Here is a 109,986-nt window from a genome sequence, read left to right as displayed (position 1 = left end):
GGGTACCGTTAGTTTGACTTTGTGTCGAATGAGCGGTTGCTCATGGAGTCCCAAATGAGGCACATTACCTGCATTGTGGGGGAGCGTCAGTTACGGCACTACGGCCATGTGGCGTGTTTCCCAGAGGATGATCCGGCTCATAAGATCCTCATTGTTGGGGACCCAAGTGGCTGGGCCAGGCCAAGGTGTCGTCCACATACAGTAACACCAGGCTGCGGCAGAGAGAGGGTCATTTCCGGAGGGTAGGACTGGACCGGGTGTCAGCCTGGGGGGTTGCCAACTGGGATCCCAAGTTGTTTCAACATGTAGTGGGTGCAGCAACGCACTGTTCCAGTGCATGCTCCCCAGCTTGACTTGACTTGACCAAAGCAATTCACCCAATTACCATTCTGAGTATGTATGTTTGCATTTTCCATGAGTGCAATCTTTTGCAGTTCACAAGCTGATGGATGACCCGAGAGCATTTAAAGGTAGTTGTCAAAACCCTGCTTGAGTGCTTCTAATGCTCCTGCTGTTACTGGCACAATTCTTGTCTTGACATTCCACATCCAGCTGATCTTGGTTTCTAGGTCCTTGTACTTGCTGAACGTCTCTGGCTCATTCAGCAAGACACTTGCGTCACCTGGAACAGGTATATTGTTCAGCAGGCATGCTCCCTATTTCTTCTTGTGTATCACTTTTTCAGGACAGTATTGTCTGGTCAGTAAATACGGACATGTCCCACCTAATGGTGGTTGCAGATTACCTTGTCTGGGATGCGCTGTTAGCCCTTGATATGTCAGGCACTTGTATCTCCAGATGCTGGCACAAATCCCAACAGATATAACTGGCCAGTTTGTTGTGTCTGTATATTCAGATGGTGTGAGTATAGTGCAACCAGCGACTATGTGACTCACATGCTCCTTTGCTTTGCTGCATATCCTGCACTTTCTGTTGATTCCCCGCTTCAGGATGTTCTTCTGATGGTCCTAGGGTTGAGTGCCTGATCTTGCGCTGTGATTATCAGACTTGAGACCAGAACTGTGCAGCCATGTCATGAATGCTTCTTTCTCGACTGTTGATCTGTCGAAATCTTGGAAGAATTGTCCATGCAGTGGCTTAGTCATTAGCAGTTTTATTTTCTCTTGCTCAATGCAAGTTTTTGACATTATTATTATTATTATTATTTTTATTATTATTATTATTATCAAAGCAGGTTATTTACAAAGATTATTCTTATGATCTCCTGCGTGGAGTTTGCATGTTCTCCTCGTGTCTGCGTGGGTTTCCTCCGGGCACTCCGGTTTCCTCCCACAGTCCAAAGACATGCAGGTTAGGTGGACTGGCGATTCTAAATTGGCCCTAGTGTGTGCTTGGTGTGTGGGTGTGTTTGTGTGTGTCCTGCGGTGGGTTGGCACCCTGCCCTGGATTGGTTCCTGCCTTGTGCCCTGTGTTGGCTGGGATTGGCTCCAGCAGACCCCTGTGACCCTGTGTTCGGATTCAGCGGGTTGGAAAATGGATGGATGGATGGATTCTTATGATCTGCGTAATTGCAGCATTAAATATTTCTAGAATTTAAAGCCATTTAATGTCTTTGAAAAACTGGAATATACTTACTGAATGTAAATAGATAATAAAAGAAAAAGAAAAACACTCAAATACACAAAATTTATTCTTAAAAATCCCTTTCAAAGTCTATATTGGGTTTATAATAGTAAATTTCTTTTCCATTCTTCTACAGAGTACAGGTTAGTTAAATAACTAAACAAAATTAGCAGACATCTAGAAATGAGCTAATGTCATTGCAATAGCCAGTGTCACAGAACTGTAAGATTCTGGTTTTTCCACACCTAGTAGGTGCATTTCTTTAATTGTAACATCAGACCGCTCCTTCAAGATGGCCCCTCCTTATTAAACATTAGCCTCTGTACAGGTAACATTTGAAGGCAGACACCCTGCTCTTGCTCCTTCACATAATTTTACCCTCTTCTTTAGAATACACTATATTTAGTACTTGAAAAGTTTTCAGTTTCAAGAAGTCTAGAATATTTGCATCCAACCTGAACCATAACTAGATGTTTAACTAGAACTAACAAGTATAACCATATAACTTCAGTTCTCCAATCACATCACTGACTTCTAATTAAACTAAAGGCTGATTTTAAAATCTAATTACATCATTGAGTTCCAACTAAGTTGAAAGCTGATTTTAATATCACCTTTTTCACATAAAAATCATCCCTTACAGAACAAATTAATATTTATACTCTAGGGGATACAATTCAGTCTCAAGATGCAGGCCTATTTAAATGTCTGTGAATAAATAAGTGCAGGAGGCAGATCCTTTAGCCGTAGAACTGTTGAACAATCCACCTACTGGAGAGGAGATACATCGGTCTCATCATTTAAATTAAGTCTGAAAACTCATTGTTTTACCATTGCATACTGTTCTTAGAGCTGCTGCAGAGCCTGTTTATATTACTCTCTTAAACTGTTTTTTTAGTTATTTGTAGTAATTAACATTATCAAGCCATTATCAGGACTTTTTCTTCATGGTGTCTCTGGGTGAACTTGGTTTGCCTTGAATTGGATGAGTCATCACATGTGATGTACATGGACTCAAGACATCTTCTTTACATAGTTAAATGGGGTTGTTTGGCAACAGAATAATTCTTTTCACAGTGTGGATGACTAAGGACAGTTTGAATTTGACCTTAAAACCGGCCTGTAAGGTGTGATCAAAAAGTTTTCAGACTGCCCTACTGTATTAAGTGAGACAGCAGTATCCTAATGATAAATAGAGTTGTAAACAGTGTTTGGAGATTTTTAGGTAAGAAATTTCAAGGTAAGCTAGTTGTACTCACTAATCAATGATGCCGGAGAAAGGAGATGTGTTGCAGATTGATTATCACATACAAGTAAGAATTTCACTGTGCTCTGTACACGTGACATTAATTACGCATTTAAACATTGTAGATGCTCCAGAGGACAGATGGACATCCCACCCAGGACAGAGATGGATCCGTTACCTGGCCAGAGTGTGATAACTGAAGGATGAACTAAGTGCAGGCAACACCTGGCCGGGATGCCTTATTATTCCCAACCTGAGTGGGATGCCCAAAGGCTACAGACAAGAAAGGTAAACTTGAATTTAACTGAATTTAAAAAGAGCTGAAGCATATGAATATGAAAGAGAGACTTTGTGCGTAATTAATAAATTGGCATATCTAAAAATGTCTTAGAAAGTGTCAAAAGACAATAAGTCACCTGAGGCACATCTGCTGATCTGATGACTCTCTAACAGCTGGAAGATGCACAAAGACTCGTAGGAAATATTACTTGAGTAAGGGTCACACTTTTGAAAGGCTGGGAATTGCAATTATAAGATCACATTAGAAAGTGGTGACCTAGTTATTAGTTACAGCACTTCTAATTAAAGGCCTACTTTGAAATTCCTTGAAAATTCCTGCATTCATTTATTTGTTCATTCATCTTTTTGTTTATTTTTGAATCGGCTGATTCAAGCACATTTTCACATTGAAGCAAAGCCTTCTCAGCAGTAAAGAACACATTCACACACACAGAGCAGATTTAGATTCATCATCTGAACTAACATGGACATTTGTGGCATGTGGGATGAGAACAGAGCTTTAAAAGGGTTGCTGATAAAATTAGCTTTACACACAATTATTGTTTTTTCCTGTCATGGTTATTTGGTACAGGTGGCAAAGAGTCTAGCAGATAGTCATGGCATTGACCTAAGGACAGTATTGTTAATGATTTGTACAGAGCTTGTTGGCTTCTAGTCATTTGGCATAGCCTTTAAACAACAGTGGGAAAGGAAAAGTAGAAAAGGAAGCTAAACACAGAAGAAGAGTGAACTCAGAGTTGCTGGGTAATGAATGTCAACTCAATGTTAGAATGAATAAGTCCCACATGTTTCAAATACTACTTACAATCAGGGAATATGTACCAGTATCTTACTGTGACTGGCATCTAAAGATCAAAATATGCAGTATGGAGAGGATTTGTTTTGTTTTATGTTGGTGTATTCTACCTCTGTCACCAGTATCTGAGATTAAAGTACACAAACTCTTTCTACCCATCTGCCTGTTTTCAAATTTCATAAATCTATGGCAGAATCATTGGGTGTGAGGCAGAAACCAGGAACTGGTTTTGCTGTAGTGTGCTCATTCAAGGCCAAACACTCAACATTTTCAGATAATGTACATTTCTTATAGTTGCTGTTGCAGCTGTTCATATTGAATTTATTAATTGCAGTTGTTGATTTGTTTGGCAGGTATTTATTCTCCCAATTTCCTTCTCTTCTTCTTTGTGTACCTTGGAGAGCATATTTTGTTCCAAATGATGGAAGTAAACATTTGAACTTAAAAAAAGAAAAAAAATAGCACTTTAGTTAGCCTTTAATGACAGTTAACTTGAAACACACAAGCAGCTGTAGAGACATAGAGCATACAGTATCATTCCCATCATTGTCATAACATGGGTTTCTGGTACAACAAGAACACGGACAAGTTTCTTGTCTTTCACAGAGGTTTTTTGGCTCTTCATCTGTGGCCAGGTGTTATGCCTAATGGAGAAGGAAAGATAATTTCTATGAAGGGGCCAGAAGAAAAGACAAAATCATTAGGTCAAGCTAAAGTCTTATCTTTCATCAAAACCCAAATGCTAAACAAAAATCAGTTGAGTGATATTATAATACAGTTAATATGCAAAATGCCTTGTATTTGCAATACAGTGTCAAAATCTAATTATCTAACTGTTGTGCAAAAATACTTGAAGCGTTAGATATAATATCTTAATATCTTGGTGTCTTTTCTATTTTATTTAAATGTTTATTATCGAATGACATAACCACGACTAATAAGACTGTTGATTCCAAACATTGGGCAGATAGTTTAAATATAACCCCATCCAATAATAATTAATACTAATCTTAAAAAAATACTCTTTAGTGGGGGAATAACACAGCCCAGAGATGCAAAAATTTGGGACACCAGCCGGGTTGTCCCGTTTAATTCCACAAAATGAAAACAAAAACAATGCACAACTGTGGAATCTTGTCAAAAAGCTTTAAACAGAAAGAAAATAGCCTGAGTAGGCAAAGGATAGCCGTTCTTCAGTGGGTTTTTCTTGGTCAGGATGGAGCTCCATTCAACAGACAGCACAGTTCAACAGTAGATGCCATCTTCCAGGGAGCCTGGGCTTTATACGCACTCTGACCAGAAGGAGTAGAGTCAGTTGAACCTCACAGGGTGTTTTCTCTGAGCTGTGGAGGGAAATGCAGACAACATGATTAACTACAGTGCGCCCTCTTGTCTTGGGATGGCACGACATACCTCTGATGAGCCCAGAACATGCTTCTTTGACACATGTGTGTGACAAATGATGGTATGTAAATATAAATGATAGTTATAACATGGAGCACACTGTATCAATATTTGAAAACAGAATATTATTACTTGTGTCCACACAAGAAACACTACATTTTTAATGACTAATTTGGCATGAATACATTTACACAAATCAAAATATAAATGTATTCCTGTTTTTTCCTGTATTTTTATTCTGAAAGAGCTAATTAAGTAATACTGGTAATGAAAAATACAAGCTAGCTATAAAATGTAAACACATATAAAAGAGCCCTCAGTTGTGAAAAGAAATCCTTTCCTGGGTTGTTTGCAGGTTTCTCCTCGCCTTGCATTTATAGTCTGTGTGGTTTTTATGCATTCTGTCAAAGTCATAGTTAAAACTGATGCACCCTGTACATCTTTAAAAGGAGAAGATGACCACTTCAAGATGGCAGGTCTATTAACAAGCCTGGCTGAAGCAAATATGGCATCTACTGTATGTGTGCATGTGACCACCCCTGTAACAGTGTACAAAGAACCTATAAAATGTTGGCTTCCATGAAAAAAAAAAATGACACCAGATTTTCAACCCTGTCAAATTAAGTTAAAAAGTACACATCAAAAATCAATTCAGCAGTCCAAAAAAAAACTTGAATTGCATGTAGATAATTCCAAATAAAGGACTGAAAAATGTGGAAAAACTCTGGATGGTTTGCACTGCAAAAATGCATACGCAAAAACTAGAAAAAAAACGTTAAATGTTAGTTGTGTAGCTTTTTGTCTAGCAAAGAAATCTGTCTATGGGGTAAGCAAAATTTACTTGACAAAATTTCTTAAAGTAAGCTAAATAATTGTAAATACAACATTTTTGAAATAATCAGTAATTCTTACAATAAGGAAAACAGTATTTAATGTCATGATATAAATACTTTTCACTTGCTTAGATTTCATTTTTTGCAGTGTGATGACTTCCACCAAGAGAGCGCTCAGGTGTTAAAACCATGAAGACAGAACAGAAAGAGGCAGGAGGGTGTTGCAGCTGCCTCCATTTTTATTAAAATGTAAAATTATATCTACTATATAGTAAGACAAGGTCTGTGTGTCTAGTCCCTCAGAGCAATCTGATTGGTCAGTTGGGTTTTGGTGATGTGATGAAAAAGGAAGTACAAGCGTGAGACACATGAGGAGAAGGAAAGGTGCATGCTGAGAGAGTTGCCTTCAATGACAAAAAAGTATAAAATGGGACAGGACGTGAGAAAGGTGCCTTGAAAATAATGACAGAGGCTGAGAAGCAGGCTTTACAGGAACACACTTGAGAAAGGGAGCACAGGTGGAGAGAAGTTTAGACACACATGAAAACAGTAGGAAGGGGCTAAAAGTACACATAGGACAAGAGGCAGGAAATATTTTTAAATTATTCAACAGGTACTGCGACTAGTATTATTTAAAACATTCACCCTTTAAGTGATGTAAGTCCATATAAAATGTTTTTCTCACTCTTTATCACCGTGGCCAGAATATTCTAATGTCTGCAGCTATAATGTTGTGTTTTAATTTCTCTTTGGATATTTACATTTCTATAGGCCTTGTTCTAAAGCTCATATAGTATTTTATATTCCCAGTAAAAGCTAAAGTACTTTTGTATGAATATATAAACGCAACCCGGGTTTGCTTCCCGGGTCCTCCCAGTGTGGAGTTTGCTTGTTCTCCCCGAGTCTGTGTGGGTTTCCTCCAGGTGCTCCGGTTTCCTCCCACAATCCAAAGACATGCAGTTTAGGTGCATTGGCGATTCTAAATTGTCCCTAGTGTATGCTTGGTGTGTGGGTGTGTGTGTGTGTGCACCCTGCGGTGGGCTGGCGCCCTGCCCGGGGTTTGTTTCCTGCCTTGCTGTGTTGGCTGGGATTGGCTCCAGCAGACCCCGTGACCCCAGTTGGATAATGGATGGATGGATGGATATAAACGCAAGCTAAATCTAGGCAGAAAATATTAAAATACAGCAAATAAATCACACATATGTCTGCAAAACCATTTAAAGCCTACACTGTAAAAATGTCAGTAAATTTAACTGTAAAAATATGGTAAATGGTGAAAGTAAAATACCTTTTCTCAAAAAAAGGAAAGTTGCCTTATGTTCTACTTAAAATTACCTGTATATCTTAAAACAATACATTTCATTATTTTTTACAGCCACGTTATGTAAAATCAATATTTTTCAACCTTCAAAATATGTTACATACTGTTTACTGATACATTACAGTTACACTGAACAAATTGCTGTTAATTTTACAGTGTAAAACTGTTAAATAGCAAAGGTAAACAACTGTAAAATGTAAAACGGTAAAGCACTGTTTCAGTAACAATGACTTACAATATTTGCATAAGGAAACGCCCCCTTTTACCATATTGTTCCTGGTAAACCACATACCTTTGAACAGTAGGGAAAAAAACCTAAACAAATGTAGCAGACTTATTTTTCCCTCTATGTATAGAAAAGTATATTCTTAAAGTTGATAATTTCCATATACAGGTATTCAAAGTTTCTTAGTGCACATTAATACAGTAAGGGTTAAATCATAAAAAGCCTGTGCCTGCATATTTTATTATTTTTCTCTTTGCAGCTGCAAACCACCAGTATCTTGCTGCTAAGCTTAAAAACTTCAGTCAATGACACTGTGTGCTTTGAGAGGGCTAAACAGGCCATTGTTTTAAGAAGTGCAGCTATTGAGACTTTAACCTCTTGCAGCGGCTAGGCCTCTGCCTCCCTATCTGCAGTGCCATTGTCTTAGAGATGCAGCTGCATAGACCTCTAACCTCGAGGTATGTGTGTGCAACAGGGAATTATTCATTTGAGCAGGACAATTTCTGTGGGTCTTCCCGATTCCAACTTACTGGTAGGAATCAATCGATAAACAGGTCTCAGACACCTGCGCAGGATAAGGAGTAATGTTGGAAAGTTTCAATCAGATGATGGACCTAAGGTCAGGTGATGGGCATTAGGTAATGGTGAAGACCTGCCAAGTGGGCATGATGAGTAAGACAAAGCACTATTCTCATTAAGCTGGGAAATACTGGTGGAACTAATTGGAGGCAGGTTCAGGGCTACAAGGTGATTGGGAGTCAGATGAGGATGAGTAATGGGTTTTATGATAAGAATTGTAATAAAAGTATGGTCCACCCATTGCTGTATGTGCTCCGTACAATAAAGCCTGATTCTGCTGCCTGTCCTGATACTCCGAGTATCTTCTTTGGGGCTGAGGGTGCCCATGCTGCCTAATATTCTTCTACATGTGCTGAAGGTTTTTTGAGGTTATGGAAGCTTTTCAATGTATATAGTTAAATGGTATATAATTGCTATTGGTTATTGTTACTTTACTGATGCAAACTGTGTGCTATATTTTCTAATGGTTTAATGATTGGCATATTTATTATAGTGCATAGATTTCAGGCTATGGTTAAATGTTCACTTCTATTGTGTTGTAAAGAAATAAACTCTTATTTACTACAAAGTTACACTGTAGACCTAAAAATATTGTCATCTTATTTTTTACTGTAAAATCCTGGCAATCACAGCTGTCAGTTTTTTACCGTAAATTTAATATTTTTTTCTACAGTGTAGATTACAGTGATCTACTACTATGGATTACATACATCTACAGTATATGGACACTGAGGGAACAAACAAACTCCCATGTAGACCATGAGTGGACTGAGAATTAAACCAAGGTTGCTGGACTTGTGAACCAGCAGTTTTACTATCTGTGCCACAGTGTTTCCATGTGTGATAAAGAGTAAGTGAATATGTAAGCATATTTGGTACTAGCAAAATACCTGCGCTTCGCAGCGGTGAAGTACTGCTTTAAAATTTTAAATAATAAACTGAGGGAAAATGTACCAATAATTATTTGTCAAGGATCTCTTTGTATACCACGTTGTCAGTTCGCCCCTCCGGTTGTAATATGACCAAGCTGCGTGCTGAGCTTACTCTTGAGCAGGCAACGTATAGTTCATTCATTCATTACATTTATATAGCGCTTTTCTCAGTACTCAAAGCGCTATCCACACAGGGAGGAACCGGGAAGCGAACCCACAATCTTCCACAGTCTCCTTACTGCAAAGCAGCAGCACTACCACTGCGCCACCTGTGAGGACATGTGAGTTGGCCATGTGAAAAGCAATCTTGCCTCAAATCAATGCCAACCTTTTGTAGGGTCTGTCCCTGAGACTTATTAATTGTCATTGTGAAGCACAGCCTTACTGGAAATTGGAGGCATTTGAATTGAAATGGGAGATCAGAGGGTATAATGGGGATGCGAGGAATAAAAACTCTCTCCCCTGAGCCGCCGCCAGTAAAAATAGTTGCCTCAATTAGGTTCTTTTGCAAGCATGTGACCTGAAGTCTCATGCCATTACAAAGTTTCAGTGGCTGTAAGTTTCTCAGTAACATTATTGGTGCCCCAACTTTCAAAATTAGATTACGAGTATGCTCAGGAATGCCTGGAGGAGTCAGAGTGTGGACCGAGCTGCAGGCTATGGACGTATATATGTACGTAAGTAGGATTCAGTTAGCGTTGGGAACCCGCATACCAAATTTCTTGAAGATGGGCCCCTTAAGTAACAAAGACCGTTGGAAAGTTCAATATGGCGGCCGACAGTGGTGTCATACCACCGAAATAAGTACGTATATCGGTTTCGGTTAGCGCAGGGAAGCCGCCTACCAAATTTTGTGAAGATGGGGCCATAAATAAGAAAGTTTAACATGGCAGACGTTGTCGACCGTTACGTGTGGAATTTCGAAATGAAAACTGCGGAACTTTTGTAAGTCAGCTGTAAGGAATGAGCCTGACAAATTTCAGTCTTCTACCTACACGGGAAGTTGGAGAGTTAGTGATGAGTGAGTCAGTGAGGGTTTTGCCTTTTAATAGTATAGATGTATATGTGTATGTATATATGTGTGTATATGTGTATATATATATATATATATATACAGTAATCCCTCGCTACTTCGCGGTTCACTTTTCGCGGATTCACGACTTCGCGGATTTTATATGTAAACATATCTAAATATATAATGCGGATTTTTCGCTGCTTCGTGGGTTTCTGCGGACAATGGGTCTTTTTACTTCTGGTATTTGCTTCCTCAGTTGGTTTGCCCAGTTGATTTCATACAAGAGATGCTATTGGCGGATGGCTGAGAAGCTACCCAATCAGAGCACGCAGTTAAGTTCCTGTGTGCTGCTGATTGGCTCAGCGATGGAGTGCTGCATTAACCAGGAAGTCTCATCTCACTCATGCAGCATTAACGTGCTCTTGCTACTGCATTCAGGGGATTATCACCTTCATCGTCATCATTTTTACTGCGCAGCATATTCATCACCATCATCACGTCATATATAGCTATGTGTACTTCGCTATACAGTAAGTGTAAACTTATCTACCGATTTCATATTGTTTAGCAGTTGTCCCTGTTATTAACAGAGTAAAGGGTGGGTTGTAAACAATACAGGGAGGGTTTAAAAACGTCCAAATACACGTTAAATAATTAAATAAATATGGTGTCCCTACTTCGCGGAAATTCAGTTATCACGGTCGGCCTTGGAACCTATCTCCCACGATAAGTGAGGGATTACTGTATATATGTATAAACTACTTTATGATACGTGATTCATTTTTTCTCCCTTTGTGGATCTCCAGCTGCAAATATGCAAACCGTGTCACAGACCTTCTCTTCCATTCGTACAACCTTCGGGCAAGAAGCCCTCCAATGTATTAGACGATGGGAAACTTCGGCAATCTGTGAAGCACACAGCTGCTATATATTGCCTTTGATTCTTGTAAGTCTAAGTATTATCCTCTGATGAAGACCCCTGGCAGGGGTTGAAAGCTCAGGAATAAAAACTACTTTATGATACGTGATTAATTGTTTCTCCCTTTGTGGATCTCCAGCTGCAAATATGCAAACCGTATCATAGACCTTCTCTTCCATATGTATGTGTTAGTGACCGTACTTTGTACAGGTCTTTGAACGCACTGAATACTTGTAACTGGTGTCGCCCGTCGGCTACTTTCGACAGGGAATGGAAGCAATTGTCGAGTAACAAAAATTATTTGTAAGTGATTTCGCATTGAAGAAATAGTAAAAACTTGATCACTTGGGTCAATACCTAACGAAATACACACAGCAAATGCAATTGAGAATACTGTACACCAGAATCTGTATGATTAACAGTGCATCCGGAAAGTATTCACAGCGCATCACTTTTTCCACATTTTGTTATGTTACAGCCTTATTCCAAAATGGATTAAATTATTTTTTTTCCTCTGAATTCTACACACAACACCCCATAATGACAACATGAAAAAAGTTTACTTGAGGTTTTTGCAAATTTATTAAAAATAAAAAAACTGAGAAATCACATGTACATAAGCATTCATAGCCTTTGCTCAATACTTTGTCGATGCACCTTTGGCAGTAATTACAGCCTCAAGTCTTTTTGAATATGATGCCACAAGCTTGGCACACCTATCCTTGACCAGTTTTGCCCATTCCTCTTTGCAGCACCTCTCAAGCTCCATCAGGTTGGATGGGAAGCGTCGGTGTACAGCCATTTTAAGATCTCTCCAGAGATGTTCAATCGGATTCAAGTCTGGGCTCTGGCTGGGCTACTCAAGGACATTCACGGAGTTGTCCTGAAGCCACTTCTTTGATATCTTGGCTGTGTGCTTAGGGTCGTTGTCCTGCTGAAAGATGAACCGTCGCCCCAGTCTGAGGTCAAAAGCGCTCAGGAGCAGGTTTTCATCCAGGATGTCTCTGTACATTGCTGCAGTCATCTTTCCCTTTATCCTGACTAGTCTCCCAGTCCCTGCTGCTGAAAAACATCCCCACAGCATGATGCTGCCACCACCATGCTTCACTGTAGGGATGGTGCCAGGTTTCCTCCAAACGTGACGCCTGGCATTCACCCCAAAGAGTTCAATCTTTGTCTCATCAGACCAGAGATTTTCTTTCTCATGGTCTGAGAGTCCTTCAGGTGCCTTTTGGCAAACTCCAGGCAGGCTGCCATGTGCCTTTTACTAAGGAGTGGCTTCCGTCTGGCCACTCTACCATACAGGCCTGATTGGTGGATTGCTGCAGAGATGGTTGTCCTTCTGGAAGGTTCTCCTCTCTCCACAGAGGACCTCTGGAGCTCTTGTGTAGAATTCTGAAGAAAAAAATGAATTTAATCCATTTTGGAATAAGGCTGTAACATAACAAAATGTGAAAAAAGTGATGCACTGTGAATACTTTCCGCATGCACTGTAATTGTTGCTGTGCGTCTTCATAAACTATGGGAGGTTTGTAAGGAAACAAAGCATGAAGGAAACGAAGCTGCTCTTCGGTGAGGTTGAATTTTTTATCAGCGTTTAAACTGTCATAGACATGAATTACAGCACCATCATAATAGGTACACACCCAGTGAGTCACTTGTTCAGAAGCTGCAGAAGGTAATATTTGAATATGTTTTGCATTTTGTGGAATGGGCATTATAGGTATGTCAGGAGTCCACATTAGCAAAACCTCTTGAGGTTGGAAAATTGTATGCGCAGCTAAAATTTCGTTGAATTTGCTCATGTGATCTGTTGATAAATAATCATTATTTACCAACTCATTCATTGCAAAATCTGACAGTGGTAAGATCACTCCTTCCATAACACTAAACACAAACACTAAGTAGACACTAACACTAAAAAACGGCAACACCGCCGGGAAGAACACTAAATAAAAATAAAAGTCTACTAAACTTCTTTATTATAACTGCTTTATTATAGCAGGTGAGGAGACGCTGGCGCACGCTTGTTGTTGCCGCTCCTCCCTGTTAACAACACTTTTCGCAAAATTCGCCTTAATTCTGCACTTTCTTACGCTTGTTTTATTTCGTTTATTGTACGTATAGTTTGTGGATACAGCTGACTCGAATTGCATGGATTTGGCTTAATATTTACAGATTTTATGGACTCCACTTTACTGGGAACAGCTGAGTCTGTGGATCACGGGATGAGACCTACGAACATTTCTTTGTACCTGGCAATCTAGCACCTCGGGATGATCTGTCTCCGTGATTATATTTGCTATGCTGATCTGCTCCCGTTTCATCTTACAGTACCCTACGACCGGGAACTGATCTGATATTCATACTAACCTGGTTTATGGCTTATGGCTCCGGGGCGATCACGCCTGAAATTACCAAGCGTTACTGTTTATGGCTGTGTACTGGAACATCCAAATCCTGCTTCCTCCTCCTGCTGCTTGCTATCGCCGCTCACCTACGCTACCACACCCGCCTGTCCTACTGGCTGCGTTGTGCTGTGCTGCTTCTACACTGCTATCAGCTAAGTATCACAAAATATTTTAGCGCTTTGAGTACTTAGAAAAGCGCTATATAAATGTAATGAATTATTATTATTAAACACTAAAGTACAAAAACGAAGTAGAAAGTGACACTAACCCGCAACACCGCTGGGAACACCGGCACACCACGTCTACTAAACACTAAGAAACACTAAGTAGAAACACTAAAGGAAAAAATACTATTCAGTACGTAGCGCGTCAACTAAACAGTAAATCAGTAAAGGAGAAAGGACGGCAAGACCGCGTCAGCTGCGGAGCTCAGCTCGGAGTGAAATGAGGTGAATGGGAGGGGAGATGATCACGTGACTCCAACACCCGCCTTAACTCTCCGTCCCTCCACAAACACACAAACACAGTCACATGGATCCCAACTCTCCTTTATATATATAGAAGATGTGCAAAACGTTAGATATTCATGTCAAATACTTTATGAAAGGCTATAATTGTAGTCATGAATTTTAATAAAATTGTGATGTACATTCATGATGGCAAAACATTCTGACAATCATGGGATAAAAATGGAATTTTAAAAATGATTGTTTATCTTATTTCCATTGATTTCTAAATTTTCCCAATCTGCCTAATACATTTGTAACATTTTGGGAAGACAGAACAGAAAATATTCTAGTAACAAGTCAAAGAAGAAAACACATTAAAAAACCACAATTCAATAAAAAGCAAACAATAATATGTTCCAAACACAATTTATAAAACAAGGAGCTATGTGCCAGGACAGCCCCTCCTAAACTGGTTCTTCATATCGTAGAATGCTTACATAAAATACTTCACTTTACTTTAAAAGTGGGTAAACCATAAGATCGCAATTCATATTGAGTGTGGAAATCTGTTTACAGGAGTTGCCTATGGGATAGATGCAAATGTCCCTTTCGGCAGGCGGTTCGCCATCTTCTCCAACGAAAATCGCTGCAACATGGTGTGACATGTCGGGGCATTGTATCGTCGTAAATCCTGCCTAGGGTTTTCCTTGAAAACCATTTGTACAGATGCTGTTGGATTGGACTGAGCGATTTCATGCATGTGTTTGTATGATTTAGCGAAGGGGTTGATGGTTCTGAGCATGGAATCTAGCTGGAGAAGTAAATTTTCACTGCATGCAGAGTTTGCTTTATTTTGTAAGCAAACTTCAGTAACTTGCGCTGTGTCAAAAACATACAACTGTCCATATCCTGGAGAGGTAGAAGTGTTAGCGTATAGTGGAGAGATTTGGTGATAAATTTGCCTGTATATTTTAAAACAGTATGGTCCGTGGCCAGGAGGTTGAGTTATCTGTGCACCCATGGAAGCAAACGCTAGAGAAGAGTTGTATTCTCGAATGTGTTCACGATAATTTTTAGCTTCTGATGTTTGCTGTGTAAGAAGCTGTTGTAAAGACACAGGAGCCACATGCAGCATGGGGAAGGGTTTGGAAGAGGACGAATAGGAATCGAGAAATGCCGTGTCGGCTGCGTGTGGGTGGGACTGGTTTTGAACAGGAGCTACAGGCAGCGTGGAGAAGGGTTTGGAAGAGGACGAATAGGAATAGAGAAATGCCATGTCGGCTGCGTGTGGGCAGGACCGGTTTTGAAGTGGAAGCAGGACGAACCAGAAGAGAAATATATATAAGAGATATTATAGGGCTTTACTTATACTTTCACTAACATTTTTCTAATGTTACCTGTGTATTTCACATCATTTGCACGTTTAGAAACATAAATGCTGTATGGTTTAAGAATAATTTACTTTTAGTGCATTATTCTTGTGAATATGTTTAAACGCTCTGAACCTGTATACAAAAATAAACTGATTAAATGAATTTTGGAATTATATATGGTATACATACTATTATTACTAATAAATCACTTACACTGGAGACATTAGCATGACTATATATATATTTTTCAGGCATTTCACTGACTTCTGTCTAAGTATTATTATCATCTTTTATAAGTGAGAAAGTAAATACTCTTCCAAGCCTACCATCTGTCTTTGGATTAAAGTTAATACAGAAATTCTGTTGCTTCTATATTGTTTAGTATAACTGAATAAATATATTGTGAAGCAGTGTTTTAAAAAGCCATAGTTAGGATCACTGGTGCATACAGAATGTTTTTCACTCTCCACTTATACCTGTACTTCCACACTGGTAAACAGGACCTCTCCTGCTGCCAGTAAGAAACGTACTCATTCTGGCTTTGAGGTTTCTTTTGGAACTTTGTATGTTTCATGCCTCAGCCTGTATTCCTCCCCTGGCTGGGGTTCAAAGTCTTGTTTTATGTTTTTTTTTTTTTTGAGTCTTTGAGTATGTTAATGTCACTTTTGTTTATTGTCCATATGCTTTGAGGGTGGTCCCCCAAGAGGAAGGGCCATCTGCCAATCACCTTCAGGAAGTGTCCTCTGCCATATAAATCTGGAGGGTCTTACACAGTTCCTGGCTGATCGTTCTGAATGTGCTAGGGTGTGGTGAGTTCTTGTGCTCTTTGTTTTTACTGTGTGCTGTATTTTTGACTTCAAGCCTTGTTTCTGACATTGCTTTCGCCTTACTGGATTGGGACTTTGGTTGCACTGGATTCCCTTATTGTTTTTGGGCAAATCCTATTGCCTTTATGCTCCATGGAGCTCTATTGTTATTGAAGAGAATTTTGTAAAGAATAAATCTTTTATTTTATAGATATTCAATGTGGCCCTTTTTGTATCTAGCTGGGAATTTCCCCTTCTAGGGGGCATTTTTGAAATTGCTTTTGGGACTTACTTGCTTTGGGACTCCCAGTCACAACAAAACTTGCCTTTGCCCACCTCTTCACAATATGAATATTTAGAAACAGCATCTTAAGTAGCTGTAGTCGTCAAATAGGAGATTATCATCTGTCTATTACTATCAAGCTGTCAGCAAAATATTGCTTTATAAAATTGTGTTCTATGGTCACTAAGATAAGGCAAGGATAATAGAAGGGAGAATGATGAAGCATGACATATGGAAAGTCTCTTTACTTCTGTCTGCTTAGAATATCTCTAAGCCTTGTCAAACAGCACTGTTTTTCACTGCATATAACACAGAACTGCACAGAATGATGAAGCTCTATGCCTGTTTTCTTGGAGACTGGCACATGCCAACACACTGTTACCCTAAAATGGAATCCTTTGTGTTCTGTGGGCCCTTCTTTTGTCTGATCAGATTCAGGAGTTATTTTTAATTTGCTATTGGCTTCATATGAAAGAGGAATATCACTTTCCTCATAATATCCCATTACAGCTCTTGTACCACACCTTTAATTTTTCTTTTGATGGTGGCCAAGTTCCAAGATAAGGACATTTTTTCCCATTCCAGAATTTTTTACTTATGTAAGAAGGTAAACTTAAAATAAGGTAAATATACTAAGCATTCTTTGCAACTAAATATTTTCCAATTATGTAATCTGACCACAAAGTCATATTTTTTATTTATTTGGACAAAACACACTCTAACAAAACCCAGTTCAGCTGGACAAATGAGAGTAAAATATGCTTCATAAACAATCCAAAAAGGACTCATCATCCAACCACCACCGGACAAAACCTTAATTTAAGAACTGACAGTTTGTTTAACTTCTGCTAAACACAAACAGGTAATTGTACTGTCATTGCCATTATATGGATTTTAGAACAGTTTGACATTAATCCATCACCTCAGAAGTTTAGGTGGCAGCTAATAATATAATTAAACCATATTCTTCTCTCACAAAAGCAATGAGTTTAACTAAGGTTCTGATAAACTGCCTGGAAGTCTAAACACCATGTGCTTTGCTCCATTCTGATATGGCGGAGGAGCATCAGGAGATGCCATGTTACTTTCCAGGTAAGCATACATACGATATCCACATAAACAGAACTATTACAAAATTATATTTGCAATATAATAATAATAATAACAAAAATAATTTGTACTGACATTGACCGTGCTGTTAATACTGAATACTGAAACATTTTAATTAACACAGTGTTAAAACAGATTTACTTATAACAGTATAAATGTTTTGACTGCAGGTGTGGATCATGAAGAAGGACAGTTATTTTGATTTTCAGATCTAGCATTTAATGCATTATTGTTCAAGGTGTGATTATCATAAACAATTTCAGGTCAGTTTATAAAGCATTATGAACTGTCAAATCAGGATCAGTACAATCTGTTGATTAATGGCTGTCTATCTAGCAGCTGAGAAATATTGATATTAACAGCTATACTTAATGCTGCATGGAGAGGAGGCACAAACTAAATTTTGCTGTGAAACACTACCTACAGTCTTACCCTGCTCAAATAGGCAATCTGTACAACGTTTGTCAGATATAAGTTAAACAGTGTGGATTTGCATACTGGACAAACATACACACAAAAACACAATCGGTTTTATATATTAAGATACAAAGTAGGTTTAATAAATAAGAAGTATAGATAGTACAGGAACACAGACAACAGAGAACAGCAAGATATGAGAACTAAGGCCCATGTCAACAATAATGTGTATCAGTACCTGCTGGATGGCTATCTCAGTCTAAATGCTAGGGTGGGCAATTGATTGTGTGGGTGACAGCCAGTAGAGGTCTACCCACATGGTGCTTCTGGACTATTTTTTCTGTGGGCAAAGGCTAATCAACATTTTTGGGGATTAGGCAAGAGGCTGAGAGAACTGGGGCTCAGGAATTCAGGGACACCTGAAATAACCAGAGAGAGTGCCATTTGAAGGACACATGACTTTTGTCTGATACTTTTGTTATAAGCATGGAAGTTACATTGTGGTGCCCTGTCACTAGATAGATATGCATATATTGATTTTCTGGTATGTGGCAATATTCACTGGTAAATGTGTATGATAATATTAAGATATTCAGTGTTGAAATATTTAGAAATATGTTCAGATAACAATCTGAAGTTTCATTATCACAGAGAAGCAAGTCAATTGAAATTTACTTTGGGTTAGCTAATAGGTTCCTCATTTGTCTTTCTTCATCAGTATGCTACCACTGTATAAATAGCATTTTTGTTTATCGGCTCACATTAGTTTTTGCCTGTAGGATAAAAGATTTTAGCTTATTTCAGAAGATTTTTTTATTTTGGCTTGTAGGCTTGGACTTACTTGCAGAAGTATCCTTATTCATTCGTTTTCTGTCCATGTGTTGTTTGTGTTTTACTTTAATCTGCTTGCATTTTTATTGTTTCTTTTAATATTTTGTACATTTCAATATGTGCATGTCTATATATATAATTCATTAAGCAGCCGACCATGGCACACAAGACAGAGACCATGGGATACGCATGACAGAGTCCCGCCCACCAACAATTCACTAAGCAGCCGACCACGGCACGCAAGACAGAGACCATGGGATACGCACGACAGAGCCACACCCCCCAACTCACAGAGCCCCGCCCACCAACTCTAAGACCATGGGATAAGTATGGCAGAGCCCCGCCCGCCAACTCTAACCCTCCTTCCGCGTCATGGGATACACACGACCGCGTCCACCCTCACAAACTGTTTTACATGCTGCATACAGTGATTCCCATCCGCGACAAACATGCTTCTTCTTAGATGGTCCTGCAGGAACAGGGAAAACCTTTGTCTACAAAAACCTGATTCATACCATACTAAGAGCATAGTGTTTTTGTTGGCTTGCCCGCCCGCCCGCCCGCCCGCCTGACTGTTACCAGCATTCACTGCAATGTACTGGAGTGTAAAAGTATCGCAGCCGCTACCTCACAAACTGTCCTTATTCCCCGGATTTCCGTGACCCCATCAGATTCAAATTTGCCTTTTACTTTTACACGCAGACAATTTTCTGACCCCATCAGATTCAAATTTGCCTTTTACTTGTACATGCAGACAATTTCCTATTAGATTAGCCTTTGCAATGACAATTAATAAGGTACAGGGCCAAACTTTCAAAAAGACATGCCTCTATCTGCCAACTCTAAGATCATGGGATACGCACGACAGAGCCCCGCCCGCCAACTCTAACCCTCCTCCCGCGTCATGAGATACGCACGACAGAGCCCCACCCACCAACTCTAACCCTCCTCCCGCGTCCACCCTCGCTCTCGAGGCATGCACACTGCCTGCTCATGTGCTCGCCTCCAACTCCTCACCAAACACATCCTGAGTCGCTTTGGTCTGTGCTACAGTCCATATGCACCTCTGAGCCACGTTGACTGTTCATTTTCCTAACCTGGCCACCGCTTCACATGTATTTCATGGAAACAACTCTTCTTTCAAGGTTATACAAATTCCTGTATCAGGTAACTGTTTCTTTCTATCAGTTGGATATTTCTGGAAAAATGTCATCGATGAAACTGTTGCTCTCGAACTTCGCAACATAGCTGTAACCTTTGTTTGCCAACATTGCAATAACTTCGGCGATGTGCTGTCCGTTGTTCTTAGTCACGGAAGCATAGTCATACAGTCTGCTCAACAATATGCTGACTACATGAATACTTCCACAGTTTATGGTGGCGAGGCAGAAATTGTGGCGATGTCCCAAATACTTCCAGCTACTATCACCATTCACTTCCAAGAACATCCTTCATTCCCCGAAGAATTTCTTAGCAGTCTTACTCCCACTGGCATGCCTCTGCATAAACTCAAAATTAAAATTGGTTCGGTCATCATGCTTCTCAGAAAACCTCATACCAACAAGAAGTCTCTGTAATGGCACTAGACTGACTGTTCACCGCAATGTACTGGAGTGTAAAACTATCGCAGCTGCTACCTCACAAACTGTCCTTATTCCCCAGATTTCCCTGACCCCATCAGATTCAAATTTGCCTTTTACTTTTACACGCAGACAATTTCCTGTTAGATTAGCCTTTGCAATGACAATTAATAAGGCACAGGGCCAAACTTTCAAAAAGATATGCCTGTATCTGCCAAACCCAGTTTTCAGTCACGGACAATTGTATGTTGCTCTCTCCAGAGTTCCATCTTTTCATTCGCTCACAGTCGTATCCTCAAACCCACCCCATTCCGTTTCAGGAAGTGTTCACCCATCAATAAATAATTAAGAGGCGTATGCTACGCCGCGGGTTGGCTAGTTACTTTATATTGCTGGACTAATAACTTTTTAAAAGAGGTTTTAAATTCAATGCTTTTTCTTACTAAAATAAAGACCACTACTGTGGCTGAAAATAAAGTCAGTATGTTTTCAAAAGCGAACTAGCTCTTACTGCATAAACTCAGCATGCTTTACATAGTATAGTTAGAACAAAATACAAAAGTGCAAGAACACAATTACACCATTCAATATAAGCACAACAATATATACTGTATATGTCCCACATTAGGGTAGCCAGTAAGGGCATTCCACAATGCATCTTGTTCTAGGTAACAGATGCCTGCTAGATAAATTGCATGTATGTGTATTGTAACAGATAGGGGGCGCTATTGCTCCCTTGAACCCTCAGATCAGATGCCAGACACCAGATAAAAGTTCAAATAATGGTTTTATTATAATAATAATGTGCACAAAGCACCACCACTCCACAAATCTCCAATAAACAATACCCAATAAACAATCCTCCACTCCCAGACGCTTAGCCACCCTGCCTTCCAACTCAGCAGAACGTCTGGGATCTCCCACAGTCCTTTTATAGTCCTTGATCTGGAAGTGCTTCTGATCCCTCAGTCCATGTGATTATTCAGCACTTACGGGTCAGGTGAAAACTCCTCTTCTTCATCAGCCCGGAAGCACTTTATTTGTTCCAACCATGTGACTGGGATTTACTTCCGGGCTGTATGGAAAATAAACGTCTCTGTGTCTCCCTGCAGTGTCTCCTGGCGGCCCTGACGTTATCTAGCAGGGTTGTGTATTAAAACTCCACAGTCCATGATGCCCTTCTGGAATTCGGGGCATCTCCACGTTGCAAGGAGGGCACCATCTAGCGGCCTGGGGGTGTTGGCCGGGATGAATGGCCGGCCATATCCCACAGTATATATGGGCACCTTGATGTTTGGGACAATTGGCATCATGGGTGTATGTGATTACTCAGGTGTGTTTCATTTCTTCATCAGTGTAGGCATAAATTACCTAGGCTCACTTCTACCTACAGATTACCGTTGAAATCTGTAGTTGCCATAGTGTTCAACCTGAAGCCAACAGTTGTGCTAATGAACATCAAAGAAGCCATTATGAAGCTGAAAAACAAGAATAAAACCTTTAGAGACATTGGTAAAACCTTATGATTTCCTAGATAGATAGATAGATAGATAGATAGATAGATAGATAGATAGATAGATAGATAGATAGATAGATAGATAGATAGATAGATACTTTATTAATCCCAAGGGGAAATTCACATACTCCAGCAGCACCTTACTGATACAAAAAACAATATTAAATTAAAGATTGATAGTAATGCAGGTAAAAACAGACAATAACTTTATATAATGTTAACGTTTACCCCCCCGGGTGGAATTGAAGAGTCGCATAGTTTGGGGGAGGAACAATCTTCTCAGTCTATCAGTGGAGCACAACAGTGACAGCAGTCTGTCGCTGAAGCTGCTCTTCCCCAGCTCCGATGCACAGACCTTCAGCAGTCGTGGCAATACTCCATCTGGACCCGCTGCTTTGCTGGCACGAAGTCTCCACAGCTCTCTGCTCACTTGCGCTGTTGTAATTATGGGTGGGGATGTCTCTCCTATGCTGGTATCAGCAGAAGGATGTGTGGAGGGTGCAGTACTCCGAGGTGAGAATGAGAGTGGGTTAGGGTGGTCAAACCTGTTAAAGAAGTTGTTCATTTGGTTTGCTCTCTTCACGTCTCTCTCGATGGTGGTACCCCGCTTCGAGCTGCAGCCAGTAATGATCTTCATCCCATCCCACACTTCCTTCATGCTGTTATTCTGCAACTTCTGCTCCAGCTTTCTCCTGTACTGCTCCTTCGCCGCCCTGAGCTGGACTCGGAATTCCTTCTGCACACGTTTGAGCTCATGCTGATCACCGCCTTTAAAAGCCCTTTTCTTCTGGTTCAAAAGGCCCTTGATGTCACTTGTAATCCATGGCTTGTTCTTAGCATAGCAGCGTACAGTTCTTAATGGAACTATAATGTCCATACAGAAGCTGATGTAGTCAGTAGTGCAGTCAACAACTTCCTCAATGTTCTCACTATGTGATCCCTGCAGTATATCCCAGTCTGTAGTTCCAAAACATTCTCTCAAAGCATTCTCAGCCTCCGGGGTCCACTTCCTGAATGATCGTGTGGTTGCAGGTAGGACCCTCACTTTTGGTTTATAGTGAGGCTGAAGCAGAACCAGGTTATGATCTGCTTTCCCAAGCGCAGGCAGCGGGGTTCCGCTTTAACATTTGCATACAGTAAATCAATACTAAATCAACTGTCTGAAATATCATTAAGATGAAAGAATGCACTGGTGAACTGAGTAATCGTAAAGGGGCTGGTAGTCCAAGGAAGGCCTCCAGTGCTAATGACAGAAGAATCCTCACTATGGTAAAGAAAAAGCCCCAAACTCCTGTCCAACAGATAAGAAACAGTCCTCAGGAGGCAGATGTGTACTGTATATGTCAGAAACCACTATCTGCAGAAGACTTCATGAACAGAATCAGAGGCTACACTGCAAGAAGCAAAACACTAGTTAGCCACAAAAATAGGATAGTCAGGTTACAGTTTTCCGAAAAAGGTTTTAAAGGAGCCTACCAAATTCTGGAAAAAGATCTTGTGGATGGATGAGTCAAAGATAAACCTGCATCAGAGTGTTGGCAAGAGCAAAGTGTGGAGATGAAAAGGAACTGCCTAAGATCCAAAGCATACCATATCATCTGCTAAACATTACGGTGGGGGTGTTATGGCTTGGGCGTATATTAGAACATTAGAACAATCTAGACGAGAACAGGCCATTCAGCCAAACAAAGCTCACCAGTCCTATCCACTTAATTCTTCTAAAAAAACATCAAGTCTAGTTTTGAAAGTCTTACTGTCTACCACACTACTTGATAGCTTATTCCAATTCTTTGTGTAAAGAAAAACTTCCTATTGTTTGTTTCGAAATTTACCCTTAACAAGTTTCCGACTGTGTCCCCGTGTTCTTGATGAACTCATTTTAAAATAACAGTCTCGATCCACTGTACTAATTCCCTTCATAATTTTAAACACTTCAATCATGTCACCTCTTAATCTTCTTTTGCTTATATTGAAAAGGCTCCACTGTATTTTTCTTCATAATTCATCCTCTGTAGCCCTGAAATAAGCCTAATTCTCTGGACCTTTTCTAGTGCCGTTATGTCCTTTTTGTAGCCTGGAGATCAAAACTGCACATAGTACTGCAGAAAAGGCCTCAGCAGTGCATTATAAAGCTTGAGCTTAACTTCCTTGGACTTGTACACTACACATCGTGCTATATAACCTAACATTCTGTTTGCTTTGTTAATAATAATAATAATAATTCTTTGCATTTATATAGCGCTTTTTCTCACTACTCAAAGCGCTCAGCAATTGCAAGTTAATGGCCTTACTCAAGGGCCCAACAGAGCAGAGTCTCTATTGGCATTTACGGGATTCGAACCGGCAACCTTCCGATTGCCAGTCCAGATCCAATGGCTTCTGAACACTGTCTGGAAGTTGATAACATAGAGTCCACTACGACTCCTAAATCCCAAGTCTGTATGCTGTCCCGGTCCCTCTGTAATGATATAATGGATTCCAGATTATCTGCCAATCCACATATCTTGATATAATCAGCAAATTTAATCAGCTTGTTACTTATATTCCTATCCAAATCATTTATATATATTAAAAATAGCAGCAGCCCCAGGGCTGACCCCTGTGGAACACCACTCTTAACATCAGACAATTCTGATAGGGTTCCTTGCACCATCACCCTCTGCTTCCTGTGTCTGAGCCAATTCTGCAGCCATCTAAAAATATCATGTGAACTCCCACTTCTTCTAGTTTGACACCCAACCTCTCATGAAGCAGCTTATCAAATACTTTCTGAAAGTCCAGTTAAATAATATCATAAGCTCCACTTTTATCATACCCTTTTGTTGCTTCCTCATAGAATTCCAGCATGTTAGTAAAACATGCCCTCCCTCTTCTGAACTCATTCTGACTGTTCAGAAAATACCTGTAACTTGCCATGTGGTACTCAATCTTATCCTTAATAATTCCTTCCATTAATTTTCCTGTGATGCACGTTAAGCTTATTGGCCTATAGTTACTTTGATCTGCCTGGTCACCGTTTTATATAATGGGATAATATTTACCATGGGCGGCACGGTGGCGCAGTGGGTAGCGCTGCTGCCTCGCAGTTGGGAGACCTGGGGACCTGGGTTCGCTTCCCGGGTCCTCCCTGCGTGGAGTTTGCATGTTCTCCCCGTGTCTGTGTGGGTTTCCTCCCACAGTCCAAAGACATTGGTTAGGTGGGTTGGCAATTCTAAATTGGCCCTAGTGTATGCTTGGTGTGTGGGTGTGTGTGTGTGTGTGTGTCCTGCGGTGGGTTGGCACCCTGCCCAGGATTGGTTCCTGCCTTGTGCCCTGTGTTGGCTGGGATTGGCTCCAGCAGACCCCCGTGACCCTGCCATTGTCCAGTCTTTGGAATTTCCCCAGTGTGCAGTGACTTCCTAAAAATACAGTATGTGTCAAAGGTGTATATGTGTACTCACTAACCTCTGTAAGAACTCGAAGAAAATTATTATCTGGTCCTGGAGATTTGTTTGAATTCAGCCTATTTAATCTGAGCAGCACTTCTCCCTCTATAATTTCCAAATCAATCAGTACCTCATTAGTAGTCCCATTTACTACTGGAAGGTAATGTACTTTCTCATTTGTGAATGGCACACTTATCTTCACTGATGACATAACTGCTGATGGCAGTCACACAATGAATTCTGAGATGTAGGTAAGCATCTTATCTGCTCAGGTTCAGATAGATAGATAGATAGATAGATACTTTATTATCCCCAAGGGGAAATTCATATACTCCAGCAGCAGCATACTGATAAAAACAATATTAATTAAAGAGTGATAAAAACACAGTGCAAGTTAAAAATGCAAGGTGGAGAGTGCGAGGCAGGTATAACAGTCAATAACTTGGTATAATGTTACCGTTTATCAACCCCGGTGGAACTGAACAGTTGCATAGCGTGGGGGAGGAACGATCTCCTCAGTCTGTCAGTGGAGCAGGACAGTGACAGCAGTCTGTCGCTGAAGCTGCTCATCTGTCTGGAGATGATACTGTTCATTGGATGCAGTGGATTCTCCATGATCGACAGGAGACTGCTCTGCGCCCGTCGCTCCGCCACAGATGTCAAACTGTCCAGCTCCGTGCCTACAATAGAGCCTGGCTTCCTCACTAGTTTGTCCAGGCGTGAGGCGTCCCTCTTCTTTATGCTGCCTCCCCAGCACACCACCGCGTAGAAGAGGGCACTCGCCACAACCGTTTGATAGAAAATCTGCATCATCTTATTGCAGATGTTGAAAGACACCAGCCTTCTAAGGAAGTATAGTCAGCTCTGTCCTCTCTTGCACAGAGCATCAGTATTGGCAGTCCAGTCCAGTTTATCATCCAGCTGCACTCCCAGGTATTTATTGGTCTGTACCCTCTGCACAGTCACCTCTGATAATCACGGGGTCCATGTGGGGCCTGGGCCTCCTAAAGTCCACCACCAGCTCTTTGGTTTTGCTGGTGTTCAGTTGTAGGTGGTTTGAGTTGCACCATTTAACAAAGTCCTTGATTAGGTTCCTATACTCCTCCTCCTGCCCACTCCTGATACAGCCCATGATAGCAGTGTTGTCAGCGAACTTTTGCACATGGCAGGACTCCGAGTTGTATTGGAAGTCCGATGTATATAGGCTGAACAGGACCGGAGAAAGCACAGTCCCCTGCGGCGCTCCTGAGCTGCTGACCACAATGTCAGACCTGCACTTCCCGAGATGCACATACTGAGGTCTGTCTGTAAGATAGTTCATGATCCATGCCACCAGGTATGAATCTACTCCCATCTCTGTCAACTTGTCTTTAAGGAGCAGAGGTTGGATGGTGTTGAAGGCGCTAGAGAAGTCCAGAAATATAATTCTTACTGCACCACTGCCTCTGTTCAAGTGGGAGAGGGATCGGTGTAGCATGTAGATGATGGCATCCTCCGCTCCCACCTTCTGCTGGCATGCGAACTGCAGAGGGTCGAGGGTGTGGTGGACCTGTGGCCTCAGGTGGTGAAGCAGCAGCCGCTCCATGGTCTTCATCACATGTGATGTCAGGGCAACAGGCCTGAAGTCATTCAGCTCACTAGGACGTAATACCTTTGGGACTGGGGTGATGCAGGATTTTTTCCAAAACCTTGTGACTCCCCCCTGTTCCAGGCTCAGGTTGAAGATGCGCCCCTGAAGTCATTCAGCTCACTAGGACGTAATACCTTTGGGACTGGGGTGATGCAGGATGTTTTCCAAAACCTTGTGACTCTCCCCTGTTCCAGGCTCAGGTTGAAGATGCGCTGTAGAGGACTCCCCAGCTCCAACGCACAGGCCTTCAACAGTCGTGGTGATACTCCATCTGGACCCACTGCTTTGCTGGCATGAAGTCTCCTCAGCTCCCTGCTTACCTGGGCTGCTGTAATTGTGGGTGGGGGAAAACTCTCTCCTATGCTGGTATCAGTAGAAGGATAGGTGGAGGGTGCAGTACTCTGAGGTGAGAGTGGGTTAGGATGGTCAAACCTGCTAAAAAAGTTGTTCATCAGGTTTGCTTTCTCCCTGTCTCTCTCAATGGAGGTACCCCGCTTCGAGCTGCAGCCAGTGATGACCTTCATCCCATCCCATACTTCCTTTATGCTGTTATTCTGCAACTTTTGCTCCAGTTTTCTCCTGTACTGCTCCTTCGCTGCCCTGAGCTGGACTCCTGAGTTCCTTCTGCACGTGCTTGAGCTCATGCTGATCACCGCCTTTAAAAGCCCTTTTCTTCTGGTTCAAAAGGCCCTTGATGTCACTTGTAATCCATGGCTTGATGTTAGCATAGCAGCGTACTGTTCTTACTGGAACTGCAATGTCCATACAGAAGTTTATGTAGTCAGTAGTGCAGAACAACCTCCTCAATGTTCTCACTATGTGACTCCTGCTCTGCCTCAGGGGACCACTTCCTGAATGAGCGTGTGGTGGTGCCTGTAAATGCCTCCAAACTCATTGAATGGCATTTCATCCTATGACAAGATAATGATCCCAAAAACACTGCTGAAGCAACATAGGAGATTTCAACGCTAAAAAATGGAAGATTCTTGAATGGCCAAGCCATTCACCTGGTTTAAATCCAATCGAGCATACCTTCCACTTACTGTAGAGAAAACTTATGGGGACAAGCCCTTTCCACCAGAAGGAGGTAAAGATGGCAGCAGCGCATCACCCTAGAGCGGGGGTGGGCAGATTCAGTCCTGGAGGGCCGCAGTGGCTGCAGGTTTTTGCTCCAACCTAATTGCTTAATAAGAAGCCCTCATTGCTCAAGTAACACTTCAGCTTCACTTTAGTTGTCTCGCTTGTTAAGAATTTGAACCCTTATTGCTTATTTTAGTCTTAAACATATTCTTGGTCTTTAATTGCTCCTAATTAGCAATACCATCCATCCATCCATTTTCCAACCCGCTGAATCCGAACACAGGGTCACGGGGGTCTGCTGGAGCCAATCCCATCCAACACAGGGCACAAGGCAGGAACCAATCCCGGGCAGGGTGCCAACCCACCGCAGGACACACACAAACACACCCACACACCAAGCACACACTAGGGCCAATTTAGAATCGCCAATCCACCTAACCTGCATGTCTTTGGACTGTGGGAGGAAACCGGAGCACCCGGAGGAAACCCACGCAGACACGGGGAGAACATGCAAACTCCACGCAGGGAGGACCCGGGAAGCGAACCCAGGTCCCCAGATCTCCCAACTGCGAGGCAGCAGCGCTACCCACTGCGCCACCGTGCCGCCCAGCAATACCATGCAAATGACAAAAGAGACCAGCATTTCTCCTTTTAGCTTGTTTCATTTACACCTGTGTGTATTTATCACACACTATTTGGTTTAATTAAATACTTGGAAGGAAAGTGAAGAGAAAAAAGTGAAGTACTGAGAATTACTCATCTGTTTTAGACTTCAAATCATTTGGATGATATCCTTAGAAAGGAAAATAAATCTAGGATATGAGAATGACCTGACATGGCAGAGTTAAAGCACTAGCAAGCCATGCAATTAAATAATTGACAAGGATTGGTTTTTAATTAAGCAACTAGGTTGGAACAAAAACCTGCAACCACTGTGGTCCTCCAGGACTGAGTCTGCCCACCCCTGCCCTAGAGGATGAATCACAGACTTCAAGAAGTCACTGTATGCAAGAGATACGCAACAAAGTGCTAAATATGGCTGCTTTAATATATCTACCATTGCTATGTCCCAGACATTATAGTGCCCTAAAAAGGGGGGCGGGGCATGTATAAAAGGCATGGTCATTTCTACATGGCAAGACTTAAATGTATGCAAATACCTTTAAATTAAAGTTTGCAATGTTACCTTTAATCACATCTCAATCGTTTCATTTGTAATTTTAAACTGTGGAGCTGAGGGATAAATTAAGAAAAAAATGTGTCTTTGTCCCAAACATTTATATTACCCGTTAAATATCAGAGTAAATCTCATTCATTAGACATGGGAATATGCCAGCTTTGCCAGTTCATTTTACCCAGGCTGGGAAAAACTCAACTGTAGTTTAATAAAGGTGTCCTTCTTTTCTCAAAACTGTGGAAATCACGGTGGCCCCGTATGATGCAACTCCTTTGCACCCATGCATGCCGACAATGTAGAATATGTATTTCTTCATATAATGGATCAATCATATTACGCAAATTAGTACGTTCGTTCATTTTATATAGTACGTTATCTTGTCGTTAACGGATAATAAGTTATAGGTTTCCATAAGCTGCATTAAAAATAGCGGGCTGCTTGTGAATAAGTAGCCGGCAGAATAAGTAGCTAACTAAAGGCGCGTACTACGAATTGGAATAAAAAGAGTTATGAGATGTAATATTTCTAAAAGAAATTATTCTGAATATTTTATGGAGGGAAAGTTAAACATATGTTTATAGCTTAGTTAGTTTCGACTATCACTAATTCTGCCTCTGACGTGAACAAGTCTACATTCACAAGCAGAAAACATCAATAAACGAGCGGACGTCACCTTCGCATCTCTGTTGGGTTAGGCAGACGGCCAGCTCTCAGAAGTCGGTGCATCTACAACGTAACCATGTGTATTTTTTTACGTGGCGATTTCGCCGGGTTAAACCAATTGACTATGTGGCATAACGCGCTTTTAATTTCTAAGGAGTTTGCGCATCAGTATACCCGTCGACGTCAAAGTAAACAGGCACAACTTTGACAGGTCAAAGGGAAGTTCCGCTTCTCTTCCAACTAAGGTGAAGATGAGGGGGTTGTGGAGTTTTTCGGAGGTATTGCAGAAGTACAGTTTTCGAAACCGTTTATAAAAATAAGCACATCAAATTATGATTTATATAATATTAAATATAAATGTATTCCATAAACACATTTATAATCTGATAAATTAATAAATGCCTATATTTTGCTCTCCCCCATTTTCAGTAACGTTTGGTAGAGTCCAGGAAAAAGGGGTCAACATTTTGTAACACTGAAAACAAAAACATTGTATCTGTCTCTTACGAAAGTTATATTTGGGATGCTGTACTTCTTTTAAAACCGTTGTTGCTTGTTTACGGTATTAACAACCTAGGTATTTTTTAAACATTTTTTTTTCTAATTGGTCGCTTTTTATTCTTTAAACGTCATGGATCAGTGCGTCAATGTGGAAAGAGAGTTAGAAAAAGTGCTCCAGAAATTCTCCAGTTATGGGCAACACTGCGATTGGACATTGGAAGAGCTTGTGGAGTACACGAGTGGGCTGAAATCGGAGATCATCCAGACAGGGGGTAAGCTTTAGTGTGTTTTAAACTACATGTCTGTAGCCGTCGCCGGAGAGGAGGCCTTGGCTCATGCACGTAAAGCGCACTAAACTCGGTTAGCTAACACACCGGTTCCTCTTAAGAGTTGTGCCTGCTGAAAGGGTTTCAGCTTCGGCGAAAGGCGTCGACTATACCCTGGCGCTGCGTGATATCGTCAGGAAGCCTTACTTTAAAAATCAAATTAGTTACTTCTAGCTTTTAAGTGTAATACGTACTATCAGCCATAAGTTGTGTAAAACTCGCACCAAAGTCGTGTCGATAATGATGGTTTTAATTGTGGGAGTAAAGTCTTCAAGCAAAAAGTAATTACGTTCTGGTAAGAAGACAATGTGGAAAATGGTCAAATCTCCGCAAGCCGGTGTGGCACGGAGACTTGAAATACACGCAATCTTTTTTTTTTTTAATGTCGCGAGTCGGGGTCTGTTTCGTCTAGGCACGAACACATCAGACGGTGCACCACTCCGTCTGTTGCGTGGACGGAGCTAATTCTGTAACTAAACATCAGCATTCTTACAACGTATTGCCCGAAAATAAGTGAACTGGATCATGCCAACCACGTGTGTGTTAAAGACCAGTTTAATGGATTCAGACATGGGGCACCATGCAGTAACATACCATAATTCTCTGAGGAAGCATATAAACACCGTGGTGCTTATTATGTTGTTTTTCGTGATTTTTCAAAACGGTTTTGATAGTGTGAAAACAGATGTCATATATATTCAAGGCATAGTGTGGAGATGGGCGAGGCATTTAAATGGGTTCATATGATAACAGTCGTGGTGCCGATCAAGATCAGCGCCAGGACCACCGTTCCAGATAAAAATGCGGATTAGTTAAAAGTATTAGACAAGGCTAGTTGGCAAAGTCATTACATGAGAACACAGAATATATGACAAGGGGAATCCACCTGAAGCTAAGCATGCCAGAACTTGAATGGGAGACCAACTAGGAAAAGCTTGGATTGCTGTTGGAAGAGGTGTTGATGGGGCCATCTGCCTACCCTGCGGTCAGAATGTGGTTCTCAATGCCTTACTGCAGTGACGGGGACACTGTTGTAAAAATTGGCACCATCCTTCGAATGAGAATTAAAATTGAGGTCTTGACTCTCTGTGCTCCCTGGGTATCTTTGAAGAACTGTAGGTGTATCCCAATGGCCTGGTGAAATTGCCAACCATATCATCGTCCATTTTGACCCTCTAATTAACCCCGTCTCTAACTGGCCAACAATCTCTTTCACCCCTTCAGCACCTAATGGCTAATGTTTCGCGAGCGTACTGGCAAAAGTATGGCTGCCATTGCATAACCCAGGTGGATGCTGCTAATCGGTAATGACTGAAGTGTTCCCCATTGTCTTGTACATAAAGCACTTTGAGTGTCTAGAACAGGAGTAGCCAAAGTCAGTCCTTGAGAGCCGCAGTGGCTGCAGGTGTTTGTTCCAACCCAATTGCTTCATTAGAAACCAATGATTGCCAATCTCAGATCTTATATAATTTTATGGCTTGTTAGTGTGCAATGTTAGGTTCTTATTTTGTAGATTGTTTCCTTTCCAAGTCTATCATCCAAATGATCTGAAGCCAAAACTGATCATTTTCAGTCTGTCACATTTTTCTATTAAGTGTTTTCTTAAATCAAATCAAAAAGTGCATGATGAACACACATGGAATCAAGCTAGATGGAGAACTGCTTGCCTCTTTGCCATTTACATCTTATTTCTAATAAGGAGCCATTAAACAGTGAATGCAGCTATTTAAGATGAAATAAGCAATTAAGGGAGGGAAACTTAACAAGCGAGACCACTAAAATGAAGTGTTAAACTATCATGTTATTAAGCAATAAGTGCTTCATCACCAATAATTGACTGCTCATTAAGAAACTGGGTTGGAACAAAAACCTGCACCCCCTGCAGCTCTCCAGGAGCGACATTGCCTACCCCTGGTCTAGAAAAGCGCTTTATAAATATAACTATCTTTAAATATAAGCTTGATATAGATAAATACATGTGAAGTTTTGTATACCAAACCATTATGAAAACTGTTAAATCCATTTCGAGGTCATGCACACAGTATGCAGAAATAATTACACAGGCTAAAGTTGTGAGGCAGCCGTAATAAAATAATGCAAGGTCTGAAACTTTAAAATACATTATATGAGAAGGACTTAGCTGTCATATCCACATCCAGAGAGGAATTTGAAAGCCAATGTTGAGTTGCATTGCTGGACATTCCGATAGTCCGTTGTAGGGGTAAACTCAGAATGGGCCAATTTATTGTCATAGATTAGTTTAATAGCATTTTTAAAATTTGGTAAAATACTTGAGCAAACTCAGAATGATCAGTGTTCACTTTCAGTGACCTAACATCATTCTATGATTTTATTATGAATTTGGCAATCCTTATTTCACACACAGTACCTACCTAATGCTGCACTGTGTTATACTATAATGTTATTCGACTTCTATAGAAGGTTACCATATATACAGTAAAGATTTTACTGACTGTTAAATAATTCCCCAAAACAGCTAACAAAGTGCAGAAGAGCCCCATGGTGACCCAACAGCAGTCAACAGTTAAAGGAAATGAGAGAAATAACATGTATTGACAATGTATACTTAAATATCTAACTACAACATAAGGGTTTACTTGAGGCTGGGTAGTAGTTAGTGCTGTGGCTTGACAGCTACAGGAGATTGGGTTAGAATTTCATGTGTCTGTGTAGGAGTTTCTTCTGTTAAATTCGGTTTTCCTCCTGACTTGCCTGATAAGTGAATTGGGAAGTGTACATTTACTCAGTGTGAGAAGAAGTGAGCATTTGTCCAAATAAGGGCAGCAGTATACTGGTTCATCCTTCATGAATGATTACTGCCTTATGCCCATTGATTTTAGGGTAGACTCTAGTGTCCAGCGGCCATAAGATTTAATGGTAAGTTAAAGAAAAAGCCAAAAACTATTTCTCTCACTGTAAATAGCCTTTTAATATAAAATAAAATCAAATGAATACAAATGCAGTGCACAACAGTCACTAAAATTACGTTTAAATGATTTTTCACCATTGGCTCAATAGCAATGAAACAGGTGTTTATAATGCAATCCATAGTAATGTTCCTCTGCTCAGTTTCAGTACGTCTAATTCCTAATATTATGTTTACCACTTAAACCTGGTTTGGACTGATTGCTAAATAATGAAAGAATGGTTGAGTATCAGGACACGTGGCTACAAGAAACTAGGCTGTTTCAGATATTTAATTTAATGAATTTGAATCTGTGTGTTTAGATGAATGTGTGTGTATGTATGAGTATAGACTGACAATGAGGTTAGCATGTAAATCTTAATATTCCATTATTGTTGTACAGTAGAGTTTGTTTTCATGTTCAAGTTTCACTGAAAGAAAAAAAATAGATTGTTTTGACCCATACTTTCCAATCTATTTTCTCTATGCCAAAATTGTATTGCTCATTTTCTAGAGCACAGTTCATGTTTAGAGGGACGTGGAGCTGTAATTCTGCCTTGTAACAACAGACACAAGGCAGGTATTCTCTTCGGAGGAAAGTCTAGTTTACTGCAGGCTGCACATATAGTAGAATCACCCGCTGTTAACTTAAATACAGGACAAAGTTACAAGATTGATCGAAGAGCTCAGAACAAAATACATGCTAGTTACAGTTTCTAGGTTACAAAATACTAACAGCTGTTATTAGCTAGACAGAAATTCACAAAACAAGAGCCTTCAAATGTAAACACATCGAGGGAGTCAGAATTTCAAATGGAGGTGGGCAGCTCATTTGTCCAAGTAGGAGCTACACATAAAAAAGTGTTTGAATTGATATTTGATGCCATGCAAAGATGGCATCACCTACTGTTGTTCATCAGCAGACCCGAATGGTACAGAAGGAGGATAGGACCTCACAAATGTCTCTTTATATATAGTTGCTGGCCACTGACTTCTTTGTAAGCATGTGTCAAGGATTTTAACTTAATATGTGCCGTACGGGGAGCCAATGTAGTAAACTGAAAAGAAGAAAAACATCTGCCTGCTTTGGCTGTTCGGACACCAGATGGGTCACTGTTTTTTGAATCATTTGTATCTGCATGCCGGTACTTCTGCCAGCAGAGAGTTGCAGTAGTCCAAATGTGACAAGATCAAAGCCTTAACCAGGAGTTCTGCTGCCTGTTCTATCAGATATGGTTTGATCTTGCATATATTGTATAGGGTGAATCTGCAAAACCAAGAGACCGACACGACAGGGTCAGTGAAGGACAGCTGGTCAGTGATCACCACCCAATGGTGGTATATCTACTTGGCAGGTGTTAGTGATAATGAGCTGGGCTGAAAAGAGATAAGGTGCTGAATGAGCTAATGAGAAGCTTGTCCGTCTTTGCCAGGTTGAGCTAGAGATGGTGTTCCTTCGTCCAGGTTGCAATGTCAGTGAGCCATACAAAGATTCTCGTTGATACCATATGGTTCTTTGGAGGGAATGACAGGTACAACTGTGTACCTTCATGATAACACTGGGGAGAAAACTTGGGACAGGATTATAGGGCCTTTTGAGGAGGTGTATATAGAGACTAGAGGAAGGGGGACCAGAACTAATTCTTGGGGCACCCCCATGCTTTTCTGGAGCACCCTTGACTTTTCTCCTCACCTGGGGCCTCATGCATAATGCCATGTGTAGAATTAGCACTATAACATGACAGAGCAAAAAAGCGGAAATGTGCTTACGCACAAAAAAATCCAGATGCATAAATCTGTGCGAACGCCAGCTTCCATGTTCTTCCGCTCCATAAATCCCGGTCAGCGTGAAAATTAACACACGTGCACGTGCCTGCTGTCCCGCCCCAACTCTTCCCAGAATTACGCCTCTTTGAATATGCAAATCAATATAAATAGCCCTTAAGCTCAGCCTTTTGTGAAAAGACAATGGCAAAAGTACGAGGGAAAATAGAAGAATTTCAGCGAATACCAAGTGGAGGTAAGGAAAAGCTTACTATTTGTTGGTTTAAACAGTGGTATAAACAACAAAAGGAAGTTGATTGAGTGACATAGTGTGTCGGAGAAACTCGAAAGCTCAAGTTCACAAAGTTGCACAGTGCCCGAAATAAAAAAGAAGCTGTCAGATATCAAAGTCGCCGTGAAAAGTCGAGTTGTAGCAAACTGTCTGAGTGTCATATGAAAGCTTATTAGGGTACAGAGAGAAGAAAAGGCACACAGTGTGAAAAAAGCCCGAAATGTCAACTTTAATCTCGAAATTTCCACTTTAATCACGTAGTTTATTTTGTCATTAAAGTAGAACATCATAAACTTCATCTTAAAATCGTTTAATTTACTAGTTTCTCAAATCCCATCGTAACTAAAGTAGCACGTTAAATGCTTTGTTTTGTATTTGATCTTCTATGTTCCTGAATCACTATGTGTTTCCGGGCTTTCTCTTCCTCCGACAGGACACAGAATCCATTATATTCGTAATATAACAGCTCTCTGAATAATTAAAATACTAAGAACTATACATGATATTTTCATGATGATAAGAGTTAAAGCATGTTATTAAACATGGGAACATGGTGGCGCAGTGATTGTTCATGTCCCACACAAAATGCTTGCTGCACTGTGCGCGACCTTCAATGAAATACTTTATTGTAGCAGTACTGTCTCTTTCAAACGTACTAACCTCCAATTCCTGTCCTTACTTTTCTTTCTCCAAATACCCAATCGCCATACAATCAGCTCTGTAACAGACGTTAAGCCATCTGCAAGCTTAGAACGCAGATTCTTCAAAACTTTTAAGGAACATTGAAATATATTCATAATGTTTAATTATTCTATCCTTCCAGTGTCGTGCCAGCCACAGCAAGAATACAGCACGAGGCAGGAACAATCCGTGAACGAAGCTCCAGCTCCTCGCTAGCACTGCGGCACTGTGTAGTTAAAGTTTTATCTGTGTAATCAACATATTTTGCTGCATTTCATCTTAAAAATGATATCGTCATATGTAAATACGCGCTTTATAAAGTGCCTCAGGTTGTGCAATATTATAACTATCGCAAGTTTACAGTGAGGTAATTGTACTTATAAGTACAAACAGTTCTACAAGAAGCACTTGATGGACTGATTGAGTGCATTTAGAGTTCTTGGGATGAAACTGTTTGTGAACCGCGAGGTCAGTATAGGAAAGACTGAAGCGTTTGTCGGATGAGAGCAGTTCAAATAGCGAATGGCTGAGGCAGCGTGTGCTTGATGCTGTATACCGATAATTCTCTTTCCGATCAGCTGCTGTACAGCTGTGATTCACACTTGGATACAGTGATATAAATATTCCGAGTGGTGCAGTGAGAGTAATATGGAAAAAGATGATCTGATGTGGCAACACCTAACAGGAGCAGCTGAAAGAAGAAGAAGAAGAAGGTGCAGTGAGAGTAACGATGCTAAAGCAGTTATGGTATTTGGAATAGTTTGACCATTCTGTGGACCATTATATTGTTACAGGTTAATTACAATCAGATGCATTAAACTAATAAACAATATGTGGTTAATTTCAGTGTATTTATAAAGCCGCTTCAGGGATGTGGATCTAAAAAAGAAAGGGTAACCACACAGGAGTAGTAGCACTTCTTTGATCCTCGGTGCTGCCAGTCTGCAAAACTGAGCACAGAACTTGCGTACGACAGAGTATGAGCTACCGTGAAAATGTGCATGGCTTTACGCCAAGTTTAGGTTTTGTACATCGCGATTTGAACATGGAAACGTTCTTACGCAACATTTTTTTGCGTACGCACAGTTTATACATGAGGCCCCTGGAGACATGGTAGCATCTGCCCAAGAAGTAGGACACAAACCATCTGAGGGCAGTTTCAGTGATGCCAGGGTCTGAGAGGGTGGCAAGGAGGATTTGGTAGTTAGCCATATCAAAGGTAGAAGACAGATCTAGCAGGATGAGGACAGATGACACTTTGGTAGCTCTAGCCAGCCAGAACAGGTTAACAAGTTTAATCAGAGCTGTTTCGGTGAAATCACCTGTTTTGAAACCTTACTGATGAGGATCAAGCAGTCTGTTCATTAGAAGAAAGGGAATAGACTTGGTTAGAGACGGCACGTTCCAGTGTTTAAAAAGTTGTCACAACCATCAATCCCGCTGCTTACCTCTTGTGAAAAGCTGAAGCAGCTAAGCCAGTCTTTCCACTTTGCACAGGCTTTAATATAAACAACAACCACATTTATTTATATAGCACAATTTCATAAAAAATGTAGCTCAAAGTATTTTACAAAATAACAAAGGGAAAGTTACAAGAAAAGAAAAAACAATTAAGATTAGGCAATAATATTAAAGAGTAAGTAACAGCAAAACAAGGTAAGGTCAGATGGCTGGAAGGACAGAAAAAACAAAACAAACAAAAAAAACTCCTGTTAGGCTGGAGAAAAAAAAATCTGCAGGGATGTGAAGACCCAAAGACTGCCTAGCTCCCACTGGACATCCTACCTAACATAAATGTTCTTAAATCAAACCTCTTAGATTTCATGCTTCACATGATCCATTGTTATATATAAATCTTACTTGAAGGTCCACATGTTAGGCATAATAATTTTTATTTTCTGTCATTAACTTTTTTTTATCAATATACCATTAAATTGAATTGAAAATACAGCCACAACATTATTAGTGTTATTGATGGCTAATTAATACTTGAAATGACTGAATTTTAATTTATTATTCACATATGACTGCAAAGTCCATTTTCAGCAGCTATTCCTTCAGTGTCCGAGTGGTTAACTGCCTTAGCTCATCCTTAACTAGTCGTATTTAAATACCAATTGGTTAGTAGATAAACCTTTGTAATTGTGTTATCACTGCTGAAACATGTTATTCTCTTCAAAAAGGCAAATATTTTTTTTTAGGTTGCAGAGTACTAGCATTCCAGAACTTCAGTTCTGTGTTCCAAAGTCATTAAAACTTAACAGGTTTCTCAAGAAACACATCAGTTTATTGTATTTATTTATTTGTTTGTTTGTTTGGAAAAATGAAAGTTATTTCATGTGTCTTTAGAGAATGTCTCTGGGGATGCTGACCTAAGAGGCAGAGTTTAAATGAAAAAGCCATATCTGAAACTGAGGAATGAAAAAAAAAAACATGAAAACATTGTCATTTTAAAAATGTAGGGAGGCACATTTATGAAAGTGAACTTAGAGGTGCATGCATTTCTGGGACTTTTTATAGAAAAAGTGAAATATACAATTTCAAAGTCAAACTATGGGATAAGGCACACACCACGCTTCATCGTAGAACAGGTGCCCTGGAGCATTTCAGTTTAAGTTGCTTAAAAAACAACCAGCCAGGACATACTTTCAGACAGCTTTGATTGTTTCATTAGATTATTGATGTTGGCAGTAAATGACAAAGACAATAAAATTGTCATCAACAACAGGCAGCATAGGAAATACATTTTATTTGACAGGTTTTGTTGCCTTCTGTCATTTACAAATAAATACTGATTTAGTAACTATAAATTGTTGATTTTTTTCCCTCTTCTTATTAGTGTGCTCCTAATCAAATTTCATATTAAGCATGTGAGTGAGAATACCTAGTGTAGGCTGTAGTTTGATGTTGAAACAAACAACCACCTAAATGATAGTACTAGGCTGATGTTGGCAATCAACGTAGCTTTTATACAGTGTAACATCTAGCAGACACTTGCAGAGTATGATGGTGTACTATGTATTGTTTTAAGTCTTGCAACTAACTTTAAGTGAGTATAGGGCTTGTGGACCACCAGGTGGGCACACCGCCACCCATACCCAACACAGACACATGCAGAGGCACAAGTATAAGCACATGCTTTTATTTTTTCTTCTTTTTCCCTTGTGGGAAATGCCTTCCCCCGTTTCCCACAAACACAGGACAGTTCACAACCACAACACAATACTCTCTTCTTCTCTCTCTTTTCTTCCCTCCACAAGCTTTGTCTACCTCCTCCCGACTCTGGCACTCCAAGTAGTGTCCGCTGGCTCCTTTTATAAGGCACCCAGAAGTTGTTCAGGTGCAAGTTGCCGCATTTCCAGCAGCACTTCCCAATGTGGAGGAAGAGCTGCTTTCCAGGGCTCAGCAGTAGCTATAGCACTCCCTGGCAGCACCCGTGGAACCCAACTCCAAACTCCATCTCCCATGGAGCCCTGCGGGAGTCCGAGGCACTGCTGCAACCCAGTGGGGGTACCATATAGCTCTGGATTTGCTGTCTCTCCCAGTACCTTCCAGCGTGGAGGCATCTCGGCCGGGCAAGGGCCCCGGCCGTATGCCACAGACTATACAGGTAGTTCCCAAGTTACGGACATCTGACATACGACTTACAAACGGGGCTGCAGCTGCTCCTTCATCTGTGTGGGGGATGCGATGCAGGCTCCGCGGTAACTGCCGCTCCGTCATCTTCGGCCTGGGGACACTGCAAGCGGTGGCTGGTGGGGGTGATTTTGCTGCTCACACAGTGTAGTGTCCCTCGAGCGGCTCCGGTTGATGAATGGGGCGGTGGGAGCCACACCCCATTCATTCTCAGTGGGTGGCTGGGTGCGCGGCAAGCAGTGACCCAGGGTCCATAGTCGCCAGGGCCACAGCAACCGCTTGTGTACATGATGGAGGCTTGATGGTTCGCTGCTTGCCCACCACACCGCCGCAGCTACTGCTCCTGACTGCCCCGTTCGTTGTCGGTGGGCAGCTGGTGATGCTGCAAGCGGTGACCCGGTTGTGGCTGAATGGAGGCCATTGAGGGTGAATGGGGCGGTGAGGGGCAGCATTGTATAGTGTGCCTCGGGTGGCTGCCTGTTGAATGGGGGCGGTGGTGGGCGATTCACTACCCGCCTTTGACCGCAACCTGCTCGTTCTTGGTGGGCAGACGCTGCAGACAGCATACCGTATGTAATTGGAGGTGACTGTGTGGTGGGCGGGTGGTGAATCGCCCTCGCCATCCCCATTCATTCTCAATAGCAAGCCTGCTTGTACTGTTACGTACATAGCAGGAAGTTGTCTCTCGTTCAGTATGCCAGACGTGTTGACGAGGGGTGCCTTCCTGCTGTGATAGCGTGTACAATGCTGTGCAGAAGAGCTCATCTTAACCTTTTGTCTTCACCCATCAACAATGTCTCTGAAACACAAATCTGATGCAAGTGCTGATGATACAGTAAAGAAGAGAAAAACCATCACCATGGAAAATAAAGTAGAAATAATAGAAAAGGTCAGAGAGAGGTGAAACTCCATCATTCTTTGGCAGAGCACTTGGTTACAGTCGGTCAACGATAGCATTTATTAAAATAATGTACCTGTTCTGACTTACATACAAATTTAACTTAAGAACAAACCTACAGTCCCTATCTCGTGTGTAACCCAGGGACTGCCTGTATACTGAAAAAATAAATTTAGAAAGGCAAAATTGTAGCTGTGACATATCTTGTAAATATCCAACAATAGTAGAAATGTATTACGTTTTTTCATGTTGTTGTCTGAAATTAATTTATATGTGTTTTTAAATTAAACATGCGTTTCTTGATCAATGTCCATACATTTACTTAAGCTTTTTTTACTCAGTACTAGAAATATACACTGTTAAGGCTTTCTTAAGGCAATAGGAATTCATAAAGTTATTTGCTTTGTGTTCTGAGACCAGATAAATGATCCAATCTTTCTTTTATGTTTTAATTTCCAAACTACTTCTATACCACAGCTGCACCAGTCTCACTTCAGGGGACAACTTGTTAAGAAGTTTGTAGTGAATAGCGGTGAAATCTGTACTTGCAAAGGCTGCAACATAGGTTTTCATCCTAAAACCTGCCCTCCAGTTCCTCCAGTCCCGGCACTTTAAACAGCTGGTGTTGTATGGAGACAGCAAAAGAAACCGAACAAAAGACTTGGTGCTGATAGAGAAAATAAATAGCTAAAATTGCTATTGTCAAATCAGGAACTTAATAGCACAAGGTAACTGAAGCTTAATGTTAATTTGTATTTTGTTTAATGAGCAAGGCATCAGAGGAGACAAGACTCAAAAACAGACACACACACACATGCATACATGTAAACCACTGCAGCTGCTTGGCTCCGTGTATTTGAGAAGTGCTTCTGCCTGCTATAATATCTATCTGTCATTTTGACTATTGTACCATTAGTGGACATAACAACAGAAAATAGAAGTTAGATAAGCATTGTGATCTATAGAAATGCGGCATGTTAAAACAATAAGGCTATAGTCTAGCACGGCATGTCTGCATTTCCAATTAGGCACTAATGTTAACTTAATTTAGTTAATCCTTTAGACATGTAGTTAGAAAGTGGATTCTGTGCAGCCTCATCTGTTGTTCTACTGGTGTAGTTAGGCAAATTTTATTGATTTGGGTATTTTGAGTATTGAAATTTGCATCTGATAAGGCACAAGGTGAAGAGAGAGGTGGTGAAGGCTAAAGAAAAGGCGTATGATGAGTTATATGAGAGGTTGGACACTAAGTAGGGAGAAAAGGACCTGTACCAATTGGCTAGACAGAGGGACCGAGCTGGGAAAGATGTGCAGCAGGTTAGGGTGATAAAGATGGAAATGTACTCACAAGTGAGGAGAGTGTGTTGAGCAGATGGAAAGAGTACTTTGAGAGGCTGATGAATGAAGAGAACGAGAGAGAGAAGAGGCTGGATGATGTGGAGATAGTAAATCATGAAGTGCAACGGATTAGCAAGGAGGAAGTAAGGACAGCTATGAAAAGGATGAAAAATGGAAAGGCTGTTGGTCCAGATGACATACTGTACCTGTGGAAGCATGGAGGTGTTTAGGAGAGATGGCAGTGGAGTTGTTAACCAGATTGTTTAATGGAATCTTGGAAAGTGAGAGGATGCCTGAGGAGTGGAGAAGAAGTGTACTGGTGCCGATATTTAAGAATAAGGGGATGTGCAGGACTGCAGTAACTATAGGGGAATAAAACTGATGAGCCACAGCATGAGTTTATGGGAAAGAGTAGTGGAAGCTAGTAGTGCTGGGTGGTATGACCAAAATTCTTTATCACGGTATTTTTCAAAATTATACCGGTTTCACTGTATTCAACGGTATTTTTTTCCATGCATGAGTGGATGTTAACCATATTTTCCACTGCAATTACTGCAGTAGACTGGCTAAGAATAACCTATGCCACTGTCATGAGAATTGTACATTGTACAAAAAAACATGTTAATGTGCACACAAGTATTAATACAGGTTTGCATGGCCCCATAAAGTGATAGTTTTCAAGGAGGTGGCACTAATGAAGAGAGGGAATCACATTGCATGACAGAAATATAGAACCTTTTTATTGAACAAATTTTGCAAACAACTTGAACAAAAATTTTGACAACATATTTTCAACCATCCAAAGAGGCATTTAGACTTAGTAAAATATCCAGAGGTGCTTGTCAAATGTTGTATTGCACTGAACATGTCTTAGAAAAGGTATAAATAGTAAATATGTTTTGTAAACCAACTACACTTTCTGTTAATGTTAACAAGCTCTGTCCACTGACACGTTAGTTACAGTGGTGTGAAAAACGCCCCCTTCCTGATTTCTTATTCTTTTGCATGTTTGTCACACAAAATGTTTCTGATCATCAAACACATTTAACCATTAGTCAAATATAACACAAGTAAACACAAAATGCAGTTTTTAAATGATGGTTTTTATTATTTAGGGAGAAAAAAAATCCAAACCTACATGGCCCTGTGTGAAAAAGTAATTGCCCCCTTGTTAAAAAATAACCTAACTGTGGTGTATCACACCTGAGTTCAATTTCCGTAGCCACCCCCAGGCCTGATTACTGCCACACCTGTTTCAATCAAGAAATCACTTAAATAGGAGCTGCCTGACACAGAGAAGTAGACCAAAAGCACCTCAAAAGCTAGACATCATGCCAAGATCCAAAGAAATTCAGGAACAAATGAGAACAGAAGTAATTGAGATCTATCAGTCTGGTAAAGGTTATAAAGCCATTTCTAAAGCTTTGGGACTCCAGCGAACCACAGTGAGAGCCATTATCCACAAATGGCAAAAACATGGAACAGTGGTGAACCTTCCCAGGAGTGGCTGGCTGACCAAAATTACCCCAAGAGCGCAGAGACGACTCATCCGAGAGGTCACAAAAGACCCCAGGACAACGTCTAAAGAACTGCAGGCCTCACTTGCCTCAATTAAGGTCAGTGTTCACGACTCCACCATAAGAAAGAGACTGGGCAAAAACGGCCTGCATGGCAGATTTCCAAGACGCAAACCACTGTTAAGCAAAAAGAACATTAGGGCTCGTCTCAATTTTGCTAAGAAACATCTCAATGATTGCCAAGACTTTTGGGAAAATACCTTGTGGACTGATGAGACAAAAGTTGAACTTTTTGGAAGGCAAATGTCCCGTTACATCTGGCGTAAAAGGAACACAGCATTTCAGAAAAAGAACATCATACCAACAGTAAAATATGGTGGTGGCAGTGTGATGGTCTGGGGTTGTTTTGCTGCTTCAGGACCTGGAAGGCTTGCTGTGATAGATGGAACCATGAATTCTACTGTCTACCAAAAAATCCTGAAGGAGAATGTCCGGCCATCTGTTCGTCAACTCAAGCTGAAGCGATCTTGGGTACTGCAACAGGACAATGACCCAAAACACACCAGCAAATCCACCTCTGAATGGCTGAAGAGAAACAAAATGAAGACTTTGGAGTGGCCTAGTCAATGTCCTGACCTGAATCCAATTGAGATGCTATGGCATGACCTTAAAAAGGCGGTTCATGCTAGAAAACCCTCAAATAAAGCTGAATAACAACAATTTTGCAAAGATGAGTGGGCCAAAATTCCTCCAGAGCGCTGTAATAGACTCATTGCAAGTTATCGCAAACGCTTGATTGCAGTTATTGCTGCTAAGGGTGGCCCAACCAGTTATTAGGTTCAGGGGGCAATTACTTTTTCACACAGGGCCATGTAGGTTTGGATTTTTTTTTCTCCCTAAATAATAAAAACCACCATTTACAAACTGCATTTTGTGTTTACTTGTGTTATATTTGACTAATGGTTAAATGTGTTTGATGATCAGAAACATTTTGTGTGACAAACATGCAAAAGAATAAGAAATCAGGAAGGGGGCAAATAGTTTTTCACACCACTGTATATGGATTGTAATGGCGTTGGTTATCTTGATTCACCGCTTGCTTTTTTTGTCGGAGGCAGTACCTCTTGCAAACACATATACAAGAGACATCTGACTCAAGTGACTTCTATTTACCTGAGGACGTGGAGGGTGCTAATCTTAGTTCCATATATTCATGGCACTCCAAAGCCTGTTTGTGGCTAAGGTGGTGCAGCAAGTTGCTCGTGTTGCCGCCTCCGGTGACAACTTTAGCTCGACAGCATTTACAGTAAATAGTTTTGTCCACATCCGACCTTTTAAAATCAAAGTATCTCCAGACAACAGACACGGCTCATTTTTTCGGAAAAAGTTCTTCTGTATCATCATGTTCAACTTTATCGTCTGCTATAGCTTCAGTTTTAGAATGTTTTCTGTCCATTTTCACCGCTCAATACCTCCACTCCAGTACAGTTTTTACCAAAAAGTTCTATTTTGGTTTCATCTGACCATATGACATTCTCCCAATCCTCTTCTGGATCATCCAAATGCTCTCTAGCAAACTTCAGACGGGCCTGCACATGTACTGGCTTAAGCAGGGGGACACGTCTGGCACTGCAGGATTTGAGTCCCTGGCGGCGTAGTGTATTACTGATGGTAGCCTTTGTTACTTTGGTCCCAGCTCTCTGCAGGTCATTTACTAGGTTCCCCCTTGTGGTTCTGGGATTTTTGCTCACCGTTCTTGTGATCATTATGACCCCACAGGGTGAGATCTTGCGTGGAGCCCCAGATCAAGGGAGATTATCAGTGGTCTTGTATGTCTTCCATTTTCTAATAATTGCTGCCACAGTTGATTTCTTCACACCAAGCTGCTTACCTTTTGCAGATTCAGTCTTCCCAGCCTGGTGCAGGTCTACAATTTTGTTTCTGGTGTCCTTTGACAGCTCTTTGGTCTTAGCCATAGTGGAGTTTGGAGTGTGACTGTTTGAGGTTGTGGACAGGTGTTCTTTTATATTGATAACGAGTTCAAACAGGTGCCATTAATACAGGTAACGAGTGGAGGACAGAGGAGCCTCTTACAGAAGAAGTTACAGGTCTGTGAGAACCAGAAATCTTGCTTGTTTGTAGGTGACCAAATACTTATTTTCCACCATAATTTGCAAATAAATTCTTTAAAATCAGACAATGTGATTTTTTGGATTTTTTTTCTCATTTTGTCACTCATAGTTGAGGTATACCTATGATGAAAATTACAGGCCTCTCTCATCTTTTTAAGTGGGAGAACTTGCACAATTGGTGGTTGACTAAATAATTTTTGCCCCACTGTATGTATGTATGTATGTATGTATGTATGTATGTATGTATGTATATATATATATATATATATATATATACTGTATATATATAATATATATATATATAATATGTAATTCACTAAAGCAGCCGACCATGGGCAGGCAAGACGCAAGAAAGAGCCCCGCCCGCCAACAATTCACTAAGCAGCCGACCATGGGATACGCACGACAGAGCCACGCCCATGGCAGGCAAGACACAAGACAGAGCCACGCCCATAATTCACTAAGGCAGCCCAAGCAGCCGACCATGGGCAGGCAGAGAGAGACACACACACACACACACACACACACACGCATGAGCGAGAGAGACGCACGCACGCGTGAGAGAGAGAGAGAGGGGGCTGGACGCATACAGCAGAGAAGGCAGTTAAAGAATGCCCCGGGCTTGATTTTGTTTTCACTTCTGTTTACAGTGATCAGTTCATAGCGTGCATTTTGGCAATGTTACTTTTCTTGGTGGTTTATTAAATTACGGATTTTTCAAATGTTCATTTTTTACCTGTGCTTAAAACTCATTAAAAAAGTGTTTTTAACGAGCGTTTCGTAGCGCTATAGCGCGAACTCTTGCAGTGTTAAGTTTTCTCTGTTGTTCAAGGTTTTCTCAGTGTTCTTCAATGTTTTTACATTTAGTTTACTATTACGCTGTGCATTCTATGGTATACTCCTATCTATCTATCTATCTATCTATCTATCTATCTATCTATCTATCTATCTATCTATCTATCTATCTATCTATCTATCTATCTATCTATCTATCTATCTATCTATCTATCTATCTATCTATCTATCTATCACTAAGGCGGCTGACCATGGCAGGCAAGACAGAGCCACTTTTCAGTCACGGACAGTTGTATGTTGCTCTCTCCAGAGTTCCATCTTTTCATTCACTCATAGTCGTATCGTCAAACCCACCCCATTTGGACAACTGTGTCTTTCAGGAAGTCTTCACACATCAATAAGTATTTATGCAGCGTATGCTGCGCTGCAGGTTGGCTAGTATTTTTATATATCCTGGACTTTTACCTGGTTTTTGAATATATTTTTTTGTACTGGTCGATTATCTTAATTTTTATTTTGGTACAGTCTTTTCAGTTTAGTTTTTTTTTTTTTTAAACTTAAACATGGTTCAAGAAATACGTGTTGTATGTCCATAGCACTAGGATTGTAGATAAATGCAGATATACCCATTGAAGACATAGTGAATGTCTTTTTTTTCTCCAGCGTTGTATAGCGTTATCTTCTGAAAATACTGTAAAATGTTTTTTTAAGGACATAATAACAATAATAATACATTTTATTCATATAGCTTCTTTCCCGTGCTGAATTAGAAAACTCACATTAGACAACTTTTCCAGTAATGTTCAGCTGTAGATGTCATTTACACAATTTTTGGTAGATGGAGATAGTTGGCAGCTCACTCATGTGAAGGCCAGTTGCATAATGTGTTATCCCAAGTGACTGTGCCAAGTAGTTTGCATAATCAAACAGATTTGATTTTGTCTTTAGTCATAGGCTCTGTGTTGCTTGAAAGGTGACAACCAATGAATGCTCATCCGGAAATACACTGCATAGAATGCAACAGTGAGGAAAAAGTAACCTGGGTGTTTTGGACCTCACAAACAGAAGCGCTTGACTGTGTGGAGAGTCGGCACATAGTTGCATAATTTGACATGGCCAGTGATTTTCAGTTGCATAATTTGACATGGCCAGTGATTTTCATTCATGCAAACTGAAAATTGTCTAGCGACGAGATCAGCAACTGGAGTTGGCTAATCTAACAAACCTTCCAACTAGAAGTCGCATAATGCAATACTCACATTGTAACAAGGTCCGCCTGTTCAAGGGACAGGCTGTTTACTTTTAAACTTTGGGTCAAGTACTGCATTTCACAGAACTTTATGAAGGCAAGTAGATTCCCACAACATGCTACACAAGACTAAATAAACACCTTACTTCCTTTTTTAGTTTGATTGACTCAGGTAAAGAAACAACAGCTTATATCAGACACAGAGTAAAAGTTTGTTGTCCAACATATCCAGTTGTTATCACCAGCTTTGGTTGATTTTTTTTTTTTTTACTTTTATTATTTTTCTGTGTGTCACAGTCATTAGCTTCCTTATAGATATCTTTGTGGTAGTAGTTCGGGATTGTTTTAAGTTCAACAAGTTCCTTCTGTTTAATTGAGATCCATACATCCAAATGCCTATGCTAACAATACACTTGCTATTGTTACTGTCAGTGACAAAATCTGAATACTTCAAGACATTTCTTTCAAGTTTATGTCCAATTCTTTGCTCTGTGTCCATGTTCAAAAACATTTTTTCTCATTAGCTGACATCTTTTATGCTCATTAGTCCATATAGTCATTTAATATGTATCTAATTAGTACAAAAATTAGTACAGGGTTAGCCAATGGTAGCCATGTTCCTTCTAAGGACTGAATTGTTGTGAGCAAAAATATTTTGTCATGAGCTAAAATTTTCAGTTACATTACCTTGTGAACTCTACTTACTGCTATGCAATATGATTATCTGTTGATATGGTGAAACAGTGGTAGCGCTGCTGCCTCACAACAGGAAGACCAGGGTTAACATCCCGGGTGCTTGCTGTGCAGTGGTTTATGTTTTCTCCCCATGTCCATGTGGGTTTCCTCTGGGTACACCAATTTCCTACCACAGTCCAGAGATGCTCAGGTTTAGGCCATGTCACAGACTTCATTTACTCGTACATAATCTTAGCGCATCTGAGGCAGTGGCTGCGTGCTGCTGTAGCTGCCATTTGTGTAGTCTGACATGCTCAGCAACTCACTCCAACTAGTATGCAACTTGCCCCAACCAAGGTAAGCAGGTTTGATTTAGCCCAAAGTTGTAGTGGCAGGCTCTCAGTGCATGAGAATTGACAACCAATGAGCGTTCGCTCAGAAGTACAATGTATATAATGCATTAATGAGAAATAAAGAATGCAGGGGTATGGACCTTGAAAATAGAACAGGGCCTCATTTGTCTGGTGTCTTGTACTTTACGCACCATGACAGAATGGAGGGGGGGAAAAAGGGGAGAGATTATGGCTGAACTCATTGTACTTGTTAACCCTTCAGACAACACCATCAGAAAAAGAGACGACCACAACTGTTCTGGAAGTCCTTATACAGTCATGTAATTTGGCGTGCCCAGCTTTTATTTATTTATTTAAATTGACTTGGTCCAGCAACAAGATCAGCTACTGAAGTCTGAAATTTGACATACCCTTCAACTAGAAGTCATAAGTGATGTCTGTCTTTAGGTGAATTGGTGATGCTAAACTTGTCCCTAATGTAGTGTATGTATGTATTTATGTGTATGTTCCAAGATTATGATAGTTTTGCCTTTTTATATTAGTTTTTATTTCTACATTTTTTCTCACCTTACTTGGAAATTCAGTTTAGTTTTAGTTTTCCTTCATCATGTATTTTTAGTTTTAGTTTAGTTTTTATTTCACAAAGCCATTTCTATTTTATTTTTATATATATTAGTTTCAGTTTTAGTTTTAGTAATTATGGCATGGAGCTCCTACAGAGTTTAGTGTCACAATCAGACAGAACTGTACACTTAACAGATTTAGATACGAGTTTAATGTTAGTGGAAGCTTACTACACTACATGGTTTACAATCTGGTTTTGTTTTTGTCTGATAAAAACAAGCATAATCAAAACTAGATACTGAATATGAACAATTTTACACAATTTTATAATTTTAAAAATATTTTCTCATGAAAATCATGGGGGCTTAGGAAGAACAGGGCTCTTAGACTTGAATGAGTGTGCAGACCCCACCTCGCTGTATTGAGGGAAACAAAGAAAAACACACATGTAGTGTCAGGGTTAGGGGCCGTGAGACTTGAATAGCCCAACATAAAGGACAGTAAACCCATAATGAGCAGAGCAAGAGCAGGTAATAGGAGTACGGACAGGCATAAAACGACAGAGACAGCGTCTGAGATTAAGAACAATATATACATTATCTAAACCAGTTTATCCATGGCAGGATCACAGGAAACCTGGAGCCTACCCAAGCAGGTTTGAATGTCAGGCAGGAAAAATCCCTGGTAGGCAATATGAATGATAAGGCTGATGTTAAGAACAAAAAGAATATGATATTTCAACTATCTGTTTTGAGAGAGAAAAACATTGAAAAAGGGGAGACAAACATTTGAAAATATAATTCTGCTAATGGATTACTTTCACAATATCAGGTATTTTGAGTTGTGAATATGAACTAAAAAAGAAAAATTCACAAATACGAGGGTTGTCTGGGTTCCGCACGGAATTTTATCGTTTGTCGAGTGTCAGCCTGTCGAAACCTGTTCTGCTGTGTAGAGGGATTATTTAAGTGGTTGCATGTTTTTGTTCAGATGTTTTGCTCCCTCTCTTCCTTCAGAATGAACACGAGAAGCAAACGAACTGAGAGTGTGCAGCCGGCGCTAGCGGCGAAGCTTCCGACTCCGTGCGTGCGTGACTTTCGAGTGATGATTTTTTACGACTTTTCTGATGGTTTAATCTGCTCGGTGGAACGCACCATGTTTGCCATCTTTTTCAACATCGATGGCATTGTCGCATCAATTCCGCTGATGGAGGGGACAACTGTCACCTCTGAGTGGTACACCACTCAGTGCCTGCCTGACGTTTTTTCTGCAATGGCTAGAGGCTGGTCCAAGAACTTGCGAAGGCACTTTTTGCATCATGACAATGCGCCAGCCCACACGGCTAATGCGACGAGGCATTTCATTGAAGACAGTGGTGTCAACGTTTTGAACCCGCCACCCTACTCGCCTGATCTTGCACCATGTGACTTTTGGCTCTTCCCGAAGGTGACAGAACCCCTGTGAGGCCACAACTTTGAAACTTGAGAGGAACTGATTGCAGCTGTCAAAGAACAGCTGGACAACCTCCTAAAGACAGCCTTTCGCGAGTGTTTTGCGGCGTGGGTCAGAAGAGCCCAAAAGTGCATTGATGTTGGCGGTGAATACTTGGAAAAAGTTTAAAAAGGATTGAAGTACATGAGAAAAATAGAAAAAAAAAATCCTTGGCTACTTATTTCGAGTGATTCCGCGCGGAACCCAGACAACCCTCGTATAGAATAAACACAAAAACCCATTGGTATGTTTAGTTTTTCATCACTTGGCAGACTCTCTTCGCCTACCTACCTTTGGTTGTATCGCTTTATTGTTAAATTATGTTTTTAAAGCAAAAGTAATTGGTCAGTAACAATATGCTGATCTTGTATGATGACCGTGTCAATCTCTCGATCAGCGCTGTTTTATTTTCAAAAACCAGGAGTGATCTCCCCTCGGCTTTCTTGAATACTCAGATATAAGAATGGATATTTGATGAGTAAACCGCAAGACATTTATAATTTTATATTATGTACATTAAGGAATCATCAACAACAAATCAAATCAAATTAATTATATATTGATCAATTATTATAAAAGTAAAGTTGAATAAATCGGACTCTGCAGCTGCATGAATAAAAAACAAAAATCGAGTATGTGTTCAGGTAAAGTTCCACTTCTGGCTGATGAATTTGGCCCAAACGTTAATACAGATCTACAGTTGTGGTGTAACAACCACATGATGAATGTCATCCATTTATCTCGTTGCTTTTTGAGTTATCGTGTTTATACACGCACACACATACGCACACACACAATTCCAAAAAACGGTATTTTTGGACTCTGGGAGGCCTATAACATCAAGATTCACCAAAATATCAAGGTTGAATTTTTTCATGATTACTATACTTTCTCCATACTTCATATATGAGAAAGTAAAAACGATTTCTTCTATGTGAAGTGGCAGGTGAATTGCTGTCAACAAAAAGCAGTCACCTGAGAAATGAACTGAAACGTTACTTACTCGTGATTTTTCTCTCCATATGGTAAATGTTCCAGTTTCAGCTGTTTTAATTACATCTTGATATACAACAAGCGCAAAGAAATGTGGTGACACGTAAATCGCTTTCAATTTCACACGCTTTACGCACCCGCATTCAGCTTGCTGTTACTGCAAATGCTGTGTGAACAGCCACCCTCTGTCACCAGCCGCCGTTCACTGGATGAACATGTGCGGGCGGCTCGTGATGGATGACTTTCTGTTACAAGGGTTAAAGACTAACGGCAAGAATATTCATTCAAAAACGAAAACTAAAAATATTTTAGTAAATTGTTATTTTATTTCAGTTAGTCTTTCCAGGTACTTTAATAGTTTCGTTTAGTTTTAGTTTTTCATTTTGGTTTTGTTAATTATTTTATTTCAGTTTATGAAAATGTTTTTTTAATAATAGTTTCAGTTTTGATTTTAGTTTTCATTAACTATAATAACCTTGGTGTGTTCACCTTGTGATGGGCTGGCACCTAGTCCAGAGATTGCGCCTGTGGCAATTACTTGCTAGGATAGGCTTCAGATTCCCTGGGACCTTGCTCTGGATAAGAAGGTATAGAAAATAGATGGCTGTATGTAATAATCTGAATTTTTTATGCATCATGTAACATGTATATATTAAAGTGGGATGTTTATTTAAACAATTCAGTCACAACCAATACCGTATATACTTGTGATCAGAACTTCACAAAAACTGGGCAGAGAAATTAACATTTTAATATATTTTAACAATTCATTACATACAGCTTGATTATTAAAAATTCGAATGTGAGCATCCCTACAAACCAAGTTACCCGATCTATTCTATAACATTTCAGTAATTATTTACCTCTCAGTTTCTGATCATAAAATAGGTCATTATGATATCAATTGACAAGAATAATCTATAATTCACTCCTCTAGAGTGCCTCTTTCTCTTGTACGGTTTGAATTAAAAACTAATCGGCACATCACCATCTCATTACAGGCTTAATTTTTAAGTTTGGTATTTCTCCATCCAGCTATTTTAGCGAGTCTAGACTGTCCTCAAGTAACAGTGATACAAAGACACACACACACAGACACAATTGTCTATACCATTATATTTTAAATATTACTGAGTGGTGCATTATTGATACAGTGGAACCTCGGCTCACGACCGTAATTTGTTCCAAAACTCTGGTCGTAACCGATTTGGTTGTGACCCAAAGTAATTCCCCCATAGGATTGTATGTAAATACAATTAATCCTGTAATTACTGTTTGGAAAATGCTCATATCCAAAGAGACTTATAAAAATGTAGTGTGCACAAAATACATCTGTGGTTAAAAAGAAAAAACTCAAAACTAGCAGACAAGCAAAATGGATGTTGAGTCATGGTTGATGACGGTTTGTACTGGCTGTGTTCATGTGCGTATTTGAAACCAGAGTACACGAACTGTAACTTACTAAAAATACGGCAGCTTTATTTTTGCCAACCATAGTAAGTGTAAATCCAGCCTGCGTTAAAATGAAACTCTGTTTTAAAAAATGTGCTTATTAAAAGAAAATAACAAAGCTGGTGGGATGTGTAGGGTCACCTGGTCCTTTTGTTGTTAATTGATAATGTCACTGAAATTTTAATATATCAGTTATGGTTAAAACAAAATGTTAACAGCTTCATTGTTACAGTATATAATGTTTTCTATATGTAGCCCCCTATATTTTATATTCCTATTTAAATATATTTGAGATCATACAGTATACTAAATAATTTTGGGGACAAACGCACATTTTTTCTCGATTTACCTATCTGCTTTACAGTTTAAAACTACAAATCAAACAATTCAGACATGGTTAAAGTGCACATTGTAGACTTAAATTTAAGGGCATTTGCATATATTCAGTCACACTGAGAACACTTTTTCTACATGGTCTCCCCACTTCAGGGCATCATACTGTTTGGGACATAGCAATGGTAGGTATATTAAAGCATTCATATTTCGCACTTTGTTGCATAACCCTTGCATATCATGACTGCTTGAAGTCTGTGATTCATACACATCACCAGGTGCTGAGTATATGCTCTGCCAATCCTCTAATGCAGCCATCTTCAGCTCCTGCTTGTTTTTGGGGCTGTTTTTTTTTTTTTTTTTTTTTTTTTTTTGATGCTATTAAAATCATGTTGGTTGTTGGCAAGGAAATAAGTGGTATTCTTTGCAACTTGTAACTTAAAGCCACCATGTCTTGTATAAAACTAACATTAAACGAGTTATGTTTTAAAATTTGTTATTATTTGTTAAAAAAGTAAATCTAGCCACTGGCATCTTGTACTGCGCTTGTATGTGCCTCGTGTTTGTGGCACCCTGCAACCCTTCTCAGGGTAAAAAACAAATTGAATTTCAATGGGCAGGCAGTTGGATAAATATAGTGTAAAATATTTATCATTTAAAATTAAATAGAATTTATGCAGTTTTGAAAATCTCAGTGCTAAAGACCTTCTTCTAGAATAACATCTGAACATGGGTGTTTCTTCTGTACATTTCAATGAGAGCATTCTTACATATTAACCCTTTTCTCTTCTCAGGGCAAGATGTTGAGTTATCAGGAACACTTTCCCTTGTTTTGTCACAGTGCTGTAAGCGGATAAAAGATACTGTACAGAAACTTGGTTCAGACCATAAAGATATTCACAGCAGTGTGTCTCGTGTAGGCAAAGCAATTGACAAGGTATGGTTGGTGTTCCTTTTTTAATTCAGAAAACATTTTGATTTGTAACAGTATTTGTTTTACAATTTAGAATTTTAGTAATATGGACTGCTTAAATGGCTTTTTTGCTGTACATGTGCAAATGGAATTTTTGAGTTGTTTTCATTCTGCAAAAATAACATCGATTCAATATTAGACGTATCTGCTTCAGACAGGTAGCTTACCCAATTTTCTTTTTACGCTCTTTGTTACTTCTGGGTTGGTAGTACATGTCTAGATGCTAAAACATGTCTGTCTTTTAGTATTGGATCTGTCATCCATCCCTAGAAGATAAATGGCTTCTTGCTTGCTAAAAATAACAACATTTAATACCCGTCTGTCATAGTTTTATGGACTTCTGATCCTTATGAAAGATACAGAGAAAAAACAAATGAAGCCCCAATAATTTGTTTACTCCATTTAGTTGCTATATTTAGATGTATATAATTAGAAAAGATTAATGTTGGTAGTAGCAACGGAACATTAATGTGAAAATGACATTTATAATTAAGTTATTTTATTTGTATGATTTTATGTGAAAGAGTAATATGAGGTTGTGCTTTAGAAAAACATTTTGAATTAATCAGACCACAAGTTACCTCTTATTTTCCCAAAAAATATATAGTTATGAAAACCTACAAAGGTTGCATGTTGGCACTGTAATACTTCGATAAATGTGTAATTAAAATAAATTTACCCTTGTGTGGAAAAATTGCTATTTGATAGAGTGCTGGGTTAAACAAGCATTTCTTCACATGGGATAATGATAAAGAGACAAGATTAAATAGCTGCTGTGGGATGATTCAGCTTCTGATTGATAACTGTGCTGCTCACAACAGGCTTCTGCATTTAGATAATGTTCGGGTTGAATTCCTCTCACCCAACTGCACAGCAGTGCTTCAGCTATTGGGTTTGGGCATTATTAGCACCCTGAAAGTGTATTATTGCAAGGAAATGCTGAGAAAAATTCTCGTCATCATAACTTGTAGACAGGAAAAGATTAAAATTAACACGAAAGAAGCTATTGAAATGATTGCAGACGTGTGGATGCAAGTTAAAGAAAGCACTATAGCTACAAATACAGAATCTCATTACAACAAAATATTTTTTAGGTCCCTGGCAGTTCGTTGTAACAGAGTTTTACCTGTATTATAAATGCTGTAAACGGAATTAATTCTCTTTGTGCCTTTGTTTACCCATAAAGAGAGAGCTGAGCTTACTTTTTAATAAATTGGGTACATTATTTAGAACAGTGCTTCCCAAACCCAGTACTGAGGACCCACTGTGGCTGCAGTTTTTGTTCCAACCAGCGTCTGTTTTTATTTGGACTCCTGGGCTAATTAAGTGAACTGTTATTTCCCAAGTTCTGTGTTTTGGGAACAATATAGTAATCAGAAAACTAAGTTTGGTTTAAAAAAAAATTTAATTAAAATGTACCAAGCATAATGTATTTTTTTTTCTTTTTAACAATATTTTCATCTTGATTTACATTCTACTTTTCTCGGTGTTCTAATTGTTTAATTAATCCACTATTTACTAATTAGTGGTCTGACGCTAAAGTAGTTGCAGCTTTTGATTATTCAGTGTTGTTTGCCTGGGTGTCTGCTTTGCTCGTTTTTAATTACATTTAAATGTATTATAAATGTAAAAATCATGCTGCTGAGAATGTAGAATAAGAGAAAAAAAATACAAGCTAATTAAATGAGATCAGTGTTATCAGGTGTTGTCACTGATTATGAATCTGGTTGGAACAAAAACCTGCAGCCACAGTGGGTCCCCAGGACCGAGTTTGGGAAGCACTGATTTAGAATATGTAAATGGAAAAAAAATCTGTTCTACTGGCACACAGGTTTCTTAAAGTGCTCTTAAAAACTTCACCTGACTTTTATTTAATTAACAGACTATAACACCAAATTTAATTATCCATCCTCTTCCGCTTATCCGAGGTCGGGTCATGGGGGCAGCAGCTTGAGCAGAGATGCCCAGACTTCCCAGACTTCAAATTTAATTAATATAACTTATTTTCAGTATTTTATGGCAGTGGTTAGCACTGGTGCTTCATAGTTTCAGCATTCTAGGTTCCATGCTCCGATTCTCTCCTTACCTTTCAAATCTTTTCAGTCCAACCTCCCCAGACACATCAATGTCAAATTTATTGGTGGTTCCAAAGTTTGAGTGTTCACATGAATGGGGTTTGCAATGTACAGGTGCCCTGCTCAGAGCCATTTTGTTCCTGATGTTGCGTGATAGGCTCTAGTTCCCCAAATCTCTGAAATGAATTTGTGTTAATGTTATTTTTAATCATGGTATTTAGAAGATAATTAAATATGTCCTTAAAAATCTATAAAATGTTTAAATGCTTGTTAAAAGGAAACTTGGGTGTTTTTGAAGTTGAAGTCATATTTTTCTCTATCATTACATGCTTTTTTCTTCTTTATCTCATTTGATAAGAGAAGCTGTACTTACTAATTTAATTAAAAATATAAAAGCGTCTCCTCAAGCTGCTTACAGCTTTTAGAGGAATGTTCTGAAGAACAAGCATTTAATTTTGTTAGTGATTTTTTTTACACAATTTTTAAATGGGAAGTCAGTAATTCTTTATTACAATCACAAAAACTAGTTGGGTTGGGTTTGGGGGAGGGTTTTAAATATATTAAGACTAACATGCGAATAATTCAACAGGGATGGAATTAATCAGTGATAATTAATAATCTGTAAATAAAGCATTTGTCTGTGTTAAGCACAAAATGACAGCATGGCTAAAAATATAGGGCAATTACACTAAAAACTGAAAAACTTTGTCACCTATGCTTTATATCAATCTCTCAATAATCAAGACATGGAAGTTATAGTTTGAATTTAGATATCAGTTCCCCTAAAAATTAGTGGATTGACAGAATGTGTCACTCCACTAGATTAGAACACACAAGGTGTTGAATAAGGCTAGTGAGATCTCATTTCTGTCAGGCCGTATCATAACAAGTAACCAGCCAGGTCATCACAATTTAGCTTAAGGTTAATTCTGACCATGAAATCTGACCATTTTGTCCATCTAGCCTTGATTGCCTCATCAAATTTATATTAATAAACTGGAAAACATTTTCCTCAGGTGAAGTGTACTGTATATGCTTATCATGTGAGAAACCAAGTGTACCCCATGAAATATTTTTGTTTGTATATGGACGTTTATGTTTAGAAAAAGGTGATCTAGTTGGCATAAAAAGTGATAAAAATTTGACTTTTGACAAAAAAAAATAAACAGATATGCCATTTGCATCTGTGGTAAAAAATAAGTACATGTGTCTAATAGATGGTATTGCTGCCTTACTCAGAAACAGCCTGAAGTAGGCATTTCCTATAAATTCATACCAGTCTCTGACATGGACTAAGAGAAAATTTTTCCCATTCCTCCGTGCAGAATTCTTTCAGGTCTACAATGTCTTCCTTACACAGACAATTTCAAATCCTCCAACGGCATTTCAATAGGATTTAGATCTTGGCTTAGACTTGGCAATTTCAGAGCACTCCGTGTCTTTCTTTGCTGCCGTGTCTTGGTGGATTGGCAGGAATATTTAGAGTCATTGTCATGTTGCAAGGTCCACTTTCAGCTGAGCTTCACTCTTCTGACAATGGTTAGTACCAAGTCATTGTACTTCCACCACCATGTTATACAGTTAGTATCAGATTCTTCTCGTCAAATACTGCCTTTGGTTTTTGCCAAACATCTGTTCTGGTACTATGGAAAAGTAACTCTTTTTGACTTGTCTATCCAGAGCACATTGTTCCCAAAAGTCCTGTGTCCTCGTGCATAATGCTGTGCATAGAATTCACACTACAATATGACGTAAGCACAAAAGTGGAAATGTGCTTACGCACAAAAAATCCAGATGCATAAATCTGTGCGAACGCCAGCTTCCACGTTCTTCCGCTCCATAAATCGCGGTCAGCGTGAAAATTAACACATGTGCACGTGCCTACTGCCCCACCACAACTCCTCCCAGAATTACGCCTCTTTGAATATGCAAATCAATATAAATAGCCCTTAAGCTCAGTGTTCTGTGAAAAGGCAATGGCAAAAGCACAAGGGAAAATAGAATTTCAGCGAATACCAAGTGGAGGCAAGGAAAAACGTACTATTTGTTGGTTTAAACAGTGGTATAAACAACAAAAGGAAGTTGATCGAGTGACATAGCGTATCGGAGAAACTCGAAAGCTCAACTTCACAAAGTCGCACAGTGCCTGAAATAAAAAGAAGTTGTCAGATATCAAAGTCACCGTGAAAAGGCAAGTCATAGCCCACCGTCTGAGTGTCATATGAAAGCTTATTAGGATACAGAGGGAAAAAAAAAGGTACACAGTGGGGAAAAAAAGCTTGAAATGTCAACTTTAATCTCTAAATTTCCACTTTAATCATGTAGTTTATTTTGTCATTAAAGTAGAACGTCATAAACTTCATCTTAAAATTGTTTAATTTACTAGTTTCTCAAATCCCATTGTAACTAAAGTAGTACGTTAAATGCTTTGTTTTATATTTGATCATCTATGTGTGTGAATCACTACCTGCTTCTGGTCTTTCTTTTCCTCCGACAGGACACAGAATCCAATACATTCGTGATATTACAGCTCTCTGAATAAGTAAAATACTGAGATGTATACGTGATATCATTTTCATGATGATAGGAGTTAAAGCATGTTATTAAACATGGGAACATGGTGGCGCAGTGATTGTTCATGTCTTATGCAAGATGCTTACTGTGCCATGCGCGACCTCCAATTCCTGTCCTTACTTTTCTTTCTCCAAATACCCAATTGCCATACAATCAGCTCTGTAACAGACATTAAGCCATCTGTAAGCTTAGAATGCTGATTCTTCAAAACTTTTAAGGAACATTGAAATATCTTCATAGTATGTGTTTATATTCTATCCATCTATCCTTCCAGTGTCGCGTCAGCACCAGCAAGAATACAGCGCGAGGCAGGAACAATCCATGAACGGAGTGCCAGTGGCTCGGTAGCGCTGCACCACCGTGTCCTCACATGTTTAATTATTAACAATATAGATTATTTAAATGAAGTTAAAGTTTTATGTGTATAATATAGTAAACATATTTTGCTGCATTTCGTCTTAAAAATGATATCGTCATCATATGTAAATACGCGCTTTATAAAGTGGCTGAGGTTGTGCAATATTATAACTGTAGTGCAAGTTTACAGTGAGGTAATTGTACTTATAAGTACAAACAGGTCTACAAGGAGCACTTGATGGACTTACTGAGTGCGTTTATAGTTCTTGGGATAAAACTGTTTGTGAACCGTGAGGAAAGGCTGTGAAGCATTTGCCATATGAGAGCAGTTCAATAGACAGAATGGCTGAGGCAGCGTGTGCTTGATGCTGTATACCGATAATTCTCTTTCCGATCAGCTGCTGTACAGCTGTGATTCACAGTCGGATACGGTGATATAAATACTCCGAGTGGTGCAGTGAGAGTAATATGGAAAAAGATGATCCGATGTTGCAACCCCTAACGGGAGCAGCTGAAAGAAGAAGAAGAAGGTACAGTGAGAGTAACAACACCAAAGCAGCAATGGTATTAAGAATAGTTTGACCATTCTGTGAACCATTAAATTCTTACAGGTTAATTACAATCAGATGCCATAAACTAATAACTAATATGCGGTTAATTTTGGTGTATTTATAAAGCCGTGTCAGGGATGTGGATCTAAAAAAGTAAGGGTAACCACACAGGAGCAGTAGCACTGCTTTGATGCTGGGTGCCGCCAGTCTGCAAAACCAAGCGCAGAACTTGCGTACGATAGGGTATGAGCTACCGTGAAAATGTGTGTGGCTTTACACCAAGTTTAGGTTTTATACATCGCAATTTGAGCGTGGAAATGTTCTTACGCAACATTTTTGTGCGTACACACCGTTTATACATGAGACCCCTGGTCTTTGCCTAGCTGTTCATGTGCATACTTTAGTCTGAACCCGATGTTCCTTTGGATTGCATAGGTTTCCTTCTGGCACACCTCTCATGTTGAGCTGATTTGTGCATTCTCTTTCTAATGGTAAAATCATGCACAGGTCCCGTGTTCAAACTGTGTAAAGTTTTTAAAGACTTCTTTCAACATATTTTGCTCTGCTCTTGGGCTGAACTTTTTGGGGCAGCCTGGCCTGGATGAGCTGGCTGTTGTTTGAAATCTTCTCCACCGGTATACGATCTTCTTGACAGTGGAATGTTTGATTTTCTCTTTAAATCCCTTCCCAGACTCTAAGGTGTCTATAACCTTTCTGAAAGCCTTCGAGAGCTGTTTTGATCTGGGCATGGTGATAATGCACATTTCAGCAGCAAAGAGCAAACCAAACTAAATGTCAAAGTTTTAACTAAGTCAGTTTCCTCCAAGATATGTAAAATTTTGCATTTGTGTTTATTTAAATTATACAGTGGACGAAAAAATGATCCTGTGGCATGATGTTTGTTTTATTATATATCCTTTATCTAATGTTGATCTTGATCATATCCACATATGTTTAAAATGTTTAAAATTAGATTTTGTGTACTTATTTTTTCATGTGACTGTAGTTTGTAACTCTCCATGAAAATGTGTAGTCAAAATACATAAATTGCTACTGCAGTAAGTGCGCAATTTTAGCATTTTGGAAACTAGCTACTAGATTTGGGAATTTGTTGGGACCTCATGATAGAATATTCTCATTAAGCTGGAGTCACAATACAGAAATATTACATTTTTTAATGTTTTACAATATATAACAACTGCAATTCAGCTCTGCAATACATTGCAATGTATTTGTTTTTAGTGTGTCTGGAGTTAAAGCTGAAATCATAGAGGGACAAAAGAATGAGTCAATCTACTGCTACTTAAACCACTCCCCTTACGTTGTTTTTATTTTAATACCCCATGTTTGTGAAAATATAACTTCTAAAATACTGAACTTACATTTTAATCATTGCAAACTGTATTTTCACTGGCCCATGAGTTAGTATTCTCTTTTGTACTGGTTTGTGTGAGACTGATTTAATCTTGTACATACTCGCCTCTGAAAATTATATTTCCATTGAGTATTGTGTATCAACTGGTGTTTTTTCCTTTTTGTTTTTGTTGTCCTACCTATGTATGCACCATGGCAGTGGAGATTGTGCTTAGATGGTGTAAGGAAAATGCTAAAATACATTGCATTTGACATGTTTCATCACTTTTGTTGTCAAAGAATCTTGTTTTTTGTTCTATTTGTGTATAGAGAGTTAACAGTATTATTTAGGCTACATTCACATCATATTAAATTGTTTATTATTTACCCATCATATGCTTTAATGTAAGTCCTCCTCCCACTCTCAGTTTTTTAAGTCATACCCCTTTGCATAGCATACTGTCAAAGGGCATGCAGTCCTATAAAGATATCAAAGCAGATGTAATTAAAATAATAAACAACCACCTCTGGGAAATCACATGTAGCTACAATATTTTTCACATAATTTTCTATATCCTAAAATTAGCAGTTAATTTAGAGTAGCACTACAGGTGAGAATCCCATTTTGCACCTTACTCATGATGTCTGAAATCATCAAAGATATTCTAGCTAGAAAATTCTCATTAAGCTTTGCTTTCCCTTTGCCCTGGGCCCACAATGCTTTAAATTTATTAAATACAATACACCACTCCACCTCACAGAGAGCAATATTTCACTATGATAAAAATAGGTCATTATTGACACAAATAGACCATCATCTTAAAGATTGTTTCCATATATAAAAGTATGCTTCTTCATCAATGAGTTCTTGCACATAAACTGTCTTTGCCTAATGCTGTAACAAAGATATCATAGGTTTTGGAGAAAAGTAGATGTCCACTGTTTGAATTATCTCTCTTTGGTTGGGTTTATTTGTGAACTATGGAGTCCTGATGTTTTGTGTGCCGGACAGCAGCAATCCATTCATAACTGTTTCTTTAATAAGCATTCTAAGTCATACTTTTTGCCGTGCTTTATTTAGACACATTACCAATACCCATCACGCTTCCATCAATGCCAGTTTGTGATCTACTGCTGCCAAGTGGGGAGAAAAGGGGAGTGTGATTAGTATGAAACAGAAATGCGGACTCCTGACTAGGTATACTTCTTAGCATTTGACAATGCAAGCTGTCACTCACTTTCAGAATTTAAACACTTTTGTTGTACATACTATGCAGACTAATCTCCTTACTGAACAATGATATAGAGATTCTGGCACAACGACTAGAGAACGTGCTCTGTTCTATAACTCACAAGATCAAACTGGAATTGTTAAAGATAGGCATTTTGTATGAAACCTTCAATGATGATATAGCCTCCTTAGTGTTGGACCCGAGCGTTACTCGTGCTGTGAAAACTGTGTGATGGTCCCAAGTGTCATTTGGGAAGCTGTACAGATGCGTCTTGCATAAGCGTTTGAACCGATCATCACTCGGGCTATAAAGAAGAATGGAGAAATTATATCTGAGTTCAGGTTTTCACTAATTATGAAATATCTGCACTTTACCAACAGTGAAGACTTTGATGAGAATAACCATCCAGCAACCAAACTGAAGAAAATTTGGGAGCTATACCAGTCCATCGCAGCAAAATTTTGGAGCATTTGCATCTTGACCAAGATGTCCACATCAATAAAAGTCTCATGGCTTATTAGGACAGATTGTCATGGATACAGTACATTGTGTCAAAAAGAGCAAGATTTGGCATAAAGTTTTATGAGCTTTGTGAACATAAAGCCAGATACATTTGGAATTGGGTTCTGTACACAGGGAAAGTGACAATGTTTGAATCGAAATACAATTAGTACGGCATTGATACGTCATCGGTGCTGACTTTGATAGATGCTCTGCTGGATCAAGGTTACTGTGTAACTCTTCACCATAGCTATTTGACATCTTGCTACAAATGGAGACTGACACATATGGAACAATGCCTCTCAACTGTTGTGGCATGCCTGAAGACTTTGGCGGAACTACATTACAGTGAGGTGCGCTAATAGCTTGGCAAAACTGTAAAGTGCTTTTCGCTGAAATGGAAAGACAAGAAAGATGTTTGTCTCCTTAGCGCTATACATAATGTAGCTATGGTCACTGTACAGGCAAAAAGGCAACAAGCGGGTTATGAAGCCTTGTGCTGTGGTCGACTTCAATAGCACGATGGGCGCTGTAGATCATGCAGATCAAGAATTCACTTTCTATCCTGTTAATGCGGAGGCAACAAAAGAAATAATACAAAAAGATATTTCGTCATCTGGTGGAACATTGCACTTGGAATACGTTCATCTTATATGAACAATAAGCTGGCGAAATTGTATCTCACACAAATTATACTTGCCAGCTTGTGGAACAAATCATTGCCACCCATTCACCATCCATACTACCACTAAAGAGACACGGTCGACCCAGCACATTGCGGATCAATCCAGAGTGTCTTATTGGTAGACATTTTATTGATTATATACAGTTAGGTCCATAAATATTTGGACAGAGACAACTTTTTTCTAATTTTGGTTGTGTACATTACCACAATGAATTTTAAATGAAACAACTCAGATGCAGTTGAAGTGCAGACTTTCAGCTTTAATTCAGTGGGTGAACAAAACGATTGCATAAAAATGTGAGGCAACTTAAGCATTTTTTAACACATTCCCTTCATTTCAGGGGCTCAAAAGTAATTGGACAATTGACTCAAAGGCTATTTCATGGGCAGGTGTGGGCAAGTCTGTCGTTATGTCATTAACAGTTAAGCAGATAAAAGGCCTGGAGTTGATTTGAGGTGTGGTGCTTGCATGTGGAAGATTTTGCTGTGAACAGACAACATGCGGTCAAAGGAGCTCTCCATGCAGGTGAAAGAAACCATCCTTAAGCTGCGAAAACAGAAAAAACCCATCCGAGAAATTGCTACAATATTACGAGTGGCAAAATCTACAGTTTGGTACATCCTGAGAAAGAAAGCAAGCACTGGTGAACTCAGCAATGCAAAAAGACCTGGATGTCCACGGAAGACAACAGTGATGGATGATCGCAGAATCATTTCCATGGTGAAGAGAAACCCATTCACAACAGCCAACCAAGTGAACAACACTCTCCAGGGGGTAGGCATATCGATATCCAAGTCTACCATAAAGAGAAGACTGCATGAAAGTAAATACAGAGGGTGCACTGCAAGGTGCAAGCCACCCATAAGCCTCAAGAATAGAAAGGCTAGATTGGACTTTGCTAAAGAACATCTAAAAAAGCCAGCACAGTTCTGGAAAAACATTCTTTAGACAGATGAAACCAAGATCAACCTCTACCAGAATGATGGCAAGAAAAAAGTATTGAGAAGGCATGAACAGCTCATTATCCAAAGCATACCACATCATCTGTAAAACACGGTGGAGGCAGTGTGATGGCTTGGGCGTGCATGGCTGCCAGTGGCACTGGGACACTAGTATTTATTGATGATGTGACACAAGACAGAAGCAGCCGAATGAATTCTGAGGTGTTCAGAAACACTGTCTGCTCAAATCCAGCTAAATGCAGTCAAATTGATTGGGCGGCATTTCATGATACAGATGGACAGTGACCCAAAACATACAGCCAAAGCAACCCAAGAGTTTATTAAAGCAAAGAAGTGGAAAATTCTTGAATGGCCAAGTCAGTCACCTGATCTTAACCCAATTGAGCATGCATTTCACTTGTTGAAGACTAAACTTCGGACATAAAGGCCCACAAACAAACAGCAACTGAAAGCCACTGCAGTAAAGGCCTGGCAGAGCATTAAAAAGGAGGAAACCCAGCATCTGGTGATGTCCATGAGTTCAAGATGTCAGGCTGTCATTGCCAGCAAAGGGTTTTCAACCAAGTATTAGAAATGAACATTTTATTTCCAGTTATTTAATTTGTCCAATTACCTTTGAGCCCCTGAAATGAAGGAATTGTGTTTAAAAAAAATGCTTTAGTTGCCTCACATTTTTATGCAATCATTTTGTTCACCCCACTGAATTAAAGCTGAAAGTCTGCCCTTCAACTGCATCTGAGTTGTTTCGTTTAAAATTCATTGTGGTAATGTACAGAACCAAAATTAGAAAAAAGTTGTCTTTGTCCAAATATTTATGGACCTAACTGTACCTCCAACAGAAAAAAAAACAGAATCCAACTTTTACCTGTGCAGTGTGCTGTTCAAAAACTGATAAATATGGAAAGAAAATCCAAACGAAACACACTATTATTGTCCCAACTGTAATGTTGGATTGTGTATTTCACCGTGCTTTCAGATTTGCCACACAAAGGACTCATTTTGAGATTATATACTGTTTTGGCATCATTAGTTGTATTATTATTACTGTTATTATTATTTTTGTTATTATTGTTCATTTCGTATTATTATTTGTATCCTTATACTTTTGAGTTTCAATAAAAATGTAATTTTTCATGCTAAAAAAATGCAACACTTTTTACATATTTTTTGGAACAAAACATAACATAACGTATGCTTACAATATGCAGGTTTCCAGACAAAGCTTTTGATAGAGATGAATGGAAATATATATTCGCTGTACTTGCACAATTTTACATGCAGAACTTTTATGGATTAAATTAAAGTCCTGAATCCTCTGTTTATGTACATTAGACTCAAAATGTATTTAGATGTCATTACTTACTGCATAATTCTGTTCAGTTCAATTGTAGATTTAGTTTTAAATTGTCAAGTTTGCCATTTTTGCCCGCCAGTCTAAACTCGGTTACCCAAAACGTACTTTCAGAAAGGCTTGTAAAAGGTCCGAGTGCAAGGTATGGCCTCTCGGAGACTGAAGAGAAGAAACAATATAAGAATTGAGGGTATACCTGAGAAACGAGAAATCTCAAACCCAGTGAAATTTGCAGTAGAATTACTCTCTAAAATAATTGGAGATGATTTTAAACTCGACATTGAGATAGCAGCTGCTTATCGCACATACAGATCAAGCACCTTTAAACCTAGGTCTTTTATTGTCCGCTTCGAGCGATTACAATGTAAGCTTGATGTGATGGCACTTCTCAGACACAAGCAAGAGATTATATTTGAAAATAATCTAATTCATATTTTCCCCAACTTCTCACCATTAACAGCTGCAAAACGCGCAGCCTACTTTAACATTAAAAAGTTGCTACAGAAAGCCAATATCAAACACAGCCTCTTGTATCCCGCCAAACTGAAAGTGGAAGTTCAAGCCCAATATTATGTATTTCCAAGCAAGGAGGAAGCTGAAAAGGAACTAAAGAAGCTGTTTCCGACACTTTTTTGAAAGTTAATAAGGAGCCGTATTCTGTCGAGACATGGGAAGGACCTATCATCTGCTGTTGGATCCACTTTTAAAGAGACTGGTATTATAATTATACATCCTTTTCTTTACTTGGACATTATATGTTTATGTCTTAATTATAGTTATAGACGTAAGTGTGGAAGTAATTAAAGTAGGGTTGTTTTTTTTTTTGTTTTGTTTTTTTATACTACCTTAAAGTAGACTGTTTAACATCATACTCTTAGTTTATTGCTATTTCTACTATTTCTACTATTACATTATACTATTACATTATGATTTACTATGTTTATCCTAGACTACTTTTTAAAATCATTCCCAGGGTTCTTTCTTTTATTATCTTAATATCTTAAAATTGCTGAAGATTATTTTAAGCTTAAAGACTGTTAATGATTATATTTTTGGCAGATAGTATTTAGAATTCAGCTGCAATAGATATCTCTTTGTTTTAATTCTCTAACGCTGCTGCGGGGTGGGATTTGTTTTGTTTTGGACGTGCTCTCTCTTTGTATGTCAGAGAACCGGGACATCGCGAAGTGAGATCAAGCCTTAAGTGGGGAGGCAAAATTGGGGGTGGGGGGGTATAGGGTATAAAGGGGGGAGAGAAGAGAGCAGGCTATACCTGATCTATTCTTCTAATCCTTATAACTATAAATATCAATGCAACAATAGGCTAAAATGCAATAACTCGTAGGGAATTTTGAAATTAAGATTAAAACTGCCTCACTACCAGTTAAGACTATGAAATAACATTAAAAACTCAGAATCAATGTCTCCATGATGGGACAGTTAACTTTGTGAGCTGGAATGTTAAAGGCCTGAGTCACGAATTAAAGAGAAAGAAAATATGCTCTCGCCTAACAGGCTTAAACGCTAAAATAGTATTTTTACAGGAGACCCACTTACTAAGCAAGGATCAGTTCAGACTACAAAAAGACTGGACTGGCCAAATGTTCCATTCTAGCTTTATAAAGAAAACTAGAGGGGTGGGAATTCTCATACACAGAACAGTTCCATTTGTAGCATCAGATGTAGTATTGGACCCTGAAGGGAGATATGTGATGGTCATGGGCAACTTATTTAACAGTAAAATGATTTTGATAAATGTTTATACACCCAATGTCGATGATAAGGAATTCATGCAAAATCTATTTGCATCCATTCCCAATGTCAACACTCATAAAATTATAATGGTTGGGGACTTTAATTGTGTTTTAAATCCACTCTTAGATAGGACTCCTGTGACAGGGGGGACGACATCTAACACTGCAAAGACAATTACACAGTTTTTAAATGACCACAACTTATCAGACCCCTGGAGGTTTCTTAACCCAAACTCAAGAACATATTCATTCTACTCACCAGTGCATTATAGCTACTCAATAATTGATTATTTTTTTATAGATAATAATTTCCTGCCTACGATTAAATCGTGCAAATACGACACAATTGTTATCTCCGACCATGCCCCTCTAGTCTTGGAGCTAAAATCATTAAGCCCCTCACACTTACCTAGCAGATGGCGTCTTAACCCTCTTCTATTGGCAGACGAGAACTGCACAGAATTTATATCCAAACAAATCAGCTTCTTCCTAGAGACAAACACGCCCACAGAGGTTTCTGCAGGAACACTCTGGGAAAATCTAAAGGCCTTCTTAAGAGGACAGATTATTTCATATCTTTCCCACAGAAATAAATTAGATACCAAGAAAGTGTCAGAGCTAAGAAGCGAAATTACTAGAATAGATGAAGAACAAGCCAGGCGTCCAAGTGAAGCTCTTCACAGGAAAAGGCAGGCCCTGCATACAGAACTTAACATCTTAACAACTAAAGAAACTGAACAACTTATTTATAAGTCAAGACATCATTACTATGAACACGAAGAAAAAGCTAATAAGCTTTTAGCTCAACAAATTCACAAACAAGAAGTTCGCAATGTAATAGCAGTAATCACCAACACGAATGGAGAAGAAATCATTGACCATAAAAATATAATGCGCGCATTTAGAGATTATTATAAATCCTTATATTCTACTGAGTTCGAAGAAGACAACACACAATCTAATGCATTTCTGGATACATTACAGACACCACAAACATTCCAGTATATATCAATAAATCATTTTTTAAGCAATTAGATTCAACAATAACCTCATTCATTTGGAACTCAAAACACCCACGTATCCGAAGAGTGACCCTACAAAGACCTCAGGCAGAAGGTGGCATGGCTTTACCTAATTTTCAATTTTATTACTGAGCAGCAAACATACAAGCCATAAAAACCTGGACACAAAAAAATGAACATACACAGGCTTGGCTCGCAATAGAAGTAAACTCCTGTAGTACTTCTTTATTCTCCCTGCTCTGCGCTCCAATAAATGCAAGTTATCGCAAATATACTAATAACCCAATTGTGCTTTACTCACTCAGAATATGGAACCAACTTAGAAAGCATTTTAAGATGGAAAATCTTTTATCCGCGGCACGTCTGCAAGAGAACCACCTCTTTCAACCGTCGCAAGCATATCCAGTTTTTAAAACCTGGAAAAGTTTTGGGATTAAAATGCTCAGAGATCTATATATAGACAACATATTTGCATCTTTTGAACAATTACTTTCCAAATTCAACCTCCCAGCTACACATTTCTTTCACTATCTTCAAATTAGAAATTTAGTTAAACAGAAACTGCCCGATTTTCCTCACCTCGTACCCTCCACCATGCTGGAAAAAATACTGCTCAGTTTCAAGGAATTAAACACCATTTCCGCATTATGTAAAATCTTATTAGAGTCCCTACCTTTCAAAGACCCAAGAGGACATTGGGAAGAAGATCTCTTAATCAATATAGTGTATCAGAAAAGGAGTGGAAGGAAGCAAAGCAGAGAATTCACTCGAACTCCATATGCACAAAGCATAGAATTATTCAACTAAAAATTATATATCGAGCACATCTGTCTCGCTTAAAACTGTCCAAAATGTTTCCAGGGCAAGATCCAACCTGCGAACGCTGCAACCAAGCTCCTGCCTCACTGGGTCACATGTTTGGGCCTGCACCAAACTAACATCATTTTGGACCAAAATTTTTAAGTGCCTTTCAGACAGCCTTGGGGTCACAATCCCTTCTTAACCCATTAACAGCTGTGTTCGGTGTTCTTCCAGACAGACTTGAAGTGGAGAAGGACAAGCAAACGGTGATTGCATTCACTACACTTTTGGCACGCAGACTTATTTTGTTAAATTGGAAGAATCCTAACTCTCCTCTGATAAGTCAGTGGGAAACCGATGTTTTATATTATTTGAAATTGGAAAAAATCAAATTCTCAGTTGTAGGATCTGTACAGAATTTTTTCAAAACCTGGCAGGATCTAATCAATATTATTTTAGAATAAGAGAAATAACTATTACCGCATTTATTTTCCTTCTCCATTTTTTATTTACCTATATATATTTCTTCCTTTCTTTTGTTTATTGTTGCCTTATTAAAAAGCCCTAAGCAATATTCTCCTTTGGCTAAGCTCTCCTTCTCAGGTGTGGGGTTTGATTTGTCTTCAGTTTTTTTTTCTTGTTATAAATTGATCTATTTGTATGGAATGATTACAATAAAATTAATAAATAAAATTAAAAAAAAAAAAAAAAAGAGAGGCTTGTAAATGTATTAAAAATCAAAAATGTATGCAAGTATTCAGCCCCTTGCTCTGAAACTCCAAATTGTGGTCAGGTACATCCTGTTTGTTTTAGTCATTCTCAAGATGTGTGTAGACCTTGATTGGAATCCACCAGTGGCAAATTTAATTCATAGGACATTGTTTAAAAAGGCACACACCAGTGTATATTAGGTACCACAATTCACACTTTATGTCATGGCAAACATCAAACCATTAAGTCCAAGGCACTCTTTGAAGACCTCTGTAAAATGGTGACAGGCCATAATCTCTGGTGTGGCATAAATCATGGCTAGGATATATAACTATTTCTCAAAGTTTGAGTGTTTCCAGGAGCATGGGGCCTCAAAAATTGTGAAATGGGAGAAGTTTGGAACTACCAGGACTCTTCTCAAGTTGGCTATCCAGCCAATCTCAGTAACCAGGCAAGAAGGGCCTTGGTCAGGGAGATGACCAAGAACCCATTAGTTACTCTACCAAAACTTCTGAAGTCCTTGGAAGGATAACCATCTCAGCAGCACTCCATCAAGGTTTTATTGTAGAGCGGCTAGATGTTAGCCTCTGTTGTGTTAAAAGCATATGATAGCATATGATGGCATTTAAAGGACACTGCTGATTACCTGCCTAATACCATCCCTATTTTTAGGCATGGTGATGGCAGCATCATCCTATAGGGTTACTTCTCAGCAGTAAGTGCAGAGAGGCTGGTCAAAATTGAGAGTAGGATTAATGAAGTCAAATACAGAGGGACTCTTGTGGGGGGTGGGGGCTTTGGGGGGAGGGGGGTAACCTTCTCTACAGTGGAGGATACAACCATGGCAATGCTGGAGTAGCTTTGGGACAAGTCTACATGACTGTCCTTGAGTGGCACAGCCAAAGCTCAGCCTTAAGCTATATAGAACTTATGTGGACAGATCTAACAATGGCACTTAACACACACTTCTAATCCATTCTAAAGGTGCTTGAGATGATCTTCTAGGATGAATGAGAGAAACTGCCCAAATCCTGGTTTTTAAAACTTACAGTGACTTACTCAAGAAGACTCAAAGCTGTAATTGCTGCCAGAGGAGCTTCTACAAGTTGCCAAATTAATAGTCTAAATAATTACATGAATGAGAAATTTCCATTTTTCATTTCTAATAAATTTGCAAATCTTTCTGAAAACGTTTTCACTTCATCATCATGGGTTATTGAGTAGATTGACATGTAAAAATGGCTGATTTTATCTGTTTAAAAGTTAAATCTACAACTCAGTAAAGTTTTTCTGTAAAGCTAACAAGCCAATTGTTTAAGCAGCAATTTCTAATTATTTCTTCTTTTTTTCTAATTGAAAGTGTAAGCTTCTGTACTAAACATAAGCTTGCTCGCTGTCCACATTTAGACGAGCAGTGCACATTTTAATTAAAGGATAAAATAAAAAGTTATGATTTCATCAAAATATCTTCTCTGTCTCAGGAAAAGTACTGATAATTTCATGTTTATCATTCTAGGTTAAAGAAAACGCTTTAACATGTCCTTAAAATTACATGTCTTGGGAATTTGCCTTTCTTTGATCGCTATACATGAAAATTCTCAGTAGTTAGCTGTAAAAGTAAAATAAATGAAAACAACAAAATGTTTAAAGGAAAGGTATCTTAGAGATAGTTACTAGCTTTTTGAGGCCAAAAGCAATTTGCGTGATAGCAGTGTATGGCAGGCATTTAGTTTATGCAGGTGTTCACAGATATAGCATTTTTTTTATGTTGACAAGAAAAGGTATTTTTCTGAGAGCAATATGCAGTGTTTTTTTTCCTGTATTATTCAGCAAGGTCTTTATTAAATAGGTTTAAGCCTGGAAGACTACATTCATATTCATTCTTATTTGCAAAATAAATTTAATATCTTGATTTCAGAATTTTGATTCAGACATAAGCAGCGTGGGGATTGAGGGCTGCTGGCAAAATGATGGTCAGAGGCTTCTCAGTGAGGTGATGGTGGAACACTTTTTCAGGCAAGGCATGTTGGACGTGGCAGAAGAACTTTGCCAGGTAAAAAAAATCAATGAATTAATATGCAACAGACATGTTTTTTGTGTTATGTTAGTTTACATCCAGTAATTTTAACTAATAATGTGTGGTGAACATGGAGAGAAGTTTTCACTAAGTGCATCCAGCAGCATCAAACTGAATCATCTTACATACACATTAAGTTTAATTTTAAAATGTTCATGTTGTTTACAAAGATGTGATTTTTGTGTTCAAATATAAAGAAAAGCCAAATACTAAAAAATAGATTATAGCAAATTTGTAAAGTAAGTAATAAATTAAGCATGACTTCTGGGGCTCAACGCTTTCTGTGAAAATATATATGTTCTCCCTCTCTGTTTGTGTTTTGTCATGTATCTTCATTTTCTTTCCATGTCCTAAAGATATACTTGTTAATACTATGTAACATTACTGGACTTTACCTGCAATTTTTACTCGTAGCATTCAGCTATATAATTTTAGTGTGTTAGAGGTAATCAGTGGTGCATTTCCATGAAATCAGTTGCCTAATGTGACATACTGTGTGACTCACTCCGATAAAAATCCATCCATCCATCCATTTTCCAACCCGCTGAATCTGAACACAGGGTCACAGGGGTCTGCTGGAGCCAATCCCAGCCAACACAGGGCACAAGGCAGGAACCAGTCCAGGGTGCCAACCCACCGCAGGACACACACAAACACACCCACACATCAAGCACACACTAGGGCTAATTTAGAATCGCCAATCCACCTAACCTGCATGTCTTTGGACTGTGGGAGGAAACCGGAGCGCCCGGAGGAAACCCACGCAGACACGGGGAGAACATGCAAACTCCACACAGGGAGGACCCAGGAAGCGAACCCAGGTCCCCAGGTCTCCCAACTGCGAGGCAGCAGCGCTACCCACTGCGCCATCGTGCCGCCCCTGATAAAAATCAAACGGGTTTTATTTTGTCTTTATTTGAAGAGGCAGGCTCTTTACATGAGAGCTCATACAGAAGTACAATGCATTTAATGTAGCAATGAATAATAAAGAATGCGGGTGTTTTGAACCTCTAAAGTTAAGAGAAGGTTGTCAGTCTGAGGTCTCGTGTTTTACATAGCACAACAGAATGGGGAAAAAAAAAGGACTGAACTCACAGTTACAATGGTGACTCTGTCAGGCACCATATTGCCGGCTGTCAGAAAAAGGGGTGAGCTCTACTATTCTAGATTGATGGCACTCCGTCAATAAATGTGACGTGGACATTGCGTTTCCTTCATTTAAACTGACATGGTCTGGTGATGAGATCAGCAGCTGCAGTCGGCAAATCTGACAACATACCCCACGAATAGAAGTCATAAAATGTGACATTGGCTTTAGGTTAACCAACAACTTCAAATTTCCCTAGTATCTATGTGTGGATGTATGCATGAAAGTTATGTACTGGGTTCTCATCCCAGCTTGGATATTGGCTAGCACTAGGTAGTGCTATGATGGGCTCTAGCTCCCTGCAACCCTGTAAAGAAAAGCAAAGCTTACACAATGGATTGACATAAATTGAATGATAGCAATAATAATCCTGCTTAAACATTTAGAGCTTTTCCACACAAATGAAAAATTTCAGAAGTTTAATTGAAGAATGACAGAACATTTACAGGAACATGAACGATCTGTCAAAATGCCGGTGCTACCCTGGCACTTTGAATTAAAATTGGGAGTCAACTGACGGTTAAACCTAATAGAAACTACAAGTAACTGTCAATAATGGCTTGAAATTGTGTGTTGGCAGTTGCTAACTCTAATGTCATATAACATTTAAGCACTACATTTTAATAACCTTAGAGTTCATTTGAAGTTAGTGTCAGGGTTAGGGTTCAATTCATTATTCAAAATACATCTTTTCTCAAGAGACGTTAAATAAAATGTCTCTTGACTAATTCTAGTATTACACTGTTATTGGTTCATAAGATGCTTGCCTTTTTGTGATATATTTTTGTTAATTGTTTTACTTTTTCGTTTGTTTTTAGGAAGCAGGACTTTGTATAGATTCAAGTCAGAAGGAGCCATTTGTAGAATTAAATCGAATCCTTGAAGCCCTCAAAGTGAGGGATTTACGACCAGCTCTGGAGTAAGCATTAAAAAAAGATTAATATTGCTACTATTTATTTAGTTAGCAGGGAATCTGGTGTACTGTTAAACCTTTTACAAACTGAATCACTTGCTTAATTAATGGAACATTTTCACTGACACAGGGCTATAACAATTTTAGTGGCATAATTGTATAGGTCTTTTTATATATAATGAGGTATTGGATATATAGGATTTTCTCTAGATATCCACTTAGCCTGCCCCATTCTTCTTGTTTTGTATTTTGTCCTCACTTAGTTTGTATATTGCATTATCACTGCCATGTGTGGTTTTTGAGTTATAATGTAAGTTATTTGTAACTTTACTAGAATCATAGAAGTTTAAGTTTGTGAGTAATAGAACCAATACAGTATTACCTCAGTTAAAAGTAGGTGTGTTCTAGGATTTTCTTAATTATAAGACATTTTGTTATTGGAGGAAGATTTAACATGGAAGGAATGTATATGTACAGTATGTTAATGATCTTGGGTTGGGGTTGTGCGTGGTTTGGACAAAGTTGCAGAATTTATGCTGTCTGCCACTGTCAGCACCTTATATGCTGTTCTGCATGCTCTCATTTGCCTCATTCACTGCCTGCATGTTTTTACCTTCCGTTTCCATGTCTCGCCTCACTTGGGTTTAGAGGCAACACCATCTGATCTGCTTCACCTTCCCCAAATATATGAGATGATCCAAACCAGAATCCTTAAGGAGACTTGCTGTTTTGCTTTAGCAGCAGAAAGACATTTCTGCAGTGATTGCATATTTGTGCACTGCATCCCTGCTCCCCTTCCACGCTTTGTACTGGCTTTTTTCATGACAGGGTGCTAACCCCAATAATTCTACTACAAGGTGTTTTTTTCACCCCCTACTATCCATCCATCCATTTTCCAACCCGCTGAATCCTAACTACAGGGTCACGGGGGTCTGCTGGAGCCAATCCCAGCCAATACAGGGCACAAGGCAGGAACCAATCCTGGGCAGGGTGCCAACCCACCGCAGGACACACACAAACACACCCACACACCAATTTAGAATCGCCAATCCACCTAACCTGCATGTCTTTGGACTGTGGGAGGAAACCGGAGCGCCCGGTGGAAACCCACGCAGACACGGGGAGAACATGCAAACTCCACGCAGGGAGGACCCGGGAAGCGAACCCAGGTCTCCTAACTGCGAGGCAGCAGCGCTACCAATGCGCCACCGTGCCGCCCACCCCCTACTATCCCCTGTATAATATGTAGTTTACTTTCTAAAGATACCGTTTTCCATTTTTTGACATATTAGGCAAATTTATTTTTTTTACATAAAATATATCATTGCATAATATAACTACAGTATATGTAAAATAACTCTGCCTTCACATGTAATAACTTTGTGTTCTTCAGCAAACATAGCATCAACAATAATAAGTACAATAGCACCCTAGCAGATTTGTACATGAATTTGAGCATACGACATATCATTTTTATGCTAACTTTGCTAGAAGCTCTGTTGTCAGAGGATTCATTAACTATGGTATACATATAGATTTACTTATTTGGCTGATGCCTTTATCCAAAGCGACTTAACATTTATGATACAATTGGTTGCACTTCCTTTGGTTTTCCAATAGGAGCATAGGCAGGTCAAGTGACTTGCTAATGGTCACACAGTGTCATTAGCTGGATTTGAAGCCATAACCTATACCTATGTAATGTGAAGTATGCCTATGCTTTCATGATTAGAATTTCTTCTTTGTGTAATTCTGGGTATGTGGATGTACACACACATATATCCAGAAAGGGTGATTATAATGTTTTGAGCCTGACATATATTAAGAGAAACTTGAATAAAATAACATAATTTACATTTTTCAACATAATCCCCTTGAACACTAAAACCTTTTTTTTTTAAATTTATTTATTTTTTAAAATTTTTATTAATTTTATTGTAATCATTCCATACAAATAGATCAATTTATAACAAAAAAAAAAAAGAAAAATTGAAAACAAATCAAACCCCATCCCTGAGAAGGAGAGCTTAGCCAAAGGAGAATTGCTTAGGGCTTTTTAATAAGGCAACAATAAACAAAAAGAAGGTAGAAATATATATATAGGTATATAAAAAAACGGAGAAGGAAAATAAGTGCAGTAATAGTTATTTCTCTTATTCTAAAATAATATTGATTAGATCCTGCCAGGTTTTGAAAAAGTTCTGTACAGATCCTTTAACTGAGAATTTGATTTTTTCCAATCTATATATATAATTCACTAAGCCTCCGACAAGTAGACACCCATGGAAAGCACGCATGACAGCCATGCCCACCAACTCTAAGACCATTGGATACGACAACTCGAACGCAGCAACTCACAGAGCAGAACGTCATTCGCGTTCGTCTCTGCTACACTCCACATGTACCTCTGAAGGAGTATGTTTGTCGCGGATGTGAATCGCTGTATGTGGCGTGTAGAACAGTTTGCGAGGGGTATCCCATGGTCTTACAGTTGGTGGGCGGGTCTCTGTTAGTTGCTCTTGCGAGGTTCAGTCTCTCCCTGTGCATTTCCTGTGCGACACACACACACACAGAGGCAGCGCGAGAGAGAGAGCCGCGCACACACACAGGCAGCACCAGAGAGAGACAGACGCACACACACACACACACAGAGGCAGCGAGAGAGAGAGCCGCACACACACACAGGCAGCGCCAGAGAGAGGCAGAGGTACACACACAGGCAGCGCGAGAGAGAGACAGACGCACACATACAGGCAGCACCAGAGAGAGAGCCGCGCACACACGCAGGCAGCGCCAGAGAGAAACAGATGCACACACACACAGAGGCAGCGAGAGAGAGAGAGAGAGAGAGAGAGCCGCGCACATACACAGGCAGCGCAAGAGAGAGACAGACGCACACACACAGGCAGCGCCAGAGAGAGAGCAGCCCACGCACACAGGCAGCGCCAGAGAGAGAGCAGCCCACGCACACAGGCAGCGCCAGAGAGAGAGCCGCGCACACACACAGGCAGTGCCAGAGAGAGACAGAGGCACACACACAGGCAGCGCCAGAGAGAGACAGAGGCACACACACAGGCAGCGCCAGAGAGAGACAGAGGCACACACACAGGCAGCGCCAGAGAGAGAGCCGCGCGCACACACACAGGCAGCGCCAGAGAGAGAGCCGCGCGCACACACACAGGCAGCGCCAGAGAGAGAGCCGCGCACACGCACAGGCAGCGCCAGAGAGAGAGCCGCGCACACGCACAGGCAGCGCCAGAGAGAGAGCCGCGCACACGTACAGGCAGCGCGAGAGAGAGAAACGCACACACACAGGCAGCGCGAGCAAGAGAGAGGGCTGGACTCATAAGGTAGGAAGGCAGTTAAAGAATACACTGGGCTTGATTTTGTTTTCACTTCTGTTTACAGCGATCGGTTCGTAGTGTGCATTTTTGAAAAGTTACTTTTCTTGGTGGTTTATTAAATTACGGATTTTTTCAAATGTTCATTTTTTGTTGCTATAGCGCAAACTATTGCAGTGTTAGTTTTCTCTGTTGTTCAAGGTTTTCTCAGTGTTATTCAATGTTTTTACATTTAGTTTACTATTACGCTGTGCATTCTATGGTTTAATTAACTATATTTGTGCTTAAAAACTTACAAAAATATATATTTACATACAGTTCGTATGGTCTGGAACGGATTAATTGTATTTACATACAATCCTATGGGAGAAATTGCTTCGGTTCACGACCAAATCGGTTTACGACCAGAGTTTGGGAACGAATTATGGTCGTGAACCGAGGTTCCACTGCATTCTTTTCGTTTATGACGCATGACCGCGTCCACCATCGCAAACTGTTTTACACGCCATGGTCTTAGAGTTGGTGGGCGGGTCTCCGTGAGTTGCTCTTGCGAGCGGGCACATGACCAGGCGGTGTGTATGCTTCGAGAACGAGGGTGGACGCGGCAGGACCATCTAAGAAGAGGCATGTTTGTCGCGGATGTGAATCGCTGTATGCAGCGTGTAAAACAGTTTGCGAGGGGTATCCCATGGTCTTAGAGTTGGTGGGCGGGTCTCTGTTAGTTGCTCTTGCAAGCGGGCACATGACCAAGCAGTGTGTATGCTTCGAGAACAAGGGTGGATGCGACAGCACCATCTAAGAAGAATCATATTTGTCGCGGATGTGATTCGCTGTATGCAGCATGTAAAACAGTTTGCGAGGGGTATCCCATGGTCTTAGCAGTGTCTATGCTTCGATGTGAATCACTGTATGCAGCGTGTAAAACGCTGTATTGTATGTTGCCCTCTCCAGAGTAACATCTTTTCATTCACCTACAGTCGTATCCTGAAAACCAACCCCATTTGGACAACTGTGTCTTTCAGGAAGTGTTCACCCATCAATACATAATTATGTGGCCTATGCTACGCCGTGAGTTGGCTAGTTTCAAATAATATAAAACATTGGTTTCCCACTGACTTATCAGAGGAGAGTTAGGATTCTTCCAATTTAACAAAATAAGTCTGCGTGCCAAAAGTGTAGTGAATGCAATCACCGTTTGCTTGTCCTTCTCCACTTCAAGTCCGTCTGGAAGAACACCGAACACAGCTGTTAATGGGTTAGGAGGGATTGTGACCCCAAGGCTGTCTGAAAGGCACTTAAAAATTTTGGTCCAAAATGATGTTAGTTTGGTGCAGGCCCAAAACATGTGACCCAGTGAGGCAGGAGCTTGGTTGCAGCGTTCGCAGGTTGGATCTTGCCCTGGAAACATTTTGGACAGTTTTAAGCGAGAGAGATGCGCTCGATATATAATTTTTAGTTGAATAATTCTATGCTTTGTGCATATGAAGCTCGAGTGAATTCTCTGCTTTGCTACCTTCCATTCCTTTTCTGATATATTGATTAAGAGATCTTCTTCCCAATGTCCTCTTGGGTCTTTGAAAGGTAGGGACTCTTGGAAAAGCAGTGAGGAAAGTTTCTTGGCCACTAAAACCTTTTTTGTAATGGCCAAGAAACTTTCCTCACTGCTTTTCCAAGTGTAATGTGTACCAAAAATATAGACTTTTTGAGAGAAGTAATCAATATGGACTACAGTCTCAACGTCATAAAAAAACAATGCTGTTTGTAAAAGTTTTCCCATTGCCATTTAATAAACTGAAAATTCCCTTTGGAACATTGGATGCAGTGATATCTTAATTCATGAGTCAATATTCTTAGCATTTAATCTTCACTGACATTTTTCATAATTACTTAAAAATTAATGCCTGCTGTCACATGTATCATTATTCTTCAATTCTGTAATACATTTTGCTCTATATTAGCACATTTTTCTTCTGTCATTCACGTTGAAGGCCAGCTGGACCTTGGATGATCTTCAAGAGATGTCCTACCAGAATTCCATCTATTTCCCATGTGCTGATTGTGGCATATACAGTAAAGCTGTACATGTTGACCAAGCAAGAATAAAATCCATATTGTTGTCATAAAGTCATAAAGTATTGTTTTGCACTGTTGCACTGTTGAAAATTAAGTGATAGATTGATACATAGAAACAAGAAGCATCCACTATAAATTGCAACTACTTGAAACTAGTTTTCAGATGTTTTTAACACATATGGGACAATGTTTGGTATTTTATAAAAGCAACAGTGAATACCCCTTTCACATTCAGGAGTGACTCACTGAGAAGAATTTATGGCTATTTCTACACATCTTAAAGAAAAGTGTTTGTTATAGTCAAAGTCCTGAGACCCACCTCATGGAAAAGTTAATTTACTCATGAAAAAATCAAAGAAAATGATATATTGCATTTAATAACTGGAAAGAGCAATGTTAGTGCCATTCAGTTGCAGTTGCAAAATAAACCAGATGGTAGCAAGTCTGACTGCAGCAGGAAAAAAATCAAATACAGTGTATTACATTCTTGTTGCTATAAAATTGTCTTTTCATAAAAAACTATGAAAATATTTTCTGAATGCAACATATTCTGACTTTATGTCTTTACATTTCTTATGGATTTACAGGAGAACTTAAATTTTATTATCTGAAAGCACAATGACATCTTTTGATTTCCTTTCATTTTTCCATTTCCATCTTTAGCATTTTGTAATTTAAAGTGATTACATTACTAGCATTCCCCCGTCCCCTTTTTTTTTTCTCCTAAATTTTGGATGCCGTCTCTATTATTTGTTCATCTGACTTGCTACTGTATAGTTACTTAGCAGGGAATTTAAAATTATCTCGTCAGTTCACAAGTGCATCACGTATTCTATACATTTCTCCTTTCATAAATGCACTACTATGATAACTTTACATTACATGATACATTCCGTGAGGAAAAACAAAATGGTTTACAAAGTGCTAGCCATAATTACTTCTAGTGTGTCTGTCCTGGGTCTGTAAAACCGAATTAACCAAGGATATCCACAAATAAAATAAAATAGGCAGGCTTTTTAATGATGTTATTTTTAAGCTGTTTTTTTTTTCATTTTCAAGAAGGTTGTGTAGGGTTGTTGGACTCTAGTGTGTCTGTTCCTGGGCTCGTTAGAATGGACGATATGATGATATTGTTGCATCTTTAGTGGGACAGGGTAGGTTGGGTTGAAAGGTAGAGTTTGGATGTAGTCATGACTCATCTGTGTAGTGGAGGTCTTCCTTTTGGCTATGAGTGGAAATTTAGAGAGCCCAAACTCCTTTCCCCATGTGTCTTTCGTACTGAACTTCAGAAGAGACAGGCTAAGTTCTCGCATGTGAAAACACACAATATTTGCACTGTGAACAATGACATTATACCCTTAAGTTGTCTTTAAGCAACTGTTAATAGTTCATGTACTCATCACTACATTCTTGTTGCTACTTGGGTGGTGCTACTAGATTATTTTCTGTATTTATTTTTTGAAGCACAAAGTTAACATGAACATGGTTACTATTCTATTTTTTTAATTGTTGATAATATGGTGCAGAGTATAAATAGAACATGTTTGAAGAGTGAGTAAAAATTACTCCACTGTAATAGTAAGATATGCCCTCATTTTGGTAAGTAGAGTCCCTAGGGTCTATGTTGTTTAATTTCTGTCACAAATTCTGTAAGTTAAGTCTTTAATGTGGATTGGCTTTAAACAATAACTCTTTTTCTTTGAAAAGTTGGCATTTTAAAGATTTGCTGATAAATTTCATCAAATGTTTCTTTCAGATGGGCAATCACAAACAGAGAAATGTTAATGGCACAGAACAGCTCACTAGAGTTTAAGCTGCACAGATTGTATTTCATTAGCCTGTTAATGGGAGGTACTGCTAACCAAAAAGAAGCACTTCAGTATGCCAAAAACTTTCAGCCCTTTGCTTTAAACCACCAGAAAGGTATGTGTATAGTTTGAATAAAGAACATTTGAAATGTGTTAATACTAGTATACATGTAACCTTTTTCAAAAATGTGTTTAGTACTTTGAAATTCAATTTTACCATAACTAATTGTTTATATGTAAGGTAAGTTGTACTTTTTATTTGGTACTAGCTGATTACCCAGTGGCTTCGCTCACTGAGTGCAAGGGAAAAAAAACTAAAATTTAGTATTTATAAAATAAGTTTGTTAATTACCAATGTTATTTTTGAACAAATAAAGAGCATTTACAGTAAATAGAAATTATATAAATATTAATTATTAAGTAGTAAAACATTTTGATAAAATAATTTGAAGAAGATATAAGAAGCGTATAAATTATTAAACAGTCAAACATTAACATTTAAGAAGCAAAGATACATTGAGTATTAGTGCAGTGGTTTCGGGCAAACTACCTGCTTGACAACCTTGCACTATATGCCTGTGATTTAAGCGAAAAATTATTATGAGAAATGTGGACACTGCCTTTCCGTGCTTAATGGGTAGAAGGTCCAAACAATTCCCAAGTCCCAATTCCGCAATTTACCAAGAGAGTCTCGCTTTGATAGCGCCGATTACACTTATTCGCAAAGATTTCCACTGTCCCAGGAGCCGACGGGGCACTTGAAGTTTGACAAACAGTGCGAGAAGAGAGGACGCTGCCTGAAACTGCGAAGCTGTTGACCTGGAGGAAAAGCCCGACATTCCGCGCCTCCCAGCGTCCACTTTGTGCTTACGACCCCTCGCCGCTGAAGGCGGTCTCGTCTTCACATTGTTTACAGCTCAGTGCAGTTAAAAAGTAGAAAGACGCAAAGCTGTTTTCTTCATCTCTTTTACTATCAAGGTGTAGCGCGTTCCTCTTAAGTTGAATGAGGAGCCCAGCACACACAAAATCTCCTACTCTTAGGAAAATTAATTCTGTTAAGTACAGAACCCAACCGAACCTTAGCCCCAATTTGATATCCTCATCTGGAGTTGTCTTTTATGAATTTATACAAAGGAAATAATCACCCCAACAATTCTTTAAACAATCAAAAAAGAATATATTATAAATCAAACAAAACAATAAACACCCTTTAAATCCTTGTCAAATCTATAATAACTACACAAACCCTAATTAATATGCCACCCCCTTAACACTAGAATTACCAGAGCCTACGAAAAAACTCGTAAATCCGTCCCACCTTAAATCGCGTCTTAAATCCGTTTGCACCTCTCCGCCAGAGTCCTTTGTCATCTAAATGTGCTGATAAAGCTACTAGCAGCCAGCTATTCCATCCCCCCACCGACTTAGAATGAACTTCTCTCCTAGCTCAAGCCTTGCCTTGATTTGATTACCTGGGATTGAAGTGGAGTTTTACAGTGGAAATAATTCTAGCGTTATTTGGAATACACGCATTTCATGTGTGTTCCATTTCTATAGTTGGCTGTGCAAACACATTTTTAAAACAGAAACGTTTTTCATATTCTAATAGTAAATGACAAAATGTAGGCATAAACTATATAACGTATGAAGCCTGAAGTCCATATATCAAAGAAACACTTTCACAAAAGGTACAAATAAAAGAACACGTGCGCCTTCATTCAAAAAAAAAAAAAAAAAAAAAAAAAAAGCCGCGTTAGCATGCCACATTGACACTCTTATTACAACAGCCGCAGTGGCGTAATGGTATCAGCGCCTGACTGGGAATCAGAGGGTGGCGAGTTCGATTCCGCACGGCTCCACTTCGAGAAATTAACTGCTCTTATTCTTACAATTTTAGAATAACAATATAAATTTGATTTCAGTCTGTAACAGGCGGTGTAACTTATGATACTGGTAAAGGTTAGCTTTTTTTTTTTTTTTTTTTTTAATTCACTTTTCATTCTCGCAGTCACATTCAGAATCAATCCATACAACCCCATCTGACACAGCTGGTTTCACATAAATAAAAGTGCACTTTTATTCAAGACTATAACCGAAGAATAAAGAAAGCAAGTTACAGTTGGTGGTTGATACGACAGCTTGCGTGGTGCAATGTTAAGAACTGCTGATTTCCGATCCGTGCTATATAAAATCATCACATTCAAATATTAACAGTTCCCACACACCCAAGGTCCGCCATTCCTACATTTACAACATGTGTACTTGTTGCAGTGTACACACCTCTCTGTGCTATGGTTCCTATTACAGTGAATGAGCACCTGGCACTGTACTTTCTTCCCTGGGGGAAGCTGAGGTCTTAGAACGGAAGTTTGTTGACGCTGTATCATCTTTTCTTTTTCCATCGCCTTTTCCTGTAAGAAGCGACGACGAAGTTCCTCTGCAAGGTGAGCCATGAACACTCTTCTTTCCTCAGCGGACCCCGTGCATGCCTTATACAGTACGTGTGCGTTCATCGCTGCTAGGTCAAGGATGTTGTACAACACAGCAACCGGCCACCTGCGTGTTCCTGTGCGCACTGAACAAGCACGCGCCTTCTGGTCCATGATGTCAACGCCACGCTGGGGAAAAAAGAAAGACAAATATATGTGACATTTTGAAGAAATCATTTTATCACCAGAAGAGCACCAGGATACTTCGTCACACTAATATTTTTTTCATTAGCATACCTTCATGTGGTTGTAGTCTGTGACCGTGTTTGTTTTTTTTTTTTTTATCTTGCCCAATCTCCACATCATGGTGCATTGTGCTGAGAATGCAGACAGACTTCATCTTTTTGGGCACATACACTGTCAGCATGGCACTGGGAGATCTAAACACCAGCGTGGAGAATTGTTCGTGTACTGAACTGACTTTAGCTGCAGGTGGAAGTTCCCGTCGCACTTTATTCATGGTGCCAAGCAGAGTTGTATTGCGGTGCAGCAGTCTATTAGCCAGCGAAAGTGACGTGAAGAAGTTGTCTGTTGTTACGGTTCTGCCTTTGTCCAGAAATGGCTCCATAAGCTTTATGACCACAGACTCGGAAAGTCTTTCTCCCGTGGGACGACTGGGATCTTTTCCTAAATAAGGAGTGGCATTGCACATGTACTTTGTCTCCAAATCTGCCGCAATCCAAAAAGGCAGAACCGTAACAACAGACAACTTCTTCACGTCACTTTCGCTGGCTAATAGACTGCTGCACCGCAATACAACTCTGCTTGGCACCATGAATAAAGTGCGACGGGAACTTCCACCTGCAGCTAAAGTCAGTTCAGTACACGAACAATTCTCCACGCTGGTGTTTAGATCTCCCAGTGCCATGCTGACAGTGTATGTGCCCAAAAAGATGAAGTCTGTCTGCATTCTCAGCACAATGCACCATGATGTGGAGATTGGGCAAGATAAAAAAAAAAAAAAACAAACACGGTCACAGACTACAACCACATGAAGGTATGCTAATGAAAAAAATATTAGTGTGACGAAGTATTCTGGTGCTCTTCTGGTGATAAAATGATTTCTTCAAAATGTCACATATATTTGTCTTTCTTTTTTCCCCAGCGTGGCGTTGACATCATGGACCAGAAGGCGCGTGCTTGTTCAGTGCGCACAGGAACACGCAGGTGGCCGGTTGCTGTGTTGTACAACATCCTTGACCTAGCAGCGATGAACGCACACGTACTGTATAAGGCATGCACGGGGTCCGCTGAGGAAAGAAGAGTGTTCATGGCTCACCTTGCAGAGGAACTTCGTCGTCGCTTCTTACAGGAAAAGGCGATGGAAAAAGAAAAGATGATACAGCGTCAACAAACTTCCGTTCTAAGACCTCAGCTTCCCCCAGGGAAGAAAGTACAGTGCCAGGTGCTCATTCACTGTAATAGGAACCATAGCACAGAGAGGTGTGTACACTGCAACAAGTACACATGTTGTAAATGTAGGAATGGCGGACCTTGGGTGTGTGGGAACTGTTAATATTTGAATGTGATGATTTTATATAGCACGGATCGGAAATCAGCAGTTCTTAACATTGCACCACGCAAGCTGTCGTATCAACCACCAACTGTAACTTGCTTTCTTTATTCTTCGGTTATAGTCTTGAATAAAAGTGCACTTTTATTTATGTGAAACCAGCTGTGTCAGATGGGGTTGTATGGATTGATTCTGAATGTGACTGCGAGAATGAAAAGTGAATTAAAAAAAAAAAAAAAAAAAAAAGCTAACCTTTACCAGTATCATAAGTTACACCGCCTGTTACAGACTGAAATCAAATTTATATTGTTATTCTAAAATTGTAAGAATAAGAGCAGTTAATTTCTCGAAGTGGAGCCGTGCGGAATCGAACTCGCCACCCTCTGATTCCCAGTCAGGCGCTGATACCATTACGCCACTGCGGCAGTTGTAATAAGAGTGTCAATGTGGCATGCTAACGCTGCTTTTTTTTTTTTTTTGAATGAAGGCGCACGTGTTCTTTTATTTGTACCTTTTGTGAAAGTGTTTCTTTGATATATGGACTTCAGGCTTCATACGTTATATAGTTTATGCCTACATTTTGTCATTTACTATTAGAATATGAAAAACGTTTCTGTTTTAAAAATGTGTTTGCACAGCCAACTATAGAAATGGAACACACATGAAATGCATGTATTCCAAATAACGCTAGAATTATTTCCACTGTAAAACTCCACTTCAATCCCAGGTAATCAAATCAAGGCAAGGCTTGAGCTAGGAGAGAAGTTCATTCTAAGTCGGTGGGGGGATGGAATAGCTGGCTGCTAGTAGCTTTATCAGCACATTTAGATGACAAAGGACTCTGGCGGAGAGGTGCAAACGGATTTAAGACGCGATTTAAGGTGGGACGGATTTACGAGTTTTTTCGTAGGCTCTGGTAATTCTAGTGTTAAACACTCTATAATATACTCCCCAGAAAACGGTGAAACAGCAAAGAAAGAAAGAAAGCAAGCAAGGAAAAGAAACGGAAAATTACCCTATTTACAAACAGCACGTTCTTGTTTTAAAGTCTAAATTCGCACGGCCTGGGAATCTGCAATGAATCCAGTGATCAAGTCAGATACGTTCTGCTGACTGAATTTAAATGTAAAAGAAGCGATCTCACCGGCCTGGCAACGATTCCTTTGTTGAAGGAAGAAGTCCGTCTCATCCGGGTGTCTCGGCGTTAGCGTCCGTCCATGGCCGACTCCCGCACCATAAAAGCAAAGTAAAGCCATGTGCTCCGAAGGTCCTTCTAGGTTAGCCGGCACTCCTTCTCCATACATCCAACCGTCCTTATTATAGAGTCTCGCTTGCTTTACCGCTGGCTTCTTCTTTACATTCACCTTCCCAGCTCCTTATTTAAACAGTCTTTTTACTTCTTTTCAATATCAGTAAAATAACTCTCACACAAATAATAAGTTCCTATATTATAATATGTTCCGTGGTCATACGTCATTTCCGTTTCAAACACGAAAAGAATTTTATTTATATAGATACAGTAGTGTAGTTATGCTACAAAATAATAGAGTGCTGCTCTACACATTCTTGGTACAAGAAGAAGGAAATGCTGCCATAGAGTACTTTGATGTAAAAATATGTGTTTTAGATTTTGTTTTAGGTTTAAAGCTTATTGCAGCAGGATCATCACTGGCCTGAGTATAGTATGAGTGGTAGACGCTAGAAATTTCATCTGCCTGCCAAGGTTGGCTCTTGATAGCCAGCCTAATATCTTTTTCTACAGAGGTCTGCTGTTACCTGTGGTGGCTCTGAGGCTAGAGATCTGCACTGGCAATTGGAAGGTTACCGGTTCGAATCCCGTAAATGCCAATAGGGACTCTGGTCTGTTGGGCCCTTGAGCAAGGCCCATAACCTGCAGTTGCTGAGCGCTTTGAGTAGTGATTAAAGCGCTATATAAATGCAAAGAATTGTTATTATTATTATTATTTGACCACTGTTATGGATTCTCCCCAGCCCTGATTAGGCTTATACATGGTCAAAATTAGGTGGTGGTTTCTGTGCTGGGAGATGAAGATGGAGATTTTCTTCAGTACCCTTACCCCAGACCAATAGAGAATCAGCTGAGAAAATGCTTCTGGGTCTGTATCTTAACACACAGGGGAGTGACAGTGCTGTCCTCTATTTTACACCCCAACATAAAACTTTAGATTGACTGAGGAGGACTCTGCTAGGAACTTGATGTGAATAGGCTTAGCCTCCTACTGCTTGGTCCACAATACTTTATGATCAAGAGTTTCTTCCTGTCTAGTATATACAACTTGCTTGACTCATCCTCGGCTTTTACTTCTGCTGGACCAGTTTATTGCCATTCTCTGCCTCGGGCCATGTCAGGCTCAGTGTAAACATTCTTGGTTATGAATTTCTCTAAAAAGTAATTATTTTAATTTGAATTGCTAACTTCTGCCAAATTGATTAACACAGTATAAAGAATTGGTAGTTTATACAATTTATACACTACCAGTCAAATGTTTTATAACACCTCAGTTTTCCAGTTTTGTTCAAATTTTATTAGCAATGAATGACCTAAAATGGTGAAAAGGTAAACAGTAAACTGCCAGAGATATATAAATTTAAAGTTTAGGTTAGGAAAAACTGAAAAAGGATATTTCAGAATATTACAAATGGGCCTTCTTCAGGGAACAGCTAATAGGTTACTACTTACAGATGTTCTGCAGCAATTAAAGTAAATTAAGCCTTGCAAGTTGAAGCAAATAATTTGTACAGGTGTCCTAACTAATGTTGATTACTGAAAACCCTCTGTCTGTCTTAAAGCAGAGTTGGAACAGACTGTGTTACTACACCCTGTGAAGTACTACTTGGACAATATTTTACTGTAGAAAGTTGTGAATTCTAATGATAATGGCAAGAAAATGGCACTTAACAAATGAAATGAGACAGAGCAGTGTAGGCCTTTCATTTAGAGAAATTGCAAAAAGAAATCAAAGTGTCAGTGAGTGCAGTGTCCTACACAATCCAAATTCAATTGGAAACTGGAAGAAACTCTGATAGGAAGAGATCTGGCAGACCCAAAGCCACAACCCAGCAAGAAGACAAGTTTCTGAGTGTCACCAGATTGTGTGGTAGGTGCCTCACCATACAACAACTTCAAGCACAGCTTAACATTGGTTGAAAACAGAAAGTCTCCGTTTCTACTGTGAGGAAGAGACTTTGTGCTACAGGTTTGATAGGGCGAGTGGCAATATGAAAGTCATTCCTCAAAGGGCAAAATAGGGCCTTGAAGTACCGTCTGTGGACTACTGCAGACTGGAAGAAAGTGATGAATCAAAATTTGAAATCTTCGGTTCATCACGCAGGGTGGTTGTACTCTGTTGAGTTGGTGAAAAGATGGTTCCTCAATGTGTGACACCAGCTATCAAACTTGGAGGAGGAAGTGTGATGGTCTGGGGTTCTTTTGATGGAAGCAGACTTGGTAACTTGCACAGAGTGACTGGCATTCTGATTCAAAAGGGTTACCACAATTTGGCTGTTATATCAGCAAAAGTTGGCTACTTTAATAATAAAAAATATAAATAAAAGTTTGTACACTTAATGATTCCCTGACTTATTTTATTTGTCATTGTTTATTTGTTCTTTGCCTTGATTTCATGAAACTGTGTGAATTTCCATGAAAACTGAAAAATCTGAGGTGCTGTAAAACTTTTGACCAATAGTGTACATAGGACATTTAAAGGCAATCTTTTTATTATCAGTCCTTGCATGCTTCATAGTTGTTTCATCTCTAGAATGAGCCACTGTTACTTGGGCAACACTAAGTACAGTGATTGGTGTTGGATTTTTTCACCCTTTCTCTGTGATGACTCTTAACAAACCATGGGGAAAATCGTGTGAGAATAAAGAGTCTGCATTGGTTCATTGTGCAGTGTTTATATGACAGGCAAATACTTAATAATAGTTTGTTTTTAGAGTTATTTGCAAAGCAGAAGAATGAAATCACAAGTCCGCCTAACCGGCTTTGGGTTTGTGGATGGAAACCCGTTAATTAATATTTTTCTTCCCTAATATTTCCAGATATCCAGGTGTTAATGGGAAGCTTAGTGTATTTGCGTCAAGGCATAGAAAACTCTCCTTATGTTCACTTGCTTGACTCTAACCAGTGGGCAGACATTTGTGACATCTTCACAAGGGATGCTTGTGCTCTCCTTGGTCTTTCTGTGGAATCTCCTCTCAGTGTTAGGTGGGTCGAATGTTTTTCCTCTTGTATGAAATATTTTGATTTATTTTTATTTGTTTTATGTAAAAAATCAAATCATTGATATGAGAAGGTTCGTTATTGACCACTATTTACTAGCTATTCACCTTTATCTGATGATCAATGAATGTTAATGGAAAAGACAAAATATTCTAATGTTTAGTCTGCCCATGAAAGTTTTTCTTGAACTAAATGATATGTTTCTATTCAGTTTTTCAGCTGGTTGTGTGGCACTGCCAGCCCTCATTAACATTAAAGCTGTCATTGAGCAGCAACAGTGCACAGGTGTTTGGAACCAGAAGGATGAGTTGCCAGTAAGTAGCAGATTCATTTTTTGCTTGCAGATTCACATAGAGTTTAGTAAATTTTACAAATAAAGGAATTTGTTTTTGTAAGTATATAAAGACATAGATATTTGGTTATTTGTTACAAGGCATTGCCTAAAGAGCCTTTGGGGTTATCTGGAGGTGGATGTTGTCTCATCTAGACCAGTGCTCCGCAACCTTTTCTCACCTACGACACACCAAAGTTCTTCCTAGAATTCCGCGGCACGTCAAAGGTTAAATATATAGCTGTGGCGTCGCTATAGCTGGGGGGGGGGTTGTTGGGGGGGGGGGGGGGGGGGGGTTGGGGGAGGGGACGGCACCGCTCCGAGCGTCAGCTATTTAGGGGCGTCCAAACTACGGTACTTTCTTTTTTTTTTGTTCCTTGAGGAGGCGCAAAAAAAAAAATTTCTTTCAGCTTTGGGGCGTCAAATTTTTCACCGCCCCGGGCAACATGATCTCCAGCTACGCCACTGATATATAGATATGAATTTAATACACAAATTTTACAATAAATTTTCATTTTTTATTATAAGTATACATTTATTATAAGTATACATACATAAAAACTATACTATATTAACTTTTATGCAATCTTAATAATTATTATAACATAATGACTGATTAATGTGATACCTGCGCTTGTTTCAATGAACACAAAAGTTTTATATTCGGCTCAATATTTGACAGCGCAACCCGAAGTTCTTGGTCAAGATCTTTTAAGCATGACCGCTTATCATTTTTAATTAACACAAGAGTTGTTTGTCTTTTTTGGCGTAACTGGGATGGTTTGAATTTAGATGGCGATTTAGTTTACTGGGTGCCATTGCCTCGTTTGATAGCTGATCGCCGCAAATGATGCATTGTGGCTTTGGAGCCGTTTCGTCACCACACCACGAGAATCCGTATCGAATGTAGTCTTCGTTGTACTTCCTTTTCACAATCTTCTTTGTTTTTTTTTTGCAACACTTGTGCTGGGTTCTTCATCATCTGTACGTGAAGACGAATCTTTTCCATGTAAAAATTTATCCATATTTAAAGGGGTATAAAACTAAATATGAATCACACGAAGAACGTTAACCATACACAATTCAGCAACACAACTAATAGTAATGAATGATAACTACTGTCGCAAGACGAGTGAATGCGACGTAGCACGACTAATACGTCGGCTTGAATTGAATCTAGGTGAGGACACGGAGCGATCTGCCTATCAAAGCATACTACGGAGTTGTCTGGCGATTACGTAGGGCCTACGTTGTAGGCGACAGGCGCCAGGCGATGGGATTTATTATTTCAGAGAAATGACACATAAAATTATGAAACCTTTAAAAGGCTATTTACGCGAATATTTCATTGCACGTATTCTCGTTATTGTGTTTCTAAGGAGGACCGTTGAAATATTATTTAGTTAGAAAATTGTCTTATTTGACCGCGTCACACCTGTATCGGCTCAAGGCACACCAGTGTGCCGCGGCACACCGGTTGCGGAGCACTGATCTAGACATCAGTCCAATCTAATGGTTATCTGCTGATATAGACATTGTTTTATTGCAAACTTGAAGATACATACCTTTAGTTGTAGAAATTTAATCTATTCATCAATTTTAACCTATTTTCCCAGTTCAAGGTCACATCAGATACAGACAGGACACAATCAAGCATACACCTACATGCAGTCATAAAGAGCCAGTTTAGAGTCATCAGTCAGCCTAATGCTGTCTAAAACTGAAATCTTTTAATTAAGAGAAAGCTTGCAGAATCCGCATAACCTGTGATTATGGTCATTATTGGAATACGGTCTGCTAAAACACTCCACAAAACATTTTTCATTTAACTAAAACACTCATTCCTGAGTTCCAAGTGTGAAACAATGGCTGCATCCCACATAATCTCTAATCCTTGATTTTTCGTTCTTTAAAAGAAATGTGTAAAAACTGTTAGATGATTAATCTTTGGCCTGCGATTTATCAAACATTATGTTTTAATTTTTGTAATCCAATAAAATAAAGGAATTTTAACCTTAGATTTTAGACCTTTGTCTACGCCAAAAATGATTATTGGCCTTAGCTTGTGTGTCCATGTGTAACCCTCTTCAAGCCTGTTCAATTTAAGACTCAATCCATCTGTTTTGTAATGCACTTTATCCAATTCAGTGTCACATTGTAAATGTTAAAGTTAAATAAATGATCATAAATTTTACTTAAAAGTTTAAAACGACCTACTGAATATCATGGTACTGCCAGCCTTATTTGAGGTATAGTTTTATTAAAGTGTTGAGTTTAAATTGAGAGCAAAATTCACCCCTTCAAAAATTTCTCCATCTTGTATATTTACTCTGAATATTTTCATGATGTATGCCTCTGTGCTAGTGATAGCAAATTATGTTGAATATTTTATACTACATTTTATTTAGCAATACTTAAAGCTGTGTTATCCAAGTTCTTTTTGGTAAATACATATAGATGGAGGCAAGTCTCTGGAAACTTCCGAAAGTTTAACCAGAACTCACCCTGTGGTATCTTCTGTGACACTGTTAGAATAAAGGAGTCCAGAACATAAATATATGACTACTGGGATTAGAGGAATGGAAGAACATTTCAAACACATTTAATTACATATTTGTAATACATTTTGTAAAAAGAGAGGTCATCAGATACAGTACCTTATAAGAAAGAAATTGTAATACAGCTATATAATACATATTAGACAGATGACTCTGGCATTACATGTATGGCGTATGAGCACAAGAGAGGAACAATTCAAAAGAATATTAGAAGATCTGAAATACAGTTATGGAAGAATCTTGTGCAAAATGCAAGATTCCTTTCAATATTTATGTTAGATTCAGGAGAGTAATTACAGATATACATCAGATGAAATTTAATGTAAGTAAATGTAAGATATTACATATAGGAAGTAAATATGTTAGAATTATTAGCACAGTGCGGGAAGTTCTGAAACTTGAAGTGCACTTTAAGAATCCTAGTGCATTTGTATCTGGATAGTATACAGAAATAATTAAGAAGGCTAGTAGAATATAAGAGTACAATAGTACAAGTCAAGCAAAGTTATTCTTAAGCTATGCTACATACCGTTGAAGCCTCATGTGGAGTATTTTGTCCAGCTCTGGTTTCTAAAATTACAAAAAAAGATATAGCAGCAGTCCAGAGAAGAACCAAATAGACTAATCTTAGGGCTTTGTGGAGTGTGCTATTATAAAAGTTTGCTTAAGCTAAAAATGTTCATATAGAGAAGACATGTGTCTGAAATTATGAAGAGAATTCGTTCAGTGGTTACAAACTGTTATTCTAAAATAAGTTCTTTCAGCAAGGTTATAATGTAAAAACTGTTGAATATAAATCAAAGGTCCGTTATGCTCAGACTATATAATGCACTGGAGTACTGTGTACAGGGGTAATGTGTGCCTGGACTACTGTGTGCAGTTCTGGTCACCACCCTTCAAGAAAGACACAGCAGTACTTGAAGCTGTGCAGAGGAGAACATCCAAGTGGACTTAAATACATGTCCTACTTCGAGAGGCTCAGGTAATTAAACCTGGTTAGTCTCAAGCAGAAGAGAATGCATGAGGACCTAATCCAGGTATTTCAAATCCTCAAAGGTGTTGATAAAATAGATCCAATTCTTTCATCTTAACGGTGAATCACATACTCGATAACACCTATGGAAATTAAGGGAAAGTGCATTTAGAACTGAAGCTAGAAATTACTTCTTTACTCAAAATTGTGAGAATCCTGAAATAAACTACTGAGACAGTAGTTAAAGCAGAAACCTTAACAACCTTTAAGAAGTATCTGGATAAGATAATGGGATAGCTTAGCTATTAGCTAAACAAACAGGCTTGATGGACTGAATGGTCTCTTCTTGTTTGTTTAATTTCTAAATTCTAAGAAGACAAGAGGTACAGATAAAAATTGTTTAAGGGTGAATTTCACACAAATATTAGAATTTTTTTTCTTCATGCATGGAACATTAGACATATGGAATACCTTACAAAGTATTGTGGTAGGCAGAAGTAACTAGGGGATCTTCAGAACTCTATTGAATGATATTTCGCTAAGGTAGGGGAGCAGATATTGATGAGCCATATTGAGCCAAATTGCTTTGTGTCATCAAATTTGTTCTTATTTTTTTGTGTGTGGGTGATATGTTTTCTTTACCCTATATAGAAATTTGTAAAAGAGAAACAATGTGATCTGGTAGCAAGTGTTTTGATTATTAGCTGTTTTATAATTTTCATTTTAAATTACAGATTGAAGTTGATCTAGGCAAAAAATGCTGGTATCATTCTGTATTTGCTTGCCCTATACTTCGACAACAGACAACTGACAGCAACCCTCCAATGAAGCTGGTGTGTGGACACATTATTTCAAGGGACGCATTAAATAAAATGATTAATGGAAGCAAGTAAGTTAATTACTGTGTTGGGAGCTGGCAAGTAATTTGTACTGTTGTATTTTTTATAATCTGACTAAATTATTCAAATGTGAATTTCAGTCAGAAATCTTAGAAAAGGATGGTAGCATTGTTTAAATTTTCTTTGTGTGTTGAAAGAAGCAATTCTTTTTGGTTGGTTTACATATAAAAAAAGACCGTAACCTTCAGAAAGAAATTGTAAGAGCAAGTTGTGGGGGGAAAAATAAAAATGCTCCATTCAAATATGGAAATAATTGGAGAGTAATGAATAACATTACAAAATATAACAGTTTGATTTTCTTAAGGTTTTGTAAAACACCTGTCACAGTAGAGCAGGAGTAGGCAATGTCAGTCCTGGAGGGTCACAGTGGCTGCAGGTTTTCGTTCCAACCCATGTGCTTAATTATAAACCAGTCCTTGCCAATCTCAGACCTTATTTAATTTTATGGCTCTTGCGGATGCTAGGGGTCGCTGTTGCCCCGTTGAATCCACCAGACAGACGTCCCAGACACACGTGTAAAAGCACAAGAAGATTCTTCAATATTTTCTCTTCAATAAAGTGCACAAAGCACCGCACACTCCACAATTCACAATACTCAATAATACAATAATAATCATAATCCTCCAACTCCCAGCAGCCCCGTCACACTCCCACCCAACTCCGGCTCGATCTGCTGGGGTTTCCCATAGTCCTTTTAAAGTCTCTGACCCGAAAGTATTCCGTCTCCGGGTCAAACTCCTTCTTCAGGTGTCCCGGAAGTACTGTGGGTTTCCGTCCTTGTGACTCCTAAGTACTTCCGGGTTAACGTCACCATAATAGTCCCTGGGTTCTTGGTGAGCTCCCCTGGCGGCACCCATGTCACCCAACAGGGCTGAAGAACTGGACTCCATGTCCCATGCTGCCCTGTGGGAATCCGGGGAACCATTTCTGTCCAGGGGAGCTGCCATCTAGCGTCTCGGGGATGTTGTGTCCTAGAAAGGCTCTTTCTCTTAGTTGAGGAACGTCCTGGCCAGACTGAAACCATCACACTTGTTAATCTGCAATGTAATGTTCTTATATTCTAGATTTTGTTCATTTTCACAGAAATCACCCAAATGATTTGAAGCCTAAAAAGGATAATTTTCAGTCACATTTTTCTCTTTGTGCTGTATTAAACCAAATAGTGTATAATGAATTCACACAGGTATAAATGGAAACAAGTTAGATGGAGAACTGCAGGCTCCTTTATCATTCACATCTTATTGCTAATAAGGAGCCATTAAAAATAGTGAATGCAGCTGTTTAAGACTGAAATAAGAAATTAAGGGTGGGGAACCACTAAAATGAAGCAGAAAAATGTCATTTGGGCAAGAAGTGCTTCATTAGCAATAGTTGAATTCTCATTAAGAAACAGGTTTGGAACAAAAACCTGCAGCACTCCAGGACCGGCATTGCCTACCCGAGCTGTAGAATACAAGAAAGCCTGCTGGGGGTAAGCATCACTGTAATTGAAATTAAAAAAAAAAAAAAATGACTGTATAAGGTGGGCCATGATATAACAAAAGGGCATAATGCATTAACATAAAGTTTTATTTTTGGCATTGAAAAATACAATTATGTCATAAAAGTCTACTAATTGCTATATACGCAAATTTGAAAAATAGTATTTTCCTTCTATTTTTAATTTGTTAGAATTATTTATTATATCATGAAGAAATCAATCGATGTAGTTCTTTCAGATTATTTCTTCCCTAAGGCAATTTAGTTGATACAGACTTGATAACTTTATTCAGTTCCTGCAGGTTTTCTGGCATACATTCATGCTGTGAACCACCAGTTCCACTTCATCACAAAGGTGCTATATTTAATTGAGGGCTGTGGACTGTATAGATCATTGAATTAAATCAAAGTCACCGTTGTGTTCATGGATCCACTTTGAGATAGTTTTTGGATTGTGACTCAGTGTATTGACATGCTACAAGTATGTTCAAAAGTCTAGATTGTAGTTATAAATAGTCAGGAGTAATGCTTAGGTACAATATAGCATTCAGATGATACTCAGTTGGTATTAGGATGCCGTAGGTCGGCAAAGAATACCTTCTCCACACCATTCCAGTACCACCCCCAGTCTGCACCATTGCCACAAGGATGGATTTATCCACATACTCATGCGGTTGAGGCCAAGTCTTGAGCCTACCATCTGCATGCCAGAGCAGAAATTGAGATTTATCAGAACAGGTGACATTTTTCCAATATTCAGTTGTTCAGTTTTGCTGATCACATTCCTACTATAGCCTCGTCTGTCTGTTCTTAGTTGACAGGGGTGGAAGTCAACATGGTCTTGTGAAACTTTACTCTGTCTGCTTCAATATTTTAAATTCTTTGCATTCAGAAACTCTGCTCTGGACAATTTTGGTATACAGTGCTATTATTTAAGTGTTTGTGGCATTTCTGTTCCCTTAAATTAGTCTTCCATTCTCCTCTGGTCTCTCTTATTCAGGTGTTTTTCCTTATAGACGTACCTCTTACTGGGTTTCTTTTCTGTTTCACACCACTTTCTGTATATCAGACAAAACCGTAAAAGAAAGAGCTGAACAGCTATTTCGGAAGTGTGGAAACTATTATACAGTGCATCTTAAAAGTATTCACAGTGCATCACTTTTTCCACATTTTCTTATGTTACAGCCTTATTCCAAAATGGACTAAATTCATTTTTTTCCTCAGAATTCTACACACAACACCCCATAATGACAACGTGAAAAAAGTTTACTTGAGGTTTTTGCAAATTTATTAAAAATAAAAAAACTGAGAAATCACATGTACATAAGTATTCACAGCCTTTGCTCAATACTTTGTCGATGCACCTTTGGCAGCAATTACAGCCTCAAGTCTTTTTGAATATGATGCCACAAGCTTGGCACACCTATCCTTGGCCAGTTTCGCCCATTCCTCTTTGCAGCACCTCTCAAGCTCCATCAGGTTGGATGGGAAGCGTCGGTGCACAGCCATTTTAAGATCTCTCCAGAGATGTTCGATCGGATTCAAGTCTGGGCTCTGGCTGGGCCACTCAAGGACATTCACAGAGTTGTCCTGAAGCCACTCCTTTGATATCTTGGCTGTGTGCTTAGGGTCGTTGTCCTGCTGAAAGGTGAACCGTCGCCCCAGTCTGAGGTCAAGAGCGCTCTGGAGCAGGTTTTCATCCAGGATGTCTCTGTACATTGCTGCAGTCCTCTTTCCCTTTATCCTGACTAGTCTCCCAGTCCCTGCCGCTGAAAAACATCCCCACAGCATGATGCTGCCACCACCATGCTTCACTGTAGGGATGGTATTGTCCTGGTGATGAGCAGTGCCTGGTTTCCTCCAAACGTGACGCCTGGCATTCACACCAAAGAGTTCAATCTTTGTCTCATCAGACCAGAGAATTTTCTTTCTCATGGTCTGAGAATCCTTCAGGTGCCTTTTGGCAAACTCCAGGCGGGCTGCCATGTGCCTTTTACTAAGGAGTGGCTTCCGTCTGGCCACTCTACCATACAGGCCTGATTGGTGGATTGCTGCAGAGATGGATGTCCTTCTGGAAGGTTCTCCTCTCTCCACAGAGGACCTCTGGAGCTCTGACAGAGTGACCATCGGGTTCTTGGTCACCTCCCTGACTAAGGCCCTTCTCCCCCGATCGCTCAGTTTAGATGGCCGGCCAGCTCTAGGAAGAGTCCTGGTGGTTTCGAACTTCTTCCACTTACGGATGATGGAGGCCACTATGCTCATTGGGACCTTCAAAGCAGCAGAAATTTTTCTGTAACCTTCCCCAGATTTGTGCCTCGAGACAATCCTGTCTCGGAGGTCTACAGACAATTCCTTTGACTTCATGCTTGGTTTGTGCTCTGACATGAACTGTCAACTCTGGGACCTTATATAGACAGGTGTGTGCCTTTCCAAATCATGTACAATCAACTGAATTTACCACAGGTGGACTCCAATTAAGCTGCAGAAACATCTCAAGGATGATCAGGGGAAACAGGATGCACCTGAGCTCAATTTTGAGCTTCATGGCAAACACTGTGAATACTTATGTACATGTGCTTTCTAAATTTTTTTATTTCTCTCTATATATAAAAGGAAATCCTGGAATGGAAAGCAAATGCAAGGCTACGATACGTGATAATCTCGAAAGACATTTAAAAGACCTGCGAGACCAAGGAGACTTGCCACGGTGCGTCTCGCGGGGACTGTCAACATGAGACTTGGTGCCAAAAGATTGTCCCAGGGCCATAGCAAAAAGGACAGCGGCTGTACAGGCTTTAAAAAGACCGAAGGGCAGCGCGACGGCAGCTACCCCAAACAAACGCGAGCAGCGTCATACATCCTGCAAGAAAGAATTCAAACATGCCCGGGGCCAGAAATAAAAGACAGGTATTGCTTTTACAAAGTCACATGAGACCAGGCAGTGAGCCATCATTTAAAACAAGTCAACAGACCTCTAAGCTAGCAGTTGTTGGATTGCTTTTGGCAGGCAAGCATCATGTGCTCGGAGGTCTTGAAACAACGACATGCGACAGGCAGAAGAGGCAGCTAGCAAGCAGCAAAAAGACAGCAAATGATCCAAAGGCATATCCTTAGCGTACCTTCAGCCGCAACACCCTTCACAACACAAGCAGTATTATACATTTGGGAAGAAAGAGATGTAAACATGCGCTGGGCAGGAAATAAAGAAACAAGTATTGTTTTTACAAAAGGTATTAAAGTAAAAGTGAAAATAATGCATATGTAATAATTCACAAGAAAATAACAATCTCTTTAAATTGTAGATTGCCTGTCTAAGGTAAAGTCATCCCTGATGAATGGGGACATGGGAATGAGGGGTTCTTTCATCGGATTAGCGCAATTTCAGATGTTGAATGGCAAAATGGGGGAGGCAGCTTGATGAATGAGGTCTCCAGGACTTAAAACAAATCCAAATCATATTATGTGATATCATCTAATGTGAAATTCTACTCCGTACTTCTAGAATTTTTATTTTTATATTGTATTGAGGATTTATTCTGTTCTATGTATTTTACTGTACGGCTCAGAATTAAAAGACAATGAGTAAAATGACAAACTAGAACTTCATAAAGACGTTTACAAACGTTGACGCTAAACACATGCAGAGCAGGTTAGAGACTATGAAACCAGTGAAATTAGAAAGTATCAAAAAAAAAAAAACGGCGCTATACACATGTGGAGAAAGTTAAAGGATATGAAAGTAGGAAAATTAGAAAATATAAAAAAAAAGAGAGTAAAGATCGCAGTAGCGCAAACAAACAAACTGCCTCATTTAACTATGCACCAGTCTAACTTTGGTTTTGCACAATAATTACTATACTATTGCACTTTAACACTTAATTCTATTTTATTCACATAATTTTACTTATTTTTTATGTTCTACTATACTGTTATCTTTCAATCTATGACTTTTTGTTAATCTAACTGATATTCTTCTAACTTTGCACAGTTTTTGATAAGCAGATCAGGATGCATTTCACTGCGTGTTGTCCTGTATAACTATGCATGTGACAAATAAAAGAATCTTGAGAATTTCAAAAACGGAGTTTACCGCACATGCATTTATTGGTTACTTTGTTAGTGTATATATATTTATCTGTCTGCTTATTTAAAAATCTATATTTACCCCAGGAGTCAAAAACGTTCTGTCTAGCCCTTGTACAAAAACCTAGACAAAAGCTGGGGTATCACCTTGGTAACCCCATGTACCTTTGGAACTGTGAGAGGAAAATAGCACGACTTTACAGACTGGAGTCCAATGCAGAACTCTACTTACTTTTTTTACTTTGTGAAAAAAAAAAAAATTATTAACTGCTGATGATATAGATCGTTTTGTTTGTGCTGAAATTCCAAACAGAGAAACCTGTCCTGACCTCATTAAAAAGATTCAGCATATTGGGACTCGCAAGATTACAAATATTGCTTTTACAGAAGTACTGAAATAAAAGTGAAACTAAAGAAATAGCAACAATTCAAAGAAAAAAAAATTTTAAAAGTGTGTATCCGGAAAACCAAACATGGGGGTTGGCGGGCGAAGCGAGCAGGGGGGGAAGCCCCCTAGTTTAATAAATTTGCAAAAATCTCAAGTAAACTTTTTTCACATTGTCATTATGGGGTGTTGTGTGTAGAATTCTGAGGAAAAAAATTAATTTAATCCATTTTGGAATAAGGCTGTAACATAACAAAATGTGGAAAAAGTGATGCGCTGTGAATACTTTCCGGATGCACTGTAGCTGGCTAGCACCAGCAACCCTAACCCTAACTAACGAACATTTGATTGTGTCAGTATGCTAAAACATTGCAGGCTGTTTTGGAGGAGCTTGGTAGATTTCAGCAGGAGTTTAAATGGTTAAGTACTTAGGAATACTCAAACTGTAGTTCTAATTCATATAATACTGTCCACAGTGTGTTTAACATTTTTGTCTGTGGAATTGTATTAAAATGCTGGGTAGGGACACTTGTATATTGATTGGTTTATGAAGTGCAACATTAGTCACAGTAAATTTTATTTAAAAAGTATGCTGAAAATGTTTTTATTAACATTTTGTATAAATATTTTATTGTAGGTTGAAGTGCCCATATTGTCCAATGGAGCAGATTCCAGGAGATGCAAAGCAAATATATTTTTGAAACTTTACTCTGTGGACATTAATGTGGATTTATTTTCAAATGACGATCTGGTTTCTAGAGCTGAAGCCTGTAATATCCATGTGAGTGGCTGCCAATACTTAACAGGGACACAGTGCAAAAGATAGTTAAAAGGTATTAGTGAGGATAGGGCTTTTAAACTTGATCTGCATATTTTGGTCAAGTTAATACACCAGCATTCACTATCAAAGACAATTATTTGTATGTAAACAATATTCTTTTTAGTTTTTTTTTTTTTTTTTAACTCAGTGGAAACAAATAACTTTCTTCTTGCATTGTAAGTGTATCATCATATTGATAAAAACTAAATCATCTTTTGAGGATGTATTGTGGAATGTTTTACTTTTCAAGTGTACATATTAATAATGAAATTATATAACAGAGAACAACTACTACTACTGCAGAATTTGCATAACTGATTTGTATTTTCTGGTGACAGATCAAGCTGTGAAATATGGTCACATTTTTTTTCCTTTCAGGAGTTCTTTAAAATTTAAAACTAAGAAATGTACATAAACAGTGAATATTGAAGCCTATAGGCCTTAGATATTTAAATGTATTGCTAATTTATATGATTGTATGCAGTTTATATTATTGGAGGAGTGGCATGTACGTTTCCTTTGCTTTGATAAATAATGTTATTTGTGTAATGCCATCTCTAATAAAGATACGGTTTTGAGAAATGCTATGTGTCTAACTAGTGATTTTAATTTTTTGATTTTAGACTTAGTACGTATAGTCTGCAGACTTTCAAATTCTGAAACTTGGTGGTCCTCATACTGTGAGTGTTCAGTATTGCGTTTTAATTTCTTGGAGCATATGTTCTTAACCAGGTTCACTGCATCCATGTGACGAGAACATGCCATTCATCCCAACAAATGTGTCCATCTTATTTACCTAGATTGTTCAAAATTATATCAAGTTGAATTTTGAACGTCCCTAAAATCCTTCTCTCCACCATACTACTTGATAATGTATTACATATGTCTGTGGTTCTCTGTATGAAGAAAAATGTTCTAATAACTGGGTGAAATCTGCTGTTAAGTTTTCCAAATGTGTTCTATGCTCTTGTTGAAGAACTTATTTTAAAATAATAACTTTTATCTAATGTACTAATTACATTCATAATTTTAAACATTTTGATCATGCCACCTCTTGATTTCTGTCTTCTTAAGATGAAAAAGTTTAACTCCTTCAGTCTCTCCTCTTAGCTAATACCTCTTATTCCTGGAATCAGCCTAGTTGGTCTTCTCTGGACTTTCTCCAATTCTGTTATGTATTTTCTGTACTATGGAGACCAAGTCTACACATGGCATTCCAGATAAGGTCTCACTAGTATGTTATTTGATTTAAGCATAACTTCCTTTAGCCATGCGCCATGTTCCCAGCAGGTGGTATTTCATCTTGCAGAGCACCCTGGGTATCATCGAAAGAAGTTGCAGAGCGCTGCACGATGGCAGCTGCATTCTGTACTGGGAACTGAGAAGGATGGCTGTGTGAGGGCTTTGAGGGCAGATAAGGAGGAGTTTGTTAAAGGAATCTGTGAACAAGTGACACACTATCTATGGTCTAGTGGCCCATGTCCGGGTTACAGAAGAATCGAAGCATTACATGCATCCGAATCTGTTCCTCAGAGAGTCGCAGTCCGGGTGGCTGATGGAATAGTCCTTAAGGATGACATTATAGTTGTGACCCGCTTTGCTGGCTACTTTAAGCAGCTGTTCAAAGCTGATCCTCCGGCTAGGACGTTGGACATCTCTGGGTCCAGAGTTATTAATCCTCCAATTAGGTGTGAACCACCTAGTCTCACTTAGATTGCACAGATGGTGAACCAGCTGAGGGTAGGGATGGCTGCAGGGATCTGTGGTATCCGGGGTGAACTTCTCCAGGCTGGTGGAAAGGCTGTCTTACTGGCATTGCAAGCAATCTTTGCTTCCATCTGGGAGATGGGCATCATCCCAACTGACTGGAAAACAGCACCTATTTCCCTTATCTGGAAAGGGAAGAGTGATCGCTTGGATTGAGGCAACTAGATGGGGATAACACTGCTCTCGGTGCCTGGTAAGGTCCATGTTAGGGTCAGCCTCAGTAGGATCTGTGATAACTTGCTCACCTACAAGCAACAGGAGCAGTTTGGTTTTATGCCTAAGAAGTCTACCATCAACCACATCCTGGCACTGAGGATTCTCATCAAGCGCAAATGTGAATATTGGCAGAGTTTCTTTGCAGCCTTTCTCGATTTTTGTAAAGTGACTCAGTTGATCAAGCTGCCCTGCGGGACATCCTGAGACTTTGTAGGATCCCCCCGAAGTTGCTGGATGTTCTGGCTGACCGGTACATTGGTACTATGAGTGCTTGCAGAGTGGAGGCAGAACCTCTGTGTTTATTCCAGCTGATTATGGGGTTCGTCTGGGGTGTATCCTTGCTCCTATCCTGTTCAGTGCTTGCATGAACTGAGTGTTGGGAAGCGTTGTTGGGTCCAGAGGTTGTGTGGCATCTGTTGGTGAAGAGAGATTCACTGATCTTGACATTGCTGACATTGCTGTGATGTTCGTGGGATCAATGGTGACTGTGATCTGGGCTTTTGAGAGAATGTGAGGGAAGTGTTATACAGTATATTGCTGAAATAAATGGACCACGCAATCTAGTCAGTTCTTCCTTAACTTTATTCACTCCTCCTCTTTTCCTCTCCCTTTCCTCCTCCACCCCTTTCCTCACAGCGACCTCTACCTCCTGACTGATTACATCAGTATCCCACAGGAAGTCTTAGTGTCTAGGTTTGTGAGTGTCCTGGATAAAAACAAGAATCCAGGCCTTTAATGACCTGTTGGGTACAGCCATCAGCAGTGTGTCTGTCTGCGGAGATCTTGAGGTTTACTTAGCTCAGCAGCAACATTAATGTCGGATTGGGAGAGCATGGGGGGGAGGGGGTCATGAGATTGCTGGAAATGGGTGTGTGTGTGGTGCTCTGGATATCACTGCAAAAGGACGAAGATCCCAAGTCCTTAGAGTCCTGGTGCTTCCTGTTTTGCTATATGTTTGCAAAACATGGATGCTATCAAGTGACCTGTGACAAAGACTGGACTCCTATGGTACTGTCTCTCTTCGGTGAATCCTTGTGTGCTGCTGGTTTGACTTTGTGTCAAATGAGTGGTTGCTCATGGAGTGCCGAATGAGGCACATTACTTGCATTGTGAGGGAGCATCAGGTACGGCACTACGGCCATGAGACGTGATTCCCTGAGGGTGATCTGGCTCGCAGGATCCTCATTATTGAGGACCCGAGCAGCTAAACCAGACCAAGGGATTGCCCACATAACACCTGCGTATGCACATAGTGGGTTATTTCTGGAGTGTAGAACTGAACCATGTATAGCTAGGTGGTTGCCAATCGGAATCCCAAGGTGTTTCATCATGAGATGGAAGCGACAACGTGCTGTACCAGTGCATGCTCCCCAACCCTGACCTGATAACCTCCTTTGACTTGTATTCTACGCGTTGTGATGTAACATCCAAATAGCCTTTAAGTGACATTTTACAAACCATTATGTGCAGATATTCAAGAAAAAAGAATCAAAATAAAAAAGTGTGTTTTTAACACACTTGGATCGTAATTGATATTAGGAAAAATTATTTCTTGTAGAACTAGGGGGCTCCGCCCCCTGCTCGCTTCGCTCGCCAACCCCTGGTGTTGGGTAATTACAAATAGCGTGATGTATGTATGAGATATAGCATAGTGTGAAGGTGTAGATGACGCACATAGGAAGCAAAGAATAAACTGCATGGCACAGTGTAAAGATTTATTGGAAACTTTCCTTGTATACAACATTAGTAGTAAAGATGGTGTCTTGTCCTAGAATGAGTTTTACTTGGCATGGATCATTTATAATCTTAACTATAACGTCAGATGAACGTTGAACTCGTGAGAAGGCCACATAAAGTTGTCCATGTCCAAAAACGGGCTCAGAGAGGTATAATAACATTGTGTGTCATGGTGTTGATGACTAAACGTGTACCATTGCATAAACCTTGTTTAGTGTTAAGGTTTCTTAATAGCATGATTATTGTTCCGATATTAAGGTTAAGATTGTGTTGTGGTAATCCGGCTGGGTTAATAGTGTTCAAATATTGTAAGGGGAAATTAAGATGGTCATTGTCGTCATCAGAGTCAACTTTGTCAGAGCTTAGAAAGAGCCGTGCCTCTCCAGGAAGTAATGCAATGACTTGGTTATTTATGTGATCAACATTAATATTTTTTGGACATAATATAGTCCGTTGTGTTGAAAGGGGTATTTGGTCTAATGAGATTGTTGTTCCAAATATCTCTGTAACTAAGTCGTCGCAGATAAAGGCTTGAGGAATTGTAATAATATCGGGGTGAAGTCCATCTGTATTGGTGAGTGTCCCATCTCCCAGTTGTAATAACCAATTGTTATATTCTGGATCTGGACATTGCATGTTTTGTACCAATTGTATCTTTTGAAAGCAATGCCAAATGTCCGCGTATTTTAAGGTGGACTGAACAATAGCTGAGCGCATGGCATGTGGAACAATAGCTAAGCACTGTCTAAAATCTCCTCCTAATAAAAGTACCTTTCCCCCAAAGGGAATATTATTATTCATCAACGTTTGTTTTGAATAAGGAGTGACATGCGTTTTTGGAGCCGAGACATTTTTTCTTCCGCGGTTTCAGAAGTGCGTTGTAGGCGCCGACGTGTATTGTTTTTTTTCACGCGGGTTCATGTTTGTGGTCCCGTTACTCGAGCCGTATCGTTTTGTACCCGTGATCGTGAATTCATGACTTGTTTGTTCTTTATTGTTAGTAGTATGGATAAGTAATAAGGAGGATCGCACTCACTGTTAATATGGAGCCTTTTCTGTGGTTGTATGGTTAATAGTGCATCATTGTAATGAGATTCACCTGTGCTGTATAGTTTGAACGTATTTAGATGACGTATGTTTAATACGGACTGTTCGTTTCTTCATATTACTACCCATCAGGTGTCGCGCCTGTATATGTATTGTAGTCCGGTCTCTTGTTGTTTATGTATGACGTCGTTTGTCGGCGTGCATCTTTTTAGAAGTGCGTGGAATGTGCTATATAGTCTGTACGTTGATTTCAGATGCGAGTTGTAGGCGAATGCTTCTATCGTAGTATCTGCCATTTTCCGAAACACAAATCTCTTTCTGTAATATGTTGGGTTTGATGTGTGACCCTTTGAGGACTCCGTAGTCTGTCCCGTTTAACTGTGGTGTGAGTCCTCTTTTTCAGTACTATCTTGCACTTGATTTGTGAAGTTTTGTGGACTCCTTAGACTGTCCCGTTTCACTGTTAGGCGGGGATAATCTGATTCAAATATGTTGTGTTGTCCGTATGTGTGGGGTTTTTGTATGATCTCGAGTGTTCGTTTTTGGTTGCTCTTCCGTTTTTGAGCCTCAATCTCGGGCTCGATGGGTGACCGTGTGTGGAGTCCGTAGTCTGCCCCATTTCACTTTGGGGTGTGTGTCTGACTCCTCTTTTTTGTGTGATATGGGTGCGTTGCCTAATATCTTATTTCTGTTAGTGGAGGGGTGCTTTGTGTCTCATTTCTTATTTATGTTAGTGTGTGAAATCCGTAGTCTGTCCCGTTTCGTGTGCTATGGGCTTTGTGTGGCGCTTGCGTGTGACTCCTTGTTTTTGTGTGCTAGGGGCGCGTTGCCTCATTATTTCTGTTAGTGGAGGGGGGCTTTGTGTGTCGTGGGTCTGAATCCTCCTTTTTGTGTACGTCCCGTTTCGTGTGCTATGTCCGTAGTCTGTCCTGTTTCGTGTGCAATGGGCTTTGTGTGGCGCTCGCGTCTGACTCCTTTTTTTTTTGTGTGCTAGGGGCGCGTTGCCTCATTTCTTATTTCTGTTAGTTATGGGGGGCTTTGTGTGTCGTGGGTCTGAATCCTCCTTTTTGTGTACGTCCCGTTTCGTGTGCTATGTCCGTAGTCTGTCCTGTTTCGTGTGCAATGGGCTTTGTGTGGCGCTCGCGTCTGACTCCTTTTTTTTGTGTGCTATGGGCGTGGCGCCTAATTTCTTATTTTCCGGTGCTTGGAGGGGGGGCTTTGTGTGGCGCCTGCGCACTACGTCTTTTGCGTCCACGGCCCATGTCCCTGCGTCCATATCCGGTTTACCATTCTCGTTTAGTAATATGGATTAAAGTGTACTTGGAAATATTATAGTAAAGCATATATACTGCTTTGACAGACAAAGAAGAAAATTTAACAAATTAGCATGTGCACTTTCATCAGGCCACCAAGCAAGGTTTTAAATTAAAAGTCTACCTTGAAGCAAAGACACAATAGAGCACAAATGTGAGATTTGAATGCTTAACTATCTGCAAAAAATTTGCTTGACAATGAAGGGTAATATTTATTAAATATTGTTATGAGAATCGTGTTAAGAAAGTACTGTATGTCACATAGCACAAACACCAAGGATGCTGTGAAGAGATAGTTGTTATAAAAAATGTATAAAATATGTAGTGTGTGGTGCATCAATGTAGTTGTTTTTCTGTTTTATGTTTTGTCACAAATGTACAATTTCTCTTATGTACATAATGTGCCATGTTTGAGAAAGAAGATTTTTGGAGTGAGTTGGATGAAGTGATGAACAGTGTACCCAAGGGACAGAAAGTGGTGATTGGTGCTGATTTCAATGGACATGTTAATGAAGGTAACAGAGGAGACGAGGAGGTGATGGGTAGGTATGGTGTCAAGGAGAGGAATGAAGAAGGTCAGAGGATAGTGGGTTTTGCCAAAAGGATGGACATGGCTGTGGTGAATACATATTTTAAGAAGAGGGAGGAACATAGGGTTACGTACAGGAGTGGAGGAAGATGCACACAGGTAGATTACATCCTATGCAGAAGAATCAATCTGAAGGGGATTGAAGACCGCAAAGTGGTGGCAGGGGAAAGTGTAGTTAAGCAGCATAGAATGGTGGTCTGTAGGATGATGTTGGAGATCAAGAAGAGGAAGAGAGTGAGGGCAGAGCCAAGGATCAAATGGTGGAAGTTGAAAAAGGAAGACTGTAAGATGGAATTCAGGGAGGAGGTAAGACAGGCAAGTGAGGGGGAATGAAGAGTTACAAGATAGCTTGGGCAACTACAGCAGACGCGGTAAAGGAGAAAGCTAAAAGGGTTTTTGGTGTGACATCTAGACAGAGGAAGAAGGAAAAAGAAGCTTGGTAGTGAAATGGAGAAGTACAGGAGAGTATACAGAGGAATATGTTGGCAAAGAAGAAGTGGGATAGTCAGAGAGATGAAGAAAGTAGACAAGAGTACAAGGAGATAAGGCGCAAGGTGAAGAGAGAGGTGGCGAAGGCTAAATAAAAGGTGTATGATGAGTTATATGAGAAGTTGGACACTAAGGAGACAGAAAAGGACCTGTACCGATTGGCTAGACAGAGGGACGAGCTGGGAAAGATGTGCAGCAGGTTAGGGTAATAAAGGATAAAGATGGAACATGCTCACAAGTGAGGAGATTGTGTTGAACAGATGGAAAGAGTACTTTGAGAGGCTGATGAATGAAAAGAACAAGAGAGAAAAGAAGTTGGATGATGTGGAGATAGTGAATCAGAAAGTGCAACGGATTAGCAAGGTGGAAGTAAGGACAGTTATGAAGAGGATGAAAAATGGAAAGGCCGTTGGTCCAGATGACATACCTGTGGAAGCATGGAGGTGTTTAGGAGAGATGGCAGTGGAGTTTTTAACCAGATTGTTTAATGGAATCTTGGAAAGTGAGAGGATGCCTGAGGAGTGAAGTGGTGTACTGGTACCGATATTTATGTATAAGGGGGGTGTGCAGGACTGTAGTAACTACAGGGGGATAAAATTGATGAGCCACAGCATGAAGTTATGGGAAAGAGTAGTGGAAGCTAGGTTAAGAAGTGAGGTGATGATTAGTGAGCAGCAGTATTGGTTTCATGCCAAGAAAGAGCACCACAGATGTGATGTTTGCTCTGAGGGTGTTGATGGAGAAGTATAGAGAAAGCCAGAAGGAGTTGCACTGTGTGTTTGTAGACCTGGAGAAAGCATATGACAGGGTGCCTCGAGAGGAGCTGTGGTATTGTATGAGTAAGTTGGGAGTGACAGAGAAGTATGTAAGAGTTGTACAGGATATGTACGAGGAAAGTGTGACCGTGGTGAGGTCTGCTGTAGGAGTGACGGATGCATTCAAGGTGGAGGTGGGATTACATCAGG

The 109,986-nt window shown here is 39.5% G+C and overlaps 1 protein-coding gene across 1 annotated transcript; it reads left to right on the top strand.

Annotated features, from left to right (window-relative positions):
- The first annotated feature begins 30,356 nt into the window (after positions 1 to 30,356).
- LOC114651693 (E3 ubiquitin-protein ligase RMND5A) lies at positions 30,357 to 102,448 on the top strand. The gene is made up of 9 exons (XM_028801565.2): positions 30,357 to 30,679; positions 54,617 to 54,759; positions 72,644 to 72,778; positions 74,768 to 74,868; positions 82,033 to 82,199; positions 90,155 to 90,320; positions 90,547 to 90,649; positions 94,932 to 95,086; positions 101,681 to 102,448. The coding sequence occupies exons 1-9, from the start codon at positions 30,538 to 30,540 to the stop codon at positions 101,742 to 101,744; spliced, it is 1,176 nt and encodes a 391-aa protein (XP_028657398.1). The 5' UTR covers positions 30,357 to 30,537; the 3' UTR covers positions 101,745 to 102,448.
- The last annotated feature ends 7,538 nt before the right edge of the window (positions 102,449 to 109,986 follow it).

Source organism: Erpetoichthys calabaricus, chromosome 5 (assembly GCF_900747795.2).
Source record: "Erpetoichthys calabaricus chromosome 5, fErpCal1.3, whole genome shotgun sequence".
In the NCBI taxonomy this organism is placed as follows: domain Eukaryota; kingdom Metazoa; phylum Chordata; class Cladistia; order Polypteriformes; family Polypteridae; genus Erpetoichthys; species Erpetoichthys calabaricus.
Note: the sequence above shows the minus strand (reverse complement) of the source record. Positions and strands in the feature narration are given on the sequence as shown.

Excerpts from the sequence above, each read along its gene's own strand:
- LOC114651693 (XM_028801565.2), top strand. The coding sequence starts at position 30,538 with ATGGATCAGTGCGTCAATGTGGAAAGAGAGTTAGAAAAAGTGCTCCAG. Across the intron at positions 90,650-94,931 it reads ACCAGAAGGATGAGTTGCCA|ATTGAAGTTGATCTAGGCAA; the intron begins GTAAGTAGCAGA and ends TTTAAATTACAG. Across the intron at positions 95,087-101,680 it reads AAAATGATTAATGGAAGCAA|GTTGAAGTGCCCATATTGTC; the intron begins GTAAGTTAATTA and ends ATTTTATTGTAG.